At 38.0% G+C, this 109,099-nt stretch overlaps 3 protein-coding genes and 1 non-coding gene across 6 annotated transcripts; 1 reads left to right on the top strand and 3 right to left on the bottom strand.

Annotated features, from left to right (window-relative positions):
- Nucleotides 1–7,668: 7,668 nt before the first annotated feature.
- On the bottom strand, nt 7,669–14,543 carry igbp1 (immunoglobulin (CD79A) binding protein 1). The gene is made up of 6 exons (XM_007235849.4): nt 14,319–14,543; nt 12,702–13,019; nt 11,432–11,627; nt 10,716–10,792; nt 9,520–9,629; nt 7,669–8,675 (listed from the first exon to the last, which is right to left on the bottom strand). The coding sequence occupies exons 1-6, from the start codon at nt 14,507–14,509 to the stop codon at nt 8,527–8,529; spliced, it is 1,041 nt and encodes a 346-aa protein (XP_007235911.2). The 5' UTR covers nt 14,510–14,543; the 3' UTR covers nt 7,669–8,526.
- A 6,786-nt stretch (nt 14,544–21,329) lies between these two features.
- wnt11f2 (wnt 11, family member 2) lies at nt 21,330–27,444 on the bottom strand. Its single transcript, XM_007235852.4, has 5 exons — nt 27,324–27,444; nt 25,706–25,941; nt 25,066–25,343; nt 24,075–24,367; nt 21,330–23,008 (listed from the first exon to the last, which is right to left on the bottom strand). The coding sequence occupies exons 1-5, from the start codon at nt 27,425–27,427 to the stop codon at nt 22,834–22,836; spliced, it is 1,086 nt and encodes a 361-aa protein (XP_007235914.1). The 5' UTR covers nt 27,428–27,444; the 3' UTR covers nt 21,330–22,833.
- A 1,979-nt stretch (nt 27,445–29,423) lies between these two features.
- trnap-agg (transfer RNA proline (anticodon AGG)) lies at nt 29,424–29,495 on the top strand. The gene has a single exon. It is a non-coding gene; the product is annotated as a tRNA-Pro (tRNA).
- Nucleotides 29,496–33,036: 3,541 nt separating this feature from the next.
- eda (ectodysplasin A) lies at nt 33,037–86,936 on the bottom strand. 3 transcript variants are annotated; one of them, XM_049476542.1, is made up of 8 exons: nt 86,407–86,936; nt 53,983–54,043; nt 43,033–43,095; nt 41,113–41,319; nt 40,801–40,835; nt 40,270–40,321; nt 38,917–39,047; nt 33,037–37,532 (listed from the first exon to the last, which is right to left on the bottom strand). In XM_049476542.1, the coding sequence occupies exons 1-8, from the start codon at nt 86,581–86,583 to the stop codon at nt 37,272–37,274; spliced, it is 987 nt and encodes a 328-aa protein (XP_049332499.1). In that variant the 5' UTR covers nt 86,584–86,936; the 3' UTR covers nt 33,037–37,271. The 3 variants fall into 3 exon arrangements, with proteins under 3 accessions (XP_049332499.1, XP_022523070.1, XP_049332500.1); XM_022667349.2 differs by having other exon boundaries at nt 38,917–39,038; XM_049476543.1 differs by having other exon boundaries at nt 41,119–41,319.
- Nucleotides 86,937–109,099: the final 22,163 nt, after the last annotated feature.

Here is a 109,099-nt window from a genome sequence, read left to right as displayed (position 1 = left end):
GTGTTCAGTTTCCAGCTTCAGAATGTTTTTGTATGGTGCCTCCTAGTGGACAACTTGTTGCATGAAACCAAGTGATTTTAGACTAAGGGTGCTTTCACACCTGCCTCGTTTGGTCCGAACCAAAGTAGTATGGAGGACCAAAACTGCCAAAATTAAAAATAAATAAATAAATTAAAACTCGTAAATCACTCAATACAAGTAATATGGTGGATAAAAACGGTAAAAAAAATTAACTAATGTAAAAATAAATACATATATTTAAAAAAATTGTCTTAATAAATTGTTATTTATGGATTTCTTTATTAACATTATTTAATGTTTCTTTTGATTTATTTGTTTATTTATTTACATGACTATTTATTTCTGCATTCATTTATTTCCCGATTTATTTATTTCTGTATTCATTTATTTCCCTATTTATTTATTTCTGTTTTTCCTTGTGCTTATATTGTAATGAAGGGGCGTGTTTTTCACATACCGGCTTGGCAATCAAGCCCAGAGAAAGAGGAGCTGATGTGAGTAAGTTAGAAGAGTCCAGGAGCTGAAATGTCGGGGTGAAGGTATACGTATCGGATCTGCTTAGAGAGGCAGCTGCTCGCCTTGATGAAATGGATCAGAGTACGTATTACTAGATAAGTGATCTTTATTAAATAATCTTTATAAATCTCATTCACTAAACGGCCACGTTCAGACCAAGTTCTTGAGCGCTAGGCAAATCCATGTAAAAGTGACCTGAATTAGCGTTATGCTAGCGCAGGGGTACTCGAACTCCAGCCTGGATCCAAACCTAAATGAGGTGGACTAAGCATATACTTTACGTGATCATAGTCCAGTTACGGAGAGAAAAATACTTAGATATGCAGTACAAAGAAACGTTTTCCTAACAGTAGGCTGTATTCAACCGCGGTCACGCCATCTGCACTTAGAAAACGCTCGGTCGCGCTATCTACACCGAAAACTCTAGTGCGCGTCTATACCGTGTTTTACGGTAGCCGCGTGCACAGCGCACCCGGAGGAGCAGAGACTGAAGCGCTTCTCGTGCAGAGACTGAAAATGGAACAGAAACTAGTTTTACACCTAAATAAATATGATTTAACGAGGTCTAATCCACAAATATACACCAGAAAGACCACTGCTTATCTGTAGAACAGTGTAAAGTTTTGGAAATGTTTGGAGAGCTATTAAATAAGCAAATCAAATGGTTATCATATCACAGCACTAAATTCTTAGAGATCTTATTCTCATGTATCCCAGATATATGTTTGAAGTGATTACTGTATCATTTTGGTGTAATTGGATACCAAACTTAGGAAAAATATCTATTTGGTTGTGCATAAACCAGATTTCAGAGTCCTATAAAACCAGCAAATCAAATTGTTATCCAATGACACCAAGACAGCCTTAAAGAACACATTCCATACTATTAATAACATGAGTAACACAGAATATTATTGTATAATTTTGAAGTAATTGGATACCAAACTTAGAAAAAATATCTATTCGGTTGTGCTTAAACCACATTTTGGAGTTTTATAATACTAGTAAATCAAATTGTTATCCAAGAATATTACTGTATTATTTTGGACTAATTGGATAGCAAACTTAGAAAAAATCTGGTTTTTGCACAACCAAATAGACATTTTTTCTAAGTTTGGTATCCAATTAGTCCAGAACAATACAGTAATACTCTTTGTTACTCATGTCATTAATAGTATGGAATGTGTTCTTCAAGACTATTGTGGTGGCATTTGATAATAATTTGATTTACTGGTATTATAGGACTCCAAAATGTGGTTTATGCACAACCAAATAGACATTTTTCCTAAGTTTGGTATCCAATTACACCAAAATGATACAGTAACAAGGGCGTAGGAGCGGGTTTGATATTGGGGGGGGGACACATTTGCTATTATGAACCAAAGCCCACCCTATAGTTTCCTAGAAAAACATTTGCAGAATTATTTTTAATCCCAAATAATATTTTTTTCTGTATTCTGTTTATTATTATTTACATCCAAGTAAAGGAGATTTAACAACCTAAACAGGTTACTCCACATTACATTTATTGTTGCTAGAAAAAAATATACGTGAAAGGTCTGAATTATATACATATGACAAAAACTGATCAGTTATCACCTAATATTTAAAATAATATAACAGATTTGATTAATATTATTATTAATTATGTATTGTATGTTGTATATTTACATTTTCTCCAAACTGAGTAGCATTGTGTCCCACTTTTAATTGTTTCTACTGAAAGCACTTCTTATCATGGTGTCCTTTTATGAAAAAGAATGTAACTTTACGTTTCATAGGGATTTTTGTCAGGAGTTATTATAAAAGTTAGACGTCAGGACATGTGGTCTTACTGTAAACTACAAGATCAGATGTTTCTTAACCCTGTTCTTACATATTCTACTGCATATTACCTCTGTTCTGCATATTCTAGAGCTTCCTCTGCTTTAAATGCACTTAATAAAGTAAGTGATGGTATGATGTGTCTTATACACTGCTGGACATACATAATGATTGATTTAGGATCCATAGGGGGCTAAGAGATTTTAACAGGTAAACTCAGTAAAGGACTGTTTATTAGCTAATCAGTTGGATCTGGTGGAAAACAAATTTAAGGGCAGTGATTAGAGTTAAGAAACTGCTTTAAACTACCAACATTACCCAGTGTTGTACTAAATTCTAGCTATTATCTCCATCCAGCTTCTAGCTGACTAGTTACCTAAATGAATGAAAATTAAATAGTTATTAGCTGATCAGCTGAACATTAGGCTATATAGTTTTGTTTTTCTTAAACTAAACTAATTCCAAAGCTAATTCAAAAGTTAAGCTAACTGACTGTTACAGGCTGTATTTTATTAAGCGCAGAGTTGGTTTGATCTGTATGTTTTGATTAGTGCATTTTTAACCAGCTATCAGAAACATAGCAGTTTACATGGCTTATATGGTTAGCCTACCGTTACCTTTCTGTTAGAAAAATCGCTGGATACCTGGTTTAAAACCATCTGCTGCATTCCGATCGCGCTGCTTAATCTCACAGCGGAGGAGGGGCTTCCCCCCCACCAGCACACTCTCCTGCGCACGCCGCAAAACCAGCAAGCTGATTGGCTGTTTCTACTGAGAGGCGGGACTTAATTCCGGCATTAAGAGATTTCCCATTTACTCAGCGGTCACCTGTCTCCTCATTAATAGTACAGCTGATCTGAGCGAAACTATTTCATTTGGGGGGGGGGGAACAAATCCACCTTTTTCGGTTCCTACGCAAATGTACAGTAATATCACTTTCCAAACATTTCCAAAACTTTACACTGTTCTACAGATAAGCAGTGGTCTTTCTGGTGTATATTTGTGGATTAGACCTCGTTAAATCATATTTATTTAGGTGTAAAACTAGTTTCTGTTCCATTTTCAGTCTCTGCACGAGAAGCGCTTCAGTCTCTGCTCCTCCGGGTGCGCTGTGCACGCGGCTACCGTAAAACACGGTTTAGACGCGCACTAGAGTTTTCGGTGTAGATAGCGCGACCGAGCGTTTTCTAAGTGCAGATGGCGTGACCGCGGTTGAATACAGCCTACTGTTAGGAAAACGTTTCTTTGTACTGCATATCTAAGTATTTTTCTCTCCGTAACTGGACTATGATCACGTAAAGTATATGCTTAGTCCACCTCATTTAGGTTTGGATCCAGGCTGGAGTTCGAGTACCCCTGCGCTAGCATAACGCTAATTCAGGTCACTTTTACATGTATTTGCCTAGCGCTCAAGAACTTGGTCTGAACGTGGCCGTTTAGTGAATGAGATTTATAAAGATTATTTAATAAAGATCACTTATCTAGTAATACGTACTCTGATCCATTTCATCAAGGCGAGCAGCTGCCTCTCTAAGCAGATCCGATACCTACCTTCACCCCGACATTTCAGCTCCTGGACTCTTCTAACTTACTCACATCAGCTCCTCTTTCTCTGGGCTTGATTGCCAAGCCGGTATGTGAAAAACACGCCCCTTCATTACAATATAAGCACAAGGAAAAACAGAAATAAATAAATCGGGAAATAAATGAATACAGAAATAAATAAATCGGGAAATAAATGAATGCAGAAATAAATAGTCATGTAAATAAATAAACAAATAAATCAAAAGAAAAATTAAATAATGTTAATAAAGAAATCCATAAATAATTTATTAAGACATTTATTTTTACATTAATTAATTTTTTTTTACCGTTTTTATCCACCATATTACTTTTATTGAGTGATTTACTAGTTTTTATTTATTTATTTATTTTTAATTTTGCCAGTTTTGGTCCTCCATAAAGTAGCAGGTGTGAAAGGGGCCGCGAACCACGGTCCGGACGAAAGGACAGGATTTTGGTCCGACCAAGAGAGGTGGTCGTCCAGCGCGTCCAGTCCCACCCACTTTGTCCACGCCACGCCTTGTCAGTCGCAAGCTTGTAGTGTATACACACAGTATTTAAGCCGTGTCACTCCCCGATCTGTACCCCCTGCCCGATTTGTGCCGCGCATGCGCACTGCACACTGAGCAGGGGGCGCAGATCGGGCAGCCACGGCTGTCAACAGTTGTCGGCGCTGTGAGATCGCTGATCAAGCTTAACTTCCGTTTTCTGAATTCTAGATAGACAGATAGGTGTTTAAAATAATTAAAAATCGAAAATAATCTGTTAAAATGTGTGAGCCTGCGGTGTTTTTATTTATTTTTTGTTACATATACCAAGTCTGTAAATTACTTCACATTTAAAAATTCTTTTTATTCTTAAAATACACAGAAAATTATTATAAATAACAGGTACAACACATTCATCAAAATATCAGTTTATTTTACTCTCAGAAAAAGCATGAGAGCGAACCCATATCTCTCTCAACACACACGCACACACACACACACACACACACACACACTTTCCTTGCCCATTCCTTCGTTGGAGGATGGCGTGAATGCTGAATTTAACGAAAATGTACTCTGCACAGCTCTGTAAAACTTAAAATCCTTAATTTTGACACCACAGTGTACGAGCTGTTTGCGACAGTGTGGGCGGAAGTACACCTTGGCATTACCTACCCGATCTGTGCCCCTGCTCATCTCGCTCAGTTTGCAGTGCGCATGCATGCGCATGCGCGGCACAAATCGGGCAGGGGTACAGATCGGGGAGTGACAAGCCGGACAACGCGGCACATTATATTTAAAGTCCGCTAACTACCCTGTACATTGTTTACTTCCGTTCAGAGGCGGAGCTAAGACAGGATGCTGACAAAGTGGGCGGGGACTGGACGGCATGACGCTAACAAAGTGGGGGGAGCTGGACGCACTGTTTTCTAACATTAACATGAGGTTAAAATGATACATTAAGTGTCAAAAACATGACCTGCATACAACCACAGAGATCACTGCTTCAGTTTAAAAATGTTATTTAACTTGTGAAGCCCGCAGCCTCCTAATTTCTTGTAAGTGATCTTGACTGACTACAGCTGGTAGCTTCACCATCACTTACCCATATAAAATGATTCCAAGGAGTCCAGGGAAATCAGTGCTGGTCTAAACGGAAGGTTTTCTGTTTTTTCAGGGGATTTTCTAATTTTTGAAGACTCACAATAAAGAAGCCACGTAGACAAGGTCTGTGCCTTATATAGCCCCTGTTTCAGTGTAACTAGTGGGTAAACAGTGATATAACACTTTTACATGCTGATTATTACAGGCAGGGTGTGAAGATGAGAGTCAGTTAATGTTTATTGTCTTTAGAAGTAGCTAATTAGCAAGTGCATACATTAGTGATTCATTTGAAGAGTGATTTTTTTATTTGATAAATAAGCTTGTAATAAGCTTGTAAATAAGTGTAAACTAATGGAAGACTAAACCTTTTTTAGCTTGGTGCTGTAGCATGTGCAGACTGTTGTTTTCTGGTGTTTTAATGGGTGAAAATGAAGCACAATCACTGACCAACACAGTGACATGCTAGTACTGTGACATAGGACTGCTCCCATCAAGTCAAAGTTGTGCTGTCTGTCAATTTAACCTTATTTTTGCAGATTATTTTAAAAACACACTTTTCAATATATATATATATATAGTATAATCTCTACAGTCTACTCTTTCTTCTTCAGCTGATTTGCTAAACTGTCAACTATCTTTTGTTTATGTTCAGACTGTGTGAAAAGTTTTCCCGGGAAGGTTGCCGATGAACTGTGTGAATGTTTTGCACACCTAAGGTGAGTATTAGAAAATGAACTGCAATAGGTCGTAGTTTTAAGTTTCTGTTCTTATGGATTCTAAAATTCTTATGGATTGTTGTTTCCATTTATGCAGAACAAATGCACCGAGGGTGATGACCTGGGGTGATGGAATTGGCTTTTTCACAGCACTTTACATCATTTTCATGGATCCAGCCTCTTCCTTATCCACAAACATGCTGACAGTGAACTTAATTCCTTAGTGACTGTGTATTGTTTTATATTGCAGAGTTTTGAGAGTGAACAGGAACCACCACTAATTTCTGATCAATTCATTATAGCATTTTGTAAGTCAGGGTCAGGGAAGTTTAGAGCTGGATTCCTTGCTCTTATAGACTGGAACTGCTACCCCTGCTCTAAATCCACACTGAAAAATCCGGGATGCCTCTGCCCTCCACCAAAATACAAATATGACAAAATATTATTTAAAAACATACTAATATTTTATTAACATAAATGATAATTTGATATTGCAGGTAAAAACACAGACCCATAATCTTTCACATAAGCCCTACTGTTCTTTATTCTAATAGGAGATTTCTACAGTACAGTGAATTCACATTTCATCTGCAGTGATTCCTCCATCTCTCAGGTTGTCTGTGTTCACAAGCACCTGTGTCCTCCTGGTTAAGCAGTGTTGACTTACTACCACTGCATCCAACCAGAATATGAAGGCTATATTAAAATATTACTGTAGTTTATTACAACACTCAAACACTATACCTAAATTAAGCTTATTTGATCAAGATTCCTGTGCTAAAACATTAGCAGTTTACAGGAATTCATGAAAAAACAAGATCTAATACTTAGCTTTGTGTTTGGGAACTGTGGTGAACATTTTGATTTGTTGTAGAGAATTCATCTTCTGTAGCCATTAGCAACCTAGCTTTTTAGTGTTGCTAGATACAATTCAACAAAATCCACTCACAAAAAGACACATCACTGTATGTTGAATGTTCTACCTTTTTATAGACATCTAACCTAAAATGTCAGATTTTCACAAGTCCTCAATTTAAAAAGGAGAACACTATTTGACTAGGTAATTTATATATAAAATAAATAAATAAATAAATCCTGTGTGAAATAGACCTGGGGTGTTGTGAAACGATAATGAGTGCAAACATTTGTCGATTAGCCCACTTCTGTTTACCCCAACATCCTGAAATGGCTATTTTTATACTACAGCAGAGCAGGTAATACAGAGGGTGGGCCACTTAGTGACACTGGCATGGTGGTGGTGTCAGTGTGTGGTGTGTAGATCAGACACAGCAGATGGAGCTGTTTTACAAATAAATTTCTGCACACAATGAAAGCATGATGATGAATAACCCCAAAAGGTATCTAGTTGCAGCCTTGCAAATAATGACCTTGAAGATTTCTCAGAAGTTGCAAAGTAAAGACAAGCAGTCTTTAGATGTGAGTTTAAGACTTTAATAAAAAAAAGTCTTTTCAAAGTGTTCCAGTGTGTGGTTGGCATTAGACTACTACAGAATCACAATAATGGTTAAATGGTATGGAAAGAATTAAGCCATGGTATTGTGATGGTAAACCAGAAACAAGTTATTTTTTTATTTTATCAAATTTTCTCTCTAGAACCTGACTTGTTCTAAAAGCCCATATTCTGTTGGGTCAATTAGAAGGGCTGTACACTTTCTGCCATCCATTACATTACAAACTGGGTTTAATTTCACACTGCTTAGTCTTATGAATATCAGTAACTTATACTCTAAACGTACAAATGATTACAAATGCTGTTAATCAATTGTGTTTAGAACTGAACAGTTTCAGTGTGCCTTAACTGACTCTTCTTATTTTATTCTACCAGACATCCAGTATAAATACCAGGATACATTGTCTTAACTTATCTAATATTCTCTCTATTGTTCTTAAACACACACAGTCAGCATTTTACACCATTTATTTTTGGAGAAAGAGAATGTTGTGTGTGTGTCTTCTTGTTTTGTACATGTTCTTACAGTTGCCATGTTCTCTACACAATTGCTGTGTTTCTAGTTTAAACTGAATAAATGGTGTGTGTGTGGGTAGGTATGTATGTATGTGTAAGGCTGTCCAGCATCTTTGCTGTTGGTGTGTGTGTGTTCATTTAAATATTCAACCCATGGTTTCTATAGTGTGAGGCCATCCAAAGTCTCTCCTTTTAAGAGGTTGGGGCTGCAAAATCCTCTTCAGTGTGTCCTTTCATAGTGTGGGTATGTCAGTGTGTACATCTATGTAAGGCCACCCAGAGTTCTTGCTTTTGGGTGTGCGGGTTTTCAGCCCATGTTCTTGCGGTTGCCATATCCTCTACGGTGTGTGTCCTTCCAATTGTCCCAGTCTCTGGCTTTCTGTAAAGCCTCTTCGTCATCCACTTCTTCTCTCCGCTCTTTCTCCTCCCGTTCTCGCTCCTCTGCGTCCACGTCAGCTAAACACACACATGCGCACACAAACATTATGGCAAAAAATGTTTGCAATGCATTGAACTCATTAAACCTGTGTAATTCTAGCAACTGACCCCCACCCCACCCCATGCAGCACATTTTAGAAGTATATCTACACTTACACACCCACTGCAACTCTTGTTAAGTAACTGATTAGTTGAATCAGGTGTGTTGGGCAATATGAATCCATACATTTCTCCTCAACCTCCCCCTCCAAACCTTGCTCAGTGCTGGAACTACAAGTCTAATGTAGTTAATAAAAATAAAATTAACGTGTCATAAACAATTAACATGGCTAATTTAACCTTAGAAAAGTAATTTAAGCTGATTACTAGTTACATTATTGGTTTAGTCTGGTCAATATATTTGTTAATATATGACCATTCCTGCCTGCCAGACCTGTAATACATTCCATACCCTAAAGCTTCTGTTTTGCACAGTCATTTTTTAAGTTACATTCATGTTTTCTAGTGTTTGACAAAGGTTTGCCAAAGTAAACTATTGTGCATGTAGTTTTAACAGCTACTGCTGAATGACCGTTCTTAATGCCGTCTGATGGATGGTAGAATAGATGTATATTAACAAATAATATAAAGTTAATATTCTGTTTGCAATTAAATAAACATCAAAGTAAATATAAGAAACAATGCATTTTATTAACATTGTCCTTACTGCCTCAACTCTAAGAATATTTTGATAAGAATTATAAGAATTAATGGGAAAAAGCTTCATTTATGGAAGTACATTAGCCTTGCAGCTATAGTGCCAAAATAAAGGTGGATGTGTGTGTGTGTCTGTGATGCTCCCTGTTCATGTAGATGTGTGTACCTGAACTCTGTGGGATTCCTTGGTCAGGTAAGCATCCTTTTCTTCTGTGCTGATCATACCAGTCATCCACAGTCATAGTGGCGAGACTTGGGTAACCAGCTCCAAAAACCCTGACAGACACAGAGACAGTAATTAAACTTTTCTACATCAATAATATGGCTGATTGTTACAGCTGTATGCGCCATCATCTAAAATAAGCTAAAATCTTAATAATCATTCCAATGAAGTAACTACTCTGCTTTTATTGGTTGAAAGAAGATTTTTATAAGTGCCAAAAACCCAAGTCCAGCTCCTCAAGATGATGGAAACAGAATGAAGGTCCAACAGAACTAACTTAATGGATATAATAATAATGATGATTAATTAATGGCATATCCTAAAAGTGAGCAGTGAGTGCCCCTCATACAATTAATGCTTTTTAAAAGCATAGTGTCATGCAGAAATTGAATCTGTTTTGTGATACAGAGTTCACAATAGGAATGTGCATACTAGAATGCTAAAATTAATCAATCATTATAAACGTATTAAACTGTTCAATTCAGTTCAATTTTAACTGGCAACTTCATTAAAAGCTTCCTGTAATGAACATCAGTCAATAACAGATGCTGTAAATACTGTACATCTCTTACAACACTAGAATTTTTAATAGCTGCACCTAAACATTACACAACAATTACAAAAGATGCTCACACACGCCAGAGGTTATCTACCAGAGGTAGATTTTAGACCACTTAAAATATGTCTTAAAGAGTAACTAAATTATAAGACATGTTTTACATTAATAACTAAAATATGTTGCTTTGTAATAACAAAATATACCAGCCCTAAAAAATGTGGCAGTGTACACAAATGCAATCTGTTCCCCTATCCAACCTATATGTTTATGCTCGTCAGTTGAATATCGTTACTTAATTTCAAGATAGTGGTGCCTGGAGAACTCACCTCACCGTACTGTGTGTGTATACACAGAGTTTATTAGAAAACTGTGCACTTTCAAAGTTTTCAATGCCTTGTTTTAAATGTCAGAGCCCTCTGAAAAAAAGTATGTACTTAATCATGTTTCACTACACCTCAAGTCCATTTTCTGCTGGATTCCTCTTTTTTTTTTTAAAACACGTTTTTTTGTTTGTTTGTTTTTGTTTTTTACAAACATACAACTGCTGTATTTGCATATATACACACATTAATGCACATACTTTGCCTGTACTGCATCTTTAGTTAGAATGAAAGGCTTCATGGGAGGTCTTCTTGAATGAGGTGGCTGGGCTGGAGTCTGCAATGAAAAGAAAAATCAGTTCAGTCAGTCCTGGTCACCAGACACCCTGTTTCATTTATCAAAATGGAAACTCAAGCCATCCTTTATATTTTACAGTAACAAGATTTCTTAATGTTAAGAAGTCCTTCAACTGCACAAGGCTCCTTGATCACAAGATGTTTAAAAAAATCAGTGCTGAACTTCATTAACTAGTGTAAAGTCTTTTAACACCACTAGCTGAATACTCACTGACACTCATACAGTAATTATTAGAACACGGCCCCCATTTAACTACTCCAAATATAAAGCAGCAGCTGTCAGAAAGCTAAAGTAATTACGTCAACCTAAATATTTAGTTGTGTTTACACTCGGAGTGCCACAGTGGACGTCTGCAAAAAAAAAATTACATTCTTGGTGATGTGTTTTTAAAACATGGTCGATTCCAAAGGGTAACTTACACTATCTCAGCATGACCAAAGCCCTGCTTAACAAAGTTTGCCGGAAAAAAAAGTCCAGCCTCACACTTGATCATTACCGGGCCAAACATCAGTGACTGGTCAATCTCTAATACTTATTTATAGTCAACATCATCTGATGTACAGTATATGCAAGATGTCAAGACTTATGATATTTTAAATAAATTAAACCCCGCAGGACCTGTTTGAGAACATCCATCCTCTTGAGTATCTGCATCTCCTGGTCGATAGAGTCAATCTCCTCGATGGCGATGTTAATCCACCTGCGCGCCTGAAGAAGGTAAAACTCCCTTACAACTTCATCATCTGCTGACCCACCTTCAACTGCCGTACGCAACTCTGCTAGCTTAGCCTCTGCCTCTTTTCGCTGCTTGAACCTGACAGGATACAAAAACAAACATCATACAAAACATCATTCTATTCGGATTTTTTTTTTTTTTTTTTTACAATGTAAAACATCAATTTATTTATTTTTATTTAATGTTCCTATGGCAAGAAATGCAAATTAAACTCTGCTATTACATACAGTAAGAAGCATTTTGATTTTAATTATATGAAATGACTTTATATAATTCACAGACTCACAGAATTTTTAACACAAAGACAGAAAAACAAACTTTTAAAAATACGCAAGGCGAAATAAGGGGTACAAAAATGTATATCTAAGATTCTGGCAGTTTCACAGTATATCATGGTAATTTTTATTAGTATTACTTATTCATAGTTTTTTGCAAGACTGGGCATTAATATAGGTTTGTGACTTATTGTGCCGTTAGGAGTACACAAACAAACTGTGCTCACACCTCTGGAGAAGTTTGTTTTGGGCCTGAGGTTTATTGATTTTGGTGTATTCAGATATGCAAAATAAACATAACTCAACTATCTAAGACCACTGAAAACACTGAAACAGATTAAGTGTAAGAGTACCCAGAGACTACTGAACTGAGTTTTTGATGAGAGCACCTGCTCTAGTACAAAAAAGGTCAAGTAATCTTTAACACAAAAAGCAAATCTGCAAATTTTCTACTACACAACAATTCAATTTTAATTCACCTAACCAAAAATGCATTGACTGCCAAGTGTACATGCATGTGGCTAAAATCTTTTTAGAATGCATTCCAGGTATTAGTCAGCTGTAAAAGCAATAAACATTTGTAAGGGGTGGGGAAATCCTCAGAGTTTAAATTAGCTTAATATCTGAAGCTGATTATGTGTAATATTATGTTTGTTCAACATAATTATTGCTGAACATCTGCACTAAATAACCTACCTGTAATTAACTTTAAAATAATGTTTTATTTTTCTGTAATGCAGATTCAGGTGGCTTTAGCTGAAGCTTACATGAGCAATATTAAATATACTGGCTCATACTTCCAGTATATGTGAATTTAAAGACTCTGCATTTTAAGTCCCTATTAAAACAGGTTCTTTACTGAGACCACTCAACTCACCTTTCAATTTTGGCCTGTCTCTGCGTCGCCATGGCAATGAAGTCCGGCTGCTGGGGCCGTGGGGCAGAAACTGTGGAGTCGGGCTCCGTCTCTGTGGGTGTGGTCTCCACACTCTCACTGTCCCCAGGCATGTGAAAGCTGCTGATGCTGTAGTCCTTACATCTGTGCAGGAAGTCCATGAAGTGTCTGCGGGCTTTCTGCACGTGGTCCAGCCTCTGTGCGGCGTTCACTTGCTTCAGCGTCAGTGCTGCCAGCAGTGCTGGCAACAACAGGTACTTCAGATCAGCTGTGGCAACTTCATCCAGCTCCTCGTTACGACTGAAACACAACACCAGACAACACTTTCTATTATGAATCCCACACTTAAATAATAATAAAGCTGTAGTAGTTTTACCACAGGAGGCCTTAAGAATGACCTAACTGGCTGCTTTTTAGGAGTTGGACCCCCTTTTGCAGCTCTACCAGCTTTAACTTTTTAGAGAAGACACACTGATTCTCTTTAGGAAATAATATTTATACACATCAAAATTTCACTCTCTTAAGCCCCATCCAGACGGCTTTAGTTTCTAAGGGGGATGCGTGTGAAAATATTCCACACTTCTACTCAGTGATAAAACTATTGCATCCAGACTGCAATTGAAAAAACAGGAGGACCTGTGAGTTTTTAGGCTTTCTCAGTCTCATGACATGTTCAATAGCTCCTCCATTTCCTGTCATGTTTACCGAATGTTCGTGGAAACATGCAGCCAAAGTGTAACCACGGTGCAAAGCAGTGGACAAATAGTTATTTTATTAAATGCGAGGTGATGAAACTCATATGTAAATCTGGTGGGGAATAAAATTACTGAATGTCCACAGAGTTCAGCGAAAAACAGTAGGTAATTCTGCCTCATGGTCGTTTCAGACGGGAATAAAATCACCATAAAAGAGAACCCCCCCCCCCCATAAAAGAGAAAATTACCCCAACTACAAGAATATATATACACGAAAATCTAATCTGCAGTTCTACACATAACTATATAAGATAAATAGAAAAAGTAAAAAAAATATGCACAAACAAACAGATAAAATAGGCAGTGCAATGAAAAAAGGTACAGGTTTCAGCATATAATGAGATACAGAATAAACAATAAAAGAGTGAACATATGTAAGTTAGGATATTTAGTAAAGATACAAGTGTCCAGGATGTACAGTAAAATGTCAATAAACGTGTTATCAATTTCCCCCTTTTTTACATCGACTGTTCTTGGTTGTTATATGTTGAGTGAATGTATTGCAAAGTAATAATTTGGTAAGTAACGTTAATAATGTGTATAAACTGACTAAGGAGGTTAGCTAGCGTTAGCTATCTAGCTAGGATACAGCATAATTTAAAAACTGCAGCAATAAGAGCTCTAAAAATTAAATAACTATCGTTTACAGTCAGAAGAAACGCGACAGTAAATGAAAGCGCGGTCACGCTGCTCGTGTTTTTACTGTAAACACTGAAGCTGAAGTCAGATTCACCCTCCAAACGCCCGTTCCACCTTAAATGATGCAGCACTTCTGTTCTGGGGTCCGTAACCCGCTGCGTGTTTTAAGGTGGAACGGACAGTTGGACTATAGCGTCGTGTTTACCTGAACAGGTTCAGCTGCTCCACCATGCTCAGCGCCTCCTCCAGCTGCTTCATTCCCCGCTTCACCTTCACCTGTATGGGGTTAGAGCCGGTGGGCTCCGCGGTGCTCTCCACCTCCTCAAACAGCTTCCATCCTCCGTCCAGAAGCTCGGAGAGACGCGGCGCCTCGGCCTCTGTTTCAGCGCTCGCCATCTTTACTGATCCTCAGCGGCTTCCGTCTCTTCCGCTCACCACCTCCGCTCCCTTCAGACCGCAGGGCTGAGTTATGGCAGCCAGAGGGCGACAGAGGCTTCACTCACAGACATGTAGTTATAAAGTACTGGAGAGCCAGACTAGAATCAAAGTACAGGTGCTCTATTAAAAAAAAGAAACTTGAGTAGACATTGTAGTGTTTTTTAAGCTCCACACTTAAACACATGACTTTCACCTTCACTCATCTGCTACACCACAAGCTCTTTACAGGGTTCATCGGTTATGCACCTCCCTTCATCAGTGTTTTGCTGAGTTAGGCCCAGAACACCTCGGTTTAGAAGGCTCACATTAACTAACCTCAACATGCCTTTTGCAGTCCACAGTGGGCAATGCTAAAATCACTATTACAAACTGTACAGCTGGCAAGACTTTCATTGTTTTTTTTTACCAGACATGGATATACTTTAGAGAATTCAGTGGTGAAATGAGTTTTGATGGGAGCCATGATGCTCCTGAATGCATCCAGGAGGGGGAAAAAAATGCCTGCCACTGATTGGCTGACTTACAGTCTCTTTGCAGAGAACAGGCCAATCAAAACCCTCTCTCTTTGGCATGCGCTTCATGAATATGCACTTGTGGGGAGCGCCATTCTTTCTCTCTCCTTAGGCCACTCGTTCTAGATTCTGGGAAATTTGCGGTAGACTCCTGTGACTTCAGCAGATTTTGCAAGTCTGCCATTATCCCACTATTACACACACCAAACAGCTTAGGTCTACACTCTCAAACACAATTCCCCAACTAACCTCATTCCTTCTTATCAAGTCAAGAGGCTTTTATTTTCATTACATCTGAGTACAGCTACATGTAGCAAAGTAAGAAAATACCTTTGCTTTAGACCAATTTCATAAAATTAAACATTTTAATGCTCTAAAATGGTGTTGTGGCGGCCCCTACTGGTAAATGGTGAACTGCAGTTACGCTACGCTACGTTGATCCTTCTGAGCCACCGTCCCCTGGGCACTGCAGCAGTCTGTGAGTTTTTATGCTGCAGGTAGGTGCAAAGCTCCGTGTTTTATGAATAAAAAGTGGTCAAAAACATGTTTTAAGTTAAAAATACTGCTCTTAATTCGATTATATGACATATTAAAAAGTATTTTCATGGAGAATCCATAGTTTTAGGTCATAGTTAAGAGTTTATGAGTTTATTTCTCGCTTCTCTTTAAAAAGTTGAGTGTGACTAACACAAGGCTCTGTTTTCCCTCTACTTTGTGCTAGCAGTATATGAGCTTATTCTATTATTATTTGTTAATGAGAGATATTTTTATTTATTTACCCAGCTTGGTGTTAACTTAGCCACTTCAGTCAAAAGAAAAATAAGAAAATTACATTTTGTCCTCAGGTATGAGGTCTCTTAATATTTTAATCTTAATCTGTTAATGTGCTGTTATATTTTAATAAAGTTTGTGAAATGTGCTCATGTCCATCCATTTTAATGTGCATTTTGTGGTACAAGCTTCTTTTGGTAACGCAGAGACAGTTTATAATAATACTCTGAGCTGTGTTTTATATTCTCTAGAAAATATTGTGTATAAAGCCATATAGTAGGCAGTTTTATATGTTGTTGCCATATATGTGCTGTATCTGAGTCTGTGATGTTCTGTGCTGTGGCTAAAAAGAAAAATAAGAAAAGTACATATTGTCTTCCAGTGCTGAAAGTTACCATATAAAATAAAGAAAGATGGAAGAATGGGCAAGCGTATATGTGTGCTAGTTCCTGTAACACTGATGAGGAGTGTTATTCAAACAAGCTGGGTCTGCTGACGAATTCGTCACATACACAGTGTAACAATCCGTTTCTCCAGAACCATGGTGCAACATGGAACAACAATACAATAGAAAACATAAAGTGCAAAAGTGTAACATAAAACTATAACACTAGTAAACACAGTAAACACAACAGACCAGACAATTATCCACAACCACTGACTAGGTCTCTCAGCTACTTTTGACAGTTCCTTCATGACTGCCCTCAGCACACAGCCTCTGAACCCAAATTCCACCCACACAGACGCTACCAACTTTGCTACAAATCTCTACTACTTTAAGATGTCACCCAATTTAATTTTTTCTTTCTTTTGTAGGTAGTAGAAGTATGTGGTATTTTAAGTAGTATCTGAAAAAAGATGTATTACACAAAAAAGAATAAAATTCAAAGTACAAATAACCAGAATTAAGTTGTAAAATATAATATCTAAAACTAATATCCCTACTGAACAATACCAGCTTAACTCTTGACCAACACAAAGTATTTTTTTTTATTGATGGTATGAGTCTTGTACATGCTGGTAATCTAACTTGTTTATGCTGCTAAATAAGTCCAGCTCAAGACCAGCTGGTTATTGAGAAGAAACATCTTGTTAACATAATCCTGATCAGCATAGAGTATGTTTTTTTTTTTTGGTCATGAGCTGAGTTTTTGTCAGCGTAACCAAGCTAAATATCCAGCAAGCTGGTCGACCAGCAAGGCCAGCATTATCAGTAAGACCATGTCTGTCGACTGGCATGACTAAGCTAGTTAACCAAAATCAAATGAAACAAACACTTTGATGGTTATATTGTTAATTTAAAAGTTGTACTTATTAAAGTATAAATAATATGTTAATAGAAGTAAATCCTTTTACTTTACTGTTTTATTAAACACACACTGAAGCACAGTAAGCATTTTTCTGTAATAAAGTTGCAATAAATATGAGGTTCATCATCCTGCAATAACTATTATTATAATCTTTAGTTGTTTTTTATTTATATTAATGTTGTAGTCAATTAATTTAAAGCTCCTAAATGCTTTAGGGCAGTTCTCTTTGTTTCCATGTATTTTTTTCAGTGACCGTGATTGGCATCCAATAAGTCATTCATGACCTTTTACCCTGACCTTTAACCTCTCCACCTGCACTACGCACACTTTCAACCCTAACAGAAAGCACACACACTGCAATAATTTGGTGACATTTTCCTCCTTAAAATAAGAGCCTGTTAGCACAGCTAAAAATAGTTATATCCACTTTCAGTCATGTTTATAGAAAACAGTAAGTTGAGAGAGTATTAGGAAACACATAAGCAAATCTATTAGAGATTTTTGAACAACTCCACACAGCTTCATAAAAAAGCGTGATAATTTGGACATGCAGTGATCACCAATTATTACATTATTTTTTCCATATTTAAATAAATAGATGGCACTATGGCAATTACACTAATGAAAGAGCTCATTCAGCACATTCTAAGTGCTGGCCAACCTGTTGTGTGGTGTGTTCATGTATGGAGGTCAATTACTTGTTATGGCAAGCAAACTAAGCATCCATGTGACAAACGTGGCTCTGTGTTTTTGTACAGAATTTGTAGACCAAAACCAGAAAAATAAACAAAAAAAGCAAGTATTGTGGTGAACACTTACATTGAAAGTCTTCTACATCATGTTAAAACACTCCTGCAACATTATTATGTCTAAAAACAAAAACGTCTCTGGATACATTTAGTATCAGCCATGCTGCACAATTTTGTACTTTTCTTCTTTTTTTTCTTAATTAAAACCACAAACAAGGGTTTTAGAGGCTGGCATCAAAGTGTTGAAGCTGTCAACAAGGGATTGCTGATCCCATGTCTTTGCAAGGATTATGGAAAAGTATAACTGGCCTCATTATTTCTGGGTTATTGGGATTGTCTGATCCGTGCGATCATAGCTGGCATTAGCAGTTACCATTCTTCATTCTTTGTTTAGTTTCTACTAGTTGTAACACCATATACCTTGGAGGAAGCACATGCTAGAAGGAAGCTTCATGTAGCCTCATGTGATAGGGACTCCTAGCCAGTAGAGAATACTGTTATTATCTAAACTGGGGATACATTTTAAACCAACAATCATAAACAAAATGATCAATTGAGATGTTCTTTACTTGCACAAATAAAGCCATATGTAACTGTCATCAGCTGTTAAGATGTGACACACCTTGTACTGTGCAGATCAACATCCATGGCTAGTGAATATAAATAAATAGTAAAATACTGTTGAAGTTCTGAGTTTGACATAAAGTTACCTTTTACTAATCATTGCTCATGAAGATATCTAAATAATCTCTAAATAATAATGTCTAAATAATCCATATGAACTGAGACTCTTTTAAATGTTATTTTAAATAAATATAGCTAACAAAAACTGAGTGTTACATACATATTCAGCACCATAATGCAGGAATGGCTTTCCCAGAATGCACCGGGCTGCTCAGGACAGAGTGACCATTGTCACCTCCACCAGATTTAGCATGCAACAGTTAAAAGAGGCATGTGAGGTATTCGAAGTGTATGTGTGTGTGTGTCCTACCCCCCAGGTTGAAAAACCTACAGTGATGAAGCAGCGAACACAAGAGCTTGGTCATCAATCTCTCCCATTCTTTCTCTTTTATCTATCACACCCGCTTACACATACATAGTTGTGATTTAGCTTCCAGAAGAGCTAAACATTCATATGGCTAATACATGCACAGTTACTAACACATTTATATATAAATGATATAATATAAAAATAAATGCTACACTTTATAACATGCTGGACAATAGCAGTATGTACACTTATTATCTAAAAATAGTTTTAGAATTAACCTACAGGAATGAAACATGGTGGGTGGTTATAAAAAATAATTCTTTGAGACCTACACAAACCAACCATGAAGAGGAAGAACCGGGAGATTGTCCAACATATGTTGTGTGACCACCTCTCTGAGTCATCCTGTTAGTGCCAGTACCATTGGCAGACGGACACTTGACACAGGACTACTATAAGTATTCCACCAAGACAATGCTTGTCCGATTACTGCTGCCACGTCAAGAGCTTGCCTTGAAATCACAGATGCTATGCCACTGCTAGATGCATTATCAGACCAATTCTTGATTAAAAATGTGTGGGATATAATTGGACACTCTATCAACACTTCGCCCCTGCTTGCAAAGTCTCCAGGAAATGTCTGAGAATATTAAAAGTCATGTCATGGATTATCGCAGGATTGTCGCAGGGAACCTCAACAACTCCATGCTGAGATGCCTTGCCTGTTGCGTTTCTGGTCACTGTGCTCATGGCAAGTCAGCGTGAATTATCAGGATTTGAGCAACGCCTAATAGTGGATGCCAGAAAAGAGAAATTCCATTTCTTAAGTTTATGTGAGCATTAAACATTTGTCTATAGCATAAATTCCATCCAAATTCAATGCAGGAGGCCATAATCCCAGCAAACTTTATAAGAAACGTTTTGCAACGTTTTTAAAAGATTCCCAGGAAGGTAATCCTGTAATGTTACAGAACTAATCTCCCAGTAATGTTCTAAAAACATGTGACATAAAAATTGTTTACATCACAATGTTATTAGAACCTTCCCTTCTGGATAAATATTAATGTTATGGAAATATTACAAGTAACATTCTCAAAACTAAAAACGAACACTTTTAACACAAGTGACGTTGCAGAAGCATTAGCAGAATGTTAAAAATAGGTAAATAAAATTGTTCTGAAAAAACTTGGTAGATTGAATATTTTAAGAACGTTAACTGTAACGTTAGCTCTACTAACCAAAAATTGTAGTATAGGCATATTTTACAGGTCAGTGCAGTGTACTGTTACTTTCAGTGGACAATATGCCCACATTAGTGCAGTGTTGTATATGTGCTGTATGTTTTCTGAAGGGTGTTAAATTCACCAAAAAATACACAAAAGTACACTTAATGCACTTATTTGTACACTAATTCTGCACTAAATAATTACAAAGTCAAAATACACTCATATACATATACACTAGGTAAAGTGTGCAAAAGAGAGAGTGAGATAAATAACTTTTATAACTTATTTTAGAAGTAATTTCAGCAACAGGTTTAGAGATTAGAAAACTAAACAGATAATTAGGACAATATCAGCTCGAGTCAGATTGAATCTCAGTGTTTGTGTGTGTATGTGTTTGAAGTAAACTAATCTCTCTCAGTGGTGTGAATAACTCTACAGGAATCAGCTCCACTTTAGATTACACTAATCTTTAAAACCTTTGTGTGTGTGTGTTTGTCTTTGTTCTCTAACACTGAGATAAGAATCAGCCAAATCCCAAAACAAAAGAATCTGCAGAACGGTCTCTCTCCCTTCTGTCTCTTTTCTCCTTCTCTTCTCTTTCTCATTTGCAGTCTTTTTCTCATTCTTTCTCATTCCTGTCTTTCCTTTCTATTCCCTCGTTCTATTTTTTTCTTTCATTGTCCTTTCCTAACCTATTAGCACTTTTTGTTTATTTTTCTCTCTTTCCCTCTTGCTGTCTTTTGGTTTTCAGTATTTCTTTTTATGCATATTTCTCACCTGTCTTTATATGTTCTATCCTGTCTTCTTGTTTTTTTTTCTTTCTAGCTCTCTTTCTATCCTCTATATAAACCCCCCTCATCTCTCTGGTCATTGAAAAAATGGATGACTATCAGAATCTCTAATCTCTGAATTACTCTGATTTGCCTGTGAGTGTGTGTGTGTAAGATCTCTGTATTGCTGATATCCTGAAAGACTCTTTGATGTGTTTGGGGGAGGAACTGAAAAGTGACCCACTGCTGTTTTTTAACCCCAAACATTTTAATCCCCAACCCATGCCCCCCCAGAATACCTCAACTCCACCCCCACCCAGAGACACCACATTCACACACTACTGTGATTTAGTACTGTGTGTGTGTGTGTGTGTGTGTGTGTGTGTGTGGTTCCACAGTTTGACCAACATATGTCATGTGATCATTAACCAAACCAACAGCTGTGATGAGACAAACAAACTTTATATATATATATATATATGTATAAAATAAATACACTTACATATTTTACAGCAAAATGTACAATAAATCTGTTATTTTATATTTACAATTAGCTACAGTTAAAGTGATACTTAAGCAAAAAGATCTTAGACCCCCATCACTCTTAACCTAAATGTAGTTGACCAGTAAAAACAACTGTAGCTTCTTTTGCATTTAAAGTGAAACAACAGGACTGGTGACAGGTTATTTTTTTGTGTTCCAGCGTTATATGGTTCTGATCCCTCTAAATAACATGCTATAGACTTGTTTATGCCGTTTCTGACACTGTATGAATCACTGTTTTCTATAAACATGAAGAAAAGTTCATGCTGCTACTGTGTTGAGCTCTGATTTATACTTTAATCCATGTCTATAGATAACAGTGTTTTCTATTACACTGTTACGGTCATACAGTGTCAGGAACCACAACAGCAATTTTAAAAATGATGATGTAGTGCAGATAACACCGTGCTAATCAGTGGGGTATATGCTTCTATTATATGTTAGCTGCATTAGCCATGTAGCTCAGGTGCTAACTGGTAGGGAATAACTACTTAATCTATTAATTGTTTGCTACATTATCCTTACAGCTCAGTTTGGGATCAGACGTTTTGTAGCTCAACTATCACTTTAAGAAAGAATAATCTCTATTAAATAAATAAAAAAGAGTAACACACAATGCTACCCTTCCCCCTTCATCTCTCTTTTTCTTTTTCTCTCTCCCTGAGGTTCCTGAAGCAGGTTAATCAGTATTTGGGTCCTTGTTGTTTCCACCTCTGGAGTTTCAGTCTGACACCTTGGCCCATTGTCTTGTGCTCATCCCATTGTTCACTCTATTCACTCAGGAATCTTTCCTTTCATCACTTGCTCTCCCTCCTTCTCTTCTCAGTGCTTCACTCTTCACCCCTGTGGGAAATTCCTCTCGATAGCAAACACACAGCGGCTTCCACATCGGCACCCTCCTCAGACGTAGAGTCCTCGTCTGAATATATCCAGTGCTTCCAGAACAGAAATGTACATCAAGACCTCCCCTTTAAAATGTATTGAAAAGTATTCCAACACTCAAGCATAGCTGATGTCCTAACAAATTACTTACAAATGTTAGCTTATATAAAAGCTAAGCAGCCTGCTATAGTTATAGTTTTGTTTTAATGAGGTGAAGTCATTTTAAATATTATTAGCTTGAGCAGAGCAGTCTGCAAACTAGCCATGTTTTACTAGGCTATTAAGAAGTTTAGCTAACTTAGCAAATTAGCACATGCTAATTACTAGCCTGATGTTTCGACCTGGCTCTCTGTCTGCAAGCATAAGGGAGTTTGACTCTTGTTCCATTTTCCAAACAAAGCAAAGCCCACACTTATTTTATAAGGTAAGCACTACAAGCTACAAAGTTCAGGAGTGTGACAATGACAAAAAGATACAGAATAGGGGACTGGAATCTCTCCTTTTCTCTCAGTCTTTCTGCAAGTCTCACTTGCAGACATGTCTCTCCACTGTGTGTTGGCATTTCTTGCAGGTGACGTAGCAGCACCAGTGATAGCGGCAGTTGCAGCGTTCCTCCACCTGCTCTGTGTACGTGTTGTATCCACGGCCGCAGCACATCAAACCACAGCTACTGCTGCCAGTGGCTGTCTTATTGCACTGTCTGTGGAAGAAACACATACATTTCATTAAAAGCGAGCATAAACACTTGTGGTAGTAGTAAACTAACACACTTAAACATACTAAATTTTATCTAAGATTCCAGCAAGCAAACAAAGACTAGCTTTATCCTACCTCACTCTAATACCACTCTTAATAGCCATGTGTGCCTTGGTTGTTACCAGAATAAGTAAAGATGTAATATCTAATATTGGCCAACGTTACTTTGATAACTGAGTGATGTGCTTGTTAGCCAATTGTAGGTTTGTTCATATGAGTACTTTGAGCTTTTAGCCTATATACTCTGTTGTAACTATCCAATGACAAACAAGTATCTTTTTGTTGATTTTTAGTTTACTACATAATTTAAAGACACAAACCTTTCTTTACATAAACCAATAGAAAATTTCTAAATTTACCTGAAATAAACTTATTTTACATTGACTTTCATTGAAAGTAAATAGTTTTTTTTCTCTCTCGTGTAAAGTTGCGTTTTCTTTGGACAGCGCCGATATGCTTTGTGCATGCACATTGTATTTATTATTTAATATTTGCATGTTTTGGATTTCTTGTACCTTGTATAGACACTGTGTGTGTGTGTGTAACCAAGAAAGAGAAAGACAGAGAGAAAGCAAACAATGTAATGTTTAACTAGCCCTCCCTCTCTCTATTCTCAGGTTACCAATTATCCCCTAATGCCTAACCCTAATCCACTCACCCTATGGCTCCCTGATGGATTAATCGCTCATCAATAAGATTGATTGATAAGGATTGTGGAATACACAGGACACCCTATGTCTTTGTGCGAGTTGTAGTGAGACATTAGGTGAAACAAATCAATAGGAGGGCGAGAATTAGACAGACACCGTGATTAATCTGCACATATGGAAAACCTAAGACCTTGTATTATATTCTTTTTTAGAATTGAATATTACACATATTAAATCCAGCTTTTGGTGTCCCCCTCTGTAAATTGTAAATAGGTATTGTAATATAAGTGATGTGTTTTACAGCGGCCTTATTGGGGTTAAATGAAAGATTTGAAACATTGTGTGTGTATGTGTGCGTACCTGTCAGTGGTTCCGTATGATCCATGCTTGGTATTGTACGAGCAGTAGTCAGGTGAGCTGATTAAGTAGACGAGTTCATTCTCCAGGACCGGTCTCACCTCCATCTCCCGGGGAACCAACTGCCTGCGTGACCCCATCTGCCGTGGGACCACCTTGGTGGCTGAAAGGTAGCGGGCTTTCAGCTGAGCTGAAATTTGACCCACATCCAGCAGGGACTTCCAACATGTCTTCACAGAGCATGAGCCGGAGACGCCGTGACACTTACACCTTGTCTCTAAGGAGTCCAGTACCGCCTAAAGAGATATGGGGACACATCACATAGTTATAAATACATATTCAAGTCACAAGTGATGATTATATACAGGGTTCAAACACTTTTTTTAACCAATAATTTTTTCATCACTTTTCAATGTCTTTAAGGCAAATTTTCATGAACATATGATTTTTAACACATCAGTGCAGACATGGACAATAAAACCAAAAATAAATCAAATCTGTAATCAATGTTGATTATAGTAGGCCTAAAACGAATCTGATAAAAATGTTGACACAATATTTAATATTAAAATGTATGTCATGTCCTGAGAGCTCCTTTGTGTAGGCTTAAATTACTGATTTAATTCTGAGCTGACGTATTTATTAGCTCAAAATAGATTTTCTTCATCGATAAACTGAAACACAAAGATTTGTAGACCAAATTTCCATGACTTTTCCAAAACATTCTGGATATTTTTTTTTCCCCAAAACTAATCCAGGCCTGTAAATTGTTTTTTTTCATGACTTTTCCAGGTTTTTATGACCATACGAACCCTCAATATGTAAAGTAACAAAACATCGGTATTGACTACTGGAATCACACTGTAAAACTCTACAGGAAGTGTAGGGTCATTAGAATACAATAACAGTTATATGAATTTAATTGATCTTGACTTGGAGATACAGTGTAAGTGCTGAAGACATTGTAAAAACTGTACAGATTTAAGGCTCTTACCTGTCTGCCAACTGCGTTGTTGTGCAGGTGCATCAGTCTGATAGATGGGGATCCAGAGCGCCTGCTATTGAGTGTGGCATCAGAGAAGGCAGAGCCCATCTGCATTCCATAATGAACGTTATCTCCACAGCCCCCCCACCGAAAATCAGATGAGGCCTGCTCAGCCGGGGCCGGAGCACAGGAGCAGCTGGGCAGAGCACCGGATGCACAAGAGCGAGCGATAGAGTGACTTAACACAGCCGCAGAGAGAGAAAACACAAATGCAGATTCACGTGTACCTAAAACACAGAGACAAAGAGAATTTATTAGTTTTATAGATTTGCACATATATAAGCTTGCTGTATGGACTCCACCACCAAAGTGGCATTCACACAGTTTCTGCTGCTGCCAGTGACAAACCAATCAAACCAGCCAACAAACCAAACCACCACTCATCCCAGCCAAACAAAACTAAGCAACCAACCGAACCAACAACAGTCAACTAAGCTAAATTAAACAAACCAACTAGAACCAACCCTCCAAACAACCTATCCCATCCACATAGCCACACAAACCAAACAGAACTTAGCAGTCAAATAACCCAACAACCAAAAAATAAACCCAACAATACCACAGAAATCAGCGCAAACTTAATGCTCACCCTTGGCCAGGTCTGGGCTGAAGTTCGGTGCACTCTGTATGGATGAGCAGTTCCATCGCATGTCTTTAAAGGTACTCTGGCAGGCTGCTTTAGTCAGTTCGGCCGCCTGAACCACGCTGCCCATCAGCTCCAGGTTTCTCCGACAGAGCTGCTGCTGATCTGGAGCCAGAGTGTGGAGGAGCTTGCAGTGTTGAGTGTGATTCCAACTCACAGGAATGCCACGGGAAGCTAGACCACTGCAGATAAAAAAAAAACAGTGTAAACAACATAAACAAGGTATATTCTGCGAACACAGTATATAACACACTGAGCTACCAATTTACTAGCTGGTCTAGAAACACCTAAAATATAGGGAAACCTACGAAGTGTACAGTTACTCTTGTACCATTTGTAATAAAAATGGAGCACCATGGGATCACAACTGACCACCTACTATATGAATAAGGGGTCATTCTCAGCAGGTGCTCAGCAGGGTTTTAAAATCGGTGTTACTGCCACCACCCAAATATATCTGGACAAGATCTGTGGCTCTGTGGTTAGGAACTCTAGTCCATTGATGAAGCACTAGAGGACAGCTAACACGCAATGGTGTCTGCACAGGTCAGTGGTCATAAAGTCCTATGGTAGTCTCTTTCCATTGATAAATGGGGTAGCGGGTGCTGATAAACTGTGCAGTAACAGATCAACTACATTCTGTAATTCTACACTTATATAACAAAATTAACATGATAACTTACAGAGTTTCCCACAGGCAAGTGGTAACCAGAAACAGTATTACTATGTTCAGCCTATTTTACTCAGGCATGTGGCCTATTTTGGCCTTTGACTGACCCTCCAAAAGACAGAGCTGATGGGCTCCATAGCAGAAGCACAGCCTGACCTCTGTTTTACACTGAAGTTCTTGCTTTAATATGCTCTTTCTAATAGTTGTTCAAAGTAGTTATAATAGTTGTATTTAAATTAAGTTAACCAGGCCACAGCAAATCCTAATGCAAATCCACACAAGCCACAAAAACACACAAACTGCATATTATAACTGAAACTATGGATATTTTCTGAGCTTATTTTTTTTGTTTTTTTTTTTTGGTTTTTGGTTAAATAAGTTAAAGGTAAAAAAATATTTTATATTTAATTAGCTTTATTGGTATGTCTGCTTGAGTTTAAAATATTTAATAAACAAATTTTGGAGACATTGCTTTTCCCTTTTAAAAGCAAGACAAAAATACATATAGGTTATTTTAAATCATGCTAAATTAATTAAAAACATGTGAAAACTGTGTTTGATATTTAGCTTTTTGCTAAATGTTGCATTTTGTTAGTTTTCTGCCAAAACTTTTAATTTCAGTGCATCCCTAAAACACAGGTTAACTCATAATAAAACACCAACCACAGAATAAACTCTAAACTAAACTGAAACAAATTAATCTTAAGGTAAACTATGACAACTTATTAAACTAAATTAGACTTAACCTAAACCTAACCTTAAACCAAAATCAAAATATAAGTATTGGATTTTACAAACAAATAACAAATTGTATTTTAAATAAATACACAAACTAAGTCACAAGTTAATGAAAAAACACAGTGAACATAATCAGCAGTAAAGATTGAGTCTTACAGCCAGTATATTCCCTCTCCGTGCTGTAGTAGAAGTTGTAGTAGTAAGAGCAGAAACAGCAGGGGGCGCTGCTGCTGCTGCTGTGTATCCGCGCGCACACGCATTTCTCCGGTTCAGTTTGAGCTCACGATGCTGCGTCCCGCCGGTCACGCACTTTATATATGGCACGAGCTTGAGACCACGCCCCTTCTATTGGGAGTAACGCTGTTTGTGAGCAGCAGGAGGCGCCAGAACAACTCACTACCACACAGCTGCTCATGTTAAACCACATGACTTTTATCAGTTTAGCAGCTGTTATTACTCCAGACTTCACAACGTTTATTCTCCATTATTAATAACAGAACAGTGACCAACACGCATGATAGCTTTAGTAGCTATTTTGATGTGATTTTTTCTGTGTTTATAATACACAGAAATCAAATTTTCTGATACCAAAATATGCATTGACATAAATATGTTTTGGTGTTAAACCAAACTTAACACAATTTTTTTTCTGGGTTTATTGGCATTATTTTGCATTTAAGCCAATCTGTTCTTTTGTGTATCACTATTAGAGCAGGCATTGTCCCTTATTTTGCCTCCCCCAAAAGATTACAAATTGTGCGTCCATGAATTGTCCATGTTTTTGGTTATGAAAAAGCATGCATCTAATGTTTCTTGCATTTGCATTTTTTTTAGCATAGCTCACTTTACCTTTAGCATAACAGTTTTACATAGTGTACTCACAAAGGTGTCAAGTTAAGAATACAAATACTTTAGTACCTTTCTTAATTAGTTTTAAGCCAACTTTTTACTTCTATTCTTTACATTCTCACACAACTTTCTGAACTTTCTACTTCTTACATTAAAAAAATAGCATTGTTACTCCTATTTCATTTTGGTTAGTTTTTGTTCAGGCTTGTCATTGTTGGGAAAAAAAACTATCCAGATAAATCTAAATTTATCTAAAAGTGATTGTGGTTGGATGAGAAATATAAACATATAAACATCATTCCGACTCCCTATTGGTTTATACGCAATTCATCACACTTGCATACCTCATGTCACACTCCAGCAATAACAGTATGCCTAGTATGAAGATGATCTTTCTTTACTTTAATTTTACTTTTATACTTGAAGTAGTTTTAAAACCAGCACTTTTACACTTTTACTTGAATAAAAAGCTTGGGTTGATATTTAAACTTCTACAGAAGTATTTTTAAACCCTAGTATGTATACTTCTAGTAATGAGTGTGGAAATTTTTTACACCTTTGTATACTTGGGTTATGTTTCGAGTGTAAAAGTGGCCTGATAGATTATTTTTTCTGCAGTGTTTACAAAGGTGTGTATAAAGTGCTTATAGAGGAGATTTTTTACAGTGTGGCCGGGTTAAAGCTCTTCGGGGTGTGAGGCTTGTAGAGGCAGCGCTAACCTGTATGCGCATTTCCAACAGAAACCATCATTCCTACCCCTCTCTTTTGAAGCTTTTCTTCTGAAACTGGATCAACAAGCTGTTCATTTGCATTTGAATCCTCTCAGTACTTGAGCTAATCCGGATTCCTTTCCCTAATTAACATCAGGAGCACAGCAGAGCCCATGGCACAGTGGAATTACTGGATGAGGAGATTTCCAGAAGGTGTGATAGCTTTAGCTACTCTGCTAGCAATCTGCTTCAGGCAATCTGCAAGCAATCTGCTTCAGGCACAAATAACCAGCCTTCCCATATTATTACATTCAGCCAGATATAAAAGACTGCTATGCTAGAATAGTACGTAAAATAGTGTATTTTATATTACTGACTTAGTTTATTTAATTATCTCCTGAATTCAAACGCGCCTCCTCTCGTTTTCCAGCTAAACCGCGGAAACAGCGACCTCTACAGGCAGCCTAAAGCGCTACACTATCTAACCCTAGTCTGACAGAGAGACAGCGCTGCTGTGAGACCTGATTGAACTAAGCTTAATAATTTTTCTGAGTTCATGTTTCTGTCTAAAACAAACCAATTACGCACAAATAAACAGTAAAAGGGTAGAAAATGTGTAGAACTATCCAGCAAATGATAGAACAGGATCGTATTTGAATTTGTTAAAAACCCATGTTTGGGCACCCGTATTCACGCTGGCTCGTTGGTCTAGGGGTATGATTCTCGCTTAGGGTGCGAGAGGTCCCGGGTTCAAATCCCGGACGAGCCCTACTTTTAATTTTTAACTAATTAAAAAAAACACATAACATGCATTAGTTTTATCCAGTCTTACTAAGATGCGATGAATTAACAGTTTTATTTAGATAATAATAACAATAATAGCTATTCATGTTTCTATCTTAATCATTGTTCGCTTTGGAAAGTGATAGGAACGTGGAAATAAAAGGTGTTTTCTTTCCACCCGTTTTCTGTCACATCGCGCCTTCAGCGCCATGGAAAAATATCACAGTGTTGTAAATACTGTTTTATATGAATTAAGCTCAAAACTAATCGAATTAAATATATTATATCATTTGTTAAATAAAAAAAAATATTTTTTTCGCAAATTAATTAAATAGTTCATATGATATTTCTAATAAAAATATTTTTGGCAAGTAAATTAAATTGTTCATATGATATTTTTAATGAAAAAAATCGCAAGTAAATTATATTGTTCATATGATATTTTTCATAACAGTATTTGTTTTTGTAAGTGAAATAAATAATTCATAAGATATTTTGTATTAAAAAAATAAAATGAAATAGTTCATTTTATTTAGTTCATTTTTATTTTAAAAAATAAATGAAATAGTTCATATGATATTTCTAATAAAAATATTTTTTGGCAAGTAAATTAAATTGTTCATATGATATTTTCATAAAAATTAAATATTTATTATGATGAATCCACTGAAGTAAAAATGTATTATATGGAAGATACTGCTTATCTCAAAATAACACTCAGCACAACATGACCCAATAATCTTTATTCAGAAAACAATTCTTAGGCCACAACTAGACAAAAGATAGATTGTAGATCGATACTGTGTAAAAACTGTGTGCCTTATAGCTATTTTGTTTTCACATATGTTGTGCACTAAACAGGAGTGTTATAGCCATTTTAGTCTTCTCGAATGTAAACCTACAAAAAATCTAACAACAAATCACTTTTAAATCACTTTCAAACGTTTAAAAATTCATTAAAAATGATTTTTTAAACGTGAGCATGATTTTCAGTGACATCTACAACAAAGTCTTTGCTCTCCTGTTGTGTGTATTATCTTAGCTATTAATTAGCTTATAATTAGTTAATTTGTCTAAAGCTAATTTGAGGAAAGCAGATTAGTGGGTTAGCATAAGTAGCTAACAAACTCATTAAACTCAACAAGTGGGTCTTCTTTCTGTAATATTAGGAAGGTAAATATTTAGTAATTGTTTTGGTTTTCAACAGCTTCTTAATATTTATTCAGTATGATATTTATTCATAATATTTGAGGTTTTATTCACGTTCATTGGTACTTACAGATCAGTTCTATTTTATTATTTTTCTAAATGATCTGCCTAATTAAACAATTAATGTGTAAATTATTAAAGATTAAAGTTGTGAATGGATTCAATCATCTCCTTCTGAACATTTCCTAACATTTTTCTGAAGTTATACAAGTAGTTATAAACACAATACACTGTTTTATTATGGATCTGATAAGATGTTGATGCTAAAATTTGTTTTTAAATCTTTGGTGGAGATCTGTGCAGTTGTGTAAGTTGTGTGGAAAAAAAAAACAATCCCCGATAAACCATATTTTATCATGTTTGCCTCTATTTTACAATCAGCATTACATATAGAATTACATAAAAACACTATTCCTATGATCACCACTGTAAAGAAATTGGAGTCAGAGGATTTCTATACAATGAACCACAGTTTCACACCAAACCCCACTCTGAATGACTTTCTGTACTCATACAGAGTAGCTGTCTGTAGATCTTTATCAGAACAAACAGCTGAACAGTAGCAGCAAACTGACCTGCCTGCACAGCTACTGTAATCTACAAAACACACTCTACCTGTCTGTGACGAGCTATAGAGAGACAATACACACACTCACACATTAAAGCCAATCCTCATCTGCATGTTGTCCACCCTAAAGGACAGGAGTGTATCCTGTGCGGTGTGAGAGTGCAGGATGTCGGTATTGATATGGGCGAGAGAGAGAGGTGAGGAAACTCATGTTTCTGAAAGAAAGCCAGACTAAGGTGTGTTTACCCCTCAGCAATCCACAGAATACACACACACTCCAAAGTACAGACGGCTTCTCACTGACTTCTGAATTGCAGCAATACATAAAGCTCATACAACATATATACACAATATATATACTTTATACTATATATAAATATAACAAAATATGGTTTTTAATAAATATATATGTTCATTTTTGAGGAGCTCCAGCTTCTACGTCAGCTTTTTCGATAGAAGTATACATTCCAGTATTTATTCCAACAGTTTATTACATTGCCAACTCACTGCTTTATAAACAGCACTGGAAAACCCCTTTTTTTAGACCACTTAAAAATGATGTGTTTCTTTGATTTTACCAAATTGAAACCCTCTGGAATAAAATCAAGAGGAACATGGATGATCACAAGCTATTAAACCAAGCTGAACATGAACGTTTGCACCAGGAGTGCAGGCCTAAAGTTATCCAAAAGCAGTGTGTAAGACTGGTGGAGGAGAACATGCCAAGATGCATGAAACTGTGATTAAAACCAGGGTTAATGCACTAAATATTTCTGTACTCTTAAAACGTTATGAATATGAAATTATTTTCATAGGTCTGAAAGCTCTGCATCTTTTTTGTTATTTCAGCCATTTCTCATTTTCTGCAAATAAATGCTTTAAATTACAATATTTTTATTTGGAATTTGGAAGAAAAGTTGTCCATAGTTTATAGAATAAAACAACAAAGTAAATTTTACTCAAACCTATTTAATCTACCTATGAATAGTAAAATCAGAGAAACTGAAGTGGTCTCTTAGATTTTTTTTCCAGAGCTGTATGACGCAAATAAGTGAACCCTAATAAATCGAATGTTAAAGATATCAGAGTTGAAACTGCCAGATATTACCTCATTTAACATCCATGCAAAAAAAAAAAACAAACCTAAAAAAAACTTGTTACATTTAGTAGAATGTTCCTTTATATATTTACTTCAGTAAGAAAAATTCAACCAAAAATTAAAGACTAGAAGCGTATTTTATTAACTTTTATTAACTAAATATTTAGCTTCATGATTATCAATAAGGACTCAGTCGGCAGCAGCCTGCATTGTTTTTTTTTAAATATTTTTTGATAGAATAGATTAATAGGAAGATGCTTCACAAACTTTGCTCTGCTCAAATAGGATCTAAAAAAATTCAACTTTGATATTAAACAAAAAACGCTGGAGAAACATTTGGTGGAACAGTGGGTATATTTTTTTCTTACAAAATCTGATTATTGAATGTGATCATGTATTTGTTAAGAGAATCTAGTGAAATAATATTTCCCTGCATTCTATATCTGTCCACCAGGGGGCGGTCTACACCCACGAAAGACACCGTGCCGATTGATTTTAAGAGGTTTTGTACTAAGTAACATTATTGGTAAAAGTCTCCAACAATTTTGCTATATTTGCTTTGAACTTAAACTTTAAAATTGAACTCAACTGACTATTTTTGAGAACACAATACTTTTTTAGAACACAAAAACAACGTAACTCCAGGTTTGAGTAATTTTTTTATATAAAAACAATGCCATTTTACAAAAGTTGAGAATAAAAAGAGAACAGTTGTATATTATCTACATATTTACAGTTCTCGTATACAAATGTACATTATTTTCAGAAAAAAAAAACATTGAGAAAGATCACACACAATCCTCACTTACAGTCAACACACATGCACACACACTCACAGCTAAACACACCGTCATCATCAGTATTATCATCACCTGTCATACAACTACTTTCGCTCTATATTAACAAATCATATTAACCAGTTTAAATTGAAGTTGTTTAAGCAGTCTAAACTAAAGGATGAGCAATATAGTCTCACTACAGCTGCAGCCAGTTCATGGTTCTGTTTCAATCCAGCCTCTAACACACCTGGGCCTTTCCTGCTGACTTACAATTAGAAATGCAGTGTACTCACAACTGCATTGCTGCTCAGTTACTGATCATGTGAATTCCCAGTTTAGTTCTTTCCAGTCCCTCAACAAGTTAGAATTCCCTATTACACAATGCTCCACTGTGATGCAGCCTTTAATACCGTAAAATATCTATTTAAATAACCAGAAGGTTCTTTAAACTGTTATTTTACAGTTTTATATAGAATCATTAACTAACAAAAATATTTTCTGTTGTTTCTGTGATTAACTAAAATCATATGTATGATGTATGAAAAAAAAAAATCGAAACATGTAATCGAATCTGTAATCTTAAAAATCAATCTGTAGCATATCCAGTTCGGAAATGTATTAAAATCATGATTTGATATGTTTTTGCCGACACAAACACTTGCTGTTCTATGGCTCAGGTGTGTGGACTGACCATGGTTTGTGGGGCTTTCAGATTAACCATAACCATCATAACTAGTTAGTTTGCATTTATGTGATCATTGGGAAACTGGAAAATGTATCACATGATCAATGCGTGTATTAGAAAAAATAAAATTAAACCTTTTCTGCTGTTGAAACATTTTTTTATAAAGCAAATTGACACAACGTAAAGAACACTGTAAATTTGTAGATTTTACTTTCATGTCCAAAAAATGGTAGAATTAAGTATAACAGTTCAGCCTACAGCAGTTTTATCCCCATCTCACACTTAAGTTATCAGAGTGTTCCAGTCTTGAATTCTTAAGGAAAAAATCTGAATATAGAGCAGTCATTCGGAACACAACTCATTTACATGAGTAATGAGTCAGTTGTGTAAAATGTAATAGTCTATTTTTGGTACATACACTCATGCAAATGCTTCACACGGACATCAGGAAAATAAATATGGGCTTTATAAATCAAATAATACTTTTAAAACAATCTCATAATGTTATTAGAAATTTTGAGTTGTGAGAAGTGAGAAAAACTCAAACGTCTGATGATGAGGGTGGAACGTGTTAGCGGAGGCAAAACGAACCGACACTGAGACCCACAGCAGGCCTCAGTCAGAATCAGCCCTAATTACGAAAATGCTTCTGCATCAGTTTGTGTTTGCTAACGGCAGGCAGGTGGAACAGCCAGAGCATAAACGGCTTCAACACAAACCCAAACAAACCCACACACACACACCCTCACCACAAAGAGACAACACATGATGACAAGCGTGTCGAAAAGGCATAGGAAAACCGCGTCGCTCTGAAATGTTTACACACATTTCTGCTTCATATCTGCAACACATGTACTGACCTTGAACGTATAGTGATGTATAGAAATGGAATTTAAAGCGAAAGTCTGTAGGAAAGAACCAAAGCTTGCACTGGGGCTACAAGGCTAATGTCGCTAACAAGTGCCCCACCAATTAGCACTGTCTAAACCATCACACACGCATTTCCAACTGTGTGAAAGTGTTCGGTAATCTCTAATAGCCTACTGATGTGGTTTCTGACAATGTGTGACAAGTGAGCCTCTGTGTGATAATCAGTTAGCCATGCTAACGCTGCACTGTGAATTCATTTTTAAAAATATTTTTTTAAGATATTTGAATAGAATGTTTACAAAGCTAGAGAATAGTTGCCATGTTTGGCTGCTGTATGCGTTGGTGTGAAGCTGCAGAGTAGCACTTGTATGTCTGTTATCTAGCAAACTAGCAAGTACAGAAAGAAAGCTGTATCATTATAGATAGAAACTTTACAGGCTTAAGTCCAGAAAATTAAATGATACTGTCAATCAGTATTTTAAAGTAGTTTTAAATATCAACCTTAGCAGGCTAAAAAGAAAAATGCAGTTTGTCAGCATTGAATCAGCAGTGAAATACTAGAGTAAATATAATGCTTAATGCTAACAAGCAAGTCAGTTAGCTCATTATTTTTTTGCTATTTCATGTAAATGTAGTTACACACATAATTAATTACATATGTTAAATAAAGAATTAGGTTTGCTTTGGGTCAGTAGTTTCTAAGTTCTTCTGCTAAAGACAATAGCTGTGGTTGCCTGATTCCTTGTCATTCTTAAGGCTTCTAACTCCACTTTTACACGAAATGTAACAACATAAGGACGTGGACAAGGGCCTGTTAAAACTGGTACTGAAATGGAAGAACTGTTATTAGCAGTTAGCATTATGCTAGAACATTTAGCTAGAAAAAAAGAAACATTTAATTTTAGATACATTTTTACCAGTGCTCATTTGATGAGCGTGTGTTCAGTGTGTTTCTGAAGCTGTGATAAAGTAACTAACTGTTCTATATCACTGTTCTTATATGAACTAAGTGATATGAAATTCAAACTGTAGTTTGTACTTTGTGAAGTAGAAGGTGGGGCCACAGGGGTTTGTTTGAGCCAATAGAAATACTGTTGTTGTTGCATATAAAAAAACTATTTGCTGCTACATATTTAATATTTATTACAAATATTCCAGTATCTAATGTTAGTGTTTATATCGGAATATGCAAATCAGTTTCAAATGCCCAATCTGCTTCCTGTAAAATCTGCACTTCATAATTTGACCATATGATGGCACTGGACAGCTTTCCACAGCCCAGCAGATTTGCATGCTGTAACAGCTTAGTTACCAGTCACTATATAGACACAAAAACAATAGTGTGTTATAATAATAATAATAAAGTCTTCCAACATCACCAGTTAATTGCAAAGCAGAAATCATACGATATGTAATGGCAAGCTGGAACTGGCTAGGGATGAGTCAGTAGTGTCATATTAAAACAAAAAAGGATTTGCTCAATGCTGTCTGTATTTCTAAAGGTAGGTTATTCAAATGAAACTTGTTTAACTGCTAACTTTAACTCTTGCTATTTTATGTAAATGAAACTACATAATTACATATTAATTACATATATTACATAACAATGTTTACATTCAATTTACATTCTGTAAAAATCCATGCACGCAATTTCCACTTTTCCTGTCTATGGTTGACTGAACTACTGACTGAACTTTTAATAAAAAACTTTACTTGCAGATGTGCCACAAAAATGAGTGTCCTAAAAATTTGATTCATGAGTGACTGGTTCAGGGTTTTTTTTCTGACCGTGGTCTGTGGGCTGACCGGCTCTGCTGTGTTCAGAAAGTTGTGTCTGTGAGCTGATTGGTTTAGGAGATAACTGTGGATATGAGACAGCTGGTTCAGGAGGGTCTGTGGTCAAGGTCAGTAAGCTGATTGGCTGTCCTGAGCATGAAGGTGTGGTCAGTGAGCTGGTCAGATAGTTCAGGTGTGTCCACAGGGTCTGAGCTGATCTTGTGTCCTAGACGTGGCTCAACCTTGTCCTGTAGACTTATTCTGTATGCATAAGGGCTCAGGTGTCTCTTTGAGGGTGAGTTCAATGTGCTGATTGACTCAGGTATATTTTGAGAGTGTGGTCTGTAAGCTGATCATCTCATGGGTGTGAGATTAATGGTGTGTTATATGGGCAGGTTGTATGAGCTCATTGGCACAGATATGTCTAAACAGTGTTCTGGTCTGATCGGTGGGCGTGGTCTGAGAGTTTAAAGGCTCAGGTCTGTTCTGTGGGGGTGGTCAGGGAGCTTAATTGCTCAGGTCAGATCGGTGGGCATCATCTAGGAGCTTAATGGCTCACATCAGGTCAATGGGTGTGGTCTGTGAGCCTAATGGCTCAGGTCTGATTGATGGGCGTGGTCTGTGAGCCTAATAGCTCAAAAGTTTCTATCAGTATATTCTATGAGATTAATACCTCAGGCATAGTTTGTGAGCCCCAAAGGCTTGGGCGTGTCTATGGTCTGTGAGCTAATTGGCTCAGCTGTGTCTATCAGACTTTGAAACCTGAGCAGATTGGCTCAGGTATGTCCAGTGGGCGGGGCTTCCCCTAGACGGATGCTGCCGAGGAAGGTGGTGTGGTTGCTCATGGAGATGGAGGTGTCTTCGTACACCATGCGGATGGAAATGCGTTGTTTTGCACGGAGCCAACACACGCCTGCAGTGTAGCAGGTGTTAAACTTGCGCTGTCCAGTCTCAATACTCCGCGTGCAGCGCAGGAACGGGTCCTTATCAATCATAACCTCGTAGCTTGCTATGTCTGTGAAGTTCAGGTAGTACACCTACACATTTAAAAACATAGGAACACACAGACAAAACATGCAGAAAAGTGTGTCAGAACATATCAATACTGTTATATAAAAATTCAAAAGTTTTGTGTGTGAATTACGTTTGTATAAAATGCCCATTAAAGGTTTGGGGTTTTCAGAATTATTTTATTACAAAACACATATAATATTAAACGGTAATCTGTTTTTATGTTTTGCCATCTTTTCTTTGCCAAAGCTGTAATACTAAAAGGAACACCTGCCTAAAGTCCTAGCTTGGGAATAAACCTCCCTTGCAGCACTTCAGCACTCATTAGCACCATCCATTTAAAACATGTTTGGGCTAATTGTACTTTATACTTGTTCTTTTTAACAAGATCGTGGAAAAGAACATGAAGTTCAAGGATGAAGATTCAATATTCTCAAAGTACGAGCACACACAGGATGATAATTACTAATTAATTTAAAAGCTGTAAGGATGTGATTTTATCGGATCTCACACATGGACAATAAACATTTATAAATATTTATTACATTTTCTCAACTGGGTATTATTTATATTTTAGGCTTTTTAGATGTTTTTCTTCCTTTAGCACAAATTCTACTTCGAAACATCTAAAACCTTAAAACTACACGCATACATTTCAATATATAAACAGTAATGTGTTTTTAAATAATTTCTACTAAAATTACCACATATTTTCATTTAATCTTCTTTAAATATTGGCACTAAAACACTGTTATAAAACATACAATGGGCACTCATAATGCTTAAGGTGTATTTTTAACTGAGCAGACGTTTAACAGAGATCTGTCACAAGATGTGCTCTGTGTCATATAAAAACCCTGATCTGACCAGATAACCCCAAACTTTACACATCATTGTTGTCTAAACAAAAGCTTGAATATCCAAAATAGTAATTGTACTGTAACTGATGTCAATGTAAAAAGATTCTATTCTATATAGTAATTTAGGTACATTTTTATTTAAATGAATGTCGTCGCTGTCCTATGAAAAACCCTTATCTCCATTTTTGTCGATTTTTAGTTTACTACATAATTTGAACACACAAACTGTCCCTTACACTGTGCCAAAATTTCTTGATGATCGGACCAAAAGAAACTCTTCAAAATGACCTGAAATAAACTCTTTTTACATTGACGTCTATTGAAAGTTTACAAGGTTTCTTCTCTCTCCTGTAAAGTTGCTGTTTTGGAGATAAGTGTTTTTCATTCGACAGCTATGATGTAAAATGTGCAAACCTGACATTTGTTTAGTTAGTTTAGTTACAAAATAAAGGGAAATACACAGTTTTGTTCTAACAATGATGTATTTGCTTGTCTGTAGTCGTGTGTGGATGTTTGTGTGTGTAGGAAAAAAAGCACGGGGTGTACTCACTTCTACCTGACTATAGATGAAGTACGTTCCGTCCACCAGCACCTCCAGCTCTCCAGAGCGCGAGTGCATCTTAAACACTCGCGGGTGAGTCAGGATCATCTTCCAGTTTTTTAGGACACCTTCTGAAAGATCTCACAAAGAGATATCAGTCACTACTCACCCATCCGCTAAAACACCAACACACACACACACACACACATCACAGACACCTACTTTAACAGCAGTCACTCTGGCCATTCCCTCTTTAGTGTAAAAAACTGTATCTTGTATGTTGATATAAATTATTACAAAATGTATCAACCTGACTAACATATTATACTACATATTTAACATTTTACATCTTAGAAACCCAAGCTATTTACAATTACAGTAAAATCACAAGAGAATAAAAAGGGTGTGTAATTTTATATGCCTACATTTGCCAAGTTCAAATTGAGTTATTCATTTAAAGTAAAGTCATAAACAACATTTAATGCCTAATGAATGCTAATATCAAAATGAGTTGAGCTTTAAGTGTAATATTCACCTTTTATTTGTTTACTAAGGTTCATTTATTGTAAGGTGTAATTTTTACATAAAATTAGAAACTCTGTCATCTATTAACCAACAATATATTGAATTTTAACTTAAGATAACTGCTTAAAAACCTTTTTTTTGTTGTTGTAAATGTTGGCTTGGAATGGTGATGACTGCACTTTGGAAAGGTATTCAGGACAACATTGTGTAAAATGACATAAGCTGAGTCTCGTTTGTGTAAAATCCTATAATATTCCTCCACCACCTCAACACGCTTACTTCATCTTCAGCCTCGGTTCTGTATCTCTCAGCTGATGTACTACACTTCCGGACAGTAGGGGGAGACCAGGAGCAAGAAATTACAATTCTTACATTATGCTGCTTTAATTTCTATTTCAATAAGAATTTATAAAGTTTTGGTTAAATATAGTATTTCCACATTGTTGCAACTATTGCAGAATCACATGTGTCATTTGGAACAGCAAAATATTTCCGTTTACCACTGTTACGTGTCATATTATTATATGTCAGCCCTACTAATCTTTTTACGTTACCTAGTATACTATCTTTACATAAATAATACAACATAAAATCAAATAAGTGCCGCTATAAACAGATCCATACAGCTAAGGTAGAAATTGATGTAACCTCAAATACAATGTTAAAAATATATATTTTAAGATGCAAATTAGAGGATACTTAAAATAAAATTACTGGCCTATAATACAAATAAAGTTTGAACAATTTGAGGTAAGTTAGACGCTTGCAAGCAGCTTTTTTCATTTTTGATTTGAACACTACCTGTGTTTGTGTTCATGTTCATGTTTTAACTCTTACCTTCTTTCACCTGTATGGTCGTTTCCTGACCCTGCAGGTGCACAACAGCTGGCTGCAAACACAAACACACACATACAGTTTGTCAAATTCACTGTCATCGCTGAAATGTACAACAAAAATATAACAGATTGAAAAACAAATCTTTTCAATCTGCTGATAACTTAACACCATGGGAGCTAGACACCTTTGCACTGAGTGATGGGAGGAGATGGACGACCAGTCTGTCCATCCACAGAAAGACCAGTTATGTTGACTGGGACTCCCAGACATGGGTGCTTGTGACCTCACTCATTTTCAAACTGTTCTTCTTAGTATGTTTGAAATAACTTTATACTATAAATTTAACACTGGAGTTAATCTTTAAAACACACGCACAAGCACAGAGCTTTAGAAAAGTATTAACATGACAGAAAAATGGCACATATTGTCTTGACCAATTATCTTTCTATACATGCCATATACGTTTTATAATTATGGCATGTCTCATTTCTTGCACATCTACAGCACCAACAATACAATATTCAAACATACCTGTGTGTCTCTAAATCTGCCCTTTTCACCTCCACCTGTCAAAGCAAACACAGACATACACAGACAGACAGTAAGAGAAATTATTAATTGTGTGTTTGTAAAGTAGAGCTTCAACAAAAGACCATTTTGATGGTAAACAAATCAGTGGATTACTGAAATTAATACTCCACAATTTGGATTATTGATTACTCAATTGCCAAACAACTCTTGTGCAGTTATTAGTTTACTATCCAACTACCAACCCAGATGCACAAATAATTATTTTAGACTATTAAGTGTCTACAGCCAGTGTTTGCAGAATTTGTCCCTTACCCTTACCTGGTCCCTGAGGCCCAGGAGGACCCTGTGGCCCTGGGGGACCGGGAGGCCCTGGAGGTCCTGGTGGTCCTGAGGGCCCCATGGCATTGGTGCCGGGGTATCCAGGGAATCCTGGGATTCCAGGAGGCCCGGGGGGTCCAGGTGGACCAGGTGGGCCGGGGAGGCCCTGTGGTCCCTCAGGGCCTCGGGGGCCCTTCTTCCCTAAAAAATCAGCAATATATTAGTAACTCTCCGTGATACATTAACATCACCAATATTTTCACTAATATGTCTTTAATGTCACAATGTTTCACAGTTTAACCTTTACCTTTAATCCATTCATAGGTCCAGACTATTAAGGCTGAATCTTAAAGATCATTTCTTACTTTGTATTTAAATAATAAAATAGCAGCTTAATTCTTCCTTTAATGTAAAGATTTTTTTTTCTATTTTCTGTAAAAGGCAATTACAAAAATACAATTCAAAAATAGTAATTAAACACTTGCATAACACACATTTTCCTCAGTACCTCGAAAGTTTCATTCTAATCATACATTTATTTAAGCAGTGCAAATTTACCTCAGTTTACTTGTGCAGCTAGTCATACGGAGCTAGCTAGCTAACTAACTTGGAATTTACACAGAGAAAGTCAGACAGTCTTTTGGTAAACAAATAAAGGCTAAATACTAAGGCCAGGTTAGCTTAGCTAGCTAACGTTAGCAGAGCTAGAGAGCCTACCCACTTCCTATCTTCACCGTTCAAAAAGGAATCGACTGTAAAACACTAGAGGGAGCCCACGAGTCTAAAATTAGTGGGGGCAGATTTTAAAAAAGTTTATTCACCTGGAAAAACATATTTTTTCCTCAGTAAATGGGTTGTACACAGTAAAGGTGCTGGCATTACTGCTACTGTGAGCTGATGCTAAAATTACAGCCAGAGTATGTTTAAAAGGCTTATATCTGGAATTCAAAAGCTTTAAAAATGATCTCTCGGGAACAAAATTTTTTCAGTATGAAAATGATTAAACATTTACAAACTTCAAATGCTCCATATAAGCCATTTCATTTTGGACTCATTTGGGAGCGCCCTCTAGTGGTAAAACAAACCCAAGAGATTCTCAAGCAGGTATTCTCTCCATTAGAGCTTCTCTAATGTTGCTAACCTGTAGTTACAGTTTGTATCTTTCATCTGAAAAGCAAACAATTTGGGAGGAGATTTGGGAGCTAGTAAACCGATAGCAAGCAGCAGTCCAGCAAAAGTAATTCTAGATGCTTTATTTTACCTCATTTGGGTGAATAAACTTAAACCTGGTCTTGTCTGCCCTTCCTCCTGGCTATGTGCACAGCAGTACTGTGACACGCAGTGCTGCTATGTGGCCAGAGGAGGAGAGGGGAGTGCATAACCGCATTGTTCAGATTACTAGTTATATTTTTTAAGATTATTTTTTAAATACTTTTAACATTTTTGGTTGCTAAATATTTAGTACATCTCTATTCTATAGGTTTTCTGGGTGAGTGCAGTGTAGAAGAACTTGACTGGCCCACACAGAATCCTAACCTCAACTCCACTGAACACTTTTAGGATGAACTAGAATAGAGATTGAAAGCCTGGACCTATACAACCTTTATACAACATCAATATCTAATCTCACATATGCTCCTTTAAATAACTTGCAAAATTTCTTTTAAACACACTCCTAAACCTTGTAAAAAGCATTTCCAGGGCAGATGCTGTCATATACAGCTGGTCACAGCAGTCTTCTTTGCATTACATGTGAATGTGATTCATTCTGCCGGAGTTGCTTGTCTGTTCACACGGACAACTCAAGCCAGACACTGCTGGTCACATTCATTACCACCCACTGCACCCAATACTTTTGGTGATATATTCCTGGTACATATGTGAGACTGTATCTGCACACACAATTTACATTACCTTTTCTTTTCTCGCCTCCCTTCCTCCCATCTCTTCTTTTCCCATTGGCAGGTGGATTGTCTTCTAAAAGAGAGACAGACCGTAAATGCATTTGTGTGCTTGAGAAAAGACTACACTCAAACTGACAAAAAATGTTATTTAACAGCAGTTGGATAATGTGGCAATCACAATATGTCATATAAAAATACCTGAATTTACAGTTTGTTATAAATATTCACCCTAATGACAGACTGTAACACACAACTGAGCAAGATTTTAAAACATTAGCAACGCTTTTACTACAGTACAGTTTCCCTGCTCTTTTAACTGATTCAGATTGCGATACAGTACTCATATTCTCAGAGGAAAGAAAAATTAAATATATCTGTAGTTTCTCCTAGACAACAATATGATCAGATGGAAAGACAAAGAACATTTTTAGCATAAGTCTCAAATGTGTCTCCTGTGATTCAGAGCTCAGTAATCTCGCATGGGTCTCCACTTGAGGTTTGGTGTAGATCTCAGTGAAGACTCACTTTGTGCTCAAGAACTACTAAATGATTTTGCCAGCTTTTGGGAAGTGGTGGCTCAGTGGTTAAAGCACTGGCTCATCAATGACTAAATTGTGGGGTCAAAATATGCCAATAGATCTTTCCAGAGCTCATATGCGTCCAAACTCAAATTCTCAGTCTTGACTCCTTTAACCTCTGAAGCATCTCATGTCTCATTTATGTCTAATGATATTTTTCTGAAGAAAATTCAGAGGAAGCATATGTAATGAAAGTGATCTCTAAATGAAACCTAAATAAAAATCACAAATATGAAAAAAGATAATAAAAAAGGTCAACATTTGAGCAATAAATATAACCATAACTATAGTACATATTCTCTTCTTGTAATTGAGTTCTATTTATATTACAATACATATTATTTAAATGAAGTATAGTATCGGCTCTTTTAATGGCGTGTTATACAGTACCAATACTTTCACTTTCATAGTTTAGTTTCTCTGGTAGATAATCGTGAGTTGAAGATGACAGCAAATTGGAAAGTTATGGACAAACCACACCAAAGAAAAACTAGAGACAGATCACACACTTTAATGCTAAAGGGTAAACAGAGATCTCCCAGCAGTGTGTGTATTCATGATGTGCCAGATCCATTTGAAAATAAGAACAAATAGCATTAAAATCATCTTTTTTAAATCCTCGCATGAAAAGAATCTCTTTAAATCAGACATTTCCTTTCAACCTCTCTCACCCCAGTACAGAAAGCTATAAGCTAGGACTATTTAAAACAAAATTGTGTGTATGTGTATGTGTGTGTGTGTGAGAGAGAGAGAGAGCACACTGGCTAAACTTCAATTGTAAGCTTCAAAACAAATCACCAGAAAAACAAATGACGGCCAACTCATAACGTATGACAAACAGAAATAAATGAATCTGATGAAATCAGCTGTTTTCGGTCTTAGTCTCACACACACACACACACACACACACACACACACACACACACACACACACACACACACACACACACACACACACACACACACACAGACACACTCAGTCAGTCTCTGTCTCTCCAGAGAGCGGTTACATTTCTAAGGAAGATTTTCTGAGGTCGCCCTGTGTTTGTGTTGGCCAGTGTGTGTGTTTTTGGTTGTGATGGTTGTGATGTGTGTGTGTGTGTCTGTGTGTGTATGTTAATTAGTGCTGTGTGTGCAGCACTGGCCCAAAGCCTTCGCACGCAATTCACCGCTTTTTTAAGAAAATAAGGATTGGGATGGAAGAGGATTAACACTGGAGCTTCTGCCCAGATATTACAAACACACACACACACACATAGAAAGCAGTGTCTATGATAATCATTGGGAGGCAATCTAAAGTAGTTTACAATGAGTCAGCTTTGCTACCTTCGAATCCTATTGGAGTTCCTGAATGCTGTTATCAGCCGATAAGGACCCAGTACTGATAAACTGGGTAGTCTGTGAGTATGTAATGACTAATGATTTAGCTTGACATTTTTTAAATGCACAATGTTGATTGGTGTGATTTGGGACAGGGTCTGTGATAGCAATTCTGCAAAAAAGTTTGTGGAACATTCGGAGCGATTCAGAAAAGTAATTGTAAGAAATAATCAAAAGCCCTGTCCTTATTTAGTCCCTTATGACTACATATTGAGCAATTTAAGACACTGAATGTGAACTTCAGAGAAAATCAGAATGGAGGCAGAATTCAGGGAAAATTAGAGTGATTTGGAATAAAGGCGGGATCAAACTGGATTGATTTAGGATGAAGCCTGGGAGAAATTTAATAGAATTCAGGACAGAAGCTGTGAGAAACTGGAGAAACTAGGGACAGAGCACGTGAGAAGTTTGGAATGATGACTGATTTTGGATGAGAAACAAAGCTTATAAAAACTTCAGAGCAATTCAAAGAGAAGTCTATAAGACATTCAGAGTGTTTTGGATGTATGTTGTGAAGAATTGGAGTGATTTGGGACAGCGCTGATGAGGAATTCTGAGTGATTTGAGACAGGACCTGTGAGAAATTCAGAGCCATTTAAAATTTGGGTTTTATCCTATAATTTGGGATGGGGCCTATACAGTAAATAATTCAGACCAATTGGGGACATGGCTTATAAGAAATTTGAAGCATTTCAGAACAGGGCCTATGAGAAATTTGTCAATTTGGAATGGGAGCTGTGAGACACTGAAGCAAACCCGGAGAGGGCGTGTAAGAGGTTTAAGGCTGGTGTATACTTCTGTGTCGAGTCAATGCGCAATGTGCCCTGCACAGCGGCATGTGTTTGTACTTCATATGTCCGCAACTCTGCAGATAAATCTGCAAAGGCTGGAAGGCTTGAAGGTGTGGGTGGGAACACAAGGCCTGGCAATCCAATCACAGCTACTGCTGTCTGTGTTGCACAAAGCATAGTTACATTTCTGGGGAGTTGTGCATTGGCTTGTGGCATAGGGTCTATGTGAGGCTATGTGTAGGGTATGCTTAGGCCATGGCATAGGTTCGACACAGAAGTAAAAATTGGCCATAGGAGCGATTTGTGGTGGAATCTGTGAGAAACTGGAGTGAATTGGGAATAGGCTTGTGGAAATTCAAGGTAATTCAGAACTTCAGAACAATTCAGAACAAGTTAAGATAGAGGCTGTAAGAAAATTAAACTGACTTAAGGCTATGAGAAATTCAAAGTGCTTATGAACAGAGGCTGTGAAAAAACTAGAGTGATTTGGGACAGAGCTGGTGAGAAATTCCCTGTGATTTGGCTGTTAGATTCTGAACAAAACTGTAATAATTCTGGACTGGGCCTGTGAACAGAGAAACAAAGGGTGTGAGAAATTCAGAGCAATTTGGGACACTGCCTATGCTGGAGTCACCCTTGCGTTGTGCATTTGGGGCACTGCAGCAGTGAGTTGGCACGCATAGTAAATATTTGGCCTTTGTTTAGAACAACATGAACATTTCTCAATAGACGTTGTTACTAAAAAGGCTAAAAGTGTTTTGATTCAGTAAACCCCCAGACAGACCCGAGTGAGTCACACGCCCCACTCCGAGTCACTCTCAGGACGTGTGCACATACACACTCTCTCTCAAGGAGACAAAGGTTCACAAGTGTGTATGTGTGTGTGAAACAAACCGTGTGGAATTTTCGCTGAAAGTCAAAACCCCAAAACGTGGTGTAAATACATGTCCAAGATCGTTATGATGACACTAACAATAATACATGTCTGCTGCCTGTCTAGGGCTTGTGTGTGTGTGTGTGTGATGTCTCCAGTGAAGCCCATTCTCCCTCTGACAGGCCTGGAGAGGTTTGGTGAGTGTTTAGATGTTTTGTCTGCTTGTGAGTGTAATGCGATCTGAAGGAACTACTTCACTTTTCGAATGTCAAACAAAACCAAACTAACCCTTTTCGTTTTTAAAATTTGGTTTCATATATTTACTTTTCGACCACTTTCCTGGTTTACTTCGCCACACAGCATCTCGTGGAACACCCAAAAGTCCTGGAGATTATCTATCAGCTAACCACAGGATCAGGTGTGTTAAATCTGGGCTGGGGCCAGTGCAGTTCTGAGCCTTCCTGAGGACATTAAAGCGATAGTTCTGAGACACAACATCAAATTTACCGGATTTTTCTTATTTACGCCAGATGCAGCTGATAAATCAGGACAGGTCTGGTATTTAAAGTTCTTAAATATAAGCTCAAGCACAAAGCATAAAAGTAATAGTAAGACCTGTATCTCCATCCTGCAGTCTACTGGTACAGTAAATGAATCTTTGAGATTCATTGGAATTTAAAGGTACAGTCCACAATTTAAAGGTACAGTCCAAATAAATATAAACATATTTCCATGGACTTGTAAGCATTTGAATTTGTACAGTGGCCTCATGAAATCAAAAACATAACCAAATACTTCTGATTATAGTGCTTTGAATTTATCTTGTCAGTGTTTGTTTGATGCTCTGCAAGAGATATATAAATATAAATAGCTGTGTGTGTTGTTTTGGTGGAAGGAATCAGTTTTGCTAGAGATTTGTGGAGTTACAAAGCAGTTACATAGCAGTTCATAATTTTCAGTTTGTGCTTAGAGTTTTGAGAAACTGAGCCAAGTTTCTAGAAATGCGTTTAAACATTTGGAAAAAAATGTATGCAGTCTGTGTCATAAATTAAACTCTTGTCATATTGCCCTATGTTCTCTGTTACTGGAGGCATCCACTTGCCATAGACGTTATTCGGACCCCTGAAGTTTTTGTGTGCACTGTACTCTTCTGAAAACATACATTACCAATGCACCAAATTAACACAGGATACGTAACAGCAAATATATATCTCTACACCACAGCCTGCGTAAGTGGTGCCAGAGTACGTTGGTGCATTTGTGTTGCTCTGCAACTACACCGCCAAAACACTAGTCTGATAGTGTTTCCATGCTTCTGTGTTTACTAGAGAAAGAGAAATGGATAGAGAAAGAGTGAGGTAAGAAGAAAGAGAGGATAGATTTGTGACTGTGTGTGTGTAGAAACAGGTGTCCTCAGTTAAAGTCTGAGGTTAATAAATATTCATCAATGAGGACAGCAAAAAAAATCTGTGCCTGCGAGTGTGTGTGTGTGTGTGTGTGTGTGTGTGTGTGCATGCCTGTGTGTTGTGTGTGTGAGAGTGTGTTTCAGAAGTGTGGACATGTTTGCTCAGTAAACACTTGCTTGCATCATAAAGAGAGAAGAAAAGAGGATGCCAGTGCTAAGAGTGTTTAATGAATGGAACAAATTAACATCAAAGAGAGTTGCCATTAGAACCATATTACACACACACAAACACACACACACACACAAACACACACACATCTGCAGAGTGAATGACACATGAAAGATAATTCTAGCACTGTAATGTATGAGTGTGTGGATCTGGGTAGACTGGTAGAATTACGGTGTTAATAGTTCAGTCCTTTTATAAAAGTAATAATTAAAATACAATCATAAATTTCTTACAGTCATAAATTAACTTTCATTTAAATTTGGGATCATAAACATGTCGACATTAAAGCACAGAAATAAATTAACATCAATGAATTAGCCTACATTAACGTTATTACTGTAATAAACATAAAATTAAATCACCGTAACAAACTAGAGTGGCGACAGCTCGACAGCTATTAAGATTCGAAAATGTAATATTGGTCATAAAAGCACAGAAAAACAACATAGCAGAAACTTTGAGGTGCAAAGAAGCATTTAGAGTGAGACAAATATCCACATTTTTCATTAACTACCAATAACCTGCTGTGTTGTTTATGTAGTTATACTCTGAGGTACAACTCCAAATACAAACATGTATTTGTACTATAGTAAAGTTACAACTCTTTTAATTGAGTTAGATTGTCAAGCAGTACCCGTACTTTTAGTATAGCACAGTTACCGCTCTTTTAATTGAGTTCGATTGTGATGCAGTACCCATACTTTAGTATAGTACAGTTATCACTATTTTAATTGAGTTAGATTGCGACACAGTCCCCACACTTTAGTATAGTACAGTTTTTACTCTTTTAATTGAGTTATACTGTCAAGCAGTAACCATACTTTCAGTATAGTACAGGTATCACTCTTTTAATTGAGTTAAAACGTGTTGCAGTAGCCATACCTTCAGTACAGTACAGTTAACACTCTTTTAATTGAGTTAGATTGCGATGCAGTACCCATACTTTTAGTATAGTAAGTAAAGAACAATTACCACTCTTTTAATTGAGTTATATTGTGACGCAGTAGCCATACTTTCATTATAGTACATTTATCACTCTTTTAATTGAGTTAAAGTGTGATGCAGTAGCCATACCTTCAGTACAGTATGGGTAACACTCTTTTAATTGAGTTAGATTGGGATGCAGTACCCATACGTTTAGTATAGTAAGTATAGTACAATTACCACTTTTTTTTATTGAGTTAGATTGTGACGCAGTAGCCATACTTTCAGTATAGTACATGTATCACTCATGTATCACTAATTGAGTTAAAGTGTGAAGAAATAGTTCATTCTTTCAGTTAATACTCTTTTAATTGAGATAAACTGTAAGATAGATGCTATAATCAATTACTCGGTCCAATTCAGATTGTAATAAAATATCTCCTCTATACAGATACTAATGTGGAAGTTTTTTTTCACTCATTCCTGTGAAACTATAGCATTCGTTTGTTACTACCAGCAAAAACAGACCTCTAAGGGTAAATTTAGCATGTTTGAGGTTCAGTGTGAATGCTAAACCTCTTCCTTCCTCCCCTCCTTTCCTTCTTTATTTCTTTCCATCCTGTTTGGAATATGACATGATGCTGGGTTACTTCTACTGATTAGAATATTGCTGTATATTCCTAACAAAAACACTGACATGCGACCTTGTGTATAGAGCAGGAGTTACCCATGCAAACATACACTCACTTACATGTACACACACATGTATACACACACACACACACAAACACTTACATACTTACTCTGTATAGCCAAAAGTATTCGCTCGCCTGTTTTTGCACACATATGGACCCATTCTAAATCCATAGGATTTAACATGATGTCGGCTCTTCCTTTGTGGCATAACAGCTTCAACTCTTCTGGGATGTCTTTCCACAAGATTTACGAGTGTTTATAGGAATTTCACATTCTACCAGAAGTGCATTTAAAGTGGCAGTCCAAATTATTTTGTTTCTAAACTGAAAGCAGAAGCATTTCTGAGTGTAGAAAGGGACAAAATATTGTGTTTAATGGTACCAGTTTTCTGGAAGCAACATTCCTGCTAAGTCTAATATATTCATTCATATATTCATATGCTTTTCGCAGTAGTTCTTCTGGCCACGTCACACGTCTTTACGTACTTTCATCACATGTACAGTCTCGGAAAGTCGGACTAACTGACCGTCTATTTAAACCTAATGCTAGAGTTTTATCAGCTGCGTAGTGAAGGCGACTATTATTTTTACATGATTGCTCATCGAAGAATGCCTTCAAACTGCATTTCCCCACATTAGTTTTATAGCTAACTATTTGCTGGATGTAGTGGCGCTCTACACTGTGACAGTATTTCATCTAAAAAGTGCAAAATATGCTTTACAACGCAGAATACTATTTCACAATGCAATTTACTTACATTATTACAACCTAATTTCAGTTGTTAATCTTATTTGAACCTCATTCTGAACATACTAATATTAATAATAAAGAAGTGGGTTTGGAACCCTAAGGTCTAGACCTCAGAACAAGTTCAGTATATTACATAATTGGGATTTAATTCTGGATTGAGAATTTTTGTTTGTAAATCTGTCTTTATTAAAATAAGAACTGATCAAAGTCGGGCCTTGCATGTTTGATTTGCAACCTACACTGAACAAACAAGAAAATTTGTTTTTTGGTTAGCTTTACCCCCTTTTCCTCTCTCTCTCCGTCTTGCTTTTTTCTCTCTCCCTCTCTCTCTCATGTAATTCAGAGAGAGATGTATTACACTCATTTATCAGTTACACTTCCTATGCTACCTGATACACTCTGATATAAAGACACACACACACACACACACACACACACACACACACACACATGCAATGCAGACAAAACTTCCCTCCCCCTATCAATGCTAATCAGATTATTTACAGTGTGTGTGTAAGGTGCGTGGTGTGTGTGCAAGGCAATTCAGGACAGATTGGCTTGTTGGTACTGATATTGTGTTTGTGGTGTGTGTGTGTGTGTGTTTTTGTCAGTGTGTGTGTGTGTGTTTTTTTGTCAGTGTGTGTGTGTGTGTGTTTTTTTTTTGTCAGTGTGTGTGTGTGTGTGTGTGTGTTTGTGTGTGTGTGTTTTTCTCAGTGTGTATGTTTTTGTCAGTGTGTGTGTGTTTTTGTCAGTGTATTTGTGTGTGTGTGTGTTTGGCATGGCAAAAATGTATTTGGCAGCTTCAATATTCGCTGTGCCAACTGCCACTGGCATTCTAGTATCAATGCACGCAAACACACACACACACACACATACACACATTCAGATTCAGAGTCTGTGGTTTTGGTCAGAGTCCCCAAATCAATGTAAGTCTTCACCAATAAATTAAAACAGATATATGTGTGTGTGTGTTTTTGTGTATTATGAAAAATTATAACTGGGGACAGTTCTCAGTCTACACACCTGCTTTTTGGGAACATTGAGATACTGGGTACATAACTAAATGACCTATTATTTGTCATTTGTGTTGAGTATGTGTGCTTCTGTGTGTAAAAGCATGTTTGACAACTATAGGGCACTGAGCCACTGGTCCATCCAAACCTAAAGGAGGAAGAGTACTGTCGTTCCAGTGCAAAGCCATGAAAATGAAACCGCTTGAACAATCTGAAGTCTGTGGCGATAACTGTAGAGCAGTGAAACTATGTTCTCTAGAATTGTGGTGCTCCACCTAATACTCTTGAAACAAGATGGAGAGTTGGGAACGAGACGATGTGTTGATCATCCAACATCCTGACCTCATGAATGCTCATGTCTCTGAATGCAATCAAATCCTCACAGCATAGCTCCAAAAATCTAACAGAAAGATTTCTCTGGACAGTAGACAGTTACTCCAACAAAACAATTTTAGAACCCTGATTTCAGAAAAAACTATGAATAAGCAGGTGTCACAATACTGTTGTTCACAAAAAGTGAAAAAATGAAAAATGAGGTCCATTTTAAACAATAAAATCATCACTGCCATTATCTATGCATATATATTAAAGCAATATAAACAAAACATAAAGTGGCCAGTTCAGTGGTCATGTTTAACATTGGCAACATGGTCCCATGACTTCCAAGGGTACTGCTCTGTTCTGTCTGTCCCTGTTAGCTTAAAGACAACATGCACAAATAATCTTATCTTGATTGCTTAATTTCCAATCCATTGGGTCAAATAATTGAGGACTTGACTGCATAATGTTAAAAAACGCAACATAATGATAAAATTCATAAAAATTATTAATGAACTTAATATATTCTCACGTTTTCCGCTCTTAATTTAACATCCTTCATCCAAATCAGTCATCTATCATTAGATTAAACATCAGTTCATATTTTTTGTCGGCAGCCATGTGTGCGAGGGTGATATCCTGATATCCTAACTGCAGATTCACCTCTGAAAGTATTTTCCAGTAAGTGAAATCTGAACTATTCAAACTTCTGTTCAAGAATCTAACTACTGCGGTCAACTTACTGCCTGTTTCAAATCAGTGTATGTGTGTATCCTTCGCAGTTCATCTTTGTTTGCTTTGGCACATCACACACCCAGGTGTGTTGCTGAAACTGTAGAGTTCTCTGCGTGAGCCAATCAGCACAAAGGCCAAAACCACCTGCCAATCAAATATTTCTACAGACCAGGGCCAGCAGCCAATCACAGCTCAGGAATGTGGAGTTAGTAACATAAGATACAGAGTGAGAGGCTTGGTTTTGTTCATATCTGTATCTGATAAATGGGTGCGGTGTTTCTTTTTCTGTACTGAACACCACATGAAAGCAAAACCGGCAGCAGCAACAGCAAACACACACACAACACACACACACACCAAGATCTTACCAAACCACATCACACAATGTGCACAATATAATTTATAAAAATGGACAAAAGTATGTTGCATGTCTAAAAACAGCACCGCTAATGTTAAAGCAGGAATTCTATCCACACCTTTGTCTGCTTGGTTTCAGACATCACCTAAGGCAGGGCTTCTTAAAGTGTCTGCAGCATGAGACCCTTCCTGTGTCAAAATACCACTATCATTACTGTATTTATTTTAGTCTTTTTGTTTGTTTAAGCTGCTTAAAGCTCTTGCAACCATGTGGGACATCACAATAGCCACCAAGCAGCACCCTGGGAACCACAAGGAGCAATCTATTTAACCGTTGTGCACTTTTTAACTATTTGAAAATACGCATTATTACACACATTATCAGTCACCAACATTATGTTAAGTGTTGTTAAAAGTGTTGTTAAAAGAAAAGCATTAGGTATATGTAATGTGTTGTTAATGTAGGGTATTTTAGGCAGAAATAAAGATGGCTGAAAAATGTAATTCTAAAAAACTATTAGTAAGTAAGAGTAATAGTAGACTCTATTAGTATTAGAGTCCTGGATGTTAATCTACATACATATCTCTCCTGAAAACTGCTTATTTGGGTGAGTAAAGTGTTTTCATTTATTTACAGCAAGCTTAGATCTCCAATGTTTTGATTTAAGCGGCCGATTTTAAGGGCCACTTCGCTAGCTAACAAGTAACTGAAGTTCATAACACGCCACCCAGCACTAATGTAGCTAGCTAACAAGTAACTGAAGTTCATAACAAGCCAGTTAGCACTAAGGATACAAGGCTGAACAGGTAATTGAAATCTATTACACACCAATTAGCATTGGAGCAATAAGGCTAGCTAATACGGCTTTAATATAGTAATAGAGATTTAAAACAAACACACACTGCTTACCTGAACGTTTGGAACGTAGGATGACTCTCTCCTCTGTTTCTCTCCATCTCTCTGTTCTGCTCTGTGAGACACAAAGTATAGACACAGTTTAGGCTACTAATATCTTTAGTATTTGAGGTTATTTACAGACGATATTGAGTCATACAGAATCACAAAGAATCGGCACAGTGTTTCCTCTGAAATCAATGGTATTAAAAGAGTTTCATTTGCTTTTTTGGGGTCCACTAGGAAAGTCTTTTTTACTAGATTTTCTGTGAGAATTTGATTGAATTCAGTGGTAAACGTGGAAATGATGTCAGATAATAATTCCTGCTTTTATGTGGTTTTTGGCTCTAAATGCAGATGATGATAGAACATACACAGCTAAACAATCAGCAAAACCAGACACACACTCCAATGCAATCTGAAACTTCCATATAAACATGTGTGTGTGTATGTGTGTGTTTGTGCGTGTGTAGAGAGCAGCAACAGAACGACATTCTTTGGACTGATTTTATTACTACACACTCTATTTATTACTACATACATGTGTTGAATATGTTTAATCTGTATGTCTGATCATGACCTGTTCTAGTTGTCTGTTAATGTCTGATCATGATCTATATAAAATTTGAATCAGAATCTAAATCAGCATCACCATAAGCATCAAAGTTTCAATCAGCATTAGAATTAGAACTAGATTGAATTAGTATACACATCAGAATTGGCATCAGTCTGAATCAGAATTGGCATAAGCATCAGAATGAACATCAGAATCTGAATGTATATGTAAACCTAAACCAGAACCAGAATCATCATCATTTTCAGAATTTGAAATGGCATCAGAATTATATATTAGCTGGTTAATGTAGCTACCCATGTGAGCTAGTCTGTCGTGCAGCACTGAAGCTAGAATTCATCTTTTATCATTTGCTTAGAGAAGTTCCAACATTTTACATCCGGATTTTTTTGCACTTTATCCCGGAATTTCAGTTCCTATCAGGAGTGTTTAAGTGTGCCTGTGTGTCCTCACAATAGCCCTGCTGAACTTGTTAAGAACTGCATAATTCTTCTGTCCTAGGCCACCCACAGCTTGGTCAGTGACATAAGTGACAAATTAGTGAAAAAAACTCACACACACACACACACACACTCCTTAATCATTATAATGCAGTGCATGTCTGACCATAGTTGAGAGGTTTAATACTGATGTCCATTTTAATGACGTCTAGGTTCAGCCACTGTTTATAACAAACCATCTGAGTCACCATGCACTCACAACTACACACATAACTACACACAGCTCAAAATACTCACATGTGCATAAAGCTTACAACTACACACATAACTACACACAGCTCTCAATTACATAAATGACTACAATCACCTCAGTACTATACCACATTAACACATAACTCTCATCTATGCATAGCTCACAACTACACGTTTATATGCGATTATATTTCTGGTACACAAGTAAGAAATTTACTTTGTATTGCTTTATTGGACTGAAGTATATATTTTTATTGGATATTACTAATTATTTGGTTTAAGTTTTTCATTGTGTATTTTAATGTAGTTACTGCATTTATTAAACTTAATCTAATGACTGAATTAATCTAATGACAGTAATTCAGAACCCTAATCTAATGACAGTTTGAAACACAGCCACTGAAAGAATTTTTTTTATTTTTTATTATATATTAGCAGATTTAACCAAATTTCATTTCATTGCAAGGTTTGTGTACAAGCACATCAACATCAGATACACAATTATTTTCTGAGAAATTCTTGCCCAGAGTTGGAATTTACAACAGGAACAACTCAATTACAAAAACAGACATTTCTTTCCATTATACTAATCAGTTTCAGGACTTCTGCGCTGTGTGTGTGTATGTGTGTGTATGTGTGGGGTCTGTATTAACAGTAGCTGCTCATATTTATTTGGACATGTTCTTCATTCTTCTTTAGGGGAGCGCAGCCGAAGTGTTATTGTACTGAGAGAAAAATGGGTTTCCTAATCAGTGAAACTAACACACACACATGCACACACACGTGTGGAAAGAGAACAAATTGGACTCAAGCCAGAGTGTGTCAGCTAACGTGCCATACAGACTCATCCAAATGCACAAACACATGCCAAGACCATTCCTCAAGTATGTGTGTGTGTGTGTGTGTGAGTATGTGTGTTTAAACAACATTGCTACTGCTCACAGACTGATGTAACGTGGAACAAGGCCGTGACCTGCCCTGTGTTTTACACTCATCTCACACACACACACACACGCAATGTGAAGGGGAGTGGCCTTTGTCTGCGTGTCGTGTTTGTGTGTGTATATGTGTGCTGAAATACAAATCTTCAACATCTGATGTTAAATCTAACTAAATATTTTGTGGATTTAATGAGAATTCCTGACAGATATTTTCAGCAGATCACTTCCACTCTGCGGGAAAATCCAGTTCCCAACCAAGGTGTAGATTTTAATGGTTCAGATAGAAATAAGCTTTATTTTTTATTTTCACTGTATTGTATTTCGTGTGTATTATTTCAGCATTTTTACCATGTTATTTATACTATGTTGGTTTCGTAATTAGTTAGGAATGTTCATGTGAACTTTTTTTGCATTATGGAATAATACCGACTTAGGTTCCATTATTTAAATCAGCTTACAAAAGAAAAACAAATATGAAACAAGTAAATAATGGATGGATTTGTGACTGAAAAAAGTAAAGGAAACAAGAATAAAGAGAGAAAAATAAAATATACGATGTGTTGAAAAGGAGTGACAAAAAAAAGATGCATTTTGTCTAAATCTCTGTTTAACCGCTAGCGGACCACCCGGAACACAATAAGCAAAAATCCAGTGCACAGCTGGTGACAGCCGCCAGTGGGCCGCCAGCTTTGCCACTAGTGTTCCAACAATGGCCTGCTATCCCTCCTGCTATCTGAGTAGATAGGATGGAAATTTGGGTGGTCTGACGGTGGAACAGTCTTGTAACACAGTCAGTAGGGTGCCCACCATACGGAAAAATGTAAGTGAAACAATATATGCTTGTAAGCTTGTTATTGGGGGAACATTCTAATAACAACAAATACAACAATGTCCAAATGCAACAACATAAAATGTTCTAGTTCCTGTAAAGAACTACTGCCAAAAAATTACAACAGATAAACCTGAGTCTATTGGCCCCATGCCTAAACCCTGGCATGGCCTAGAGAGCTATAAAGCCCCCAACAGTGAGCTGTGGAGCAGTGGATCTGTGTTCTCTGAAATGATGATGCTTCATCCAGTACTTGTTAGTTTTGGGAAGTAGAGACAAGGGGAAGTGGTGATCATGTTGCTGAATGCGATTCTTGAAAATCCAGTAGCAATGTGTCCCAATACTTTTGTCTATATAGTGTATTAGCTTATGATTTTACATGGTCAAACAAATGGCAACAATTTAAGTTGAAAACTTAAACTTAAACTGTTTTTGCTGTTTATAAGATCCATCAGAACATCACACAAAGTAGGTTTTATCAAGCAGCTGAATTCCTAAAAAATGTGTTTTTTTTCTTCCTTTTGACAGCAGATGTAAATATGCTAAGCAGTCATTCCGTGATCTGAAAAAAAAAATGTGATTAACAATTAGGTCCATGTTTTTACGTACATTTTCCCATAAATGTAGTTTGGCATGTAGTTAAATTTAGATAATTAAGTATTATTAATTCTTCTTTCACTCTCAGGCTCTGAAAGACCAGAAAATAATTGTTTGTATTGGAAAAAAGGCATGATTAATTTCGATTATGATTCCGTTTGGTTTTGCTTAAAGTGAAGAAGTCTGACTATAGATCACATGATGTATCCTGATAACCATAAACATCGCCCCATTGCCCAGCTCTGCATAACTGCTTATTTTAAAAGTTAAGAGTTAATAATTACTCTTTTCTTCTGGCCATGCTGTCAAAAAGGTTCCTAATGATCCAATTTCCTGTTTATCTTATAGGTTTACTTTTGCCCTAATGTGGTGAAATAGTCTGCACATGCATGGGAACGTAACTAGCCTTTAATTGACGTCACCATCTGTTGTCATCTATCAAATAATGTATTACACAACTTCTGGCATTTTTTATTGTATGCCAAAAACTTTTATGATAGGATGATGTTTTATTACTCTGAGCAAGATTAAGTGTCTCAGCACTTATGGATCATTAGGAACCCATTGACCTGCTAAAGGTCACAGGTCAACCCTTGCCCTGTTGCCCTGCTAATAGAGCTCATTAAAACAGTTCAGAAAAACATCCAGCCCAACGTTTGACATCCGTTACTCCAACTCAAACAGAGGAGGTCAGAAAGCCAGGCGGCCCGGACCGGTGGGTGATAAATGGAGACCGCTCCAGAAGGCCCAGTAAATACTGTCAGCTTTGATTACTCTGTATGACAGTTTGACAAACCGACCAACCACAGCGCAGCACTCACCAGCCACGCTGACAGCTGATCGGCCCAGAAAGGCTTGTTGCAGCGACTGACCGCAGTCCTCCAGGGCCAATGAAACCAAATGAAACAACAAGTGTGACAGTGAGAGATAGGATACTCTGAAGAAACACACACTCTCACACACACACACACACAACACACACAGACACAAGCTCAAAACGAATAAACAAATGTTTCACAAGATTTGCTGCCTGAGCTGGAGCGGGAAATGCACCCAGGTCAAAAATCTGCAATCGCGGTTTTCAATAATTCTAATGCCCAGCTCTCAAATCTTAAAAGAGATAAGTATCTATTAACTTAATTTATAAAATAAAATAAAACAATTACTCAAATAACATAAATTTCCAGAATGAAGCTCTAATTGCATTGATCTCCAGAATAAAGCTCTAATAACATGAATATCCTTAATGAAGCTCTAATCACATTATTATTCAGAATTAAGCTCTAATAACATTAATATCCCTAATGAAGCTCTAATAAAATTAATATCCAGATATAAGTTCTAGCTACATTAATATCCATAATGAAGTTAGTATAGCCTTAATAGTATAGCCATTACCTTTGGAAGGTGCCGAAACACCAGTGTCACTGTGCACAGTGAAGAAAACAGAGAACCCACTGCTTTAAAATTCAGAACTTTCAATATCAACTAAACAAACTGATCATACAGACAACGATTTAATTTTTTTTTCAGAAAGTTTTATGCTCAGGTATTTTAGAGGTATTTTTGGTGATTTAAAAGTCAGACATTGTACCAACTGTTAAACATGGTGGTGGCAGCCTCATGACTATTCTGACCGTGGATCTGGTACAATACACAAAGTGGCTGGAGAAATGAAGAAGGATGACTACCTAAAACCTCAGCTAGAGCACTAAAACATGGACACAACTGGTTGTTGCAACAGGACAATGTTTTCAAACACCTAAAAAGTGGTGGTGAAATCAATAAATCGGGCTAATGCAAATCTTTTGCAATAGCCCTCCCAAAGTCCTGATATCTGCTTAAACTGTGCTTAAAGATCCATGTCAGAACAGGTGTTATTTCAGAAACCATTCTGTCTGTCTGTCTGCCAATCTATCTGTCTGTGCGTCGTCTGTCTACGCTGTTAGTTAGGTTGCAGCCCTGCTGAAGAAAATAGAGCTGATACACCTTTCGAACCTTGCCCAATACACCAGACACCATTACTCAATTTAATCACAGCCAGATCCTCATACACGCACACACAACTACACAAACACACACACACACACACACACACATATAAATGCATACACAGAGAGGGCCTCACTGGAAAGATCTGCTCAGCTGCAATCACAGAGGGGCTCACTTATTCCACTTCAAACCGGAGATAAAATTACTGGAAAAAACACAGGAGAACCAAGCTGCTGTTTCAGAATCACTAATAATCAGTAGATCAGTGTCCACCTACAATCCTAAGTTCTAAGATCCAAGATCTGATTTCACGGTACGCATTTTTTACAATTCTTTTACAGAGCCAAATTTGTCAAAAAAACGTGTGCAGCTTGTGGTTTTGTCTTGTTGAAAAATGAATTAAATTTTTAATTAAAAAATCATTTTAAAGATCTGTCATTAGATTTCTGAATGTTGTCCAAACTTTACAAAGTTCGCCAAAGTAATCCTCTGCCCAAGTGGGTCTCTCAGTTCTACTCATCAACCACTGTTAACCACTGATTAACTGTGTGGAATACAGTTTTTATTGTTGCTGTAATCTTTGACAACATTTATTCAAGCACTACACAAACATTTGTAGGTTGTATTTTAATGCAAGGCTCATTATCACAGAAATACAGGAAAGTACCAGAATTTTACCTTTTTAATCATGATTTTCGACATGATTATTAGTTGTGATTAATACAATTCATTTTTAAGATATGGTCAATTTTACTTGATTTTTTTGTTTACATTTAAATATGTGCTATTAAAGGTTTTAGAACTGAGAAGAATTTTTTTTTAATTATTTACAATTAATAACATAACTGTTGTGATTAATTCGATTTTTTAACAACTGACACCACTAAATTAAACAGACAGACAGAGAGCTAAATATACAGCAGGCAGTTAGACAGATAGACAGACATACAGGCGATCATATGTAAGGCAGGAACACTGATTCTAGGAAACTCTAAGGAGGATAACTAACCAATTTCAGTTTCTGCGATGAATCAGTTCTCTGTAAATTCTAAATCACTGCTAATCTGGATCAGTCTCAACCAGATGAGGAGATCTAAATCAGTCCCAGTTAAGTTGTTCTAGGTACTGAATCACAAATCTCAGTTCAGTTCGCAGAACAATTTGCTTCTGGCCTGACTTGATTTCCAAGCCGTACTATCGGCCAGACACGCCACACCACAAACAAGAAACAGCCGTTCTGGCATAAAAAAGTGAATTTGTTTCACATACGAGTCCAGTGTTTCCTTATGGAAATGGGACAAAGTGGGACGTGTTCAATTCACTTCCATTTAATTTGATCTGTGCAGTATTTTATAAAACATCCGCTGTCAAGAATCAGCATTTCAGTTATCGCCATTCGTGGCCTGAACAACCAGAGTGAATCACATGAGCACTGGAATGGAGAGTAGAGGTTCTAGGACATTCTGTATCTGCTCTTTTGGCTTTTTGGCCTTCAAAAGGCAACGTGGGGGAGAATCTGTTTGAGAGCTGATGATGTAATTCCTCTGCAGACAGATCCTGTTACAGTTTCAATCTGATTAGTGCTCTGTGCGTGTTAGCTAACGCCAAAAACCCACCAGAAATCAAATGTTCACTGGCGAAAAGGCAAATGTGTACACACACATAAACAGAGTTGTCTCTAAGCCACACAAACAGATCCACAAACAGTATAACGACTACCTAAACACAGCGCAGGGGGCAAATATATCCCAGATTACAGTTAAGTACGTATCAGAATCATTTACCAGATTTCATGAATCGAATCAACACATTCACATCATTTAAAAAAATCTACCATTGTAAAGTAAAAGAGTTAGTATTAATACAGTGAAGAAAATCAAGCTCTTGATCAGCATGTCTATGTTTACGACCAAGCTGGTCGACCAGCATGTTCACCAGGACCAACCTGGTTATCCAGCAACACCACTGAGGCTGACCAGTCTGTCCAGCAAAGCCAGCATGACAACATTCAAAAGCCACATACACTATGCTGGTCAAGTGCTGGTAACCAGCTTGCTTACCAGCATAGTGTATGTTCTCAACTAGATAACCAACTTTTTACCACCTTGACCGTAAAAGACCAGCTTGAACTATCCAAAACCTTGAGCTGGAGTTTTTTTAGCAGGGTTAGCATTGATAAAGTGATTAAATTAGCATTAATACTGTAAATAAGTTAGCATTTAAAGCAAATACGTTAGCATTTCAGAGTAAATAAGTTAATAATTTATAAGGAGTGAATAACACTAAGGCATTATCAATTCAGTTTTTAAATGCATTTGATTTGCCAAGAAAACTTGTTGCTTCCTAATTTTTACAATGACTATCCACCTTATTCTGCCATTCCCACTTTAAACAGTTTGTTTCTTATGCATTTGTGTTAGAATGTCCAATCAGTAAAGAGTATATAAATAAATAGTTTTTGGTCATGTTGTATTTAAAGTAAACACAGTCTGAAGAACTACTGCTGTGGATACTGATCATAAAGTAGCTAGATATGCTAACCCAGCATTCCAATAGTCTATTTAACCTTATTTGCAGCTGCAGTATTTACAGCATAGCTAATCAGCTTTCACACACAACAAACAACAAAACAGGAGTGCTGTTAAATAGAAGCTCGGTTAGCTTGCTAGTTTATATAAGAGGAGCTGTGTGTTGTTGAAGGAGCTAAATTTAACACATTCACCCAAAAGTCTATAAACCTGCTCTTACCATTTTGCGGAAGATGTGTGTAGTGGGTAAACCTCACAGCTCAACTGCTTTACCAGAGCTTCAGAATAGAGAACCCGTTTCTCTGGGCTAGGATGTTAAATCCGTTAAATTTAGAAGCCCACACCCCACTCCACTGTTTTAGTATTCTCCAATAGATTTGTTTATGTTGTTTCGGGCAACACAAACCCAAGTAAATTAGCACAGTTTAATCACATCAGCCTCATAGCTCCATTGCTAAGTGGGGGAGAAAATTTCCATAAATTGTTTGTTAGATTAACCTCATAGCTCAAGTTCTAAGTCATGGGGTTAAAAAAAAACTTAATTGTTTGTTAAATTTGCCTCATAGCTCCAGTGCTAAGTGGTGGGGGAAATTTCCATACATTGTTTGTTACATTAGCCGGTGCTAAGTGGTGGGGTAAAAAATGTCCTTAATTGTTTGTTACATTAGCCTCATAGCTCCAGCGCTTAGTGGTGGGGTAAAAAAAAAATTCCTTAATCGTTTGTTACATTAGCCTAATAGCTCCAGTGCTAACTGGTAGGGAAAATTCCCATAAATTGTTTGTTACATTAGCCTCATAGCTCGAGTTCTAAGTGGTGGGGTAAAAAAAATCCTTAATTGTTTGTTACATTAGCCTCATAGCTCGAGTTCTAAGTAGTGGGGTTAAAAAAATCCTTAATTGTTTGTTAAATAAGCCTCATAGCTCCATTGCTAACTGGTAGGGAGAATTTCCATAAATTGTTTGCTACATTAGCCTCATAGCTCGAGTTCTAAGTGGTGGGGTAAAAAATGTCCTTAATTATTTGTTCCATTAGCCTCATAGCTCGAATTCTAAGTGGTGGGGTTAAAAGATCCTTAATTGTTCGTTAAATTAGCCTCATAGTCCCATTGCTAACTGGTAGGGAAAATTTCTTTATTGTTTGTCACATTAGCCTCATAGCTCCAGTGCTAACTGGTAGGAAAAAAAATCATAAATTGTTTGTTAACCTACATTACCCTCATAGCTCCAGTGCTGAGTTGAGAGAAAATTTTCATAAATTGTTTGTTACATTAGCTTCATAGCTCTAGTCCTAAGTGGTGGGAAAAAATGCATACATTGTTTGTTACATTAGCCTCATAGCTTCATTGCTAAGTGATGGGAAAGATTTCCATAAATTGTATGTTACATTAGCCTTATTGCTCCAGTGCTAAGTGGTGGGGTAAAAAAATCCTTACAAAATTAGCTACAAGTTTAAGTTTATAACAAAACTGAATACATTTTATTAAATCTCCACCGTGCAGAAAACTGAACTCACTGACTACCCACGCACACACACACAGTGGTTCCATGCCTTGTTTGACAGTAGTTTCCTCATGTTCTCACCTCATAAGCAGAGGGTTTCACCAGCCAGCGGCCAGTGCCATACACACACATACACATGCACACACACACACATGCGGACAGCTGGGCCTGCGGTCTCTCATCGGCACAGCTGGAGCACATCTGGGGCTTGACACTGGACCAGACACACATACCCACACACACTGAAGATGCTACAACTGGTGAACTCTGACTGGCCTTGGACGGGAAGCCTCACTTCTACTGTGACTTTAATCGACTCTGCTGAGTGTTCTTCAGCGGATGAGTTAATCTGTCACTTTAAAGGCTAAGAAAAGAGAAAGACTGTGACTCACAACCCAGGGGACAAATAGTGCAGCAAGGCAGCCATTTATATCTCCCTCAACTCAGTCTGCTTAATGATGAATAACACAAATAATGGTTTATATTGTTCTGTGTCTGTGTAAGTATGCTGACTGTAACTGAGCTGTATATATCTAATGTAGTAGTGAAAATCTTAAATCATTACTAAACTAATACTTTACAAAAACTGAGCCCAAATTCATCCATAATGTTAAAGAGATCTGTTTATAATGAGAGATCTGTTCATAACGTACTACAATTTAACACCAACAGCAGATCTATCTATAAGCTCTACGTCAACATATAAAGTGACTGCATTTACATTCTCAGCTCTTTAGCGCTATATTGTTTACCTTCACACTTCACAGCACTGTCAACTTGTAACTTTTAAAATTCTCTGTTTATCATTGTCTTATTGTTCTCTCCTTTTCACATTCCCCTCTCATTCCTTTAACATTGCTCGCTCATTCTCATCTCGTTCTCCTAGCATTCTCCTCTTAGACCTCTTCAGTGTTCTCACCTTCTCCTCTCATTCTCCTTTTATCATGGTCTTATTGTTCTCTGATTTATTGTTCTCTCATTCTTATCATATTCTCTTGTCATTCTATTCTCTTATACTTATCTAATTCTCATCTCAGCCTCCTTCTAGACTCTCAATTTCTTCATATTTTTCTCTTATTCTCCTCTTAGCCTTACTCTCATTCTCCACTTATTCTCCTTTCAGTCTCCTCACATTCTCCTCTCGGTGTCTTCACATTCTCTTCTCAGTCTCAGCCTTTTCCTATCGGTTGCCCAACATTTCTTTCTCACTCTCCTCACACTCGCTCCTACATTATTTTATTTTTACTGTCATATTTTGATCTTTTTTCTTTTACTTTTCTATTTTTTTATGAAAAAGCAGTTCTAGATTTATTTGTTAAATACATCTTTTTTTTCTCATGTCTGTACTGTCTCCCCTCTTCTTCTATGCTGCAAACGTCCACATTATTCCTCTCCTCTCTTCTTACTTTCCCCTCCCATTCCCCTCCACCAGTGCTCCCCTGCTCTGGTTCACAGCCTTGGCAGGGAGCCTCAGGGGTCAAGTCTAGGTCATCTGTTTCTCCTTGCCATACCAAATAACACTGTCTGGACAAACTGTGAATGATCTTTCAGCCAAACCACAGAACCTGAGCGGAAACTACCTGCAACCCCAGTTCCCCCATAATTCTGCCCTGTGCTCAGTAAGAATTCAAGATATTACACCGTGATAATACTAGTTTCATAACAAGTCCTCAGAGAACAGAAATAAAGTCCCTGCTCAGTTCAGCATGCGAAACTGATATTAAAACAACACACAATGCAAATAACAGAGTTTGTCCTAAGGCTAAAAATGTTCAGTTCATGATATCTTTTCATACATTCCTTACAAGACAAATAAGTAAGCAGTTACAACCCAAAATTGAAAAGGGTCAGAGTCATCTGTTGCATTTCAAATACCGAGTTCACATTCATCCACACTGTTAAAGCTCAGATGTTTCTGGTTAATGATCTTACTGTGTCTCCATCAGTCAGAGCCCTTCCTCTCAGCTTTAACAGAGAAGCATCTGTTTATAACGTACCACAATTCAGCACCAACATGAGCTTTAATTATTAGACCTAAATCAACATATGAGGTGACTTCATTAAGAAAATATATAATCTTTAAGCAATACTGTTTACCTGTTTACATTGTCAGCTCTGTCAATGTAACTAGTGTGTACCTCATTAAGTAACGGTGGTGTGTTTTAAACATTACAATAAGGCCATTTCTGTCTTTATAAATGTCATAGCTCATTAACCCATAAGAGCCTCAGGTCAGATAAAGTTATATGTTAGAGTTATTGGTTGGAACTGACCTGAAACAGAAACATTACTTTTTAAAAGAGCACATTTTATCTCTAGCACTAACACAGCACTCATACATTCTGTAAATAAGGTCAGATGAACAATAACACAGATGTCACACACTGTCCTGGACTGCTCTTGTGATGTTTTGTATATGTCACCTAGGAACTTTATGAGTTACAATGACTGAAAAAGTGCTGTAAGAGCTTTACACATCTTTTGAAGGGTCTGTGACACGTAATTATGGGCTCTTTTAGGTTAAAATGGACACAGGTCATCTGAAATGCCAAGAAACATCAAACTAAACAGAACAGAATTACAAAGTTTTGATAAATTCATAAATGCTCTAAAAAGCTGAATCCTGATGGTGATAAAGAGCCGTACATGTGCAACTTCATACTGACTGATGGAGAACAGCAACACCCAAATGTGGATTTACAAATGTACTGTACTCTTTGTGCTAAAATCACATATGATTTCTAAACTGTGTGTGACCTAATATCACTAATAAACAAATATAATCCACTCATTCAAATCCTTACTGTTATATCTACAGAACTGAATAACTTCATAATCCGTTAATTAATACATTCATTCATGAAAATCCATGTAATAAAAATCTATAGGGAAGAAAAACAAAAAAAAAATGGAAAAAAGGTTGAAACCATATTTCTTACTCAAAATCCAAAAAAAAAAAAAAAAGATTTTATAACCAATTTTCTAACTTTGAATGTAGCCTCAAATGATAAAAAGTAAAATAACTAAAAAATGTTACAATTACCAAGATACAGTGAAACTGTGCTATAGATTATTTTGTCCTACTAAAGCATTGATCAGTTAAACAACTTAAACTGACCTGGCAAACATTTTGGAGCGGTTTCCCAGAAAGGGATTAAGCCTAGTCATGAACTAGATAGATAGATAGATAGATAGATAGATAGATAGATAGATAGATAGATAGATAGATACTTTATTTATCCCGAAGGACATTTAGGCATCCAGCAGCAACAACACAATACAATAAGAAACAGATTCAAACATAAATTAAAACAGAAGAATAGAGAAAAAGAAGAAGAAAAGAACTTTGAATGGACTACTCAGAACTTTGAATGGAGATTTTCCTTTAAAAGAAAAATACAGTTTACGACTAGGCTTAAACTCTTTCTTGGAAACCACCCTTTATATCTTAAGTTTTATCAAGGCTCTCTCATTCTTGAACACACACACACACACACAAAAGACCTTGGGCAGTAGATCAGTCCGTTACATTTTTTTTTACTAGAAACAGACTGAAGCATGTGTCTGATTACAGCTGTATCAATACACACACACTACACACTACACACACAAACAAGGCGGGCTCTACAGGACATAATTCCATCATTTCCATCATCACACACTCACCTCAATGGTAAATTACATTCACCTTGCCAGCTTCTTACTCTCCATTTTTTCCCGTTTGATAAAAACAGTGCAGCGACACAACATGAGTGACATGCGTCTATTACGTTAGCTATGTTAGACTTGTAGCCCCAGCGCTAATTAGAGATAACTTGTTAACTACAATAGCTCCGTAACTATTCTCACAATACCCACTGTATATCTGAAGAAACAAACTTCAGACTCCAAGCATGATGTATTGGCTGATTTTTTGATCTTTTACTTCAATATAACTCCTTTTTTGGGCCTATGAAATCATCCCTCCCTCCAAAACAGCTCTGTCTAAACCATCACTTTATAAATGCCCCCTAAAACAAGAAAACACACAGTCATCGCTAACCAAGTCTGTGGCTTTGGCCTTTCCAAATACACACACACACACACACACACACACACACACACACACACACACACACACACACACACACACACACACAAACACACACACACATTAACACACAAATATTTATCCAAAACTCTTGATGGAAACATGTGAGTGAGGGAACGCAGACCCTTCCAAGATGTTTTCAGGGATTCCATAACTGTGTGTGTGTGTGTGTGTGTGTGTAAGAGAGAGAGTGTGTTTGTGAGTGTGTGTGTGTGTGTGTGTGTGTGTGTGTGTACACATGTGTGCGTGCATAGTATGGAAACTGAGATGACTTCAAACAAAAGTCTTGGCACATTAAGCAAATGTACTGGGCTTTCCTTTCTTCCTCACTCTCTTCTTTTCTTTCACTATCTCACTTGTTCTAAAGATAAAGATATTTGTATATATTACATATATGTTTATGTCTCCTCCTTTCCTCTTTTTACCCACTGCCATTTCTCTTATTATTTTGTCTGTTTGTGTTCTTTCCCATCTGTATCATTCTCTCTCTACTGCCATTCCTTTACCATAGAGCTCTATCACCTTAACCTGTCTCTCTCTCTCTCTCTTTCTCTCTCCCTCTCTCTCTCTTTCTCTCTCTCACACACACACTCTCTCTCTTTCGCTCTCTCATTTTTGTAAAGTGAGTCACCAGGCATGAGGTTCCAAACAGGGGAAATTAATATTCAGAAAATATTATTTTAACACACAGTGTCACAGAGACACACACACATACATACATGTGGCTTAAGTGGATTAGGGTGTAATGTAACCATTCTGATCCCTACACGACCCTCACATCGGCCTTCATGAGCCACGATTAGGCTGAACATGATCGGAGTAAAGCCCAGTTCAGCCAACAAAATACACACCACATTACACACAGCACACTCCAAAACTACTTCAGCAAACAAATGCACACAGGACTAACCATATTAAACACTTATCGATCCCTCGTTTCCCAAAAAAGCCTAAACACATTACAAACAGCTCTATTTCACTGGTGTTCGGAGACGTTTTATCACTCCAACTCAACCCAAAGGAATGTAATGGAGCTCCATAACTCAACTCAGCCCAAGAAGGTTTCATGACCTTCCATTTCCAACTCCAACCCACCTCAAAGGTGTTATAATGGGCACACACTACAAACGTTTGTATTTTACTGTTGTTCAGAGGAATTCTAGATTTTTTAGCTAATCCCAAAAAGGTGCAATAAAGGAGTTCATTAAAGTTTTAGCAATCATCCGAGCCCAAAATAGTGCAATGAAGCTCTATTACTCTAACTCATCCCAAAGGTCTTCAATGGAGGCCCTCAATCTCATGCACAAGGAATCTAAGGGATTTCCATCAATTAACTCATCCCAAAGGAGTTCAAATTGAGCTTCATCACTCTAACTCATCCTCACAGGTGTTCTGTTTCAATAATCAGCAAAAGCTTTACTAAACTGCCTGAAGGAGTGCAGTAGAGCACCATCTCTTTAGCTCATCCCCACAGAGTAGAGGAAACCTTCATCATTCAACGCCTCCAAAAGAAACTCATTAGAACTCCATCAATTAACTCACCCAGAATATTTTACATGTTTGTAAACTGCTTGCACTGCTTTATCACTCCAACTCATGCCACAGGTGTTGAATGGAGCTTCATTACTCCAGCTCATTTTAAAAGTGATCAGTGGAGCTCTTTCAATCCAACTCCACCTTAATAAAAGCAGTGGAGCTCTATTATTTCAACTAATCCCAGAGAAATTCAAATGGAGCTTCATCACTCCAGCTCACCACAAAGGACTTTAACAAAGCTCCGCTCCAACTCATTCCAATAAATCTGAAGGTCTAAATTAGTAAAAAGATTAAACTTGACAGAAACGGGCAACAAAAGATGCAAAACAAAGACCGAGATAAAAAGAAATCTTCAGTATCTTCAGGATGGTAAAGATGTTTTATGGCAGATTAACCTAATAATTGAAACAATGGAATAATTGGACACATTTACATTAGGATACTTCCTGGTGACACCCACACACACACACAACATTAATTGAGGCTTATTTATAGATCTGGGCTGAAGGGCTGTTTCCAGAGTATCTTAAAACACACACACTTTGGCTACAGTTCCCAGCAATTTCACACCGTTGTGGCATTCCTTAATCTGGCCTTTAAAGAACAAACCTGAAACACACACCATCTGGGCTGTTCATAAAGAAACCCACACACACACACACACACACTGCTGGAATGTGTTCAAGGATAGCTGCACTTTCTGGTGATGTTTTTAATGCCAGGTTTTAATGGCTTCATTACTCCGTTCTCTCGCTCTTTTGAAGGTGCAGAGAGGACTAAACCTGCTATAAAGTTTTTAAAGTGAAAGAGTATTAAAGAGTTTTTTCATGAAGTCAATATGTTTTAAACACAAAACACACGCACGCTCAATAGCTGCTGATTAAACCTGCCCCGAAACCCATCAAACACAAGATTCAGTGAACTTTGACCCTCAATTATGTAGATTTTTAGGTATGGATGTCACTGAAATGTACCTTTTTTAACCTGAATGATTAGGGCCAAATTTATATCAGAACATATTTATTCATTTCAGTCTATATGGAATCATTTTAAAATGGATATGAACAATATAAAAGGTACCATCTGTGGTGTATGGCGTCACACATATCTCCTTTTTTGACAACAATATGCCTCCTTAGATAACAAAAAAGATTAAATCAGTCAGTGAGCGACTAGACAGCTGGCTAGGTGACCTTGCAGTTTTCTATCTTTCTGTTGACCATATGAGATTAAGTGATGTTCATCTCTGGATTTGCAACTGAATATTACTGATGATTTATCTGCTATGTCTATTACAAGTGATAGCTAGTTAGTGTAAGGCCAAAACGTTATTTATAGGCAGACAATTTAGACAAAATAGTGATGTTTCATTAAAAATATTAATGAAATGCTTTAGAAATGTAGAAATGTGAAAAAATAATGATTTTATACAGTATTTTTCTGTAGTTTCTGAAAAGCAGAGATGGGCAGAGGATCTCCAAAACACATGAGAAAATTTCTGAAATGTTTAACAGCAATGTTTCAAAAAAATATTTAAACAGGTTTGCATATTTGTTTTTCTACGGTGCATGATATCAAGTCAAGAAAAAAAAATCATAGTGTAAAGGATGAGACCGTAAGCCTAAGCTAAACACTCATCTCCAATCCTTTAGATGGCACTGCATCAAAAACATCATTCAACAACAGCTGATAGAACCACACTGACAATAAATTCATTTAGCAAACATTTGTCAAAAACTAAAACAAAAAGTAATCTTTACAAATGCCAGTTACAGCTTTACTGGTCCTAAGTAGCTTAGTAAACCCATGTCCAGGAATGATGTTTCAGTTCTTTGGGCTAAGAGACATCTGGAATGGACTCTGCAGTAGAAATGTGTGCTGTGATCAGAGAAATCAGTATTTTAGTTTTTGGAACAAATGTATGCTGTGTGTGCCCGACCAAAAGCAGGACCGTTCAGACTGTTATCAGCGACAAAACCAAAAGCCGGGGTCTTTCATATTATTGGATTGTTTTAGCCCACTTCTATGATGGCAGCACTGATGCAGAAAATATGTTGAGATCTTAGAGCAAGACAACAATTTTACCAGGGATGTCCATGCATTTTCAACAGGACAGTGCAAAACCACCTGTCCTGGCCTGCAGACCTGACCTGTCTCTATTAGAGAACATGTACAAGACTTAAAAAAACATGAAATATCTTGGATATCTTGGATATGCAATAAAAATGTTTTTATTGTTTTGAATGTATATATTGTCCTAACAATATGTCCGATTTGTGCTAATATTGTTGGTCATAAATTCATTATGAGTCCAAAACCTCTAAAGATGAAGAGAGTTTAAGAGGGTTTATACCTCAGTTCTAGGCTGAGAATAGATGTAAGACCAGTGTCACAGGCTGTTCGGCACCTGTCTGTAATTTGGCAACTTCTCTCCTCCACCTGCTCCCTCATTCTTTTCTCCCTGTTTTTCTTTCTCCTTTTTTTCTCTCCCTCACTTTGTTCCCGGTTTGTTGCCCAGTGCTGAGAGCAGTGTGTCTTTACACAAGTCCAATTTAGAACAAACCACAAACCACATCAAACAGAGACAGAGAGGGGGGGGGAGTAAGAGAGAGAGAGATAGAGGGAGAGAGAGACGGAGAGAGAGAAAGAGAGTTTACACATCTGTTCTCCAGCCTGAGTGACACACTCTTAAACCAACACAACCATCCATCAGACAGTGATGAAGAGAACCAACGAAAGACTGCGAGGGATGTAGGGATGAAGGTGAATGAGTTTGTTAAGTGAGAATGATGTGTCCAATCAAATCCATCCGTCAGTAATGAGCGCCATCACACACACAAACACACACACACACACAAAATTTCCTCTATTAGTCTACATGCAAACAAACACACATGCATGCACATACACCTTTCATCACTCAGACTTTCCGTTAATATCTCACACACACACACACACACACACACACACGCACGTGAACAGACATTACACAGACACACAGCCTCACAAGTTTTCCTTTAATATCAACTTTTCTGATGCATTGCTAACAATTATTAATAATAAAAACAATATTTCGTGGCATGTGCCATCCATATGGATCTTTCCTCAGTTACTGAAATTCACTTTTAATTTCCGGTGAAATCTGACGGCAGTCTGCACTCATTCCAGGCAAATAAGACAAATAAATCGGTAAACCAGCATAAATCAGCCACAGCACTCAGTCAAAAGCAAACACTAAACACACTCCGATTACACCCATCCAGCGTTTGATCTTCAGTGGAATATTCTGACCTCCTCCAGTATTTTTGGAGGGTTTGTTCTCTTCCCAAGACTCTTCACGTTTGGAAGGAGAAGCAAATGTTCCTGCAGCGTTTAAATCATCAGTGAGAGGTTTGGACTAAGGGTATACTGAAGTTTAAGCTAAAAATAGACATTCTTATACTCTATTATGCTAGTATTTTTGTGATTGAACATGTTATTAACTTTGTCTTTTAACACAAAACATAAATCTGTTTAGTGGTAATAAAAAATATTTGTGCAGTTTTTTTTTTATTTTTAACCTTAAATCTCTTATGCCAACTATTTTTTATCATGGCAAGGCAGTACATTCCATTATGGAAGTGTGGGAATCACAGGATATGTTGTCCATAATAATGTTATCACTGTTATTACTGTGTGTCTGTGATACTCAATATATCACAATACAATTCTCAACGATACTCAAGTTGATTTCCGCCACCACAGAGTAACTATGTTTCAATAAAAATACTAATATTTGACCAGGCATGTATAAAGTACTTGAGATGCAGATTTCAGTAAAAAAACAAGTGCTCTATCAAAAAATAAGTGTTCTTTAAGCACCGCAATTAAAATATTCAACATTTTTTGTACTTACAGTAAGTATTTCAAATTATCAAAAGTTACAACTCAAGTACTGAAAGTAAAAGTACAGTCCTGTGTTATGGAGTTATTACTAAAAGCAGTGGACAGTTCTCATAGTGAAAAGCAGAACAGGAGCAGCGGGGTCTACTTATAAGATCACCTTGTTTATTTCATTCACTCAATGATGAGCAGCTTCATCAAACCACTCTGATACTGCAGTGATATTGTGCGTTTGGAATGAATCGTAACATTTTTATCATTGTAAAGAGTAACAATGCACAGTACAGTAGTGAAGTAGTTCTACTTCATTACTATACATCTCTTTATTTGACGACATGTACCAATATACCAATATGTAATATTGATATTTTGTCCCATCCCTATTGTGCAGGCATTTAACATTCATCAATCCATAGTGCCACATTTGTAGCATTAATATATTACAGACAGCAGACTGTTGACTGGGACAGTGGACAGCACAGTGGTTGGTTATTATTGTGACCGGCAGCATCTGGCTAGACTTGTTCATGCGGACAGACAAGCAACTCCGGCATCCATATTTAATGCTGGACATGATGGTATTTATTTACTGTCGTGGGACAAGATGCTAGTTTCTGTACCAGAACTTGTGGCATGTCAGTGTAAGCTCATGCCATAATCAACGGCAAACAATTTTTCAGGAGGTGAATGATTTGAGATGAACTGGAACAGTGGTTTTGTCTTGGGTGTGTGGGAATCCCTCTATTTGTGCTGGTAGGAGCAGTTTGTGGATTTGCTGCATTAGACTTTACAATTGTGATGAGTTCCAGTTCTTCTATGGTTGGTTTGCATTTACACAAACACACACGCTTCCCATTCTGTATTTGGATTCACGCTTTGGTAAGAATGCAGAGAAAAACCTGTGTTTTTCAATTTCACTCTCCGAATCCAGACCAAAGAAAAACTACTTTGTATAAAAGTTCCATTACAAACAGAGTTGCCTTACACAAAAAAGGTGTGTTTGTGTGTTTTGAGCAGTGATGTTAGTGTTAAGACTCTAGCTGACATTACTCTGCAGGTTCCAGCATATTTCTCCATTATAGACTCCAGTCACTCATCAAAGGAAATTAGACTTACTGATGGAAATACAATCAGAGCTGATCTCTCTCTCTTTCCCTACGACACACAAATTGAGGTCTAATCTGTGAGCATTTCATTGCACCACATGGAGTCAATTATGTACAACTCGATATGATTCTCAGAGGACCATCACAAATACTGAACTCTGTAGTAAAAAAACAAACAGGCTAAGATTATCGTATTGCGAGGATACCGCATTACACACTCTATATCTGGCTAATGTCTATAGCTACTAAGCATTCAGATTAGTCAGTTTCACTTTTTATTAAAATACCACACACAAATTGACCAATAACAGCTAGTAAACCTGTTTTTGTCAAATAAACCAAACCACTTCCCAAACAATAACCAAATAATTACACATTCAATAAAACTTAAATAACTCTACACAATGCAACTTCATTAACTTATCAACATCGACTGCAGGAATAAATAACTTAATTCCAGGCCAGATTTCTCAAAAACATTTTTACATCCTGAACACACATCTCAAAACTGTACACTAAAATCAATCTAGATTCTCAACTAAGATTACTGAAACATTCAATTCAATAACTACCAATTTCACAAATATTCCTTGAATAACACCATGAAGCACAACCTTATAATAACTCAACAAAACCTGAACCTCCGTAAACAATCTCCTTACATTTACTCAAATAACTCATCAAAAAAAAACTTCACTATCCCATAAAAAACTCTCAAACTCCAAACCTAAACTAATTATAAGCAGAACAAATAAACTGAACCATAACAACTGCACCGACTCAAATAACTACAGAAGTATTGATACAGGACTTGTGAGCCAGTGCCAGTTTCTAATAAAGACCATTTTAGATAATCTGCAGATGTTGATACATAACCATTATTCAAATGCAGAAACAGTGACAGAACCTACCTCAATTAACATTACAAAAAAGTGTAGCATTGATTAGTAGTATGTTATAATGCCAGAAAATTAAGAAAGAAAAATGTAGATATGGTACTGCAGTAATTACATTACATTACATTACATTACATTTGGCAGACGCTTTTGTCCAAAGCGACTTACAATATTGAAGTGCAAATAATAGAAGAGGTTAAGTACAAAAATAATAGAAGTTAAAAATAAAGCATCTATAGATAGGGCCTTAAGGAGGTCAGAGGGAAATAACGGGATAGAGGAGTAGAGAAGAGGAAGAAGGAGTAATCCAACATAGGACATGTGTAGGGCAATATGTTTTGATACAAGAGAGTGAAAACCAAAGAAAATTGCGAATGTCCTCTAATGCCTCACAAACCAGAACAAAAAGAAGAAGAATCATGAGAAAAGAAAGTCCGAAAGCAAAAGAAAGCAACTAAGAGAACAGCAGTGTATTCACTAAACACACAAACAGAGAAACCCCAGAGAACGGCACTTCTCCACTCACCACAAACTACACATGACCCAAGCTACAAGTGAGCCATCACTTGCTCCTTGGACTCTATTTAAACCTTGAAAAGCTGTATTAGGCATGCGAATGATGGAGTGAAAGATACTGGCAGCTTACTATTACTTCTAGCGTATAGAACAGCATGTGTGTGTTTGTGTGTGAACCACTGTTTAAAAGAGTGTATGTGCGAATTAGTGTGTAAAACACTTCCACAGTGTGAAAAACTGTGTATAAATCAATGTTTAAAACAGTGTTTGTGAACTGTGTGAGAAGAGTTGTACAATAAACTATAGAGATGTTATTCAAAGTTTGTAAGGATGTGATAAAGTTTATAAAGTGTAGGAATTGTGACAAAGAGTTTAGTTTAGAACTATAGGAAGAGTTTATAAATTGTAGGAGCTGAGATGAAAGGTTTATTAACGATAGAAGAATGGATGAATTTACAAATTTAAGGGGTTGGTATAAAAAAAGTTTTTTTTTTTAACTGTGGGGTTTGAGATGAGTATATAAACTGTAGGAGCTGGAATTTGTTTATAAAATCTAAAAACAGGGATCAAAAACAGGTGAAACATGTATTTATGTATCCATAACATGCACTGTAAGCCCGGATAAGTTGAATTCATTAAAAAAATTAGAGGAAACCGGTTGCCTTAAAAAGGTTAAGTAATGGGCAATAAAAACTTAAGTTAGCATAACTTAAAACATCAAGTTATTACAACTAAAGGGGAAGATGATTAAACTTTTTTATTTTTGTTATACTGTAAAACCGGATAAGTTAAGTTTACTTTTACTTTTACTTTACTTTTTTAAGGCAGCTAGTTTGCTCATTTTTTTTAAATAATGGGGAATGAAAACTTGAGTCAACATAAATTGAAACATAAAGTTATTACAATTAATGGACACTTGATTTATTTCTAAGGTTATCCAGGGGGAATCACTACACACTGATGGTGAGTGTTAGTCAGAAACTGTTGGACACACCCAGTATGCAAATAGATTGTGACAGAAGCCAATGAAAAAGAAGCTGCCAAAGGCAACAGACTAAACTCAGTTATTATAAGTTGGTTCAACCCAAAGATGTTAGTTTGAATGTATATGGCCCACAAATGTTCAACTAACTCAAAATAGTTTTCAAATATCCAATTTCACATAAAACAGACTTAAATCAATTGAGTTCAAACAACATATGGATTTACAGTGTGTCCTGTATAATTTGGGTTATGAAATGTCGCAATATGATGTTTTACTGCAGTGTTAATGATCTGATCTATCCCTTTCATACCACTAGTACAGCAGCACTTCCTCTTGACCCTCTAGTGACCTTTTGACCCATGGCTGGAGCGTGCTCAGACGGTGTCTGGGTCTTGGGTTCTGAGGCTCTTTTGAAGAGTTCTAGCTCACAAACCTCAAAACCAGACATGCTTTGGGTCGAACAGATGCCATTTCCTACAAACACACACACACACACACACCCACACCCACACAAACGCACACAAACACATACACATACAGAACAACAGTGGGAATCTCTGAAAAAATGGTTTTATTACACTTCTAACAAAAATGTACTTCTCAGCCACAACACAGAGAATGCATTAACACCCCCCACTCCACCCCACACACATACACAGAAACTCTCTCACAGCTGAGGTTACCTAGGGACAGTCAGTCTTTATGGGTCCTAGTTCTGTCAGACTTCAGTCATAACCAATCAACTACTTTTGTGCTGCAGCACAATGAGATTGCTCTGTGGAATGTTGCATTTTGTGATTATATTGCTGCATTTTGTTATTACAGTGCTGCATATTGCAACTACATATTTACATATAGTATATAATTATTGAAATATTATAATACTGGGATGAATTACAGGGATGAATAGTGTGACTGCATGATAAATACTGTGATTTCAGTGCTGAATACAGTGATTGCATGCTGAATACTGTTATTACATTGCCACATATTGTGACTGCATGCTGCATACTGTGATTTCAGTGCTGCAAACAGTGATTGCATGCTAAATAATGTGATTACAGTGCCACATATTGTGATTGCATGCTGCATACAGTGATTTCAGTGCTGCAAACAGTGATTGCATGCTGCATACAGTGATTTCAGTGCTGCAAACAGTGATTGCATGCTGCATACTGTGATTTCAGTGCTGCAAACAGTGATTGCATGCTAAATAATGTGATTACAGTGCCACATATTGTTACTGCATGCTGCATACTGTGATTTCAGTGCTGCAAACAGTGATTGCATATTAAATACTGTGATTACAGTGCCACAAATTGTGATTGCATGCTAAATACTGTGATTTCAGTGCTGCAAACAGTGATTGCATGCTGAATACTGTGATTACAGTGCCACATACTGTGATTGCATGCCGAATACTGTGATTTTAGTGCCACATATTGTGATTGCTTGCTGCATACTGTGATTTCAGTGCTGCAAACAGTGATTGCATGCTGAATACTGTGATTACAGTGCCACATATTGTGGATGCAGTGTTACGTATTGCAACTATTGTGCTGCACATTGTGTGTTGGAATTCAGAGCAGGTTTTCCACAGCACCAGTTCAGACTCAAACACGATACACATCACTGTTAGAACATCTTCATTACAGATTCGAATCATTAGATCATCAGAACTGAGAGATGACTTGTAACAGTAGAAACAGATACGTTTTTATCTGTACAATGTTACAAACAGTAACATCAGTGTGCCACAGTAACGATTAACAAAAAATAAACACGTATGTAACCTAAATAGTCAAAAATATTAATGTCCAGATAATGACCACTGTTCTAAAGATTGTTTGGTGTGTATGTGTGTGTGTCTACATGTGTTCACAGTTAATGTCAATGTTTCTGTTGCTTTGCTCTTTGTTTGTCGTCATCTCTTTAAGATCAATCCAAACTTTCACTCACTCCCTCTCTCACTCCCTCTCTCACTTGCTTTCTTCTCTTCTTTCACTGCCTCTATGTAACTTTTATGCTTTGGTTACCAAACTCTCTCTCTCTCTCTTAGACACACACACACATCTGTGCGCTCTAATTTTAAATAGATGCAGCTGTTAACAACTCTGCTATTAAAGCAAATACTCTCTCTCTCCCTCCCTCTCTCACTCTCCCTCGCTCTTTTTCCCTCTCTCCACCTGTTTGATGTGTAGGATCCCTCATTAGTGATCACTCTCAAGTGCACACAGAGCTGAACCCATATGGAGCGCGCTCAGTAAAACAGAGTGAGTGGAGCTGTGGAGTAATGCCCCACTCACTACAGAACCACTAGCATAGTTTTGGTTTTGTCACAATCAGCTTTAACAACACAGACAGCAAACTTTACTTCAGTGCCATTTTAATGCTCACAATCACACAATCACAGCTGTTACACAAACAGTATCGCATCTCCAAAAAGGCAATTTCTTTAATGGAGGCCAATTAGGGTTTGGCAATATATTGCAAATATGGATATATTCAAAGCTATTAAATACAAGCTATCAAAATGACCATATCATATTATTGCACCTGCTACACAGGTTACCATTTGTATGTGATTTGATTTTAAAACAAAACGTTAAGGTTCTGCATAGAATTTTTATAGAGATGTTGCAGATGGGCCTGTAGATTCGTCAGTTGCCTAAACTCGTGCCCAGCTGGTCTCATTAATGCTCCATTAGCAATAAATCTGGCAATTAAGGTCAATCAAATGTTGCAATCTGGTGGAGATATTTTTAAGACCTCAATAAATATAATTTACGACCCAAAAATGAAGTCATACTCTCTTTTGTAGAATAATTTATTGTGTTGGAAATAAAAATTTCCCATTTGCTATCTTTTTTTTCAATTTTGTTCAATTGTGATGCAGACATAAAGTTAGCAAGCTTTCCGCTAATCTTAGTTTCCTCCTCGATAACTTTAGGTACCTCGCTGCTAATGTTAGCTAGCTCTCCACTAACCTTAGTTCTCTCCATGGTAACTTTAGCTAGCTTGCTGCTAATGTTAGCAAGCTCTCTGCTAACCTTAGTTCTCTCCATGGTAACTTCAGCTAGCTTGCTGTTAATGTTAGCAAGCTCTCTGCTAACCTTAGTTCTCTCCATGGTAACTTTAGATAGCTTGCGTCTAATGTTAGCTAGCTCTCCGCTAACTTTAGTTCCCCCCCTGGTAATGTAGCTAACTCGTTCTGAAGTTAGTATGTGCTTTCTAACGGCATCAAATGCACAGACTAAAAAAGGTAATACCTACAGCAAATTTACAGTAAATTTAAAACAATTTATGACCTTAGTTACCTGGATTTTAATTTAAGACATTTTAAGACAATATTAAAATATTTTTTGATAAAAGAACAAATGCCAGATTCACTGTCAAAGTAAAAAAAACAAACAAAACAAATATATACACCACAGTCATGGTAAGGAAGGAGGTACACTTTCTATGAACTCAAATAGTAAATTAACTCTCAGTATTAACAGGGCTGAAAAAAGCATGTTAGAAGATTGATGCTGAGTATGCGGATGTGGGTAGTAGAAAGCAGCCAATCAGAGGCTTTTCTGTTGTATAATTCCCAAGAGAGCTAAGCAGGTGTGTATCAACATTTAAAAGATATTTTTCTTTTTTTCTTTGTAGCAACAGCACTGAATTTTTAAACCAGTTGGGGGAGCACATGCCTAGTCTGAAACAGCTAAAGAGTAATTTATCTGCAAGTTGGCCAAAAAAAAACGGTAAAAGATTATTTAGAGTTTACACTTTTATACTGCAAACAGTGAAAAAATTAACCTCCTGATGGCTGAAAATATGAAAAATTAAAACAATATTACATTTGACATTTGCAGAATATTAATCTTTCTTATGTCAATAGTTTTGAAAATAATTGAATAATCACTGCATTAGGCATGTGATGTATATGACTATATTTTCCAGACTCTATAAAGGAAATTGTTATTACATATAGGATCTTTGTGATGTTAAGTGAGTTAGATGGAAACGACTGCTGTTTTTATGTGGTTTGGTAAAGGCAGTGCCAGGATGTGTCATGATCTTGCCCATATTTATGGGAAATCGAACCCCAGGCTCAGGACAGTGGTGTCACTCACCCCTCTATAGGGATCACTACATCTATCAATCTTAGTTTCAGCCTGCTCTTCTGTTTCAGCATGCCCAGTGTTACGACCAGGAGTGTGTGTGTGTGTGTGTGTAATGTTCTATGTAGTAATTACTGACTGGTTGTAATAAGGTGATATCCTGTTGTAAAGGAATCCCACACATTCCCCGTTTTAATAAGCTGTGTGTGTGAGTGTGTGTGAGAGAGAGATATCACACTGTGCTCTGGCCAAATGCCACATAGTGCCCTGGGGGAAGAACAAGAGAGACAGAAAAATGAGAGGAAAAGAGGAAGAGAAAGAAAGAGATAGAGGGGAAAGAGTGAGAGCAAGAGGAAACAGAGAGAAAGCTAGAAAGAGAGAGAGAGAGAGAAATGAAGTATAAGACAAAGAGAGACACACAAAGAAATAAGAGGGAGCAAGTAAAGTGATAAAGAGAAAAGTAAAGCAAAGAAACAAGAGGTATACGCGTGTGTGTGCCAGCGAGACGTTTGCCCTGAAGTTAAGAAGTTTGGTTAGCATTAGCGTTAGCACAAGCACCATATTAACCCAATAACAGCATCTGTCTGTCTGTAACCAGACCCATATGTGAGTGTGTGTGTATGTGTGTGTGTGTGTGTGTGTAATAACCCACAGATGGAAGTTTTTCACAGGAGTGTAGCGGAGGTGCCTGCAGACAGCCTAGTCCTGAGTGTAAGTGTGTGTGTGTGTGTGTTTGTGTGTTTTGTCTCTTCTATTGTCTCTTTTCCATCCCTCCAGCCAATATACTAATACACAGACACACACACTAACAAGATACTAATGTTAGTTCTGCAAATGTGTGTGTGTGCGCGCGTGTGTGTGTACACTCGTTCTGACTTGTGTCTTTAGGTCATTCACACCACCAGCGTTTGCCAAGCGTCTGACGCAAAATATACACACACACATACACACACGCACACACACACTTCCTGAATTCAACAGGTGAAATCACAGTGACTAAGGTCTTAGTCATGCTTTATATGTTAACACACGCACACGCACACACACACACACACTGTGTGGTCAGGGTGCATGCCTCATTATTAAATTCCGACAGATTAACAACACTGAACCCTCCCTCCATCAATCATCACTCATCCCGGTAACACACCTTTCTAAAACCGAGATGTGACATGCATTGCTGCAGCACTCACATACTGCATATTTGCAGGTATGGGGAAATTTTATTTTTAATACCCCTTAGGTATCGTTCACATTTTACACCCTTTGCATGGCACGTTGCTATGCTCATTGCTATCTTACACCACGCATACACGCTAGCCTCTTTTTGAGGCTTGTGCCTGCGGCGTTTAAATAGCAATGGAGCTTATGAATATATTTCTGCTGATGGGCAAGAAGTCTGGAAGTTACGTGTATTCTGGAAAATTTTTGGTGTGTTGCTATCTTGGCAACAGAAAACACAGGTGAACCACTATCTAAAATAACATAGGTAACAGTTATCAGTCAAACATTAATTGCTATCTTGGCAATCTTTGTTCTGCCTAAAACACACCCATTGTTTATTAAGAGAATTGATACACTAAATTAAATTAGAAATAAAAGACCTAAATGCATATATATCTAGCACAGAGCTAAAGTAGTGAACACAGAGCTCAATGCATGTATAGCTAGCACAGAGCTAAAGTAGGTAGCACAGAGCTCAATGCGTATATATCACACAGAGCTCAATGCATATATAGCTAGCAGAGAGCTAAAGTAGTGAGCACAGAGCTCAGTGCATATATAGCTAGCACAGAGCTAAAGAAGTGAACACAGAGCTCAATGCATATATAGCTAGCACAGAGCTAAAGAAGTGAACACAGAGCTCAATGCATATATAGCTAGCACAGAGCTAAAGAAGTGAACACAGAGCTCAATGCATATATAGCTAGCACAGAGCTAAAGAAGTGAACACAGAGCTCAATGCATATATAGCTAGCACAGAGCTAAAGAAGTGAACACAGAGCTCAATGCATATATAGCTAGCAGAGAGCTAAAGTAGTGAGCACAGAGCTCAGTGCATATATAGCTAGCACAGAGCTAAAGAAGTGAACACAGAGCTCAATGCATATATAGCTAGCAGAGAGCTAAAGTAGTGAGCACAGAGCTCAGTGCATATATAGCTAGCACAGAGCTAAAGAAGTGAACACAGAGCTCAATGCATATATAGCTAGCACAGAGCTAAAGAAGTGAACACAGAGCTCAATGCATATATAGCTAGCACAGAGCTAAAGAAGTGAACACAGAGCTCAATGCATATATAGCTAGCAGAGAGCTAAAGTAGTGAGCACAGAGCTCAGTGCATATATAGCTAGCACAGAGCTAAAGAAGTGAACACAGAGCTCAATGCATATATAGCTAGCACAGAGCTAAAGAAGTGAACACAGAGCTCAATGCATATATAGCTGGCTCAGAGCTAAAGTAGTGAGCACAGAGCTCAGTGCATATATAGCTAGCACAGAGCTAAAGAAGTGAACACAGAGCTCAATGCATATATAGCTAGCACAGAGCTAAAGAAGTGAACACAGAGCTCAATGCATATATAGCTAGCACAGAGCTAAAGAAGTGAACACAGAGCTCAATGCATATATAGCTAGCACAGAGCTAAAGAAGTGAACACAGATCTCAATGCATATATAGCTAGCACAGAGCTAAAGAAGTAAACACAGAGCTCAATGCATATATAGCTAGCACAGAGCTAAAGTAGTGAGCACAGAGCTCAATGCATATATAGCTAGCAGAGAGCTAAAGTAGGTAGCACAGAGCTCAATGCATATATAGCTAGCACAGAGCTAAAGAAGTGAAAACAGAGCTCAATGCATATATAGCTAGCACAGAGCTAAAGTAGTGAGCACAGAGCTCAATGCATGTATAGCTAGCAGAGAGCTAAAGTAGTGAGCACAGATCTCAATGCATATATAGCTAGCAGAGTTAAATAGGGGTGAAACGGTATGAATATTCTTTGCTAACCGTCATGGTACGAGGGTAAAGGTTTGGTTCGCGTAAACACACGCAGAATACACGAACAGCCTATAGGAGACAATCTCTCTCTCTCTGAATGCGTATATATAGAGCTAAGTAGTGAACACTTTAGTTGGACTTGTGAAACATGGCTCTTATTATTACATTGCTCTTACTAAAATATAGTAGTATTACTATATTTGAAAATATACTGTTTACGGTTTCTTGGGATGTGTTTATGTTTCTAGGTCATTTAAGAATATCCTGCCAGTGGGAGCAAAGACTCCACAGGGTTAATGTGTTAGTACAACTCTTATAATGTGTTTATCGTGAACATTCAAATTACAATAATGATAAAAATATGATTGATCTCAAAAGTCTTCTTAATTGTACATACTGTAAATAAGGACTTAAGTACTAGAGTACTTGAGATATCTGTACTCACATTGCCCATCCTTTTATTTGCAGATGCAGTTTTTGCATGTCTTATTATTTTATGTTTAAATATAACATAATATTTTTTTTTTTTGGATTTACTCTGTTTTTTATGCATATGTTTATATGTTTATACCTGGACCAATACAAATTCATGTGTGTGAGTTTGTGTGTGATCTGACACCATTGACCCAGTAATGCTTTTTTTTGGTGCCCAAACTGAGAGAACAAGAACAACTCTGGAGATCAGCCAGAGTATGAGCTGATACTGCACAAACACACACACACACACACTTTGCTGACCTTAAGCACGGGTGTGAATCAGCTCATAACGATGATGTTACAGATGTTCTTCCAGCTGCTGCACACACAACCTTACAGGAAACATCGTACTGCAGGGCATTTGTACACACACACTCGCACACACATAATGCTTTTCAAAAGCTGCAGGCTTGCACCAAAAATGGGCATGAACTTTGAACAATAGGTTTGGGCTAATGACACACACAGACACACACACAACCACCCTGGTTTACCTATTCAAAGTAAATTGGTCAATTACAAATGTCCAAAAATAGCCCTGTGTTCATAAAATGAGACTGTAGAGTAAAACAATATTGCATTTATAGTGCAGTTATGTAGTAAAGTACATTTCATTTAATTTACAATATAGTAAATTATACAGTGACATTAGGTAAACTGCTTTCTTTACAGTGTAATAAACTGCTGTCATTTACAGTGTAGTAAACTGTTTCCTTTACAGTGTAGTAAACTCATGTCATTTAAAGTGTAGTAAAGCACTTCATAGTGTAATAAAGTACACTATTTAACTCATAGTGTAGTAAACTGTTTTCTTTACAGTGTAATTAAGTACAGTACCACATTTACAATGTAGTACACTATTTCATTCATAGTGTAATAAAGTACAGTACACCATTTCATTTATATTGTACACTGTAAGCCTAGATAAGCTGAATTTACTTTAAAATTTTGAGGAAACCGGTTGCCTTAAAAAAGTTAATTTACAGCATAGTAAAAAGCACTATGTCATTTTATTTACAGTGTAGCAAAATACACTATTTCATTCATAGTGTGGTGAAGCACACTGTTTCACTCGCACTCTAGTAAAGTATACTACATCATTTGCAGTTTAGTACAGTACATTGTTTGATTTGCAAGTTAGTAACATACAAAATTAAAAGTACTTTTCAGTACATTCATCATTTTACAATGTATAACGTACACTTCATTTACAGTGAGTATACTATGTCTATACTTGCTATTTCATTTACACTGTAGTGAAGTATAGCCATTTTCAGTGTTGTAAAGTACACTAATTAATGTACTTTTCAGTACATCACTACACTAATTCCAACGTAATTTACAGTGAGTATACTATGTCATTTACAGGGCAGTCACATAGGCTTTCATTTACAGTGTAGTGAAGTATAGCCATTTGCAGTGTTGTAAAGTAAACTAATGTTACTTACAGTGTTTAAAGTCCACTATTTTCATGTACATTGTAGTAAAGTACACTAAATTATTTACAGTGTAGTAAAGTACACACCATTTACAGTGTAGTAAAGTACACTAAATTATTGACGGTGTAGTAAAGTACACACCATTTACAGTGTAGTAAAGCGACCTTTTCTCATTGACAGTGTAGTAAAGTACAAGATTCTCATTTATTTTGTAGTAAACTTTGGTCATAAACAGTGTAGTAAAGTGAACTATTATCATTGACAGTGTAGTAAAGTACACTATTAGACTATTAGTGTACTATAGTAAAGACTATATATATTATAGTTTACAGTGTAGTGCACAATTATAGTTTACACGTTCGTTGTATGCTGTCTTGTACTTCACAATGTTGCAAATCCCACTATTAGTTATTATCCAGCAATGTACACTATTACCATTTACAGTGTAGTACAGTATTGTAATTTACAGAGCTGTAAAGTAAATTAGTTAGTAAAGACTCTTTACAATGACAATGCAAACGAGTGTAAAAAACGAATGTTACGATGAAATGAAAAACACAGAGCATGGGCGTATGCTCCCCCTAATGATGAGTGTTTTATATTTTTGACATATTATCAGTTCGTTTGGAGCACTGTGCTCTCCAGACTCTCCCACACACACGCACTCTCACTCTCACGCCAGAACCACACACACGCACATCTATACGCACACACGTGCGCACAAACACACACACACACCGGCTGGTTTACCTGCTCGTGCACTATGTCCGTGTCTCTGCTCCTCTGCTGGGCCGTGATCTCGCGCTTGACCTGCGCGCGCAGCTCCGCGTAGCACGCGAGCGTCACGATGTGCAGCGCGAGCGACACCGCTATCAGCGCCACGAGCCGCCTGCAGCCGCCGCACGCGCACGCGCCCTGCTCAGGCATGCTGACACTGCGAGGGACCGCGCGCGCGCTCCAGCATTCATATGCGTTAGTGAGTGAATGAGAGGGAGAGAGAGGAGACTTACTGAGAGAGTGAGGGAGAGGGAGGGAGAGTGAAGGATTGAGAGAGTGCGGTATAAGTGAGGGATTAAGAGAGAGAGTAAGAGAATGAGGGACAGAGTGAGAGTGAGTTACTAAGAGAGTGTGGTATGAGTGACAGATAAAGTAAGAGAGAGAGAGAGACAGAGGGAGAGACAGGCTGATAACCTTTTGGGCGGCCAGTTTTAAACACGCCCACCTCGCTTCTGATTGGTTGCTGTGGACGCGTCATCTCATTGGAAGTCCTAAGGCTAAGTATAAAAGTAAAGCTAATTTTTTATTACATTAGATAAACCCCAAGTATCCCTTCTCTCTCCCATACTGTGTTTTATTCTCTCTCTCTCTCTTCTTTCTGCTTCTCTTGCTCTCGCTATTCTCTTTCTCTCTCTTGTTTCTCTCTGCCTCTGCTTACATCCCTCAATATCCTCTATTCATTCTCTCTCTCCCTTTCTCTCTCTATCACTCCATATACTGTCTTTATTCTATCCTCTCTCCATCTCTCTCTCTCTCTCTCTCTCTCTCTCTCTCTCTCGCTCGCTCTCCACATCTTTAAAGTGTTAGTATGGGTGCAGTAGAGAGTAATACTGACACATGCAGATTTTCTCTCATCCACATCTGACTGCATGATTCATACATCAAACACACACACACACACACACACACACACACACACACTACCACAATAAATTTAAAGTGTTAAGAATTCCACACTAATTATACAGAGTGCATTGCAGATGTATTAAATTGATCAGATTTGTGTACACCTGGCTTTAACATGTTTAACACACCCTTTTATGTCACAGGGTCTCTGTGTGCGTTTATGTTTCTACACAAGCCCTCAGGTCTTCTACAGCAAGCCTGTTAAATATTCCAAAAGACCCCTAAAATAAAACTGGGGAGACAGCATCTGTCACTCATGCCCCCAAACTGTGGAACACTTTTAACAATATTTAAAACAAAATCTCTTTTATAACTTTAATGGACGCCCTTGAGTTTCTATTATTGTTTGTTTTTAAAATGGCCCTGTTCTTATTCTCTTTAACTGAGGGCTCTGTGTTGTTATATAGCAATATTCTTGATTTGTTCTTATACATTTAAGAGTTTTCTATTATTAGTCACATGAATGTTTGCATTGTTCTGTTCTGTTGTATCTTTTTTAAAACTTTATAATGTAAAGCCTACTGATCTCCATCTATGATATATTTAAAAAGGCACTAAATAACATAGAGAACAAAAATACTTAAACTAGGCAGTTAAACTTCTGCATCAGTGTATGAGAAGACTTAACCCAGCTGCTGATGTGCTTTCCATAGTGAGTGAGTATGTGTTAGACAAAGAAAGAAAAAAAGAAAGGATTACGAGAGAGAAAAGAGAGAGAAAACACAACACAGAAAAAGAAAAATGAGAAAAATTAAAGAGTTACTGAAAAAAGGAGAATCAGAAAATGAAGAAGAAATAAAAGAGATATAAATGGGGACAAAGAACTAAAGAATAAAAGAAAAGAATAAAAGTAGGTGAGAGATGAGAGAAAATAAAGAAAAAAAATCAAAGAGAGAGAAAAGAAGAAAGTGAAGACAATGAAAAAAGTGGATGAAAGTACCAGACTTTCTCTCTTTATCACGGCTGCCCTCTTTATTTGTTTCACCACCCCTCTGTTCTTCATCCAGTCTCTCTCTCATTTTCTCCTCGTTAAAAATGTCAGTGTGTATAGCGTAAATTCATTCTGAAAAAGAGACGCCTTTATTCCATCATAGAACTCACTCTCTCCCTGCCCTCTCTCTCTCTCTCTCTCTCTGACAGCTCTTCATGCCTCTCCAAACAAATTACAAAATAAAATTAATATTACATCAATTTCACAGAGCCAAGAGGGGATCCCAAAACCACCCAGAGAGATTGGAATCCCTGCTCAACACTAACACACACACACACACACCCTAAAACAGCAATGAATATGTAACCATCACTCAGGGAACTTGGAGTCTTTTAAATTAGATTATATAAATTAACTTAGTGGAGAATTCGCCGCAAAGAGAGCCAAGCAAACCCAGCGAAGTTCAGCAAAGGGGCTGCAACAGGGGTGCAGACAGTTTAGTACTAATTCAGCAATCACACTTACAAACACACAGAAACTTAAATAGATTTAGTTGATTTTGCAAAAACACTCTATAAATCACTGTTTTACTAAAACTGAAGTAAGAATGATCTACATATACTTCCTTTTAAGAACATGAGCAAGACTCAAAATTAAAGTCTCTTTAAAAAGAGGAACCAAGACTCAAAGGAAGTATCATCTAAAGAGCATAAGGATGTTCCATTGAGAGGAACCAAGACTCAACAGAAAAAAAGGTTCAGAGATGATGAAGATTCGCTGAGAGGAGCCAATATCCAGTAGAATAATCGTCCTGAAACCATGATGAATATTCATTTAAAAGAACCAAGGCTCATAAGACAAACTATCCTAAGAGCATGATAGAAAAACTACTGAGAAGAACCAAGACACAAAAGATGAATCAACCAAGACTAATCGGAAGAATATTTAGAAGAACATAAGGAAGGTCTGTTGAGAGGAGCCAAGACTGAAAAGAAGAACTTTGAAGAGAGAACATGAGAGAATATCCATTGAAAGAACCCAAGACTTAACAGAAAAACAGTCTCAAGATGATGAAAGTTCACTAAGATGAACACTCAAAAGAGGAATCGTCCCAAGAGCAAGAGGAGGATCCATTGAGAGGATCCAAGGCTCAAAAGAGAAACTCTGCAAGCATGATGAGAAATCACTGTGATGAGCCAAGCCTCAAAAGAAGAATCATTCTGACAGCATAGGGAGATCCATTAAGACATAAGACTTAGGAAATCTTAGATTAATCCGTTAAGAGGAACCAAAAGAATTTTCTGAGATCATGAAGCAAATCCATTCAGAGGAACTAAAAATAATTGTCTTAAAAGCATAAAGAAAAACTTATGGGGAACTAAGACGTATGCTAAGAGCATACGGAATAAGGAAAATCCAAGATTGAATTTATAAGAATCTACTGAATGTTGATTCAGTTGATAATTTGTTTAGTTACACATAATGTTAATCCTGGTTATCTGAAATATTTACCTAATAAACACAGTAAACCTTTTCTAGTGTACACTAGATTTTTTTCACAGCATGAAGTCATGTTAAAAGATGAGCAATAAGCAGATAACCCACATGTTTACTTTAGGCCTACATTTCTCTCACTGATCCTGATCTTTAGAGTTTAATGCTTTTGTGTTGATTTTCTGTGGAAACTGATGTTCTTGGTCTGTAAGTACATCTGTGGTAGCTGCTGATTTGTGACATATGGTGGCTGGGGTGGAATTCTACAAAATTAACCAGGAGCAGGAAAAGGGGAACATTAAAACAGCATTTGATAAACATTTCAAGTTGCTTGAGTGAATTCTGTGGAAGCCTTTATTCTGGAGGGTGATTTTTAGGGATCCTGTCAATTATTCACTTGATTATCTGAAGCTGGAAACATTTTAAAGATGGGAGAGCCTCCAAAAACATTTTGTAATCCACAAAAAAGGCTAAAAGAAAGCCTTTACACCAGTGGCTGTCAATCATTGTATTTTTTCCAGACCCTAGTGAACAACTGCTATGAACTGACATTGAACTCATACATGAACATCATTTCAACATCATCACCATACTTACCCAGACAACTATCCATCTCGCTAACCCCTACCACAAGCCAAACTTATTCCTGTATCTACCACCTTCTATAGCCAATATATACCAGTTAACTTATCCCTCTACTTCTTTTACCCTCAAAAACGTATTTAATTTACTTACCTAAGCCTGTCACTGGACAATTACTAGACATTCATTCCTGTATCTGTACAAGACCCATTTATCCCTGTATATCAATGTTTATCACTGACCATTTCATCTCTGTAGTGACTTTAACCACTGATTTTTATTTTTTTTAATTTACCCATTTATCCTTAGCTCACACTCGACCAACTTCTACAACTGACCAACTCATTGCAGATTATTACTTCTTGTGACTTTCTCCATTTCTTTGATTTTATAATCTTTTTGTAGCAACTTAATAGTGTGGTAATTCATGTTTGGGGGATTTTTACCCATTTTTCTTCACAAAAGTTTTCTAATTTTGTAAAGTTTCTGGGTTGTCTTGCTGCAGTGCACTTTCGAGGTCTATCTACAGAATTTTGATTCTGTTTAGGTCTTTTTATTCTCTATTTTCTGATTCTGTATAGTCAATATCCTGCTACAGAGGTCATCAAATCTATAATTTTCCCAAATATCTGCATTGTTTTCCATCAGAATGTGTTGGCATTTAATCATTTAATTCATTACTGCCGCTAAAAGAATAATCATTCTGACAGCACAAGGAAGATTCATTAAGATATGAGACTTAGGATATCTTTCTGAGAATGTGAAAATCCGTTAAGAGGAACCAACATTCAAAACAAGAATATTCTTGAGACAAGCACAAGCAAGATCTATTGAAGGGAACCAAGGCTCAAAAAAAGAATCATCTTAGGTCTGAGTATTCTCTATTTTCTGATTCTGTATACTCAATATCCTGCTACAGAGGTCATCAAATCTATCTATCTTTTCCCACACATCTGCATTGTTTTCCTTCAGAATGTTTTTTTCTCTTTAATCATTTAATTCATTGCTCCCGCTACCAGTGACATGATTTCCTGTGCTGCTGGCTGCCACACTGTTTTAGATTGCTAGGCACAGGCTTAGATGAGCCTGTGGCTGCTGTCTAATGACTGCCCCAAAAAGCTAATTAAGGTTTGAGGTATTGCAGAACCCAAGCCATTGTTTTTTTTACTAAAATAGTACAAAAGAAAAATAATATATTCACCTTGGCTTTTGTAGCATTCTACTGTTTACAGTTATAGAAATGGTAATATCCAAACCAACGCGGTCTAACTTCTTGTTAATACAGAATTGGTAAAAGACCACGAGCGACATTGTGGGTGGAGAGAGCCAGTTACCACAACACAAACCAGAGAAACCTCCCTATTGCCACTGTACACTAACTTAAAAACCATAAACACACAAAAAGGAATAATGAGTTCCACAGAATTCTCTTGGCTAGACCAATCGGCGGCTAAAGGAACCATGAAGTTGTTTTGTTTAACGATGGTTTCAAAAATGTGTTAATGTTTGGTTCCTGTTTTTTGTTAGTGGTTTGAACACATTTCTGTTTTGATCTGCGGAACTTACAAGTCAATCACTACTGCAGAAGGATACACAGACCAGATATAAAACAGAGAAAGAGAAAGAAAAGCAGACTGTTACAGCACAGGATGTATTAAGCAAACATAATTAACCACTCTTCTGTAGGAACATACACAGACCAGAATGAAATCAGATAATTACACAGCAGGATGTATCTGGCAAATAAACTTTTTTCTATATCACTTTAGCCTTTAAAGTGTATGAAGCGTTCTGTAACCTGTAATTCTGTAAACAAAGTGTTCTTGTTGTTTTTTTTTCAGCTGAGGACTTCCTGGGTGAAACAAAAAATAAACAGACCTATTTATTTTATGAATACAATCCAACTGTTTAAAATTTAAGTAACATTAATCAAATATGTACCATGTTTATCTTATGGGAGCATAACCACTTCTCCAGTCTTGAAGTACGAAAGGAAGAATACACACGAGGCAGCATGGCTCTTTTGAGGAAATGTCTTTTATTGGCATACTGCACACTTGCAGCGCTGGAAGGCACTAGGTGAGTAAAACCGGTTATATCTCACATGGTAAAAAAAACCCAGAGAGGTGACTGAAACAGCTATTAACCGAGTTCACACTAGCCTGAACCAGCAGTATTGAAACATTTGGCATAACAAACCACACCAGAACACTTATACTGATTTATGATCATTAATTACAGTAATAAAATGCAGTGCTGGTTTAAAGAGTGGTCAAGCCGCTGCACCATTGGATAGTAAGCCAGACTTCCCAAGTGTCCCTGAAATTGCAGGAGTCTCCCGCATATCAATAACGGCCTCCTGATGCAAGTCAGATAAAATCTCCTGGAATTCGGAGTGAGTGACCCAAGAGTGAACACAAATGAGCACGCAGGTGCCACAGACTTTTTTCCCCCCAACACGTGTGAAAAAGTGGGAGAAAAAGGCACTCCCCTCATCTGCATATTGATGAAGAGCATGTAAAACAGAGAGGGTTCTGTTTGGCCTGTACCCTAAAAAGAGTCTGTAAGTCAGCCAATCAGTTTTTAGTGTGGGTGGGCAGTGTTTTTTTCCCTCCTGGATGAGATTCAGTGAGTAAGAGAAGGAGCATCATGGCTCCTCTATGACTACTCTAAAGTATATCCATGTAAAGAAAAAAACAATGAAAGTCTTGCCCGCCTACAGCTGTAATTTTGATTTTAGCATTGCCCACGGGGACTAAATAATTGCAAAAGGCATGTTAAGGTAAGTTTAAGTTACTGTGACTATATAGTCCAGTTCTGGGGTACCTCCCATAAATTCATTTTTGCAACTTGGGATGTCTGGTAACCACTCCTACCTGCACCCTCTGCACTCACACACACACACACATTGCATTTACTTACAGTTTGTGAACTGCCACAGTACTCTTCTTTGAACTAAGGAGAGAGTAGAGATTTTATGTGCACATTTCTGTGTTTGAGGGTAAACAAAAACACAACACTGCATATGCAGATCTACAGTAGCTCTAGCAGGATTTTTAAGAATGATGTTTAAGTTAAAGAAACACATCCTGTGATAGCTCTTTAATCAGCCGTGATCCTGGTGCTCGTTCTGTACAACAAAGGCTTCCAGAGAACTCAGACAACTAAGAAGCAGGAAACACAAGGCATTTTGGTGTTACTTAGATTATACAAAGGAAATGCTTAAAGAATATAGATGTTCTATATTCTGCTTTAACATATGGAACTAAATGGGCTTTTGTTAATAAGCTCTGAACAGCCTTAGTGGAGTTCCACAGAATTCCTGCTGAGAGTTAAATGCTTCCTAAATCAGCATATACAACGTTCTCTAATAAAACACAGTGCAGTGTAGGGCGGAAACTGGACAATAATACTTCACTTTATATATATCAATATATTGAATTTGTTGACTGTGAGGTTACAATTTAGAATATCCTTTTTACCTATTTTTTGGTAATGCACTAATATGACCAGATCAAAAGAGTATGCATACAGATTGGCCATTAAGATAACATTACTGTTATTGACCCATCCAAATGTAATGCTTTAATGTCAATCATCTCAGATGTAACTAAATGCATTTTTCTTACAAATTAAGACTTCTAAGCAAATTCATTTCAGCATTTATTTAAAATTATGTGACAGTGCATTCATTGGTTAATGTCTCTTAACTCAATGGGCTCTATCTTACACCCTGCGCAGGGCGCATTACCAACAGCACCCTACCAACAGTCTGTTTTCACACCTTGCGCCTGTGTCATTTCATTAACAATGGTGCTTGTGAATACATCTATGCTGATGGGCGTGGGGATCTCAAAATGAGGGATGTACAGGTAAATTTTTGGCATATTGGTATTTTGTCAAGTGAAAACACAGGCGCGCCGCTAACTGAGCACAACCTAGACAAGTCATCAGTCAGATAGTTAGTGCTCTCTTGGCAACACAGGCACGCCTTTTGTGCCCAATGCACGAACACTCCCACATGTTGCACACACAGTAGTGCACAAACCCAACTTTTAAATGAACAATGAAAAGAAATTCAAAATAAAGTAACATTGCTGTTCCCATAAATACCTGCTCGCACACCTTCACATTGTGAACTTACAGGTCACTTTCCTCTGCTGATAAGTGCAGAAGCGCTACACTATTAACATACGAATCCGCCAAAGTCAGAGCACACCTGGCTCTTAAAGGGAATGCCAGGAGACACACTGATATACTGGTTTCATGTTACGCCCAAAACACACCCATGATTAATTAAGAGAATTAGTACAATTCTTTTGCGAGTTTCAAGCCGTGCAAGGTGTACTTTTCCCGTCGTTATGATACCAAAGACAAACTCACACGCCCTAAATCAAGCTGCATGGTACCCAGCTGATATCTTGTCTATAGGGCCCTATGTCTTGATAGGTGGCGTGCGTTGAACTAAAATGAATCTAGAACAGTACTAATCTGTACACCTTGGGTAGTGGAAATAAGTGCCTGTCAAGGGCTCCGGGCATGTGCATGTGGTCTAAAACCCATCCCTGATCTTAAATGATTAGTTCTGCCACTTGATCTCATCCTGAATATATTGGATGAAGCTCCAAAGAGGCCCACAGACCAATTCCCCAATTTTCCATGATATGGACCCTTTAATGGTCCACTCTCAAAAAGGCTTTTTAGTAGCAATTCTTCATAGTACTGCCTCAAGTTTTAGTAGTGCTTGAGCAGAAAGCTTAAAGGTTTTCTTGAGTAATTTCAGGTAGAATATTGTAAAAAGTTTATGGTATTATTAATAGTAATATCATGCCAAATGACATAGGATGGACAGTTGCATTTCTTCATTGTTTTATTTTTACTGAGTGAAGGGCCTTAGGACTTTTGCTCAATGCCTGTAAGCAAAATAATCCAGTCTTTTTCTCTTTAGCTCTATTTTTCGCCCGGTAATTAAATTCTGAAGCACTGCTGCCCCCTAATGGCCCTCTTCTATTAACGCAGCAACTCTGAACCCAGATCAATCCACTGAGTGTATTCCAGTATGTCCAGCCGATAGAAGTGAGTGTTTGTTAGTTTCAGCCGGATGTTTGAACATTTCATGATAAATGGACCAGATTTATATCCAAAATCATTAAACATTTACAGTGTTTCTTTATTACATTTGTAGTTATTTTTCTCTTTTCCCTGTAAAGTTCCTATTTTAAATATAAGGTTGTGTTCCAGCATTGATGGTGTTTATAATTCAGTAGACAGAGTATTTGTATTATGAGAACACAAGACTGTTTGGTGTAAGTGTCTTTTGGATGTGGTGTAAACACACAGAACTGTTTTATGTGAATTTATATGTAAAGTTAGCTTTTTCTTTATTTGAATGTGTGACAAAAAAAAACAAACAAAAAAAACAATCCAAAAGCAATTACTATTTTTTAAATAGTAATACTTCAGATCAAGTTACAATTTCATTTTTAACAGGTAAATAGTAACAGAATATATATTATATTTTTAAGTAACCCTGAGATTTACATTGTGTGTATGTGACAGTGATTTTTTATTTAAAAAACAGGATGTGTGAGAATGGCTTCCCTTGAATTGGAACTGGACCAATTTTCTGTGAGGGAAATGATCTAAAGATGAAGGGACCCAGTCATAGTAGGAGCAGAAAATGTCTAAGAAGACAAAGTATTCTTAGAAAGAAAATTTATTTTGTAACCAATTGTAACCAAGCATCATTATTATTATTTTTCTGTTTCAATAGTTCAATGTCTGCTTTATAATTCACCAAGACCTCTGACACTGGGATACACTTAGTGGATGGATCTACAGGGAAAGCCAGAAGCTGCGTTGAGGCCCATTAGGGGGCAGCACTGCATCAGAAGTCAGCTACAAAGAAAAAAAAGAGTTAAAGAGATATATCAGAGAAAAATACACCTAGATAAAGAAACAGAGGGATAGCGAAATAGTAAAAGCAAATTTGATAATACTAAATAAAGAGAAAAAAGCTAAAAGAAAGTGAGAAAATGAAATTAAGAGAAAGAGAGGGGTAGTCAGAATATTACCTCTTCTGAAATGCAAGAGCATTTTTTTAAATGTTCAGTAGTGAACACTTATAACATGGACCTCACTCTCACACACACACACACACACACACACACACACACACACACACACACACACACACACACACACACACACACACACACACACACACACAGAGAAAGGATGTTAGTTGAGAGAAAGGACACAGACAGGGTTGATTACAGTTGACCGCTCCAGTGTACACAGATCACAATCTTCAAAGACTTTCTGCCAGAACTGTCGTACTCACTTCCCCTTTCAACAGCAAATGATATTGTGTGTGTGTGTGTGTGTGTGTAGATGCAATTTTCCTCTTTTCTTTGCACATATAAGTTCATATAGTGAGCACTACACTGCTGAGGCTAAACAAATGAAGCTAAACTGCTGTAGATTTAAAATATATTTAAAAACATGGAAAAAGATTTTGTAGACTTTCTGCAATAATAATAATAATAATAATAATAATAATAATAAAACTTTAGCACATTTATGCATTCATTTTGGAATTGTCCAGAAGTGTCAATGTTCTGGAATTGGAATTCTCTCTTCATTTACTGATACTATTCACTTTTACCAGCCTTAAGCTTATAAACCTCTATATTTGCACTACTGTTTATACAGATTCTGTTTATACTGGTATTGTCAGTCCCTCTTTAATAACCCATCATACCTAACTGGAACACTTTTATATTGCCCTATTGTCTTATCTCTTGTCTCATGTATGTCTATGTCTGTGACCTTGTTCAGTGTCTATTTTAATTCTTATATTATTCAAAATTTTATTTAGTTGTACTTTAGTAAACTATTGCTTTATGAGTTTTTGCTGTAATTTTGTGAAGGAGAGTAAGGCAATATCAGTTCTCTGTATGTCCTGTACATATGTAGTATTGACAAGAAAACTACTTGACTTTACATGGATTAGCCAATTAGCCCATTTCTTCATCTTTTCCTTAAAAGTTCTATGTTTCCTATGGTACAAGAAAAAAATGTTTGTCAGGCCTGAGAGAAACAAAAAATGATTGTTCAACACTGGCTTCCATACGATTTTCTTTCTATTACACACTGGTTACATTTCTTTTTAGATATTCTTTACTCAATGGAGCCAATCCAGATATAATGAGGATATGGCTGAAATATTTTAAAGCTGTATAGATAGTTCTTTTATCATAAACACTTTCTAGTACTAGACTGTCTGTTTGTGTATTTGTGAATTCGTGTGTGGTGGTTGAGTGGGGAAGGGTGGCTGTGGGTAAGATGGAATGGATGTGGGTGGGGTGGATATGGGAAGCATGGATGGAATAGTTAAATACTGTTTACTGTACTTCTGTAAATGTTCCCATAAAACTCATTAAAAGAAACTTACAATAAACTGCTGTAGGCTGAATGGAGGGGTCTAAACTGATGTAGAATAATTGTGTGGGATTAAACTGCTGTAAGAGGAATGGGTGACGCTAAACTGCTATAGGAGGAATGGGTGAAGCTAAACTGCTGTAGGAGGAATGAGTGAAGCTAAACTGCTATAGGAGGAATGGGTGAAGCTAAACTGCTGTAGGTGGAATGGGTGAAGCTAAACTGCTGTAGGTGGAATGGGTGAAGCTAAACTGCTGTAGGAGGAATTGGTGAAGCTAAACTGCTGTAGGAGGAATGAGTGAAGCTAAACTGCTGTAGGAGGAATGTGTGAAGCTAAACTGCTATAGGAGGAATGGGTGAAGCTAAACTGCTGTAGGAGGAATGGGTGAAGCTAAACTGCTATAGGAGGAAGGGGTGAAGCTAAACTGCTGTAGGAGGAATGGGTGAAGCTAAACTGCTGTAGGAGGAATGGGTGAAGCTAAACTGCTGTAGGAGGAATGGGTAAAGCTAAACTGCGTTAAAAAAAACTGAGTTTCTTTTAATGGGCAGCTAAACTATACATTCAATTAAATAGTCAACATTGAAAGCATGGCTTCTAAAATTAAATGATGAGTAGGATTTTTACCTTCATTCATATTGAAAGCTTCATATCAAATGCTTTTTATTGATAAAACATTGCATGGTTTATATCAGCCTTCATGCAGTAGAGCAAACTCCTAAATCTAATTTTATTAATATATTTTTTTTGCAGTTTTTTGCTGACACTTTCTTTAAGAACAGAAATGTGGAGTTAGCCTCCTGTAGCGCATTAACCTGTCCTATTACTCATTCAGCTGTGCAGAGCTCCTCTCTCACAGAGCTGCAAAAACATTACAGAACAAAGAAGCTTCAAATCGATGCTAAATTCAATCGGCTGTTGTCTGGCAGCCATGAAGGATTGGTTCCTGTGAAGGATAATCACATGAGAGTCACTGAGGGATGATGATTTAACGCATTCCGTTTGAAGGGAAGGGCCGGCGGTCCTGCAGAATGTCAATCACTTCTCTGGAAGTGGTTTGAGTTAGTACAGCCAAAGCTAACAGTAAATCTCTCTGTATGCGTGTGTGTGTGTGTGTTGGTGTGTATGTGTGTGTTGTCCTTGTTCTGCCCCTCCCTTAGAAATGTAGCCCCTGTACAGTATAACACATGCACTGACCATCAAATGTTTGGGGACATCCTGATTTCAACATGCTTTAATGCAAGTCAGCAGGTTTTTATTAAAAGATGTTAAAGGAACTCTATTAGTGATAACCTCTGTCCTTTCATAGCTGTCTAATATTGTTTATTCATCATATTGTGGCGTGGAAGAGGAAGGAAGACCCGTGAGACTCATGCTGAATACTCAACAGCTCCTTTATTGAACAGGCTTGCCACTCACTTGCAGTCTTTAACAAGACTAGGAGAGCTAAAACCATTACCCCACAGAGCTAAAACAGCCCAAAGGCCACCAACCCAGCTGTGTGTCTCCCAGATGGCAGATCCAGAGTGGTGCCCACCCTCTCTGCATAACCCCTCCCAAGGGAGATGCCCCACCCCTGTCATCCTCGCACACAGGAGAACAGAACCATGCCTACAGGCAGCCACACACACAACCCAGAGCCGCCACATAGCCCCCCTCCCAAGGGTCAGCCGTCCCGGCGACCCCACCAACCCAACACAAACCCCGTGAACAACAGAACATTTTATTATTATTTTTTTTTTACAATCAGTCGCAAACAAAGTCATTAAGGCGGGCGGGCGGCCTCCGTGCCCGCGGCAGCCTGGAGGGGCCGGGCACGGCACCGCCTGCCAGCGGCTCCGAAGAGCCAGAATTCAGGTCAGGCACTAGTGCAACGCCGGCAGGCTCCGCACCACCGTCCACAGTGTCCGACAGTCTCGGCCTATAGGGGGCCAGCCTATCACGGTGCACAATCATAACATAAGCAGAGCCGGCGTGAATCCCGTCGTCTCCTGCACAGCGGAGTGACAGGCCAGCAGCACTACCAGCAGGTGCCTGTCCCAGTCACGCTGGTTCTTGTCCGACACCATGGCCAACTGCGCCGCCAGTGTGCGGTTAAAACGTTCCACCAGTCCGTCACTCTGCGGATGAAGGGGCGTGGTCCTGGTCTTATGGATTCCCAGGATGCGGCAGACCTCCGCCATGACCTCCGACTCAAAATTTCTCCCCTGGTCGCTGTGCAGTTCTTCCAGAACCCCGAATCTGCAAAAGAACTCCCGCACCAGGATATCCGCAGTAGTGACCGCCCCTTGGTCCGGCACCGCGTAGGCCTCTGGCCACTTCGTGAAATAGTCCATCGCCACCAGAACAAAGCGATTTCCAGAGTCTGTCACCGGAAAGGGGCCCAGCACATCCACGGCCACCCGCTCCATCGGGCTGCCGCTGGTAAGGGTGAAGTGGGGCGTGGGGCGCCCTCGAGGGGCCTTTCTTGGCAGCGCACACGTCACAGCAGTGCACGAAGAGTTCCACGTCGGTTCTACACCCAGGCCAATAGAAGCGTTGCCTCAGGCGCTTCAGAGTCTTGGTGACACCAAAGTGCCCAGCCCCAGGTGACCCATGAACTCCCCGTAGGACCGATCCCCTAAGCGCCCGCGGTACCACCACCTGAAAAACGTGCCGCCCGTTCGCCGGATCCTCCCAGGTATGGCACAGCACGCCGTCGGACAAACTAAAACTAGCCCAGTTGGAGCGCAACGCCTTAGCAATCGGGCACAGCGGCACCACCTCCCCCCACGATGGTGTGACGTTCGCACTGAGCGCGTGTACTGCCCACAATAACTCGCGATCCGCCCGTTGTGCATCGCAGAGCTGCTCTACGGACACCTGAGCCACCCCGACAGCGCCAGTAACATCCTCGGAGATTGTAGCGCAGCGTGCGGTCTCAGCAGATTTCTCCTCAGCACGAGCACAATGTTTGCAGTCGGCGGCCACACACGGCCGGCGCGACAAAGCATCCGCGTTACTGTGGCCACGGCCCGGGCAGTGCATAACCTCAAAACGAAACTCCTGGAGTCTAGATAACCAGCGCGCGAGTTGGCCCTCGGGCTCGCGGAAACGCATGAGCCACTGTAGCGAGGCGTGGTCAGTGCGCAGCAGAAAGGGCACCCCATACAAGTACGCTCGGAAATGTTTAAGGCTTTCGACCACCGCGAGTAGTTCCCGGCGCGTTACGCAATAGTTGCGCTCCGCCTTGTCCAGGCGGCGGCTATAGTACGCTATTACGCGCTCAGAGCCGTCCTGAAACCTGCGACAGGACTGCTCCGAGGCCGTGGTCGCTCGCATCAGTATCCACAATGAAACTCTCAGACACCTTCTGATACGCTAGAATCAGAGCATTGCACAGGCGGCTTTTTAGCTCCTCGAATGCCCGCTCCCCCTCGTCAGACCAGCGGAATTTCACACTAGGCTTAGTTGGAGCATGAAGCGTTGCTGCCACATCCGCGAACCCCCTAATAAACCGCCTGTAATACGAGGCGAGCCCCACGAAGCTGCGAACCATTTTAGCGTCTCGCGGCGTGGGCCAGTCACGGACCACCTCCGTCTTTTTGGGATCGGTTTCCACGCCAGCACCGCTCACTACGTGGCCCAGGAAGCTCACGCGCTGCCTTAGCAGATTACACTTTGCCGGATTGAGCTTCAGGTTAGCCGCCTGAATCGCGCCGAGCACCATTTCAAGGTGAGACAGTGCGGAGTTGAAGTCGGTTCCGTGCGCCAAGACATCATCCAAATAAACGACGCAGCACGACCGCGGAACCCTGCATAAAACACGCTCCATAAGATGCTCAAAAGTAGTCGGCGAGTTACACAATCCGAACGGAAGCACCGTGAAATGCCATAGGGCTGAGCCGAGCGAGAAAGCGGTTTTCTCCCTATCCCCCGCTGCGAGGGGCACCTGCCAATATCCGCTCCTCAGGTCTAACGAGCTGAACCAGGCTGAGCCAGACAGCTGGTCCAGCGTATCGTCGATCCTGGGGAGCGGGTAGGAGTCAAGCTTCGTGACAGCGTTAAGTCGCCGATAATCCATGCAAAAGTGCCAATTTCCATCCTTCTTTTTCGCAAGGACCACCGGGGCCGACCACGGGCTGCTCGAAGGCTCAATAATGCCCGTACTCGCCATCTCGCGGACTAACTGCTCCGCCGCTACGCGCTTTGCTAACGCCAGACAGTGCAGCCTCAGCCTGATGGGCTGGGCGTCACCTGTGTTTATCGAATGAACCGCAAGGCTAGTTTTAGTACACTCGCGCTCAGACACAGCGAAACTCGTGCGAAAACGGCCGATCAGTTCGCGCAAACGGAGTTGTTGGGGACCAGATAAACCCACAGAACTGCGCTCCAGCATCTCCTCTATCGAATCTACACTCAACCCCGCATCCAGCGGACCCTCTACCGTATCACGCACCGAATCACACACATTCCCTCCCACCAGTTCAATTAACCCCTAAATCGTCGCGAATCTCTACGGGGAGTCCAGTCACCAGCACCGAGCCCCGTGCACAGTCAATGATAGCTCTGACGCGTGAGAGCAGGTCCTTGCCCAGAATGCACAGGTCGTTGATGCGTCCTACCCAGAACTGTTGTTGAAAGGGCCCCTTGCCGACATCAATCGTCAACTCCGTTAATCCTAGGAGACCTATAGGATCCCCGGTGACTGAAGAGAGAGCGATGCGCTGGCTGTTGTCAGTCACAAACTCGGCCGCTACCTCCGTCGCTAGCTCGGGCCGTATCAGTGAGACTGACGAGCCCGTGTCCACCAGCGCGTTCACCGTCACTCCATTCAATGTGCATTTCAGGAAATAGCCGCTGAGTCCGGCAGTTCCGGAATCAGATCCCAAGGGTAAGCATAGCGTTCCTGGGGCCACCGTAACCCTCACTGGGTGGTCCCGGCTCCGTTTCCCGGCCGGCTGCAGTGCGCTCGCTTGTGGCCACGCCCCCCGCAACGCCAGCACTCCAGTTGGGCATCAGACCGGCTCCGACCCCACCTCTGCGAATCACGGGCAACCGGCGACGCCCCCCACGGTCCAGGATGGCTTGAGAGGATGAGTTCGGACCGCTCCGCCACCTCCACCGCGGACTCCAGGGTCTGCGGGTCGGTCAGCCTCACGTGTTTGCGCAGCTCGCTCGGCTCGAGGGCGCGCAGAAAGTGATCCAACGCGAGCCTCCTCTGGGCCGCTCGCGGAAACGTTGGGTAAGCTTGGCGGGTTAGCAGGGCCATCTCCGATGCCAGCACGCCCAGTGTCTCTCCCTGCTGACGGCGTCTGTCCGCCACTAGCATTTTGGCGGCCGCCTCCGACGGTTGGCGGCTGAAACGTGTTCTCAGCGCCCGCGTCAGTTCAGGCAGCGCGCAGCGGCAATCGGCGGGGAGCTCGATCAGTACCCTCAGCACGTCGCCCCGCAGCGCCAGGCAGAGGTTGGCTGCCGTCTCAGCGTGCGTCCAGCCCGCACCGCCCGCCACGATCTCAAGCTGAGCTTCGAAGGCTGTCCAGTCAGTGCTGCCGTCGTAGGGGGTAAGGCGGGGTTGAGCCCTCAAGCCTTTATTGAACAGGCTTGCCACTCACTTGCAGTCTTTAACAAGACTAGGAGAGCTAAAACCATTACCCCACAGAGCTAAAACAGCCCAAAGGCCACCAACCCAGCTGTGTGTCTCCCAGATGGCAGATCCAGAGTGGTGCCCACCCTCTCTGCATAACCCCTCCCAAGGGAGATGCCCCACCCCTGTCATCCTCGCACACAGGAGAACAGAACCATGCCTACAGGCAGCCACACACACAACCCAGAGCCGCCACAACATATTAGTTTTACACACCCATTCAATCTACATCAGCTTAACCCCATAAATACAGCCTATAGCGATTAAGCCCCATCTATTCAGTCTTCAACAGTTTACCTCCACCAATTTGTCCTACAGTAGTTTTGTCCCAGCAATTCATCATACAGAAGTGTAGCTCCACCCATTCATCCTACAGCCGTTTTAGCCCTACCCATTCTTTCCTACAACAGTTTAGCTGCTCCCATTCATCCTACAGCAGTTTACCTCCACCCATTCATCCTACAGCAGTTTAGCCCCACCCATCCCTTCCTACAACAGTTTAGCTCCACCCATTAATCCTACAGCAGTTTACCTCCACCCATTTGTCCTACAGTAGTTTTGTCCCACCAATTCATCATACAGAAGTGTAGCTCCACCCATTCATCCTACAGCAGTTTAGCTCCACCCATTAAGTGTACAGCAGCTTCGCCCCGCCCGTTCCTTTCAACAAACAGTTTGGCCACACCCATTCCTCCTACAGCAATATTTATAGCACTTTGAAATTTGCATCATGTGGCCTTTCTTAACGATGACTGTGAACAAGCCATAGTCCACACAAGCTAATTAAGGTCTCACACCATTTTAAAAGACACATTTTACAAACAAAATTATCCAGACACTCATTTTAATTAGTGAGTGTAGCTATCTTACAATGCATCCACATCTACATATGAGTCTAAAGTAAAAGTATGAAAGTATTTGCCTTCAAATGAACTTAAGTACCGAAAAAGTAGCATGATTTATTATTACTATAACATGCTATTTATTTATTTTTAACAAGATGCTTGTTTAATAAACTCATTAACTGGTGAAAACACTCTAGTTAAACTTTTGCTTAGATTTTTAAAAATAAAATTCCATTATTTCTAACATTGGTGTTTAATCACCATACATGCAAAACACTGAAAGCAAACGATTCCTATTATTTAAAATGTCAATAAAAACTTTTGCAAGTAAGCAAAACTTTGGGTTTAGATTGATTTGCTACTTTATTTATATTTACTAATTTACTACCTTGCTTTAAAACATCTTCACAAATTAGTTTTCCTTTAATATACTGCCTTTAAATATTCCATATATTCCATAGAGTTCAAGAAGATTTAGGCACTCCCAACATTCCACAAAATATGCTTGCATGCACTGGGTATTTACAATATGTGCCCAATAGACCAAAACAAATTATAAAACAAAAAGGGAGCGCTGTACCCTGATTGAGGAGCTTCGTTCACAGTTCTTTAGTTTTGATGTTATGAGGATTGTTGACTTGTTAAAGAGATTGTGTTTTTGTTTACGAGTTTTCACATAAGATCCACAATCTGGCGGAACACAAAAGTGGCAGTTTGTTGTTTGGTGAAGTTTTAGACGGTTTGAAATGAAAGGTTTGAAGCAGAGTTGTTTTTATAGAGCTTTATAATTAGATCTGGATAGTGTGTGTGTGTGTGTGTGTGTGTGTGTGTGTAGAATGTGTTTGTTGTGTTGGGTTGATTATGTTTGTTTGTGTTTATTTTCTGAGCTGGTTGGAGTTTAGTGTAATTAAACAGGTCTGGAATTAAGTTGCTGTCTTTGTGGATAAGTAAGGCTCTGATTAGCAGCCAAAGCTAATAACACTGACCAACACTGCAGAGAGAGTTTGTGTGTGTGTGTGTGTGTGTGTGTGTGTACGTGTGTGTTTGTGCTAGTCAGTTTTACTCCTGTAGCTGAAAAACGTACATATTTCACACATGCACACACACACCTGCTGCTACTTCACATCAATGTCTGTCAGTGTGTGTGTGTGTGTGTGTGAGGGTATATGCTTGAGTCTGTGAAAGACAATGCGTCCTCTACTTCCTTTCTCCATTTACACACATACTGCAGGAACACTGTTTTGTGGTTTGATGTTTCATCTAGAGACAAGAAAAAGTCAGCTAACACACACACACACACACACACACACACACACACATGCAGTGTAATATTTGTGTGTGTGTGTGTGTGTGTTTGTGTGTGGTCTAATCTTTCCTATATAGCTACCTCCAACAATGACAGCGATTGTCCTCTTTGCCAAGATCCATCATCATCCACACTGTGTGCGTGAGTGTGTGTGTGTGAGTGTGTGTGTGTGTGTGTGTGTGGAACAGAGTTAAATGAGGACAAACTGTTTTATAATACAGCTGTAGAAATCTGCAACAGTACATTCACATTTAGAGACTGAGATAACTTCATATTATAAAATTATCTGTATCTAGTATAGACTGTTAAAATCAGCTATGGTTAATGACAGCATACTCAGTTGTGCTCAATTTGGAATTAATTATGATTTTATTCCTTAGGAAAGAAAGCTGGAATCAAGTTGTGAAAATCCACAATAAAAATAATCCATCCTAAACTTTGACTATATAAAAATTACTTTCATTTTCCCTTTTGTTCTGTAAAAAAAAGCCAAAAATATTCTTCCACGTTGTCAAATTTGCAACCATAGTCCATGTTCGGATGCTTTGTCATTTAAACACATTATGTCTTATTGTGGATGATCAGCACTGATTCATTCTTGTTGGGGGTGACAGGAAGTTATTATTTTTTATTGGGGATGATCAGAATTCATTCACTTTTATTGTAGATGTTTAGAACTAATACCTATCCCACAATAAGAAAGAATCAGTTCTGCTCATTCATAATAAAAAATCAGTTCTGATCATTCCCAAGAAGAATGCATAACTTCTAAACATCCACAATAAGAATGATTCAGATCTGAACCTCCACATTAAGAAATAATAATTTCTGAATATCCACAATAAGAATGACCCAACTTTGGATCATCCACAATAAGAAAGAATCAGTTCTGAATATCACCAATAAGAATGAATCAGTTATGAACCTCCACAATAAGAATGAATCAGTTCTGAAACATTCTTTCTTATTGTGAATGTTCATTAGGCCTTTTTAGGAGAAGTCTGGACTTTCCCTTTACACCAACCGCATGCCTGCCAAACTCTAGAGGGCGCCAGAGGCAAAGAGAGAGTCCTCAATGAATGGGAGTCAAACGAGCCTACTGGCAGGTTTACCTATTGCTACAAAATTCTGTTAATAAGTGCAGAACGGTTGTCATTATTGATACTGAGTGCTGATTGTTTGATATTTTGGTTACAGAGATCGAATTGGAGGGTATTAGTGCTACTTGTTGCTGATTGTGAGGCATTACTGTTAACTGAATGGAATTATTGCTACTTGGTTAGAGAACTCATTGGCTGGTTTGCCATCACTGATGTTAACAATGTTTTTTTTTAAATTGGATAGCAAATTGGATAGCATTACTAAGACTACAGTTAATTTGCTCTGCTTAGAATATTTCAAATGTAGATATGTTTAATGTTTGTTAGGATTGTTTTGCAAACAGGGAGAAATCTAAGCACAGCAAAATGCATTACAACAAACCATGTGAGAATGTTCTCTCTATTTATTAGTCAGACTTAGTCTGTCTGGGGTGGTTACAAGAAAGTAAATACAAAAAGAAGATCCTGTGTTCTGGACATATTTTTGTAATATTTACCATGGAGACGTCGCATTTTATCACAGTTGTAGTAATTATCTGGGTAATGTACTAGGGCTGTTAGAAAATATTTTTTTTGCAATACTGTATCGATTCTCAAAAATACAGTATATATTTTTAATTATTAGTTTAGATGTAAAAATTGGTATCAGGCAGTCATTAATGTTGTGTTAGATCCCACTGTTCTGACTGGATGGAAAGTAAGCATTTGGGATTGGACTGAGACCACATCCTCTCAAGGGTGTTGGTGCTTTTGGTTTGGCCTACATCCAGGTGTAATAAGCAGGGGTGGGAACCAGATAAAATAAGTTGCAAGCAATAAGTATGTCTTAAGTCTTGGCATTCAAGTCTAGAGACAAGTCCCAAGTCAAAACAGACAAGTCCCAAATCAATATAAGCAAATCTTAAAGTTAAGTCCCAAGTCTTAAACTTTAAGTCCTTGTCAAGTCATTTTAATATCAAACACCAATGAAGTATTTTATACTTTAAGAAACTGACATTTTGACAGCACCTTATGGCTGAGGGTTGCTGTGGTTCCTAAATGCTTCCAGGTTTCAATAATAAAAATAACAACTCATATTTAAGGTGAGATATCTAGTAAGGAGTGAGAGAGCTTCATTACTATTACAGAAACTATTGTTTATTATTAGTTCACTAAGTTAGCTATAGCTAATTGCTATATGTTATATATACTGTATTTTTCACGCTGTAAGGCGCACCTAAAATCTTTTAATTTTTCCAAAAGTCGTCAGAGCGACTTATGTATAAATTCTACCAGTCAGGGTGTAAGGCAGTTAAGCCACTCCAAAAAGTGCAGCGTTATACAGGAGATTCTATTTAGCTCTCCAGCAGTATTAGCTTTAGCCGTTAACCGCAGGAAGGTAAGTATTATTGGCCTGTAGCCTGCTGCTAACCCCGGCTAGCACTGCTGAAGCAGCATTAGTATTAGCCGATATCCGCGTTAGCTCTTTCGCCATTCAGAGATATTATGGGCCCGTAGCCTGCTGCTAACTCGGGCTAGCAGTGCTGGAGCAGTGTTAGCATTAGTCGCTTACCCCAGCGCTAGCTCTTTTGCTGTTCAGAGTTTAGTATTATCAGACTGTAGTCTGCATGTTTACTGTGTTAAAACAAGCCCTGGATTACTGGAACACTCAGGGTTCCTCAGTGTAGTGCTGTTGGGTGCCATTAGCCATTTATTGATAGTGTACCTTATAATATTGTGCACCATATAGTGTGAAAAATAGGGTATATAAAAGACTTAAAATGAGATAGTTATTTCGAGTATAATGTTAAGTAAGACTCGAAATAACTACGAAAAAACTACTAACCTTAAGTTAGTAAAGGTAAGGTCAAACTGTCTTTTGAAGTCATCATCAAATTTGTGTCTGGTCATGTGACTCGGGTCCACACACCTGGCCGTTACTGTATTCACGCCTAATTAAATCAGATTAAGGGTGAAAACCAACCTGAGTCTGATTTAACCCGATTAAATGTGTCAGTTTTCCTGTTTGCTGTCTCCAGGCTAGTTGCTAGGGACTAGAATGTCCTAGTATCCCTAGAAAGTGTCACCCTACTTTAAAAAATAGCTATTTTAACAATAAATATTAACAGACAAACAAAACAGCTTAATATTAGGGACATGAAGAGTTATAGAGTACTTTTTTGTAAACAATGTATTGTTTATTAGGATTGGATGCACAGTGTGACACGTAATTACAGACAGTAGATTATAATGTTGTACAAGGTTCACAGAGCAATATGACAGAAGAATATAGAATAGACATAAAGTACTAAAAATAAATAAATAAATAAATGCCTGTTACAAGAGATTTCTGATATGATCAATACTATTCAGCCACATATATTCAGTGGTTTTACCTGATGCTCCCTGGAGTGTAGTGGATGACCTCATGTGCTGCAGTTGAATGCTTTCTGGAA

This window comes from Astyanax mexicanus, chromosome 1 (assembly GCF_023375975.1).
Source record: "Astyanax mexicanus isolate ESR-SI-001 chromosome 1, AstMex3_surface, whole genome shotgun sequence".
Lineage (NCBI taxonomy): Eukaryota > Metazoa > Chordata > Actinopteri > Characiformes > Acestrorhamphidae > Astyanax > Astyanax mexicanus.
Note: the sequence above shows the minus strand (reverse complement) of the source record. Positions and strands in the feature narration are given on the sequence as shown.

Excerpts from the sequence above, each read along its gene's own strand:
- wnt11f2 (XM_007235852.4), bottom strand. The coding sequence starts at position 27,427 with ATGCGTGTGCGCGCGGATACACAGCAGCAGCAGCAGCGCCCCCTGCTG. Across the intron at positions 25,942-27,323 it reads GGAGAGGGAATATACTGGCT|TGGTCTAGCTTCCCGTGGCA; the intron begins GTAAGACTCAAT and ends TTTTATCTGCAG. Across the intron at positions 23,009-24,074 it reads TCATACGGAACCACTGACAG|ACAGTGCAATAAGACAGCCA; the intron begins GTACGCACACAT and ends TTTCTTCCACAG.
- igbp1 (XM_007235849.4), bottom strand. The coding sequence starts at position 14,509 with ATGGCGAGCGCTGAAACAGAGGCCGAGGCGCCGCGTCTCTCCGAGCTT. Across the intron at positions 9,630-10,715 it reads AAAGATGCAGTACAGGCAAA|GGTTTTTGGAGCTGGTTACC; the intron begins GTATGTGCATTA and ends TGTGTCTGTCAG. Across the intron at positions 8,676-9,519 it reads AGGAATCCCACAGAGTTCAG|CTGACGTGGACGCAGAGGAG; the intron begins GTACACACATCT and ends GTGTGTGTTTAG.
- eda (XM_049476542.1), bottom strand. The coding sequence starts at position 86,583 with ATGCCTGAGCAGGGCGCGTGCGCGTGCGGCGGCTGCAGGCGGCTCGTG. Across the intron at positions 43,096-53,982 it reads CCTACGTTCCAAACGTTCAG|AAGACAATCCACCTGCCAAT; the intron begins GTAAGCAGTGTG and ends TCTCTCTTTTAG. Across the intron at positions 41,320-43,032 it reads GGGAGGCGAGAAAAGAAAAG|GGAAGAAGGGCCCCCGAGGC; the intron begins GTAATGTAAATT and ends CTGATTTTTTAG.